Source organism: Pyricularia grisea, chromosome I (assembly GCF_004355905.1).
Source record: "Pyricularia grisea strain NI907 chromosome I, whole genome shotgun sequence".
NCBI lineage: Eukaryota > Fungi > Ascomycota > Sordariomycetes > Magnaporthales > Pyriculariaceae > Pyricularia > Pyricularia grisea.
The window spans coordinates 1,009,513-1,143,866 of NC_044973.1; the positions used below are offsets into that span (position 1 = coordinate 1,009,513).

A 134,354-nucleotide genomic window follows, 5' to 3' on the forward strand; every position below is an offset into this window, starting at 1 on the left:
TAATTATTAAATATTTATATAAAATATTAAATTTAACGTATATTTATATAAATAAAAAAATAACGAACCATAATTTGGAAAAAAAAACTATACGTAAAGGTTAATATAATTATACCAATTATTATTTAAAAATAAAAAATTTATATATATTATTATTTATATATAAATTTTTAAATAGGGCGTTAAAAATAATAATATTATTATTTAATTTTATTTTAATTTGTTCACAACGTATATAAATATAAGGTTTTACCCACTAAAAAACCTTAATTTCAGGCTTTATACTAATATTTTTACTATATTTATCCCATTTTTATTTAATTAAATATTCGTAAATAAAAAATATACAATGTTTTTACTATATCGCTATTACGTATATAATGTATATATAATGCGTATATTATGCAATGCTGTCGTTTGCGACGAAAATCGACAATATATCCTCAAAATAAAACGGGCGCGATCTTTTCGGCCGATTTGATTGGCCGAAAAGCCATGTGGCTGAAAGGTACATGGAGCGCCCGGTCCACCATTGCGAAGCAAGGGTGGTCTAGTCTAAGCACTAAAACTAACAAGGGACGGAAGGAACGCAAGAGACGCGCGGGTAGACTTTATATCCGATTTTGCATGGTGGATTGTTAACATTGAAATTTTTACAAAACAATAGATTCGTTCTAATATAGCGGTATGGAAATCTCTTTATACTTGCTATTTAATTACAGGCACGAATAAAACCTCCCCATATTAGTCTCAGGGCTCATCCCTAAACGCGAGCTCCACTAATTGAACCGTGGCTCAATTGGTGGTTTTGCTTGTACCTGTGGGTCCAACCAAAAATTACTTTAGTTTAGGTTTAAGGATAATTTGTTCATTTTCGTCGCAAATGGAGGTAATTCGGCATTTCGGCGACCGACATTCCGTTATAATTAATTAAATAAAAATCGTAAAAATATACGGTTTGTACGTTGGATATAACAATTAGCAAAATAATTAACAACGATTTAATTTATATTTTTAATCGTTATATTGGTCGAATTGGGATATGGGTGGCTTTAATTTGCAAATGGAGGTTGGGTTTTTAAAAAAAATTGAAATTTTTTGATTTTTTTTAATTATATTTTTATTTTTAAATATAATTTAAAAATTTTTGCACGTGGAGGGTAATATATATGTATATATTATATATATAAATTTTTATTAATATATTACGTAATATAAGGTATTAAATATTCGAATAGGTAAAATATTAAATATTTTTAATAAATTTTGCAATCGAAACGGGTTTATAATTTTACCAATTTTAACGATATTAACACCAAAATCTTAACGATTAAATAACCGGTATAAACAAACGTCCACGTTTAAAAAAAGTTTTATTATTATTAAAATTGCGTATTTTATATTTAAATTTAATAAAATTTATATATTTTTAAATTTGATTTTATATTTACTTTAATTTAAATAAAAAAATTAACGTTTTTTTATTATTATATATAATTAATATAAAAATTTATTATGTCGAATTTGTATTTTATAAAACCTTTTATTAATAAAAATATTAATTATTAAATATTTATATAAAATATTAAATTTAACGTATATTTATTTAAATAAAAAAACAACGAACTATAATTTGGAAAAAAAAATTACACGTGGATATTATTATAATTATACTAATTATTATATAAAAGTAAAAAATTTATATATATTATTATTTATATATAAATTTTTAAATAAGGCGTTAAAAATAATAGTATTATTATTTAGTTTTATATTTATTTACTTGTAACGATAATAAATATAAGGTTTTAATCATTAAATAGCCCCAATTTTAAATTTTATACCAATATTTTTCTTATATTTATACGATTTTTATTTAATTAAATATTTATAAATAAAAGAATATACAGTATTTTTACTGTATCGCTATTGCACGTACAGTACATACACAGTGCGTATACTGTGCGATAACCTCCATTTGCGGCGATAATCGACAACATGTCCTCAGACTAAAACGGGCGCGATCTTTTTGGCCAATTTGATTGGCCGAAAAGCCGTGTGGCTGAAAGGTACATGGAGCGTCCGGTCCACCACTGCGAAGCAGGGGTGGTCTAGTCTGAGCACTGAAACTACCCCATATTAGTTTTGTTAATCAACTCGCAATCGCGCCGGACTTTTGGTTAGGTAATCCCGCAGGAAAGCTACGGAATTGGGTGAAGCAATGCCCGATGTCACTCCCAGTGCTTAGCGCCGGGTCAATAAAGCTGTCGGCTCGCTCCACCATCCCGCCCCTCCTGCGCCTTCCCAGAGCCTAAACACCTTGCCCTAGCCAAACCTTGGGCGTCAGATACAAAATTCTGTCCAGGGTTATCTAATGTAAATTGACGCGAAAATTGGAGCACGAAACATCGTTGCCGCTGCTTATATACTGGAGACGATGTTGACAAATTGGTCCGGGCTGACTTAATACGAACCCTCCAGACAGCTTAAGTAGCTGATGTACGGTTCGCACAGATGAAAAACATGGGACTTTTATATGTAGCTCGTTGAATGATCTCGTGTAGATGGACTCCCAGGCTCCATCGCTACTCTTCTGCCTCGCCGACTTTCCATCCCAGGAGCGCAATCTAGTAGGCCATTCGCCGCCTTCATTTTATTAGCCAGACAGATTTTCGAGAATTGGAGCAATGGCAGATTTGGAAGAAGCCATTAAAGTCAGTCTAGAAGCTGTGGAAGCCACTTCGCCAAACCATTAAACCGGGCTATGTATTTGAACAACCTCGGGAATAATTTAGGCAACAAATTTTCGAGAACTGGGGTAATGGCAGACCTCGAAAAAGCCATTATCGCTAGCCAAAAAGCTGTGAAAGCCACTCCGCAAGACCACACAAACCGGGTTACGCGAACTGGAGCCATGGCGGACCTCGAAGAAGCGAAACAAATTTCGTCACCTTTTTGGGTCACTTTAATGCTCCTATGAGCACACGCCTCCCAGGTGGCCGTTGGTTTCTTTCGATTCCAAACATAACTACTCTGATGTCGTTCCACCCTGATTTTTAGTTTTTTTTTTTTGTTTTTTTGTTTTTTTTTGGCTTTGAACCATTCTCAACAATAGAGCGCCGAACTAAACCCTTACCCCTAGGAACAGGCTTGAGTGCTGGGTTTTCTGACAATAAGCTATATTGCGATTTGGTGAGAAAGGTCACATTTGAATTTGGTTGGACAAAATTCAAATCTAAATTTCGTGGAGGAACTCTGCAAGCAAAGAAGAGATTTCCAACTGTTGGCCGTCGAAAGCGCGCTATGAGGGGCTCGCCGATGATGACCCGCGCATCCCAAAGCCGAATGACGTCGACTTCAGACGCGGGATCAAGTCGATTTCAAACCGTCGGCCAAGCTACACCGGATAATCTATGGGACTTGAAGCTGAGTACGGATCACCGGGCAGTGAGTCCACTCAAGCGCAACTCTGGCGGTTTTCGGACACGCAGTCTGTTCAACATGGTCTGTACAAAATCCATCTGTCAGAACATTTAACACAACAGTATCATCACCATCAACTGCAGTCACACCAGGGCTATCCTCATTGTAAAGGTGGAATCGAGACAAAGGGGGGCAGTCCTCTTTTGGTCTTCAACGTCTAGGGGGCCGTTCATTTATACATGTGCTGAGTTGTTGGACGCAGCCTCTGCAGACCCTTTGGTACCCTTTCCGACGCATCCTTGTCTGGGTCATGATTGGGTCGTGCTGTGCAGGGCAAATGGGCGAAGTGTGCGTCCCAGAAAGAGGTCACTCGAGTAGTGATGACGCATTACGCAAGTGCTTGAACGATGGTAAGGTACAGATCGAGGTGCTGTGGGAAGGCGATTGGAAACCTGACGAGGCCCGCACCTGGGAGCCTGTCACCAACCTATTTGCCGTTAATCCCAGCGACATTGACCCGTCTCGCATCTCACGCAATCCTTCGCCTATGCAATTGTCTCTTGCCGACGCGGTCCACCTTCTCGGACCGCATAAGAGAACCATTGTGATTTCCGGCGCCGGTATTTCTGCTGCTGCTGGCCGTATGGCACTCCTTTTCCTGACGCGATTCCGCTCGGTTGAGACCAATTTTCGTACAATAGTTCCGACTTTCTCCGACCGTCCTTTGTCCCGATCTCGCAGACTACTAGCCTCCGCCGGACCGCCTTCCAGATAACCGCCGTTTTTTGAATCGGCACGTAGCAAGTCGTACAGTGGAATATAAAATTGTAGCTTCTGGAAGGACGGTTTATTTGGAAATATACGGCAAAAACCGACATGGGGCCCTCCGAAACTCCGGCACGCGATGGCAGCGACGGGATAAGCGATTTAGATAGCCCCGCGGAACGTGCCCTGGCCAGCAAAAGCTAATAGCGGAGGCCCCTAATATTAGCTAATGCTAATACGTTACAGTTATGGCGGTGCAGTTAGAGCGGGGTATGTTGTGGCGCTTTGTGCTGGTTGCCCGCTAACCAGCCTACTTGATCTTTTACTCACCGCTATTTAGCTGTTAAAATCCACCATTTCGTTTGCTGTTTGATACAATTTTTCTTCATGCCCGAACCAAACGCTCTCCGCCCCGATTTTAACACCTTTATCATGGTTTTTTTTTTCTAGAAAAAATCAAATTAACATATTACCTACCTACTTTACTCCTATGCCTTATCTAATCACAAAACTGGCTTACATATTCGGATTTTATCCCTCAATTAACATACAATGGAAAACGCAACAACAGACAATATTTTACCCGACATGATGCCAGACGTGACATCAATGGTTTATAATGACATTGACGACGATGCCGCCAGACTCTTCTCGAGGACTTCGGCTACCCGGGCCGAGTGCGACAGCTTCGCTCTAGAAACTTTTGGGGGGCCGGTGTATCCCGTTGCTGTCCAAGGGGCAACAAGCTACACAGTGGTCGCTGGGCAGGCTGGTGACAAGATCGTCCAGTTCCGGGAGAAGGACGCGCTGCTAGATATGCAAATACTCGAGCTTGCGAAACGCATCCACGGTGGTGTTGTGGTCTGCGCGAGTATGCTGGGGTGGATCGGCGACAATGCTGGCCCGCAGCTCGCCGTATACGCCATGGACAAGATCCCGGGCGACAACTACGTCCTGGCACGCTCCACTCTAGCCGAAGATCGGTTGCTGCACTTGGAAACTATACGCGGTCTAGCCGGCTTTTTTGCGCAGGCCTGGCGGGAACCTATACCCTCGGATCAGGTCGATGTTGATGCGATGATTGCGGAAATTCTGTCTAGCCTCGAGAACCTTGGTTCTTCTGGCATTCTTACCCCCTCTCTCCAAACCCTGCTCGCCAAGGTTATCAACCACATCCCGACACTCTTCTCTAAAGAGTTTCGACTGGCCCTTACCCATAGCGACCTTAATGAGCTGAATATCCTTGTCGATTCCACCATTGGACGAATTACCGGGGTTATCGACTGGACCAACGCAGGAACGCAACCTTTTGGCTTCGCGCTGTATGTCTTGGACGATTTCATTGGCTACATGGGCCCAAATGGCCGAGTCTACTACGACAACTCAGAATTGCTGAGGGATGAGTTCTGGGCGGCGTTCGCTGCCAACGCTGGGAAGCTGTCAGAAACAGACCTGGAGAGGATTCGTATTGCGAGAATGGCTGGATATTTTCTCAGATACGGGATAGCGCACAACAGCAAACAAAAGGGAGTGGCAGGGATCGAGAGCCTCAGTGTGCGACACAGAGTTTGCTATTTGGAAGCCGGCTTAGAGGGGTAGTTTAGGTAGCTAGGAAATGACCAGCGTCTCGGTCAGTCGATGACTTCTGCCCGCCGCAACGCAAGAATAACGTCGCCCTCATCGACAGGTCCCTCAACCTGTGGCAGTCCCTTCCCGCTAATAAAAACTTTGTGCGGCCCCGCCTTCGTCGCTGCATGACTCTCCGCCCCTGAAAGTTCGCTAATGCCAGCCTGGTGATCCACAGCCCATCCTGTAGTTCGATAAGCCTTGTAGCTTTTGGTGATACGACTGTCCATCATCACGGTGCCGTGGTTGTCCGAAAGGACAAACTCTAGCATATCCCCGGATTCGTTGCTGTCAAGGGTGTGTTGTAGAAGTTGAATGCCGATGAGTCTTCCCAGACCCTCTCGGACGAGGTATTCCTTCACCGAATCCACAAAAGCGCTGTCACCCGGGGCCATCGGCGGAGGTGCTCCCTGGCGGTACTCGTACGGCATAAATTGACCATCAGAGTCCAGGATGAAGACATGACCGTGAACATGCTCTTGATCGACCCTCTCAACCTTCACCGGGCGGGTCCAGCAAGCGTTGATCTTGGTCATGGGTTTCCCGAGCATAACTTGGCCAGGCTCCACTTCAAGGTGCCCATGGATCAGATGCATTCCGAACTTGTACTTGACGTCGTGTTTGTCGATCAAGTCTCTGAGGTGGTCAAGGACCGTTGCCGAAACGTGGGGTTGGTTCTCGTCATCAGGGAGTGCATTGTAACTGTGGAGATAGGTATCAGTCAAGCCGATGCTGGTTATTTGAATTGTTCACCTCCACCCCATCGCATCGGACTTACAGCATCCGCGATCTCTCCAAATCGGCAAGGGTGGGCGCCTTGTGGAGACCTGCCACTGGGGTCGATACGGAGACAGTAGCCATCGCGAGTGGGCTTGCTATCTTTGTGTTGGTGTACGAGTAAGCTTGGCAGTAATTTAACCCAGGATAAGCCGACTTGTTATTGCAACTGAATTTTTTTATCAATATTGTGTGGTGTAAAGGGGGATGGGGAAAGAAGCTCAAGGTCGTTAAATAGGGGTTTATATTTATTTTCATCTCAGCATCGTCGCACATAAGTGTCCCTATCGACGCCAGTAAAAGCCCACGGCCGCTGAGAACAAACTTAGCGACCCAATGTCGGTTGTTTGGTTACTCGCAGGTTTTAGGCAAATGGACTTAATGGAGATAATTGGCCACCTCTGCTGCTTACCCTTGGCATTTTGACCCACAATGCGCCCTTGTTTGCCCTACGGGGTATTAGGGAGTGCTCGCTTGCTTCAATTCTACATGTATGTCATTGCCTTAAAGGTCGTATCCATGTCCCTGCCCATCATGGGTCGGGTAATCCGCACCATAACCCTGCCACGTCAGATGCCCTGGCAACCTTCCTATTGCACACATGTTTGAGGGAGAGACTTGTTCTTACCGGATGTATTAGCCGAACTAATTATTGAGCTATGTAGGTACAAACGCGTCACGCCCTGCTACCCTAAGATGGTGTGCTGGGATACACTATTGGCTCCCATGATGAGCAAATTGATAAAGGGAGAAAGCATGGAATTATGCAGGCTGCGCTGGCAAAGAGTGCAGTAGCGTTATTTCTTTTGGGCTTAACACAACCTGGACCTGGACAGGCTGGCCAATCGGAACCTAAAGGCAATAGAAGAAATTCAAGGACAGGAATTAAGGATCCTTGTTGCCTTGCTTGGATGGTTGGCATAAGGAGATAGGCAAGGTAGGGCCACCTTTAATTCATCGACTAACAGCTTGGGGGTCGAGAACGCCGATCTCCTGCAGAACCATTCCTATTGGCAAGGATGGATGTTGACATCATGCTTAAGGAGAGCGAAATATCGTTTAATTATTTACTAGCCGCCGACATTGACTCAAGGCCGCTCGCAGCCTTACTGATACCGTCATCCAGTCGGAACAGCCCTCCTATTTTTACATTTCTCTGCATGCAGGAGGCCCCCAGTTTTCACATGATGGGCGAAGCCAAAAAAGAGAGCGATACGGATACGGCCGTTCTCCGGCGCTTTTGGTGATGCTTGGTTTGTATTGCCGTCGGTGCAGTAATTCCAGTCTGTTATAATCTGCACTTCTATCACAAATACTCGGTCTGCAGATGCGGGGGTCGTGCAGTGAAAAAAAATATGCTATAGTGGCACGACCAACAATTGCGGCGACAGGCGTAGGGGTACTCTGCCTCGATGGTGGCGGGGTCCGCGGCACCTTGGTACTAGAAGTACTGAAGCGAATAGAAGAGCGCGTGAACCTCCCTGTACCGCTGCAGCGGTTTGTCAAAATAGCGTTCGGTATTAGTTCTGGTATGTGGCTGCATGGCCCCCGGGCTCTGGTGCCTACTAATTTTCACAAGGTGGCCTTATCGTTGCAGACATGTTCGTAAACGGGTCCTCCATCGCCCAATCCACAAACCGATTCGAACTATTGGCCGGTCGGATATTTCGACGTCGAGAGCTCCTGAGCACGTCGCGCCTGCCTTCGTTTCTTAAACTTATGCTCTTATGGCTGACCACCGCCTGGAGCCCCGTATCCCTCCTGGGCCAGCTTGCTGCACTTTTGGTATCCTACTTCGATGACGGGCTGTATTTTTCGCAGCAGATTGAAAACGTGTTGAAGCACATATTCGGGGCCGATAAGGGAGTTTTGGACGTTTCCAGCGCCACGGCGAATGGTAATTTTGTCGGACTCCCCGTCGCCACCGTAGACGAGAAGCCGATATGCCGCATTTTTACTAACCGAAATGGAGCTTATTAAAATAACCGCCATACGAAAAAGCCGACAAAATGTCTTGCCGTACTTGGCAGCAATACACACGACGAAATTATACCTACGAAAGCCAGTAAAAAACTAACATTGTGGGAAATGTAAGCGTTTTTTAAATTAATTATAACAGAAAAAAAACGTTAAAAGAAAAAAACAAACTAATACTAAAAAGCGCACGAGCCGCTTCTGTAGCGCCAGGGTATATATCCAAGCGATAGTCCATTATTCGATGCGAAAGACAAAAAAAAGAGGTTTAATTCGAACATATACAGGATTTTCTCACCTAAGCACTTTGCAGGTTTCGGCACCTTCCAAGATGCTGGGCCATTAGAAAATGACCCATTTTTGTCAGCCCTTACCGCAATGGCGGCGTATTTTCCCGACGTCGAACAGCCGGATTTTATATTTTCGATAGGTACCGGCGAATCGAAACCGAAAACGGCCAACCCGTGTCCGGACGAGGTTCGCAATGTTTGGAAAAACGGCGCTTTTCCCAGGCTTTGTCGTCTCTTTTCTGAAAAAATAAAAAATAAAAAACTGAGGCAGCTTTTCCAAACGAGCCCCAAATATCACCGACTCGACGTACAGTTCGACGGCGATCTGCCAAGGTTGGATGATTTCCGGAGCATTCCAGAACTTTAGGTCCGAGGTAAGCGCGATTAATCCATTTCTGGAAAGATCGAGCGTATAACCCGCTGCCTGGTGGCGTCCTTGTTTTATTTCGAGCTGGACGCCGTACCGCAACGGTCTGCGGGGAAACAGGTCGTTACTGGCCGCATTTTGTGCACCCTTTCACCGGGCGAACCGGGGTTTACCGAGCTGTTTGACCGTTTGCGTAAAAGCTCAACTTGCTTTTAGATTAATGGTCGGCCGGTCGAAAGGAAAATGGACGAATGGGGACCTTCCAAAGGCTGCCGTTTTCAGAAATAAGTCCAGTTTACCACACAAGGCAGCTTTTCCGTTTCGTTAAAGCAAGACCGCGAAGACGGCTGTGAAATAAGCGGATCGCCGTTTTTAGCAGAGAATTTGGTAAATTTGCAAGGCCTCCGGGGAGCGTTCGGGAGATTAGATTATAAACGGCCATGGACGGGGTCCCAGGGAGGCGGCGACGGGAAAAGGAGAAGATTATTATAAATCATGCTGTCAATGGTTTCCCATAGGGTTTTGTACTTGCGCTTTTTTATTTGCATTTTTGTATTATGCTCACAGGCGTTTGCTGTGTTAATAAACCTTGCAAGCGTTTTGCATTCAGGTATTTAGGCAGCAGCAGCCACAATTTAATTCTTTTAACTTATGCCGGCGGCAATACAAATCTAGCTCGAGTTCGAATTACCAAAGGCTTTTTTGCAAACTGCCTACGCAAAGGTGCTCGCCGGCTTTCATCTCACCACATAGTTTCCAGCCAGTAACGATAACTCGAATAACAAAAAACAGCTTTCAGATAATCTTCGTTTGGCCTTTATCGAAAGCTAAAACGCTCTTAGGAAGGACTGTCGCTTTTGCTATTTTGACTTTCAAAATGTCCAACGATCCTAATCCTTTTACAGCGGCTATTCCAACCGCTGCCACTTTTAGCTTTTGCTTTTTTTGCATATTCGCCTTTTTCAACTATGCGGTATTTTACCTTTATTTATGCAAAAAAAGAAAACCGCGCAGCAATACCTGTTTAAGCAGTTTACAGCTTTTCTGTGCATGGTCGATTTATTTAGCAACGTCTATTGGGGTCCTTTCTCTATTGTATTTTTCTTCCCGACATTTTTATATGCTCGTATCCTATTCCTGGCTAACAATAATTCCACAAGTAAGGGAAATTAATTCTGACACGATGCGATTTTAATACTAATATCTTATAGGCATTACAACTAATAGAAACATTCCCGACACAAATATACCCCAAAACACCAGTTTACTTGTTCGACATTTATTCCATTAACATTGCATGCGTAGTTGGCTGCCAAGGCCTAATAACAGTGAGCCTAATCGCCAGTTAGGCTGTCCTTTATATAGGGTGTTTAATTTACCGCCTAACCGAGGCGGGTGCGTTTTTGTTTATGCGTTTAGTACAAAACTCCACCACCAACCAAACCAAGACAATTTTGATGGTCCATCTTATTTTCCGAGTCCTAGCACTATTGGTTGTCGCTATAGCATTGCCTTTGCTTATAAAAGCTATTAGTATGCCTTTTTGGTTATATTTTGTAAGTTTTGGAGCTTTGCCAAGAAGGGCTGCGCCTCGCTGACCCCGACCGGCAATTGCAGGCCGTATTCGTCGTTTTTTTCGTTACCGATCTCCTGGTATATATTTCATTTGCGGCGAAAGTAGTTATTGGCCCTGGTCCCAGTTCAACTTTTTCCACCGAACTGAATTTTTAATAAAGTCCGAAAGGTTAGTCCATCATCTGCTGCCATGGATTGCCTTGCCTTTTTGGCGGTAAAAAGAGATAAAAAATCTAGAATATACCGTAGACTTTACATTTAGGTATGCCAGTTTTAATGGGATTCCGTTTAAAAGTGGAATCGCTTCACAAGTGCTGCTGCTGCTTTTCTTTAATTTCTTTTGTCGGTTTTATCATAAAAATTCAGTAAACTCTTGTAATTTTGCCCGTTAGCAAATTGGCTTAATTTGGGTGGAGAACCAATTCGGTCGATGCGGGGCGGTATCGGCCACGGCGTGTCCGTCCACTGTTTCCTCGGCGCCCAAGTATAAATATTCCCATCTCCGTACCAGTTAATCCCAAAAGTTCGAACAGCAATCCCATCAATCTTCTTTTTCAGCTTTAATTTGCAATTTTTCTTGTTTTTTTGCACCAATTAACATGTTTTTGGTTCCTTCCATCACACAGGGGCAGACCAATGCCGTCGAACCTGTCAAGTATCATAACCATGGGCCTAGGCGTAACACTCCAGTCCCGCTACCTTTTACCGTTGGTTTACAACCTTCTCATCCTGTAAGCTCGAACGCTACCCAAAGGCCCCGTGGATACGCACATGATATCAACAAACAACCGGTGGCTGCCAAACGCGTGGCCAGTGATTCGAATTCGGGACTTAATCTATCGCTACATCAGATGGACCAATCGCACTTGACGCCAAACTATGGTGTTGATAGCAAGCTGCGAGCCGAGTTTGGAAACCGGCGAAAGCATTGTTTGGAAAATCATACAGCCCAACCGCCGCTGGTAGAGCTGCCCCAGAATCCAGACAAAACTGCCCCAGCAGCCGAAGCTGCATTCAAAATAGGGCAATTTACGGAGCATATTACTTATGCCGAACCTTTTAGCCTAACTGGCGATTTAAAAGGAAATTCGTTTCCTGGTGTAACGGCAGCAAAGGCTAATAAAATTGAGACTGGCGAAAGCCAACTCGTCGAATGAACGGATCGACCCACCAAACGGCAAAGATTTTGTACAGGATCCGAAAAACCGATGGGTGTTTCGTATTATTCTGCGCAGTATTAGCCGAATTGGGATAAAGATCCGATATTGCCGATACCCAGCAAAATGTTGCAATATTTGCTGCCCGCCGTAACCGAAAACCATACGTTAGCAGGTGTGTTAAAAGAGGAGTAAACTGCTTCGGGAAGCAACTTTTCTCTAAGTCACCAAAGCAAAGGCAGCGGACCGAGATCGGCCAAAAAATTTGCAAGGATGAAAATGGCAAAAAATTCCCGTTTTGGGGATAAAAAAAATGAAGCAGCCCTTAGGGGTAAAGCAGATCGTTACGGCCAGGTCGATAATAAGAATGCAGATCTAGTGGAAAAAAATAAAAAGAGAGGGAGGTCGTATGAGGCTTCTAGAGTTAAAAATGTCCCGACGAAGCAAAAGGCGCGCGGCTCAAAGACGGATGAATGGATGGTGGATTCTGTTTTAGCAGAGAGGATTTACGAAGAAACCGGCCTTAAACAGTATCTCGCCCGCTGGAGACCAATATGGGTTGATAAGGGGGATATTGACCCAGGGCTTGTTAGGGATTTAAAAGATAAAAGCGTTGGGCCAAACGCAACCCCGATTTAGTGGACATTTGGGGCAAAAATTGGGAAAAGAGATAATGGTTACGTTTTATTACATTAACCTTGGCAGTCCTAAATTCGGTCCGAAGCTGAATTTGGACCTGAATCTGGACCCAAAACTGGTTTAAAATAATTGTTGCTCTTTGCGTTGTTCCGTTTTTTCAAATCTCGTTCAGGGCAGATTTCATAACAACGCACAACCGACGAAAATTATGGTGTCGGTTCAAAAATACATCTTGCCTCCACCAAATGTTGAAAATGACGGTAAAAAATTAGATTTGCAGCACCAGCTGTAGCTTTTGACACTGAAAGGTCGACTTCTGAACGCGCCGACACGGGGGAACGGCCTACTCCACCGTATCCTAGACCTGGGCACAGGTACCGGCATTTGGGCCACCGAGTTTGCGACCAAAAACCCGGCGACCGTCGTGTATGGAATGGACATTTTCGCGCCCTCGCCACCCGAAATCCCACCAAATTGCAAATTTATTGCTGGAGATGTTACTGCGGACTGGAAAAGGCTAGCAGGCTTGCATTTAGGCCAGGGCTGCGGCAGCTTAAAACATTTCGACTTTATCCATAACCGCATGCTCCTGCTTGTATGCCCAAACCAAAATTTGATAATCCAAAATTGCTTTGATAATCTCCGGCCCGGTGGCATTGTTGAGTTTCAGGAAATGTGCCAGCCAATCCGTTTAGACCTACCTCCGGAATGCCTAGACCATTCGCTGCTCCCGGTAAAATGGTCGCATTATGCCACGTTAGGAACGATAATTTTCGGGGTTAATTGCATATATGCGGAAGAAAACTTCGAAAAAGCATTAAAGCAAGTCGGTTTTATCGATATCGAAATTAAAAAATACAAATGGCCGTTCGGAAGCTGGATGGCGAACGAATGCCAAAGTTCGGATCGCGAAAGGATGAGGATAATGGGCGATGCGTGTGTTCGAAACTTTTCTTTAAGTTTCGACGGAATATCCAAACTCCCATTTACCAAAGGCTTACAATGGGAGCAAAAGTCTGTAAATTTATACGTTGGTAAAGTTAGAAAAACGTTTGGAGAGGGCCGGCTTTACGTGCCGGTTATAGTTGCCTAGGCTAGACGACCACATTAAAAAGCGTGCCAATTAGTTTAGCGAACAAAAATAATTATGCGGGATAAAGGCGAGATATATGGTAAAACATTTTCGTTGTTTGAAAGGCAATAATGCACAGAATTTATAAGACTACCTGTTTTGGATTTAAGAGAAAAAATGAACAAAACAGCAATGCCCAAACGAGAAACAAGTGAAAAAGAAAACGGTTGGAGCTTTTTATATTATGTATAACCATTAATGCCCGTTAATACGCCGTCTCTCTATTGCTTGCTAAAAAACATTGCTACATCCAAATGGGGCGCCAGAAAACTGACAAAATTGTTCTGTTTGGGAAAGGTGATCGTATGGTAATAGTCGACAGCACCTGGATTTCGGGACTGAAAAACTCGGACGGGATTGCCGAATCTTCCGAAGCTGGACAGGTACGAAAGCCGAGGTGGGCAAAAACAGAAAAAGAATTCATGGCGCGAATAGGCCTCAAAGCTGAATGAAGTGAATTGTAAGACATTCCCCGCTGGGTTTTGGTTGGCAACAGTCGTTCAACAGCAATCATATAAGCTATTACTCAAAGTGTTTGTTCGCGGGCAGACATGCGTGTGGGTAGATCACGTGTGGTGACACGTGATCTTAAAACACGTAACAGAGATTTTAACGGATCTCTGCAGGATTGTAAATAGTTACAGAAAGATAGAAAACATGCATAAAAATACCGTTTTATTTATTATATTATTTTTACCAATCGCAACGATTATTTTATTCCTATTAATATTAATTAATATTGTTAATATAGGCAATATAAATAAATTAAATAAAGGTATTTAAATTGTTAATTCCTTTAACCAACGTTATATTTGGAATTAATAACGAAAAATATTATAATAATTATAAATACCGTATACCAACGCGTTTAAAATTTATAAATTATTATTACGTAAATTTTTAAAAATACCGATTAAATTATTATAATTTAAACCTTTTGGAATTTTTACCATCCGGGTTATACCGTTAACCAAATCCCTATTCCAAACCGTTATTTTAAAACGAAAAACGGCGTTATATCGGATATTAATACGATAAATCCAAATATACCGCCTATATTATTTATAATACCGAAAATATTCGAAAATTTTAACGAAAACGAACTTTTAAATCGTATATTTAAAAAATTGGGAATCCGTTTTAATAATTAAAAAAAATCGATATAAAAACGTTAAAAACCGGGTTGGGAAATTTATCCGAATATTTAGGCCAAATAATAATTACGCAAAAAAACGTATAAATTATTAAAATAATTTGCGATTTCGAAAAACTTATAATACCCAAAAAAGGTAACCGGTTATTGGAATATTATATTAAAAAATTTAAAAATTAAAAAAAAAAAATTTTAATAAATATAATAAAAAATTTATACGAATTTTAAAAAATTATTTATAAAATTATAAAATTATAATACCAGGTCGAAAATACGGAAAAATAGGCCGAAAATTAATAAATATTATAAAAATTGCAAAAAAAAAACCGCAAACGGTAATTATATAAAACCGTAAATTTAGCGAACTTTTAATTAAAAAAATAAAAAATCGTATTTTATTATTTACCAATTTACAACCCGTATATTCTATATTTAGGGTAAATTTTTAGGGGCCCGACTTAAAATTACGGTTATTACCTAATATATAATATAATTATACCCGCCATTTATTTACCGTTTCCGGAAAATAATTTTTTGGTAATATAAAGCCGTTTAACGAAAAATATAAAAAAAAGCCCTAAAATAAACGGGCAAATGTTTAAAAAAAATAATTAATTGCGTACGAAATTTTTTAAACGTATAATCGTTTTATTACGGTATAAAATATTATTATATATAAACGTTTATTATTTATTTAAANAAAATTTATTAATAAAGGGATATTTAAAACGTTTTTAAATTCGCCGCAGCTTTTTTTCCGTTAAAAACGTTCCCGTAATTTTAAAATCGGTAAAAAATATAATCCTTTACGCGGTATTATTTAAATAAAATTAAAAATGCCTTGTTGGAATAGCCTCACTCGCGCGCGCAGCGGAAAGGAGGTAAAGCCGGGCCGGAGCTGCGGCCCCGGCGATTGGGTGACTAAGCAAGGAGCACGGACCGCATGAAAGACTTTTCATCCGGCCGTGAATAATCAAATGCAGTCGCACGACTTAGGTAGAAGACAGACCGAATATACCCAAATTGCAGAGGTATAACGTTCTCACCCATTGATTAAGTCTACCACGCAATGCATTGTTAGTAGACCTGCGAGTCTACGAACAGAAACAAAAACCGTACATTTTTGGATGGAAAGCTACGGACGAAAAAAACGAATCACCTTAAATATTACGGAAATAGGGGACAAAAACATAATTTTAAAAATCCCCTAGCTTAGGAAAAGCAACCCCAAAATAAATTAGACAACCGGCCAAATCCAATAGAAAGAGCACCTAATTACTAAACGACCTCCAGCTTGGAAAGGTTTATACAAAAAACGTAAAGCACGGAAAAACCAAACGAAACAAATGGCGTACCTACAGGAAAAACGACCAACCCCGGAGCCAATATCGGAAAAAAAGCGACTATTTACAGACCAAAACCGATCCAATCGTACAATACCAAACGTAAACGGACAAACCGGAAACGGTAAAATCCCAAAAAAATACCAAATTTATACCCGATTATTTAGCCCAAAATTCGAAACAAGATTACCCGAATATAGCCCATTCGACCACAAAATACCATTAAAAGAAGGAACCCAACCGAAATTCCATAAAATATACGGTTTAAATCCAATACAAATGGAGGCATTAAACGAATATTTCGCAAAAAATCTTAAAAAAGGGTACATTAGACCATCGACATTACCAGTAGAATACCCAATCCTTTTCGTACCAAAAAAAAACGGAAAATTACGATTATACGTAAATTACAGATAATTAAATAATATTACCATAAAAAATTGCTACCCGTTCCCGCTAATAGGAAAATTTCGAAACATATTTTACCAAACGAAATAGTTTACAATATTAAACTTTAAAAAAATATACAATTTAATCCGTATAAAAAAAGGCGAAAAATGGAAAACCGCGTTTCGTACCAGGCGAAAATATTACGAATACCTAATAATGCCTTTCGGCTTTACCAACGCCCCGGTAACCTTCCAAACCATAATTAACCACGTTTTCCGGGAATGCCTAAACATTTTCGTCGTTATTTACCTAAACGATATCCTCGTTTTTTCCAAAACGTTAAAAAAATATAAGGAATACGTCTATACAGTCTTATAAAAGCTACAAAACGCCAAACTTTTAATTAAACCCGACAAATGCATCTTTTACAGCAAACAAATCAATTTCCTAGGATATACCATCGCTCCTGGAAAAATTAAAATAAAAAAATCGAAAATCCAAACAATAAAGGAATAGCCTCAACCACAAAATGTAAAAAACGTTCGAACCTTCTTCGGATTCGTAAACTTTTACAAAAAATTCATTAAAAAATACGGCGCGATCGCCACCCCATTAACCAACATAACCAAAAAGGACCTGGAATTCCAATGGACAAAACGAACACAACAGGCCTTCGAACAGCTACAAAACGCAATAACGCGAAAACCGATTCTCAAAATACCAAACCCAACGAAACCTTTCGAAATCGAAACCGACGTATCCGACTACGCAATCGGAGGACAATTTAACCAACGAAATAAAAAAAAAAGATTACACCCTTACGCCTTTTTTTCCCAAAAATTATATGGACCAAAACTTAACTACCAAATCCACGACAAAGAACTTATAGCTATTATTCGAACATTCGAAAAATGGAAACCACAATTATCCGGAATTAAATACGAAATATTAATTCATACGGACCACAAAAACCTAACCCATTTTACCACCAGTAAAATATTAAACAAACGACAAATCAAATGGTTAAAATTCCTTTCAAAATTCCATTTTAGGATTATTTACCGAAAAAAAACAAAAAACGGTAGGGCCGACGCCCTTAACCGAAAACCAGACCACGAAAACATAATACCAAAAAAAATACGGGTTATCCTTACGATAAACGAAAACGGAAACCTTCTACCAACGTACCGAAGCCTGATAATAACAAATACGGTAACTACGCCAAAAGAAATACGGAAAATCCACGGAAATAAAGCCCACGGATACCAAAAAATTTCCAAAACATGGAAACGGCTAAAACAATACCATAATTTCCAAGGAATACGACAAAAAATACGAAAAGCCATTAAAAATTGCAAACTTTGTACCAAAAGCAAATCTGCAAAATATAAACCTTACGGATTATTGCAACCTTTACCAACCCCCAACAAAGCCTGGTAAACTATTACAATAGATTTTATCGTCAAATTACCACTTTCGGAAAAACTACTTATAAAAACGAAATATAATAGCATATTAATTATAATGGACAAACTCACTAAATACGCCTATTTCCTACCATATAAAAAAAGTAGCAACGCCGAGAAAATCGCCTACACATTCCTACGCGTAATTGTTAACAATCACGGACTTCCAAAAAACATCGTTACGGATAAAGACAAACTTTTTACATTAAGATTTTGGAAATCTTTAATGGAATAACTCGGAACAGACCACAAATTATTAACAACGTTCCATCCCCAAACAAACGGACAAACAAAACGAACCAATCAAATATTGGAGCAATACTTAAAATGCTATATAAACCACAAACAAAACGATTAGGTACGATTATTACCCACAATACAATTCGCCTATAATAGCTTAAAAAACGAAAATACCAAAATAACCCCATTCTATACCAATTATGGATTTAACCCTACAGCGTATAAAAAACCAAAAACCACGATTACGGCACCACGAACCGATAAACAAACGAACGAATTACGACAATTACACGAAAAACTCCAATAGGAACTAGAATTCGTACGAAAAAAAATAATAAAATACGCCAATCAACATCGGATAAAGGGACCATCCTTCGAAAAAGGAAATAACGTCTACCTTATTCGACGCAACATTAAAACACAACGACCTAACAGCAAACTCGATTTTAAAAAGCTTGGACCTTTTAAAATCAATAAAAAAATTAGCGATACCAACTACAAACTGTCATTACCAAACACCATAAAAATTTACCCCACATTTCACGTATCATTACTGGAACCGGCACCATACGGCACCAATATACAAAAAACGATCGAAATCGACGCGGAACAAACCTACGACGTTAAACAAATACTCGACCACAAACGAAACCACGGCAAAACAGAATACCTTATTAAATGGGAAAACTATAAGCATAAAAAAAACACTTGGGAACCCCTTAACCACCTCCAAAATTACCAGGAACCGCTCCGCCAATATTATCAAAAGTTGGATTTGCGAATAAATCAGCCAAAAAAAAGAGGACAACCTAAAAAAACACCACCTACCATTCCCAAAAATTAAAAACCGACCAGGATTCGAAACTATACCACCAAACGAACCTACAAAAAAATTATTAATATACAATATAAAATAGGAAATACCAAAAAACAACTAATTAACGGAATATTACGCAAAAACATTCATCTCATCCAACAACGAAAGATTTAAAGGACCTATCGGGAAAATCGAATCCCAAACAAAATTGGAATTCGGAAAAAACAATTCCAAAGACATTTTAGGAAAAACCTCGGCCGATCGCCGACGCTCCTTCTATTCTACCTCCTTACGCTCTACCCGATCCAATTCTTCCAAATTATTAATTCCGCGAAACATAACTCGCATCATTTTCTCAAACCACAATTTCTTTTATTTCCGCAAACGAAACAATTTCAATTACTTTTCCTAAATCCTTTACTGCTCCGCCAAAATATCCTTTTCCAAAACTTCGACTTCCGTATCCAGTTTCGAATATTACCGACCGATATTACGCAATTGGACGTTAAATACCCCCAATACGTCGTAACCAAACCAATTAACACAAAGGTATTTAATACAACGAAAAAAGTCTTGCGGCGAAACAACGCAACGCACCATACCGCGCGACTTACAATAAAAACAAAAAGGCATATTCACGGAATAAAGAAAAAAAAACGTAAAAAAAACGTAACGACGTTCCGTCGACGAACGATCAGATTTTAATTTAGCGACGCGACTAGACATGGCGCAAAAAAAAAGAAAATTAGCAAAAAAAAAACAAAACCAAAAACAAAGATTAGGGAAATACAAACTATTTAAAGGCCAAAAGGACTTAGCCAAAAAAAAGGAAACCTAATATTACGACCAAATAATTGGACCGGTACCAAAAAGGCCAAATAGGGTCACACCCCTCCTAACGACATTCGCCCAAAAAAAATACCGACCGGCAAAATAACGATTACTTAAAGGCAAAGCCACGAAATCTCACGTAACCTTACGTAACGGCCAAAAGAATGGATTTCTATAATTTGTAAAATCTCAATTAAAAATCACAAATCAAACAAATCAAAAGAAATCACACTTGGAACATAATCTATATAAATCACGTTTATTACCATGTAAATAAATTCGATTCTAGGATTGTTTAACAGCAATTAAACTCTAATTAACCTCAATACTTACTTGAGAACGATTATAACTTTACCCCCAGTTATTGAGAACCCCAGTTACCCAGTCAGACGCTTAATTGCTTCAACCCACTGTACTTTACCATAAGAACAGGTTACCCCGATACCTTGATCGTAACAGTATATTAGCGTTAAATAACGAAATATTAGTATACCGTAAAAAAAACAATTAAAATAACCTTTATAAAATTATTTTTATTACCGAAAATATAATACGGGTAACGTTACCCAACGGCGATTCCAATTTTAAAAATACGTACGTTAAATTTTATTATAAATACCAAAAATAGCCGAACGATATATAAAATAATTAAACCGAATTTACATATTTAATAAAAATTTAACCACGGCGGAAAAAACGCCTAAAAACGGTATTAAAACCCCCGAAAAAACCTTTTAAACCAACGTTAAATCTTTTTGTAAAAATACCTATTATATTATAATAAATTACTTTTAAAAATAATTTTACAATTTATATAATAATTAATCCAAAAAATTAACGGCGTAATATTAAATAAAAACGGCCCAAAATATATTACGACGAAACGTTTATATTAATTAAAAAAACCCAATTTAAAAAATTAATCATTAAATATAGGGCCGAAAAAAAATAATCACGCCAAAAACTTTATTCGAACAATTAAATATAACGGAAATAAATATTTTATTAAACGTAAAAATATTTAAACCAATATACGGAAATAATATATATAATCGGATTTTTAATATTAAAATAATACGGAAAATTAAAAAAATAATAAATCGCCCGTATAAAAAATTACATCTTATTATTTAAAAATATAATAATAACGAAAAAAAAGCCTATTAACCCAAACGTTAACTATTATACGGTATAACCAATAATTAATCCTAATAATTGTATTTATTATAATAACGTAATTTAATTACGTCCTTATAATTAAAAATATTAACCAAACGTATACCCAATCCAAAAACCAATTCGTTAAAAACGTATTAATAAAAATCCCGAAAAAATTACTGTATAAATACCCGCCGGGAATTTACTTTAAAATTAATAAACCGTTATACGGATTAACAAAATTAAAATTATACTAGTTTAATACCTATTAACGTTATTATAAAAAACAATTAAATTATATAACGTTTAAATACGATATTTATTTTTTAATTACGAAAAACGGTCCGTTTGGGTTAATAGGTTTACAAACAAATAATACGCTAAATTTGGAAAATTCCGAATTTGTTACGTACGAAAAAATAAAATTTTAAAAAATAGGGTTATTAACAAAACCGCAAAAAATATTACAAACGGAAAACGTTAAAAATTTTAACGGTTGTAAAATAATATTACGAAACGGCGATATATTAATATAATAAAAAAAATAAACAAATCGCCTGGAATTAATAAACGTATAAACGTTAAATCGCAAATAATAATACGTGGCCCAACGGGCCAAAAACGTTTATATTTCCATTATTTACCAGCCCGAAATTGCATTCGATTTTTTAATAATCGCGTAAACGGTTAACCCGTTAAATATAAAAATCGAAACGTTTAATAAACGATTATAATAATAAATTAAAAACCAGTAAAAAAAGTTAAAATATATTTTATTATTTATAAAAATAGCGAAATTATACGTATTTGTAAACGGATCGTTCGCCAATTTAAAAAATTTAAATTTACAAATAAATTACGTAATTTTATATAATAACGAAATTAGCTATAAAAACGAAAATAATTTCGAAATATAGGGTAATATTATATATTAATTTTCCATTAAATATAAACGTATAACGCGTAATATTTTGGTTAACGAAATTTATAATATAATAAACGGGTTAAATATAGGTTTTATATTAACGCGTACGTTCCGAACAATTTATAAACGTAACGGTTTACCGTTTTTAAATTTCGTAATTTGTACAAATTCCAAATTATTATACGATTATTTAATATAATTTAAAACCATTGTAAAAAAAAATTAATAATCGATATTATAACGATTAAACAATTGTACGAAAAACGTAAAATTCAAAAAATCCGATAAATTAATGGATTAAATAACCTTACAAACGTTATAACGAAAAAACACCCGAATAATACGTTAAAAAATTTAATATTAACGAATAAATTACGGATACGTATAAAAGGTTAAATATAACGTAATTAATAAAAAAATACGAAAAAAGGTTATAATATAAAATATAATATAAATAAAATATAACGTATAAATTAACATTTACCCTTTAAAAGGGATATAAAAAATAACGATTTTTAACCCCCGAAAGGGACCCGCAAAAAACAGCCAATAAATTAAAATAAAATTTTTACAAACCGTAAAACGGCCCGTTTAGCCTTTTTTTTCGGCCGATATAGCCATTACGGCCACGTTATTACCCTTTTTTTCCTTTTTCCAAATTTCCAATATTTTTTTAACGACGGGGCGTTATTTAATAATCGTTTAAAATATACGTTAATATTAAATAAAAAAAAAACGGTAAATATTATAATTTATAATTTTATCGCTTTTAATAATAACCGTTAAAAAACGGACGGTAAAAAGACGGGCGAAAACGGGAATCTTTTCGTAAAAATATCCGGAAACGTATTTATAATATCGTCCAAAAAACGGGTTCGTTTCGCGGCAAACCGTAAAATTGCCGAACCTTTATTTACCCGCGAAAACAAAACGTAAATAATCCAAATAAAATTTCGGCCGGATTACGCCGGCGGCGGGGCGGGGGCGGGGGGCGGTAATAATAAAAACGCGTATTATATATAAATTATTAATTCCAAACGATTAAACGAAAAATAAACGGAAAAAAAAATACGTATATTTATTTTTAATTTTAATAATCCGATTAACGGACGTAACGGTAATAAACTTTTTACCTTTACGGGCACCGGTAAAAATAATAACGGTAGGGGTACCGGTAAAAATAATAGCGGTAAAAATAACGGTAACGGTAACGGTAGGGGCGGAGGTAGCGGCGGCGGTAACGGTAGGCGTAAAGGCCCTAGGGCGGCCCAAAGGCAAAAGGTATTAGGTAAGGCCGGCGGGCGTAAAATTATTGGCGGCGCGAACCGCCAAACCAAAAAATAATAATTTAATTATTTTTTAATTTATATTAACAACGATATATTTACCAAATAATCGTTAAAAATAAATAATTTATTTACGATAAATTTAATAAAACGTAAATCGGAAAATTAAAACGAAAAAATTACGAATTAAAAAAAAACGGTTTATTTATAAACGGATTAAAAAAAATCGGTAATTATTATAATATAAAATTCCCATTAAATTTTCGTATTATAATTAATTATTTACAGTAAATTAAATATTTACGTAAATAAAAGGTTATTTTATTATTGTTAAAAAATAATAAAATCCCCCCTATTTATTAAAAAACGGTTAAAATAAAATATTCGTTTATAACGTTAAAAAATCTTACAATTTTTTAAACGCGTTATTTTTCTTTTATTTATTTATTAATAATTATTTACGGGTTTAAAGGGTACGTATATTTGCAATTAATATAAAAAATAACCTATATTTATTCGCGGGTAAATATACGTGTGGGTAAATTACGTGTGGTGATACGTGATTTTAAAACACGTAGCAGAGATTTTAACGGATCTTTGCAGGATTGTAGATAGTTACAGAAAGATAAAAAGCATGCATAAAAATACCGTTTTATTTGTTATATTATTTTTACCGATCGCAGCGATCACTCTATTCCTATCAACACAAAGTGGGACAATCTGCCAGGATTTAGTCTTTTAGGCCTGTTTTACGGATGCATAAGGCTCGGCCTCCACAAGGACTAGAATTGGTCCAAAACTGAATTGCAACGAAGCAACATGGCTCGTATAAATGCTATTGCACCCAACATAGATTTGAGCGTCGTAACAAAAGGACTGCAACTCACCGTCGCCATGCTTAAATGGAAGATTCTCGCGCATTCCGCTTTCGCCTCTGTAGTTGTTTCTTCTGTTTGCACTTTAATACTGAGCGCATATGCGCTTTTAAACGAGGATACTGTAAAGTCCGGCATAGTCACCTTGCAAGTAAGTAAAGTCACTTAATTCCTTGGCGTTTTCAAGCTGCTAAATTCAAAAGTTTAATGTCACGCAAATCTTAAAACTCGATGCGCTGGAACGGCGTTTTCCGCAGCAAGAAGGTCTTTTAGACGGCATAAGACCCGGAGCTCGTGTTTCCAGCATTTTGAACAATCTCCAAAGTGCAGCAGGAGCAGTTGCTACATCGGTCCCAGAGATGATCAAGGATATACCCAAAGTCATCAGCCAAACGCCCCAGCTTATTTCGGAAATAGTTTCCAAAAACTGCTCCTTGGGGACCGGAGAATTCTGTATCCAAATCGGTAACAAAAACTCATGTGATGCCCTGCCTCTTGACCTTTCTACTTTCATCGAGCCGGAAATTGTGAAAGTGTTGAAACAGCATTTTCAAGACATTGAAAATGTCGACGCTGCTTTTACGCAAATCACAACGCCATATTTCCGCCATACCCTGTTAGGCGAGCTCTGACTTACCTGTAACCGGATAATGCCTGCTACCTCCTGTCGACTCCTGGCCTGTTTCGGTAAACTCCTTCCCTTCAATGATTCTGGCTCAGAGAATATCACGATTGCCGTAGGTAGTAGCTTTACCTGGGAATAAATGGAATGTAATGTTGGTGACTGTCTAATCAATTTCATGCCGCGTATGGGTACATTATCACCCGCATACATGCTCCGCTAGTCGCAACAACGAGTATAATCACAGACCCAAAATTACACCAAGTTGCAGATCTGCTTCCAATACGAGCTAACCTATCTTGCCATCGCTTTGCTTCGTCTGTGCTCTAATGGTTAACGGTCGTTCTGCTGGTAGCATCGAGGATGGTTATGGTTTTGCCCGTGCGCATCTCGATCATCAGCTGCAGTCATCCTCCACCGGTAAGCTCATGGCAATGGTTAACTCCGTGGTTATAGAGTTTATTGTCAAGGGATCCATGCCAGGCAAACGGGCTAACGTAGACTCGAATCTCGGTATAGAAAAGTGCCTAGCCCTCCTTCTGTACCTACGTCTCTATTCATTTCCCGCTCCTGCTCACTTATCCTGCCAGCGCATGGACACCTGGAATGCCTGACGCAGAGCTTGGACGGCCTTGACCCTGGTATGGGCCATATCTTCTGACCTTCAATGAAGCACAACAAGCTGACTACTCTTGTGGAGAAATCTGGCTCGCTTTTCCGGATGCAGCACATAAGCAGGGACTTGAAATGTCACGTCGTGTAGTGATTGGCGATAATAAGCCCGTTCCGCCACAGCCGGTGGCTCGCCACTCCGAAGAGCCAGCCGTCTTGTGCTAACCGAGTTTGACGGGGCACTCGCCGTTCTTCAAGCGGCGTTACTTGGTTACGGAGAGCCCGCTGTTGCCAATTGTGGAGGACTTGGGGGCGCGGCACGCCTCAACGGGACCCGGCATGGTCGTTTCTGGCCGCCCTGGTGGTAGCGTCAAAATCGGTCCTCTTCGAAAACTAGGGACATAGGACCAGATTGTTCGACGTCGCTCGGGTGTAGTGTAGGGTTAAGTGATCCGCGTTTTTTCCCGCCGATACAGCCGGTGCTATGCTGCAAAGGACGACACGAGAGCATATCTGGGCTGTCTTCAGCTTCTCATCCCGATGTGTGCCTCGCCTCAGGCTTTTAGCAGCTGCGCCACACTCTGCACGTGAAATATAGGCCCCGGCCATGCAAGAAGCTCAGTACTCCAGTAGCATTTCTAGACGGCCATTTCTTTTGTTTGGGGCTCTTCTGTAGGCGTGGCGCAAGCTGTCGAGGACTGGGGATTCATAATGTCTCTGGCCGTCTGGGAGCGCCTCTCACTGCCCCGGCCCGCCCTCTAGTCAGGAGGCCTCTCTTGTGTCATGTCTCGTGACAAACCATTTTACTCAATCTTGAGCCGTGACATGTTTCCGAAGCTTTGCAAGCATCAGCGTTTGGTACTACGACAGCTGCGCCAGAACCAAGTGGTCGGGTACGCTATCCATCCTAGAACTAGTATGTGGCGCATGCTTGGCAAATATTCCAAACAAACATTGGGTCTCGGTTTTCGTTGTTTCAAACGTGAGCGTGGCTGCTTGGGTGGTGTGGACAAGTGAACGAGGACGATCATTCGCCGGACATATTCGTGCCCGACCACCAATCTTGCTTCTTCGTTTTGAATGTGCAGATAACACGCTCAACTATACAGCTCTGCGCCATGATTCGCATGGCAGCAAAGAAATTGATGTATCCAATCACAAGCCAACGATTAACAATTCGGCATTGAAAGTGACGTGTGTCACTATGACCAGCTTGACTGAGACTGGGCAGAACCCTCAATACCAGAGACAAGGCGGCGGTGCTGGGAGTCGCTTGGAACGTTTGTTAACCAATCAAATTTTTATTTGGCTTTATTATGCGTGCTACGCCTTCGGTGTACTGTTGTAGTGCTAGCTTGAAGATGCGAACTTGGTGAAACGCTTATAGTTTAGTTTGGCGAAGCTCGTGTCGGCACCTGTAGAATTGATTGATATCTGTTCATAATTCATACATGGTGATATGGGTCTGCACCGGTGAGGTTCATTTGACACTCGTGATGCGAAGCCAGTGAGTCTGTTTATAAACAAGATTCCCGGGACTTTTAATGGGGGAGGAATGAAAGTCAACACAACAAGAAGAGTACATATTGCATTGAATCTCCCCGAAAGCTCGCAATATCTATCAATTGTCACTGAGTCCGCAATGGATAAACCTCCTCTTCAAGGCATGTCCCCTTGGGAATCTGTAGCCTTCTATTTCCCCCAAATCTTTGGAGACTTTAGCAACACTGGTCTCGACGTCTTAGTCTGTGGTGACGGTACCTCATCATCTCCTTTTACCGCCTGCACTGGCGATGTCTCCCAAAACTCTTTCACCGCGGAATGGGTACACGTCAGCTTCCCCCACAGCGGCAGCTATTTCCCAACCCCTCTTTATGTCTTTTACGTCATGTCCTTTGTCGCCATTATATGGCGGACAGAATCTTGGGCCCCGTCCATAGCCCTCACCTCGGTCATGGCTTACAGCGCCACTACGGCCATTCATGCCCTCGTTCTCGCCGCCATCTCGTTGACGGATTACGTTTCGAGACTGTCTCACCTGCGCTCTGGCTATGAGGTTGTACTCATCGGGGGTATCTCCCAGTCGGGAACTCTTGAGCGTGGCGGCGAGGGCGGACCTGTGTGGTTGCCTCTGATTCCAATGGTGTTCGACCCCGACACGGACCTCATCAACCTGGTCTTGGGCTTCACCTATCTCTGTGTGATACCCATGTATCGCCGCTCCGCAGTATACAACAGCCTGACAAACACACCGCGCAAGAGGCTCCTGGCATGGCTGTGGATTGCTTTGATCACCTCCGGCTTTGTGGCAGGCTTTGGCACGAGCATATACATGCAGATGTGGTATAGCCCCCAAGTGCGCTTTTGTCCGACCACACAGGATCAAGATGGTTCTGTAGGGGCTTACGACAAGCTTCCTACGGCGCTCAAGGGCCCCAACGAGGACATGGAGGCATGGAATCCTGACGACTGGTACCGATGGAACCGGACTTTGTCGAGGGTGTTTGGGAATGAAAGCACCACGACATCTGCTGTGCGTTGTCTCTATCCCAGTGCAGACTTTTGGTGGCCAACCAGAGATCCGACGGAGATGCAGGTGAAGGTATTTCAACCGCGCCATCTTGGGGGTGGAGGGACCCCGCCGGCCTTTGACGAGGCAGTTACCCTGGGCAGCCTTGTTCTATTTTTCACTTCATCTCTAGCCAACCTGGTCCTTTATGTCACTCGAAATTCCCCCAGAGCAGCTCTTCCGGGTTTTAGATGGCAGCTTGCTGGTTTGCTGTTTCCCAAGAATTGGAAACTGCGAGTTTTGGAAGTGTTTGCATCCGTGGTCGTTCCGGTGGCCGGCCTGGTCTTGGCCTTCATGATGAACATCATAGTCTGGAAGGACCCGCGAAACGAATTTGAGAGCTTTGCCCACCTCGGACAATGGGGCTTTGTCTGTAACATGTTGCTGTTTGCGGGAGGCGTGTTTGTCGCAGGCCCGGATTTGGACAGCAACCAAAGGGACAACCCGCTTGTTGCACCCGAGGAATATCCTCTCCCCACCTTCTCCTGAGGGGGGCATATTTCACGAAGCCCCTCGAAGGAATATGTTGGTGCTCTTCTGCCCACCACGATTGGAACCAAGACCCGCTGGTGTCTCCACGCTCGGTTGTTCTCAATATTTATTCCAACTGAACCCACTCTGACGCAATAGGCCATGTTGCGTCGCCCAGCTGTCATTTCTCTGCTCGCAAGCCCCATCCCAACATATAGTATAGCCACTATGTCGCCGATCGGAGCCGTGGATTGAAATTGCATTTCCCCAATCCCTCCAGGTGGGATCCGCGGCTTGTTCCCGAGTTGTATTTCATATTTGACTTGCCGACCTATAGCACCTGTGCAAAAATATTGCAACCCAACAGGGTCAACCCCCCACCTTGGTGGTTGCAATAAAATTGCACACCTACTTGTATATTCCCCGAGCGATTCAGGAAAATACTTGGCTTGTTGTAATTCCCCGCTTCTGCTGCAAGGGGCAGTGGAGCTCGAACCAACAAACCGTCCGCATCAACATCCATAAATCGGATAGAATATCTTCTTGTGTCACTGGGAGTACGTGGGCTTTGTCCTCAGGCCTTTTTCTCTCAAGCTCTCATAGACGGCTCCGAGTTACTTTGCCAGCGACAACAAAATGGTCCCATCCACGCTCGCCGTCAAGGGCGCCATCCTGGCGTACTCTTGTCTGGGAAGCGGTCCGCTACTGGTGACCGTCCCAGGCGCCAACGGAGACGCGGTCCTCTTTAACCAGACCGTGCCCCACCTGGCCAACAACTTCACCGTCTGCTCTTATGACCGCCGCGGTTTCAACCGCAGCGTCTTCACCGGGCCCAACGACCTGAACATGCCCGTCCGGCTGCACACCGACGCCGACGACATCGCCGCCCTGATCGACCACCTGTCGCCCGGCAAGCCCGCCCTCGTCTTCGGCACCAGCAGCGGGGCCATCGTGTCCCTGGACCTCCTATCCCGCCACCCGGAAGCCGTGTCCTTCCTCGTCGCCCACGAGCCGCCCTTGTCCAAAAGCCTCGGCAACGCTGGCGCCCAGGTGCAGGCCGCGTTTGAAAACTGCGAGGACACTTTCTACAGCGAGGGCATCGACGCGGCCGCGGAGGCGTTCCTGGGCCCCGTCGTGACCTCGGACGCCGAGTCCGTGGCAACGCATTACGTCCTGGAGTCGCCGGATCGCGCCGCCAGCGCGGCTCTCTTCTTCGCCCACGAGATCAACCACTACACGTCCTATTCGGTCGACACGGCCGCGCTCCAGGCAGCCAAGGACAAGCTCGTTTTCGACAATGGCGATGCCAGCACTGCGCCTGCCACCAACATGACGGAGATGCTCGCGCAGAGCATCGGCGTCGCCGTGGAGCACACGCCCGGTGGCCACCTAGGCTACGTCTCCAAACCGGTCGAGTTCGCGGCGGCGCTTGCTGAAATTTTCGCCGCGCACGGAAAGCTGTAGATGGGCTGTGCGGTGATGGGTTTCCGTTCTTTTGAATGTTGTCTTTGTAACCTGGTCATGCGAATAATGAATCAAGAATCATTCAACCAGGGATTGCCCTTGTGCATTTGATGGTTTTCCCATCGAGCTTTTCCTATCCTCTTAGCACTGTCTTCCTGTCCTTTTTCTTTAATTTTACTAGTGCCGCAGGAACGAGCGCAGCTTCTCCACGCTTGTTTGATTCACTGTTGTGTCCTGGGTCCAACCCGCAGATACACAAGCTCGAGGTCCGTCCTGTTCAACTTTCTGATGGTTCGGCTAGGCGTCTCCTCTCATGCGGAATCATTTCGGTTCGTCCTTCGAACAGACGAGAGTCCACACGAGTCATTCTCGGTGCGGGCCATCAGTCAATAAGCATTAGCTAATGACAAGGGGCCAAATGTAACAATTTCCTCCTCCTTTTGGGCGCGCGCCGAGAGAAGTCCCGATTCTGGGGTAACACCGGGAACACCTCGGCTGTTCCTCCAGAGAACATGGAGCGGGTGAATATTAAACTGGGGCTGGTCAAGTGCCGAAGCACTTGCGATCGCCGGCTCATGGCTACTCTGCGACCAGGCGCTCGGCATGTGGGAAGGTGAACCATTGGGCCCAGTCGTGTTTTGTAGAACCTCTGCCCGCTCAACTTCGGCACATGTCCCTCACTTTATTCGAGGAGCGCGGTAATGCTGTAAACAGGGTCGGCACAAGGCTGCAGTAACCCAAAGCTTTCCTAGCTTATATTTAGTTTGGCCTTTTGTGCGAGCATGGATAAAAGTGCAGATTGTTCATCGATTGGCTATGGCCCCAGCGACCTGTCTTTGCTTGATTTCAGAGGATCGGCTTTTGTCTTGGGAAATACCAATCTCTTCTCTTTCTCGCTGGCGAAGGTGAGTCTCGATTGCCGGGATCCACGGCGTTCAGGGACGCAGATGTTCAACTAGCCCATCATTCTTCATATGTTGACGGTGATGGCGTTCATGTCGCTGCCCGTACCTTCAAGGCCTAGGGTTGATGACTGTTATACTGACAGAACCTGACACAAGGCTCGTTCTTTGCGTGGATGTTCTGCTATAAAACTGCCTCGTACGTGGTTTTGAGTATCAGGGATTTAGGTAGTCCCCAGCATCATCCGTCTTGAGACAGGCCTTTGGCCAATGTAATCGGAAAGTCAATATATCTTGGTCGAGATTACTTTCCGGGCTTAATTCAAGGTTACCCGCATAGCGGCCGAGATGTTTTGAAGCTGGTTAGAACTGCTTCTGCTGAGATGATTTGGAGAAAGCGTGTAATGCTTACCGGTACCGATATCAATATCACCTTGGTTGGTATCATAAGCCCCGCTGAAGTCAATTGACATGCTACTTGCAGGGCTAGGTGGTGAATGAGTGGACACGGGTGCCGTCCATAGCAGCTATGCCTCCGATTTGGCTTCTATAGCCGTCACTCGTTGGGTTTTGCAATTGGTAGAGGGCATCTGACCCGTGCTCTTTGCTGGTGTAAACAGTTTGACATAGAAATCGACCGATTTCAAGTCTTGAGGCACTAGTGGCTTCCTACTACCGCTGCCTGCTGGTGAATGTTGTCCTGGATGGCAAGTATCTCATCCTCGAGTCAATGACTTTTTGTTGATCGTCCGAATTGGCAAATTTCGTACGACGAAAAAACTATTCGCAAAGCAGGGGCTCGGAGTCTCAAATAAAGATGAAAGGGGGACCGGATCTGGCACGTCCTCGCCAACCAATCGCGAGTCGCATTAAGGATAATCAGAAGCGTGGGATGAAGTGAGGACGAGCACGCCCTGCTGATACCAATTAACTCAGCGAGAAGGGCTAGAGGCCAGGTATATATAATGATAGAGTTGCCGCCTAGTTATGCTGCACAGAAATTGGTTTAATGTAAACTTGATGCGTTATAACGCTGTCTTGTGCCATGTAAAGTTCTTTGCGGAAAGTGGAGAGCTGGCGGACTAATTAAAGGAGCAACTGTGATTTATGCTCCCCTGAAATGCTTCATCTGTATGCTAAATTGAGGACCGCTGGGCTCAGGCTGATGAAACAGATATAATCCACGTGGTAGACTGAGTTATAATTAGGCAGCACCCCGAAACTTAGCATACATAATTTGGAGAATCTGGTTTGAGAAACACAATACGGCAGCCAGGAGCCACTTTTTTTATAGATCTAATTTCAAAGGCCTGCCCAAAATAATACTTGCCCCTCTTGAGCACGTGTAACTGATGGAGTGCAATTTTGTATTGCATTCTTTTGAGAAAGTTAGCAACCTCAGGGGCATGGAAAACATATAGGGCTCTACAGTGTAATCGAAGGAAATTAGAGGACTTGAATGGACAGTCGCCACCACAAACGCGATTGAGAAGCAAGGCGGCGAATAGTAAAGAGTCTTGTGAGAACAGTTAGACTAGTAATACGTCACTGAAAAATTACTGCTGGGAGATATAGCACAAATATGATTGTGCCGAGGCCGCAGAGAAAGTGGCGGTGGCTTGTAAGGTATCCAGAATGCGGATCAAGATCTTTCAGTCTGTGCGTCACTGCATGCAGGGTTGCGTGATGGTGCCTGAAACTTTATTTGATGCTGCATTGTGGTTTACTTCCGACTGTGATCTTGTTATTTTTAGACGAAGCGATGGTAACATTGGAGGGCTAATAAGGAATTGGCCGCTAAATCATAGACTTAAATCTCACTACGAGGTGGTAAACGATAATATCCCGCGGTCACGCTGCATCATGACCCGGACACCAGCAAAAGACTCTAATAATGACAATGTGTTTCAACGAATATTGGACTCTTGATCGACGGGAACCCATGCTATACATAGCTGATTCGATTGTCTCTTCCTAAAATTTCATTTCTATATTGATCCCATACATATGTTTCGTCTCGAAAGACCTATTTTCTATTTGGGTTTGCTTCTTACGACATTCTTTTTTCACCATCTGGCAGGGCAGTGCCTAGTTTTCGTCCACTCAATATGAACAACAACAATACTCGCAAAACACTATAGAAATGTGATTCAATCTCGTCGCCGCCTTGACCATCGCCGCACCGGCTCCCATTGACGTTGATGGCGCGGGTTATCATTGATAAGCGTTGCCGAAGCTATCTACTTTCTCACTTGATAAAAGGTGGGAAGTGCATATGCTAATGAGAGTAACTTTCTGCCTCTGCTTAAGATCGCACGCGAGTGTTCGACCTCGGGGTGGTGCAGTGAACGGGACAAGGCAAAGGGCTTCCTACCCTGAAACAACACCTTCTTTATGGAGTGAGCGGGCAGCCAGCAGTGTCGGTAGCGGCAGTAGTATGGGCCTGGTACTCTAGTGCTATGGAAATCGCCACAACTAATGGAATTTGTTATTTTGATTTTTCAAATATCTCTTTTGTCTCTCTGCTGAGTGCTGACTTACTTGTTATGTATGCAAGTTATGTGATGATTGGCGCTGCCTACCCTGTACAGGCTAGAGATGGGCAGTATTTATTGGCTGAGTCTGCAGTTAGGTGATGCCGCTTATGTGCTCTGGCAAACTGAGTCTTGCTTAATTTGGCTGCCAAAACAAGCGCGGCGGTACCATCTGATCAACTTTGTGGGTCTGCGATCCGGCTTGCATGACATGCATGCTACCCTGACCCAGTGGCAAGAACTTTCTTGAGGCTCTCGAAGGATCACGAGATAAAGCATGTTTGCGAGCAGTTGAGGTTCATTAAAATGAACCCTCGGGTATTTTTCAACCACACCATTGGGATCTGCACTGGCTGAGAAGGAACACCTGGAGTTATTTGCTAAGGCACAATGAAAGGGTGAATTTAATGTGACCAGATGTACCAAATCTGGATGGTAGAGAGGGTACATATCCAGAGGCAAAAACATGCGACAACTCTTCATGAAACCTACAGAGTATAGCTAGACTAGTACGAGAAAACCTGGGTCAGCTTCTTCTATAGATATTGCCAGAATGTCTGAGTAGATTTGCATGGCGATAAACTTCGTCTTGAAGTCTCTTGGCCTGGCCATGTCCCACAAATTTGACGTCAAGCCAGTTAGCCTGAGCCTGAATCGCCGTTTTCTTTGCTGGCAGTTCTTATCGCAACAAGCCTCTGTGGGGGTCCACCGGCTAGCCTTTGACATGCCCAGTCTCCAGTCTCTTGGGAGTGCTAAGATCGCCGCATCTTGGCGATCCACATCCGACTCAAGACAACAATTCTTTACCTCTGGCGAGGTTCGATGCGTACGAAAGCATCAATAATCCTCACAAAGGCAAAGTCGCTACGACTGATCACCTAGGTGCTTGATTGGTGTTGACATCTTATCTTAAATTTTCGTGGGAGTAACCCGAATTTCTCACTCACCAACAATCCGGCGCACACTCCCTGAGCGTCCATTAAATAATCTCCAGCCAAGCTGCCTTTCATTTTCATGAGCAATGACTCCTTGCTTATTTTTATTCTATAGCCTTTTTTGTCCCAGTCAAAGCGCAATATAGTTCTTCATGCCGTCGCTCATTCTTCATCGCTCTCGCCGCCGCCTCGCCCACTCCGGTCCCGATTTCCACCACGTCCCGCCCCGGCCTCCGAAGAAGGGTTCAACAAGCCTAGCCACATTAACTTACCCAGCAGAGAGCCATTGAAAAGAATCCAGCGGGAAAAAAAGCCGACGTGGATCCGGCAGCGCCAAGAGACCAATGCAAGCCCGAAGCTCAAGGACCCCGGTATCGGTGACGCGTCAGGGTCCGGCCGGGGGCTAGTGGGGGCATGTGACGTTCGGCCCGGTTGCTAGAGCGACTTTTTTTTTCTTTTCTTTTCTTTCTTGTTTCGTTTTCTTTAGCCATGGTATTTTCTGGCTTGGCTGAGAGATAAGGGTGGGCTTCGTCTAAAATAGGCATCTTGGCCTAAATTACGTGATCTGCTTCTAGCGTGGTGTGACTCTTTTCAAGCGGTGGATTTTTTTTTTTCTTTCAGTCAGTTAGTGTGAAAAAAATTTAGCAACGAAAAAATACCTACCTCAGAACTGTTCTCACGTAATTTCCGTTCCTCTATACACGCAAAAGAGGAACGTGGTAATAATTAATACGAAAACAACAAAATGGAATCCGACATGGAAAATGGCGCCGACACAAAGTCGACAAAGTCTCAATCCTGGCTGGCCAGGTTGCAGCAAGACGTCACCCTCACCCATGCTGACATTCCAATCCTGGCATGCTGCTCCGTGTCGGGAATCTGCGACAGCGTTGCGTTTTCCGGCGCCAACGTCTTTGTGTCCATGGTTTGTCTTGCCATCCACTGGAATTAATTATCTGGGAAAAAAAAAAAAAAAAAAAAAAAAAAAAAAAAAAAAAAGAAATCGCTAACAAATGAACAACCCAGCAAACGGGCAACACGCTCTTCCTAGCCCTCGGCACCGCCGGCATCCCAGCCGATGAGCCCAAGCTGTGGATCAAATGCCTGGCGTCCATGGCCTCCTTCTGGCTCGGGTGCTTCGTCTTCTCGCGCATCTCCCGCCTCCTCGGCCCGCTGCGCAAGTCCAGCCTGGCCCTGCTCTTCCTCATGCAGGGTTCGCTGATCTGCGTCGCCGCCGCGCTAGCCCAGACCAACACGGCTCCGACCTTTGGGCAGACGTTTGTCGGCACGGACCGCGCCACCTCGATCCACGGCCTCGAGGACGACATGTTTGTCTGCCTGCCCATTGCGCTGCTCGCGTTCCAGTTCGGCGGCCAGATCGTCGTGAGCCGTGCGCTGGGGTTCAACGAGGTGCCGACCACGGTGCTGACGTCGGTTTATTGTGACTTGTTCTCGGACCCCAAGATCTTGGCCCCGCTTGGGGAGAATGTCAAGCGGAATAGGAGGGCGGCGGCGGTTGTGCTGTTTATCTGTGGTGGTATCGTGGGCGGTCATCTGCAGCGTTCGGCAGGAGGTATGAGCGCGGCTCTGTGGCTGGGGTGCGGTATCAAGTTGGTGATTGGGCTGGCTTGGTTGTTGTGGAAGGGGAAGGAGGTCAGCAACGAGAAGAAGTGAGCTTGGTGTGTTGGTACAAGAGGTGCCGGGGTAATGAATACTGCGTAATATGCTTGGGATTAAAAGGATCAGGATATAGAGTTAGACAAGACATAGAACATAGAAAGGTCCACGGTTCTAGTAATACTTGGATAGCATCAAACTATCTATCTATAGTATGCTACAGCAGCACAACCCCTCTAGTAGAACCGCTGGTCCGGATCAACCGTGGGCATTCCCCGCACATCCCTCGCCGCCAACCTCGGCGCCGCAGGGTCGTACGGCGGGTCGACCATGATAAAGTCCCTGATGACGGCCGTACCCGCCCTGAGCGCGGCGAGCTGAACATCAGTGCAGCTGCTCGTGTCCAGGATGTAGCAGTAGTACGGGTACTGGGGCGGCTTCTCGTTGGTCACGTCCCGCACGCTGGCCGGGCCCTTGGTGCCAAAGTCGGGCGTGGTGGCCGTGTCCACCAGGCCGCCGGCAACGTCCTTGTCGAACAGGGCGCGGTTGAAGATGCGGTAGGCCGTCTGCTGCTGGTACGAAGGTGCGGCGTGTCCGGCCTGGAAGACGCGCGCAAAGGTCAGGTTCGAGTACTGCCGCACCAAGCCGCCGTCGTAGGTGCAGTTGGTCCGCAGAGGCTGATAGCCCGCCTCGGCGAACTTGTCCTGGTTCTTCCACGGGATGGCGAGAGAGGCAGCCTCGCCACCCATCCAGTTGCAGGCGAAATCGCGGTCGCCGTACATGAGCGTCACCTTCTTGCCCTTGTCGAGGAGGTTGCCCATGGCTTCGAGCCAGCCCGGGCGGTTGTAGTCGCCGATGGAGCGGAAAGCTGTTGACGATGCTGACGAGGAGCCGGTCCAGTTGAGAGGTACGCCGAGAGCCAGCTGGACCTCGCGCTGGTTGAGGTAGCCGGGGACGAAGGGGTCCGGGAACATGGTCGGGTCGACCTGGGTGACATCGTAGTAGTCGCGGCCGGACGTGGCGATATAGGGGTCACGGATGTTGTTGGTGCACCACGTCTCCGATGCTTGGCAGATGCGGTTCACTGTCGCATTCACTCCCGTCTGCATCGGGTCGTACTCCTTGGCGAGGGCTTGGCAGAGCTCAATCTGCTCGCGACAGCCGCCCGTGGCATTGAATGCGGCTGTCATCGACTCGTAAACCTCCCTGGTGACGGTCTCGATTCCATAGGTGTTGCGGAACGCCTGCTCAGGGTATGAAGGCCACTGGACCTTGCGCTCGATGCAGGCATTGACCAATAGCAGAGTGTCGAGGTTGATGATCTTCTTGGGCCCAGGGATGTTGTCAAACTCCCCGTTGCGGATCTTTTCGTTCTGCGCATCGAAGAAACCAGCCATGGCAGGCCCGTAGCGTCCGCCATAGGATTGGGTTGCAATGCTGAAACGGTCATCCTTGGGGTGATAGCCGGGGAACTCGGACAGGAAGATCTGGAAGAAATGCCACAGGGCAATTGCTCCGTTGACTGATCCAACTGCCGTGCTGTTCTGGTTGTTGCTGGGTAGTGTGCCCACTCGGAACGTGGTATTGGTTGCCGGAACTGGGCTTCCTGGCGCAAGAGTCCTGGTTCCACCGAAAAGATCCACGGTAACGTTCCTGAGAACGTCATACGAGAACCCGACCTGTTACATGGTTAGATAAAAGATTCTGTCATTGATCCACACGTTTTTAGGAAGTTATGGTATTTTAAGTACCTGAGACGGCTGATCTATATAGATCATGTTCACTGGTCCAGATGTTAGTTAACGTCGAGATCGTAGGCTGATTCATAGCATTGTGGTATTTCTCACCTTTGTTGTTCCACGAAAGCGGGTTCAGTCTCGTCGTCTTGGAGTCGGGGTTGATGAAACAGGGCCCATTCTCATTGAAAAGCCCAGGCATACTGGAAGATCCAGGTCCACCATTCATCCAGACAGAAAGAGGCGCATTTTCAGGATCTTCACGGGCCTCAAAGAACCAGAAAAATGTGTTGATCGGGTACGGCTGTGGCAGGCCACCAGACACATCTAGGGTTCCGGGAGGAAGGTGAATGTATCCCGAGTACGACTTGACTCCTGGGGTTGTCTCGCAAAGTCCAGGCTGTTCAATGGTAAAATCCTATTAGTCAAGTTTCAGGGAAGAAATATTGCGATTCTAGTAGCTTGCCTCCTTGTAGCTGATCTTGACACCAGGGCTGATTTTGGATTCCACCACCGTTACCCCTTCAGGAGTCGGCGGGAACTGACCAAGTGCAGAACCGAACAAGGCACCTGCCCCAGCAAGGAGCGACAATCCCAAGAGCGCCATTTTGTTTGGTGTCTCGACGGATCAGTACAGGCCACTACAGACCGAATCCTGTCAACAGTGGATGAGGGCAGTTGAGGACGGAGAGCAAAGAACAGGCAATGACATTTTCAAAGAAGGGCTCACTGGGGAATGGTGTGTTTATCTAGCATCCAAGTTGTGTCGAGCCAGAGCCATTACTGATGCGGAAGGCGGCCGCGGTGGGACGCGGAGTCGCACCCCGGCCGACCCCTCATTCCCTCATACCAAGAACTTTCGGGTCTGCGGTGCGGTGAGCGCACTGCAACCTTCCTGATTCGTCGCCGTTAACCATAATTTTGATTGAAAACTTCCAAATATCACGACGTCATTAACATGCGCTATAAATACAAACGTTATCAGTACCCAAGGTATGTGGCTTCGATTCTGTTCTTGCGTCTTGTGGAACTGTGCCAGCAGAATGCCAAGATGGCATGGGCTGCCTCGGTCCTTATTCTGGAAATACAGTCCCACGGCAGGACAATCGCAAAGTTGGACTCGTTCACCTACCCGCCCCGTCAATTTAAACTCATTAATTTGAGATCTACTAGGCATGCAGTTTATCTCGACCGCTCACATCTCTACCTGGACTTGCAGCACGCCATCACCTTGCATTTGAATTCTTGTAGTCAAAGAGTGCCAAGAGGTACCTACTCCAACCCCCACACCTAGGTACCTACCTACCTTAAATGGAGGACCGCCGACTTGGCCTGCAAAACAAGCACGTCTTCCGTGCTTTTTCTAGTTTAGTTGAAGAAACACAATTACAATCAGAGATCCATCCCTTTAATCAGCCCTAAAGACTGGCGTAAATGAGGCGACGCGAGAAAATTTGCCTTTACACGACTAATATTCGTGGACAAAACTAAGGATCAAATCTCACCCCATTAATAAAGGTATGCGTTGGTTCAAATACCTGTTTTCCAGGTCCCCCCTCCCCATCCAATAACTCCTTTTAAAAATAAGGTACACATTATGCTATTTCTGCTTTATTTCATTGTACACATCGTAGACGAAATGATGGCAGTTGCTATAAACTTTATTGTATCTCCAATGTAAGCAGCTGTGACACCAATCCTCGCCTAAATTAATTTCAAGCAAGTAAATATTAATAAGTTCCTCTCAAATTATTGAAATACCGGAGGTGGGGATAAACAAAATGCCATGTATGGGATAAAATACATACCAATATCATAAATATCTTCATAGCTAAGTTTCCTAGTCGGACCGGCCCATTTATATGTGTTGGGCTGTGCTAATGGTTTATCGATATCTTCTTTCTTATCATAATAATGATTGGCCTTCCAAGGTCTGTTTCGAGAATGTTGGACTGTTTTAGAGCCCAGCTTTCCCTCCCATCTTTCACCTTGCCTTGGCGCTTGCATATGAAATGTATCCGCAACAAAATCGCAATTATTCTCGTCCTCGCATTTGACGTGTCCGACTATCAGCCGCATATGATATTCAAACGGGTTATAAGGCTTTGGAGGAAATTTTTCGTAAATGGCATAAGATTGTTCCCCAGTCAAGTCCAGTTTAACATGAGCTTTTTGGGCGAGACTGTTGACAATCTTAAAGTTCTCAGTGTGTGCGGCAACTGAAAGCTGAGTCAGGAAGACTGAGATTACAAGAAACAGGGGCAACATGATGGATTTGATAAAGGCCAGGAAGGCAGGAGTAGGTTGATAAATATCAAAAAGGGGATTTGGGCACGAAGGGGAGATCCTTGGACTTCAACTTGATGATCGTTAACAATTTTTTTAGGTTTGCATCAAGGAGAAAGCGCACCCTTTATACATCGATCCGGTTGGCATTTTCCATCTAGCCTTTTACAGTTAGTATTGCAAGCTTCCATGTATGTATTTATCCGCATGAGGGCTAATCTTAAATTCTTGGCCCGGTGCGTAGTTTATCATTCCTGCATTTCTTCATGTAATGACCAACGCCTGTAACCTATGTCGGGGCACTATCTCTATGGGCACTGTGTGGCTTCGGTTGATTACTTCTGTAAAGCGTTGCTCAAAACCAATTTCAGGTCGACATGACCCGTGAATGCGAAGGGATCGCCCCATATCACAAGCTTGGCCCATGAACAAAGGCTACATCAACGTTATATGTCAATTGCAAGAACAGATTCTTGACAGAGCATCAGAATTTCTACACCTTCCCCCGTCTTAAGATCATATTGGCACTAAAAACAATATTTTGTGTTTATCAGAGGTGCCAAAACTCCTTTCCAACACCAATGATTTGTGAGAAAGGAATCTGCATCCAGCATGATAGATCTAGGCCCGAGTCAGGGAATACATGGACATACCCAAGCCTTTATGCACGGAGAGGAGGCCGACGACGCCGGGACTAGAATCCATCGCCCATGATGTCAGAGACCCCATCTGCATAAAGGGGCCTTTTGCACCACTTTACTGTGCGATTGGTATTTGGAAGCCACACAACGTTCGAAATTTAGTTAGTGGTACGATTGCTATATATCTTCCAAGCTTTTGGACTGCCACAAACGTGTACCGTGTACTGAACCGATATTTTAGTTTGAGTTGCGAGGTTGATCAATGCCATAATTAGAGTCAAGTGCTTATGGCTTTGACTAGACGTGATGAATGTAGTCATCGTCTGAGATTGCCCAGCTATCGTCAGGTCCTGTCTGGATACGACCGGGGGTCATTTGGATCAACGAGGTAAATTTTAGTGGTTATTACTTTTACAATTTGCATTTTTTGTGCTGCCTTTAACGGTTTGGCTTTAGGAACTCGTCATGATATAACTGTCGCGAGCTTTGGTGTTCATGGTGACAGCGCCAGCATCCCTTTGTACCGTCATATGATCTGGCCGTTGTGAAACAATTGCTGTCTTTTGGATCATGCGCGCGCGTGGTCTCAGGTAGGGCCGCTGACGAGATATTTATAATTGTGCCCGGGCTAGAAAGCAGCCAACTTGCCGTAATGTTGTATTGCGACAACCAATATCACGTACGTGCCTACGTGGTATCTGCGAGAACTGGTAATACTGTTACCATCCGGTCATCTCATACTAGTTTGTGTTTTCCTGAATCCCAGCGTTCAAACAAAAGGTTTACGGTCCATGCCGTTCCCCAGAGACATCACCGTTGAGGTCGTCATGAATCCTCCTGGCCAGATGAACGTGAGTTCAACTCTGGAAGGGCTGCAGACGGAGGAACAGCAACGTCTGTTTGACACAATTTCCCAGGTGCCTCGACGTTAAATTTAACGTACTTCCTTACTGTTTTGTCTGGGTTGGCAGACTTCAGTCGATCTAGATGAGGATTTCGCGGCACCTGGCAAGCGACATCAATGGTGAGGAAAGACCTGCGGGAGAAACAAGGCGGCGGGCGTGATTGGAGCCCCCATATCCTTTACTGACGACAATTGGGCTTCTGGGAGCTTCATGCGCTAGTTTTTCACAGCAAGACTGAGGAAGTAGGAACGGATGCAGGCTATACACTTACTACCAAATGCCTTTGACAAGTCGGATCTTGTCAAGCCACGCGGGATGGAGAGAGTAATAGAGCATTGGTGCGAAAGCCTGAAAAATCTGGTGGACTGTGGTCCCTTCCAAGCGATGGCAAATAGGAATTTCGAAGGTTCAACCACCAGTTGAGGGCAGGTACCGCAAGCTTGAATGCAGCCCGTGGGAAATATCGGGCACATGGATTGATCATATGGCTATTGTATCTGATTGCAAGGTCTGTTTAACCTCCTATGTGATGCCAGATGAAGTTTTGCCGCTCCCGATAGCTCACATTCGAAGGCCGGGAAATATCCTGCACGCACACTGAAGAGTAGCCCGTCAAGTTAGTCATACTTTGAAATGGATCCTGTCGCACATGGAACTTGTATCAAAACTTTTGGAGGTTTCTGGAGGGCGCCGTAATGCATTGTGACCAAGACAGTAATGGCTGCCAGCTCTGTAAGTACCAGTCTCGGCGGCTCCCTTTTGGGGTCCATTATAGTAAAGGAGAATCCGAATAAGTGCTGACACACAACTGCTAGGCCCGTTTGGTGATACTAGAATGAGGCTTATAAAAAGGGAAGGGGCTTCTGACCACGGACCCTTTAATAGAGGTAGTCGCCCCAAGCCTGCGTACATTAAAGGATGTAGCAACCAGTTGGACCTGAAAGCGCAAGGTGTGGTGGTCAGGACAGATGGATTAGCTTGGTGCCGCTGGTATATTTCTTTACATGCCGGAGAGCTTAACTGTCTAGTAATCCAAGCCCGTCCCCTTCCACCCAGTCTGCGAGGCCACACCAGCGTTTGCTGTGGATGGCTTTTTTTTGAACACCAATCTTTTCAGCAAGGAGCAAAGTGACAATCCCTCAACAAGCCGCCACCCCGGTCCTCGACGCACTTTCCGACTGACGAGCTGACATTCTCACCACATACACCTCCCGAAGCGGACACAGCTCCGCGGTTTCTGGCCGACGTCCCGGTATTGAGAGGACGGTCCCGCCTTGTGTCGAAAATGCCTCCTTTTGCTGCTGTACTCCCAGCAATGTCGTCTCTACCTTCTCTTCCGGGTCCCACGGCTAGCTGTTGCCGTGATTTTCCGCGATGTGCTTTTTGCCAATCGCTTCATAACGGGCTTGGACAGTCGGGGACACGTGATCAATGAGCCTGTACTGCGAAAGACTGCGAGCTGCTACTGGCAATAGGTTGGTTCGGGATCCGAGGCAACGGCGAGAGGCCGCCCTTCCCTTCCCATTGGATGGCGAAGGTATAAAATCTGAGCGTGGAAGTCTGCTGGGAGCAGTTGTGTCGTTGGTCAGGTGACGATTGGTGGGGGAAAAGGCAATCTGTTGGTCTCGTGGATGAAAAAAAGTGGCTGGTAATTTGCATCGCTGGGAGGATAAAGCAAGTAATGCGAGAATTAAGAATTGTTTATTTACAGTTCTGTTCACCTGAGGGGACATTGAGTTTCGGAGAGAGAAAGTAAAGTTTGCCCCTGCTTGTACCTGCAATCAAGTCCAGCCTTGCGCGAGCTGGCCTGCAGAAACTCGTCAGGTGAGGGTTGCTGAGCGGTGGAGTCCGTATAGGAGAACGCGCCCCACTTGTCTTTGTGTCGTCAACTTATCCACAACCCTGCCCTGTTGGTGGAGCCAGGTTTACGGCGTCGGCATAGAAAGGTAGAATTAATGGCACAGCAGTGGTTGACGTAGATGATGGGGGTTGTGCCGATGTCGTACTTCTGCAGCATTATACGGCTTCCACAGGCACTATCTCTGCCATAAGGGCTGTCTCTCTCTTCCGCTGACCGAGCCGGGGACGACATTCTTTGCCCAACGCTATCTCTCCCGCTTTCAGTTTGGGATCACTCATCATATTTATTAGTCTCCTCTGTCAGACCCGCCTGGCGATTTTAGTGGTGATCACATCACATAAGCATCGTATTCTAGACAGACGAGGTTATTCCACCTTCAACCAAGGTTGACTGTGCCTCGCGAGGCTGAAGGTTTTCGACAGAAGGTGCATGATGGGAAAGTGACAGGCAAACCAAAATATTGCGTCATTGTAAAAATGATCGAATGAAATTTTGGACTGGTACTCGCGAGGCTCCAGCCATATGTGGGCTGGGTCCTGGCCAGTTCGAGCTCGACTGACGTCGAAAGAAGCCAGAAATTGTCCAAGCAACCTCATTGGTTGGGCAAACCACACTCCACACCGAGGAAGACTAATTCATCGGTCAACCCTTGTAATTGGAAAGAAAGGAAGCTTGCCACAGATATACAAATATTGATATTTAACTAACTTCTCTGCTGCAGGAAAGTTGCAGGTTATACACCGAGTTCCCATGCTCATACGCAGTTAATCCCCGTGTGCAAGGTAAACAAACTACTGCCCAGCCTCCTCTTTCGTGGGTATAAAGGAGTCGCTGGCTGCCCTTTTTCGCATTCTCAATTTTCCCTCACTTCATCTCTCGAACATAACTCTTTAGCAAAGCTCTGTCCAAGTTGCCAGACTCCAGAAACTGTTATACTGCACAACTTTTGCCTCTTTTGAGTAACCTACCTACCTTGACTTTGATTCAAGACATACACCTTTCCAGTTCTCCAGTTTCTTCGCAAGCAATGGAGCATCTACTTTATTTGCTGGAGGGTAATTCGGAGCCCGCCGATTCCCAACAGAGCACAAGTATCGGCAATGGTACACTCTACGGACCAAACGCGTCTCGATGCGCGAGTATAGAGAACCATACGGTTTACAAGCGCGTCCAGGAACTTTGCCTGCCACCATTCTTCACCCGCAAGATCGACTACGAGGAGACCGGTACCATCAGACCCGAAAGACCCGAGTTTCGAAAAATCGAGCGCCTGCCATCCAATGAATATTGGGTGAACACGATACTGAAGATTTCCAAAGCGATCCTACGCCACCCATCGGCCAAGTATACCCGCGGCAACCCACCGGTCGAGAGCTCGCCATCATTCGTCCTACCATTCTACAGCGGTTACGATACGCACGAGACTGGCCAGCTACTGGACCAAGCGATGGATCGACTCATCGGAGATCGCCCAGACGACTTTTTCAGCAGCGCGATGAGCCAGGCCATGTGCAACGCCAGAGTCACCATGCGTGGAGTTTCGGCCATCCTGTACCAGCACGAGATGATCAACGACATCTGCAAGACGGAGCTCCCCAAGTACACGGCCGAACCACCGCCGCCATCATGGGATGCGGAATGGTGCCCCACTTCAAGGCTCGACGAGATCGCCCTCCGGATCGAGGAATCGCCGCTTTTAAATTCCCGATGCAAGCTCTTACCCAAGGTGATGGAAATTGCACTCTCGCACATGCTGCTCCAAGATTACGAGGTCGATGGGGAGGTAGAAATTCCCGCCGAGTCCGATTTTATCACTGAGAACATGGGCTACCTCATTCCCGTCGAGTCCGGCGTCATCCCTGAGGACATGGGCCACCTCCACCAGCTCCTGGACGACGCCATCGCCTTCGCCAGGACCTTTCCCTACGCCACCATCGAAGCCCGACATCTATCCACCGGATTCGCCACATTCGTCATGGAGATCAACAGGTTCTGCACCGAGACGTGGTACCATGCCACCGTCATATTCGAGGATGTCCTGCACATGTTTTTTGCGATGAGGACGGCCATCTACGGCGGCCGGCGCCGACCAATCGTCAGAGATTTAATCATCGCAGCAACTGCCAGCGGAGCCGGCGAGGACGAGGAGACCGATCCGGGCGTCACCAACCCGGAGAGGGCGATGAGGGCGAGAATTGCGCTCCAGCGAAGGTTGTCGGTCGATTTTAACGTTATGGCGGACTTTATCATCGAGGATGACGTGCTCCATCATTTGGTGTTGGACGTCATCGAGGGAGTTGCCAACATGATGTCCCTCCCCATCAACGCGAGCGACATCAACCCTGGACCGAGGAAGCTGCTCGAGACTGGACCCGAGGATACCGACAATGACTTGCGCAAGGCCGACTTGGATAATGTTTCCATCAAGCCCGCGGAACTTTTATCTCTTTGGGAGCTCTGGTGATTTGATTGTAAGGCTGGCGAGGTTTGGATGAGGATTTGATTTGATTGGTTGGACAGTGGTTTGTACTCAACGTCTGGTGTTTGGTTCGGTTTGGTTTGGGGTTTTCTTCTCTGTGGTATATCTGGGCTGTCGGAGTTGACTGGTTCTGGTGCTCGTCTATGGGTTTTCTGTACCGTTTTATTGTTTTGGGATTCTTTTCAACTAGGATCGGGGAATAAAGACGTTGATGAATATTGATATACATGCACTTGTGCACACCTTGCATTCTTCTGTACCCATACCATGGATGATCTTCTCCAGCGGCCAGAATGTGAGTGTCGTGGGTACATTGCTGAGCTGTCCGGTGTAGCCTTCCGAATCGATACAGGAATCCTTCGGTATGTAGGTAAACAAATGGGTTATTCCTATCGGCATTTCTTGTCGCCTGGCCAGACAAACCACGTAGCAGCAATAACCTCGGTTTGACATGTACTCTCTATTGGAAGAAGGAACGGGTGACAACACACGGGAAGGCCCTATCTTCCGGTGACAAAGTAGACAAAATTCCCCGGATGGCAAGCGGTATGACATCGTGCACCTTCTCCAGTGCGACTTTGAAGCACTCGTACCTGCCTCAACAAAGACCGTCTCCATCTTCGCGGACGCGAAGCAGTCTGCGAATCAATCCTCAGGGGAAGCGCGGCGACAGGCAATGAGGTTAGCGTCACTTGCACGAGAACATCGGCTTCAAGCCCCGCAAAGGCATCATCAGTCACGCTGCGCCCGCTCCCTACGGTCAGGGAGGCGCCGGGGGATTTGCATCACCACCAAATCTTTGTCATTCGGCACAGAACGGGCGACGACGGCAGCGACTGCATGTCCAGTGCCAAATCCCAGTAAGGGATAGCGCCCGAGCAGCCGTAGTGCAGGCATAGGTGGTATTCGAAGGCGGCAATGAAGCGGGAGCTTCATGTCAAGAAAAAATGGCTCCCAGTGCGGTGGTGATTTCTGGGTGTGGGATCATTTGTACTGGTTAAAAGGCGCGACATTTTTGATGAGAATATACTATTTTTGGAAAATGTGGTTAAGTTCACATGCAAAACTCATCATAGGCTGTTCCTCTTCCATGCAAAAGCGATGGCGTCCTGGGTCATGCAGGCAACGTATAGCGACGGACCTTCTTCCCCTCCCCCACGAAACAGCTTGCGCCATTCGCGGCAATGACAAGGCTTAATTATTACGCTTGACGAAGGACTGAGGGTGTGTCGATGCTACCTTGACATGTCAGCATTTTCAAACACAGTCAGACTTTGACACATGTGCACAGTCCAGTCATGATCGATGATCGGCTTACGTGCGTCGCCGCCGGCAGCATCGGCTTTGTACTCGAGAATAGCCAAAAAAATAACTAATAGTAATAATAATAGTGCAGCCTAGAATGAAGATGGCGGGGAATGCCGAACATGACCGCGAAGCAGGCCCCGAACTCCCGACAGATTTGTCGTATGCTGTGGTGCGCCAACCGTCGTCGCTGTTCAGATCGTCTGCATCGGCTTTTGCGTTTGTAGTCCACGCTGCCTTGTGAGGGGATTTGATGATGATGAGATCATTGTCGGCGTTGGCTTGTGCCATATTGAACAAAGAAGAAAGAGATGGACAAAAAAGAAAAGAGCAAAGACTAGTTTTTGGCAGGAACGCGCGGTAAAATGATAGATCCCAGCGGGGCATCGACCGCCGCTACCCAGCCAAGTTTTTTGCCGTCTTGGCATTCTACGCTGGTTGGCCATCACCGAAGGTAAATAGCAAGCTTCACGATGTGTCTGCAGAGACTAATTGCTTGGATGGTGCATATATCCAAACGTTCAGTCAGTAATTTGTACTATATTCCCCTCTAGGGGCCTTGATCTTGTACTGTATCCAAGTAAGCTACTTTACATGATGAAAGAAATAGAAATCAAGATTATGTAGTGTGTGTGCAACTTTTGTTTTCGCCAAAGAAAAAAAGGGTTCAAAATCGTGCTTGGAGTCAAACCAAGCAAACACCAGAAGAAGAAAAGGGCGAGTAGAAAAAGACCTCATCGGCACCGGACGTTTGGGATACAACAAAAAAGAAACCAAAACTCCCGCTGCACGCTTCCCAAGAAAAAAGCAGACACACGTTATCATCATCCATCATCATAAACTAATGTCCAACTGACCACCCTTCTGCACCCGCACATTACTACCGATGCGGGGGTTTCGAATGCTCAGCTCGACGGCATCAGCGCTAAAGTGCCGCGACAGTCTGCCGCCTCGCGTCGCCGTCCTCTCGAATCCCGGGTTGCCGGCTACGGCAGGGACAGCTCCGCCCGGGCCGCCGTGGCAGGCTGTCGACCCAGACATGACACCGGCGGACCGAGCGCGATCCAAGGAACCGCCGTCGACGCCGACAAGATGGACGCTGTTTGAATCGATGATGCGGAAGAAGGTGAGCACCCTGCGGAGGACCGGGCGGCGCGACGAAGCCACCTCGAGCTCCTCGCGCAGGATCTTGTGGCTGGTGGAGAAGTAGATGACCGCGTTCCAGACGCCCTGCAGCGGCAGGACGGCGGCGCTAGCCAGGTTCAGACCGTACGAGGCCTGCTCCGGGTAGACGAGGTTGTAGACGCGGTTGATGCTGCTGGGTGTCCAGGTGACGAGCACCGAGATGGCAAATACAAACGACGTCCGCAGGTATGCAAGTTTGACGGGGTCCATGTGGCGGAGCTTGGCTGTGAAGCGGTGGCCCGAAGACTGGACACGAGTGAGCACCGAGGGACGTGACGTGCTGCGTCTTTGCGGACGATGTGAGGCGGTGATGACTGAGGTCGTGGAGTAGGTTTGAGGTTGCGAAGGAGGGTTACTTCTGTGGGTTGCCGCGCTAGAAGCCGTTGCTTGTCTCTTGGTGGTGGGAGATGCGGGTGGCGGTATTGGGAAAATGGCGTTTGGGATGTTTGCATAGTGGCAGTTTGGGTTGCCGCAAGGGCTCAAGGGTCGTGGCAAAGATTCAGAGTTTGCAACGTTGTCCTGATTATCACTGGCGTTGACATTTGTTTGGGAGGGCCCGCTGCCATTGCAGGCCTCGAGGTCAAAGGGAAAGGTCGCTGTGCTGACCCACGGATGATAGCAGGGTGGTGGAGTCAAGGTTGTGTTTGAGTTTGAGTTCCAGTTGTTGGGCGGTGTCGGGGGTGGCGTGATCGAGTGTGTTGTGTGCGCGTCACAGCAGTGATCCACGCTGGTGACCTGGACTTCGGTGGTCACCGTGCCGTAGTAGCTTCCATGTCCGGTCAGGTTCTAGGTGAAGTTTATTTTAGCATGATGTCGGTGCACCGAACCGGCTTCATCCATCGAAGCTAAGACCAGGCTAGTGCTGTCAAAGCTGCCAGCCGATGGGACGGCCCGTCCGATAAAAATGTATGAGACAAGAACCAGCTTACCTTCTCAGCAGAGTCACGTACGTCGGATGTAGATGTCTCCTTGCCAGGGTTGCTGAGCGTCAGGTTGCGCAGCTGGTTGCGTTGATGAAAGACCTGGTAGCCCACGGCCACGTATATGACTGCTGAGAGAAAGATGCAAACCCATATTGGGAGGTAGTAAGTCCAGATGCGGAGTTGGTTGAAATTGTTGTCAATCCAGCACCACAGCTGTATTCAAGACATCAGTTAGCAAATTTTAGTCGTCATTGACAGCGAAGATAGAGCTACTCACGATCGCATCGCCATAGATGTAAGCGCCGCCGGGCCTGTAAAACAAGCATATGAAAGCAGGCACAGCTGGCACACCAAAGCAAATCGCACAGTATATCCATAGATGCTTGCGAAAGCTAGTTGGGTTTGTGGACCAAAAGAAGACCAGGTAGACGTTGATGGCCATCGCAAAAGACCACCAGGGGTCAGACTGCATGAACCTAATATCGTATCAACATGAATATGTTAGGATCACTGCTGCCCAGATTTGATGCAATTCGCTTCATCAGCAAGCCGAGTCAAGCTAGCAAGCACTTACATCTCAAACAGAAAAGCCTGGGTCTGGCACAGCGGTGAAGTCTCGCCTTGCTCAATGCCCTCCAAGGCGATCAGACTGGCAACGCAAGCGCCGACATTGGCAATCGACGCAAACAAGATGAATGTATTCGGTACCGTTCTGATTCGTTTCGAGGCGTAGAAAGTCACAAAAATCATCGACACACCGATCAACGACAGCGCCCCACCCACCCTCTCCAACGTCGACAGTATGTATCGTTGGTCTTTGTCAAACGCCATCATTGTCGAGTCCGCCGCAGTTTCGCGCTGCCCCGAGATGGGGTTGAAAACTTCCATGGTGAAAAAGGGGCGGAGGGAAACAAAAATACGACTTCGGGTGTGTGGGCTGGTGATATATACCGATAAACGATATAAGGCCCACGAATAGTTGGCAGGGCTCGTTCCTGTGCCCGATTTAGACGGCGGCGCGGGGTGGGAACGGTTGGGGCTGAAAGAAAGCTAGGATTAATCTAGGATGGAGAGCAACAACCACACAAAAGGTGTGGGTGCGGCGTGGGTAGTGGTGTGCTGCTCTGATGGTTGCGTAGTAATCGGGCGTCTGAGTTGCAGAATGCTTCCGGTGAAGACTGCGCTTGTGTGGAGGAGCTAATACTGGGGTGCGATCGTCGACGGGTGGTAAGCTTCAAACCTGGGGGAGGTGGAGTGGGGGCTGGCTCGAGTCCGCTTCGCTCATGAATGCTTGATCTTTTGTCGGGATAAGTTGACAGGGATGTGTCCCGAAATCACTACTCGGCGCCGTATTGGGCAAGCGCAGGCAATGCAAGGTGACTGGTCGGCCGTGGTTGACCAGGCCAAGCAATGACGGAGTTGATTAATCTCGTGTGCTTTGTCGTTCGGCCGTTTGATTCAACCCTGTTGGTTATCGGGAAGGGGAAGAGAAGACACTTCGTCAACGGCGCCACGTGCAGGGGGGAGGCTAGTGTCCGGAAGTAAAAGAGAGGCGTCGGTTAGCGGATCCCAAATGGTGGGATGGTTGGTTGAGAGGGTGTGCAGCCCCTTGCAACTCAACGCAGGTCCGCGAAAACGCCTGGGAAAACAATACATACCCGTCTTGAAAACAAACTGGAGCTCTAAATTCAGCTTGCCGAGACGGGACTTCCTCGCCTAATACTGGCAGCTTGCATCAGTCGTCAAAAGTAGTAGCCTATCGATGATTTGTTGGACGGCGATGTCGATGCAGCTGTCGAGAAATCGTGACCTGGTTTGTCAGGTCAAGCTCAGTGTGCTCGAGCAACGCACCGCAGGTGACTTGTTCGATATTCCTGCCGTTGCTATACTTGTTGTGTGAGTACCAAACAGAACAAAAATGAAAGGAAACGATAATGGCGGGCGACGTGGGCGGTCACGCCAAGTGGTGAGGGCGGAAGGACAGGAAAAGCGGGCGAGAAAATGTGTGGAGAGAAGAACGGTGGTGCTCCAACGGGTACGCCCTGCTGGTTCTCTATTCACTTCGCTGGGCGCCGATGTGCGTGTGAAGCGGGCAGCCGTGGACCCCGTGTCCTCGAGTGTGTGGTGACACAGGTTACAGGCGTCAGATTGAAGCTGGCCTTTCTCATTTAACCCGCATCGGGATCGAGCAATACAATTGCGGTGAAGGACGAAGAGCCAAGGAAGACTCGGGAACATTTGTCCTTGATGGTCTCTTGAGGGACGTGGCGAACTTTGCACCCTTCTGCTCGCCTTGATCAACGGATCACATTAATACCCCCCAAAGAGTATCGACCTCTCGGGATACCTTGACCAGGCAAAGTTTCGAGAGACGGCCTTCGCGTCTATCAGTAGCAAATTAGTTGATAATGTCTTTGTGTAGCCCGCTGGGAAGGCGGATCATCGCCTTGAGTAGAGTGGTTGTATCTCCGGCACAGAATACGTGCAGGGGACTTGACTTGAACACGAAGGCGTGTCGCTGAGACCAGTGTCTCGTTCTGATGGGAGGCCCCAGCTTTACACTCCTAGAGGCACCTTTGCAACGGCCCTGGGATGGAGTGGCGGATGTTCTTTCCAATATCGGTGTTGTGCAGGTCGTGCACTTGTTGGCGTTATCAAGGTCTTTCAAGTCCAGGAAGGGAAAGCAGGTCATTTGGAATGATGATCATTGCCTTGTGGCACGTCGCAGTGCTGCCGGCGCGTGGCAGGTCGCTGTGCAAGGGAAATTAGAGATAACATTGGCCAGCAGGGAAGACCTTGTTCACCAGATGTCAAAAAAAGAATGACATCGGGATTGACAGGACAACTTCAGAATGGGTAAATGTGGAAGTGATCTGCCGCTTTCTGCGGTTGGGAACTTGCAGGCAATCAAAAATTTCGATATTGGTGTCATTAGTAGGTGCCTGACCCTGGATATTAACTGACTGAGCAAAACATTGAGCGCAACTAGCAAACTTTCTCCGGTCCATTCTAATCGCTGGCATCAAAGTAAGTCAGGTGGTCTATCCTCCCCCGCATCAAGGGGGCGCCTCGATGGGGCGTGGCTTGCTGATGATTGTTTCTACCACGGGCCCTAGAAAAGCATCTAACGCGGTCGAGACCCGGATCGACTCATGGATACCGCATTGGTGCTCAACACTTGTTGTGCCTGGCTTTTACTGGAGGAGACGAAGACGGTGTGGAATTAAGCTGCAGCCTCGAATCCAGGGTGATTAACAAGGTTTTGATGATTATGTAAAACTTGTCCGGAGAAAGAAAAAAAGACAAAGCGAAGGAGGAACAAAAAGGTTGGTGGCGACACTCAATTGCCGAGTAACAGTGACGAATGAATGGCGATGTGCTCTCCTGCAAACAAAAGGGGTCGGCTTCCGATCACCCAAAGACAAACATAGAAAAGCTCGAGGTACTCCGGTCACTACCGGCTGCAGCATCCGACATATGTCTTCATGGTAAGGGAAACAAAGGCAAACAAACATTCGGTTGTCAAAGACAAGAAGAGACTGGACGGCAAGGACGGCAATTATCAGCGCTCGGTTGGGGAAAATAAGCTTGGTGGGGCTTGGGTGGAGTTGCTTGTTTGCTGTGGTGTTCCACCTCCAAATTGCTTACTTGACGTGGCACTTGCCATCCACCACCAGTACACTGAAAAACTGCTCTGGTACTGGGAGTAGTTCTAACTGTAACCTCTCCTTCCTGGGCGGGTGCTCAACTATCTTGAAAGCCATTTCCCTCTTCAATCCCAGCTGCAGGCTGTTCTCTCCGCGCTGCTCTAGTCTCGCATCGCGCTTGACAACTTCCGAGCAAAAGATGCTGCTTCTCCTAATTGCACGAATGGCAACCTTTCTGCCGCTGTTTCGCTCAACCAGGGAGTCCGTCCCGTGTTTTGCATCCGAGCGCGTCTTGGTTGAGCTGACATGGTGCTGAAGAAATTTGTTTTCGTCTTTTCGTGGGTGCTTGCATTCCGTGTTGCTGCCAAGCATTCAACATTGTATATTTATTGGTGGCGCTGTCGCCTGCCGCAGTGTGACCGTCAGAGAAAAAAATTGAAATAAAAGTCCACGATGGAGAAAACAGTGAGCGAGAGTAGAATGAGGTTCATCACGTGAAACTGCTATTGGAATCAAGACCAAATTTGATGCCCCACTATCAGTAGACCCACAATTGAGATTCAGTGGAGGGTGTGGGGCGTGATCAAGGACATCTGAAATTCTCAATAATGAGATATCGATGCCACAACAACAGCATTTCAAATCTTCAACGTCACTTTTTCGCCAACCATTACCAGTTCATTTATCATTTACCCATTGATATAAAACATTCAGGATCAAAGCTCCCAAATACATTCATCAGCTTCATTCTTTCACATGCTTCTCATTACTTTTCCAGCTGAGCGAAACTTTTCAAGTGTTCTCAGCTTCATTTGTCTCAACATACTTACATTCTCACATTCCTCATCTAGCTTTTGAAGAGGACAGCAAGCTATTCTCAACTTCACGATATCCCAAAAAGGTCTAACAGCAAAAAGTCTTGCTCTTTCTCTCTGGGCTACGGGAATATTTGGCTATTCCAAGTAATTCATCTAGGCAACGTCTAGTCGACACTAAATCATCATCTGATCTTCACTCTTGCCTCGAATCAGAAGCAGTTCTTCTGAAACCACCCTCATTCCCCATTTTGATACTATTAAACCATTGAGTTCTCTCACTTCTTTCTCACTTTTTGCTCAAAGCAAGCCTGTTTGGCAACTACTTCAACTATACTTGATCAACTCTCTTCCAAACTACACGGCCGTGATTCTTATTACTTTCAAATCAACCTCACTGGAACTACTGTGTCCAAGAAGTTCCTCCTTACTCACTCAGTTCTTTCTCACAAGAATGGCTCCGGACATCGAGAACGCAGGACCCGACGCCGCCAATGCTAGGGTTGCTGACACTGATGCAGACACCAACGAAGCAGTCACCATGCCTGAGGGTGAACCCAAAGTGCCAGTTCAAGATGAAGCACCAAAAGATTATCCTCTGTTGAGGTCCATTCGCTTCCAGCTCGATCATGTGTTTCTTCCACCAAATCCAGAAACAATTGCTGGCGACCCTAACATTTTCACCCGAGATGACCTCCTTCGTCAAGTCAGCATCTGTCTCAAAGCCTTTCCCAAGGCCGACAGTCTGCCAGAAGTCAAGACAAGCATCGCAATGATCGACAACATGAGACAGATGTATCACAAAGAGGAGGTCCTGGACGCAGATGTGGCAACGAACAAGATAAAGAGCCTCCGACATGGTGGTAAGTAGCGCTTGGCATATGCATTCAAATTCGTCACGCACTAACCCAAGATAGATGTCCTAGCCTTTCACATCCGTGCTCAGAATGCCGGTCTGCTACTACGCCGGGATGGTAATGAGGTCATCTTCGAGTCGTTCGAGCTCACGCCGTGTCGGGCGGATATTGTAGCCTGCAAGGGCCACCTGGTCCGGACATTCCCCAATATTGCGATCGCATTGGATGCGTCAATTGTGACAGATGAAAGCTTTTGCAAGCCCTTCGCGAGCCTTCTCTCAGGACTAGACATAGAGCCACATCCAAACACTCTTATAAGAGACTCCGCCGACCCGATGATGGTCACACGAATGATAACAGGTATCATTGGAGGCTCGGGTGGAACCAAGAAAGAGACACGTAAAATCACCAAGAGGACACGGGAGGAAGCCACCAGGCAAAGTTCAGAAGTTTAGGAACGTTCTGCGCTGTGGCTTTTTCTCCGCGTCTCCCTCCAGCTCACACTGGACGGGTCCCACCCTCAGAGAACCCCGTCACTCTACAAGTCTGTGATGGTTTGCTTCATGACACAAGTACTAGCAAGAGCGCTTGACTACGCTCCCGAGATCCGACCATATTTGATCTACTGCGCAAGGTGCAAAATCGACCAGAGAATTCGCAAGCTCAAACCTGGAGCAGAGACCTTCTGGCTGGGCACAGTTTTCGACGTGTTGAAGGGTGCCCAAGAGTTGCAAGATCAACAATGGGACGAGATTCAACAAGCCGAGAAGCGAAGACTTGCCGAGAGGTTCACCATAGCACCGATCGATATCTCCGATGCCAAAGTACTAGCGTCTGTCTCTTCGCATTCCCTTGAGACACTTGACAAGTACATCGACTTTTCCAGGCGAGAGTCATCAGCTCAGGCCTCCAAAGCCAAGTTTTTGAGTGGAAACCTCTCACGGCATCAAGGCACGCTCCACCGCCTCCCTAGCAGTCCATCACAGTTGCCAGCACTGGAAATTCGACCGATAAATGCAGGTGGAATCTACGATCTTGCGGAGGTTGAGGCTTGGATTGCTGCGCATCTTTTTCAATGGACTCACATAAATCTTGGCAAGCAACCCTCTTGCCTCAAAATTTGCAGCTTTTTTGACAAGTACCGTGAGAAGACCAAGCACCTCTACCTTGGAAACCCAGAGCTTGAGTCGTTGATGCATCTGGTGTTGCTTGAGCTATGGGTTTCTTGCGACATGATAACCACCAGCGTGTTCACATTCTTGTCCGAGCATGCAATCCCATTCCCTGCTGACGTCACTTCGACGCTTCTCCTCCCGACACGGGAACTACTCATGCGCGCCAATGCTGTCGAGCAGTACATAGCGAACCGCAAACACCAAGCCAAGGAAGACAAAACGCCACTTTTTGGCTCTTGTGGCAGCTCCAACTCGTTCGCAGTGCGATTTTATGACGAGTCTATCAACCCGAGCAATACTTTTGTCAATAAGGGCAGAGCGTTCAGGAGAATCAAGAAGAACCTTGATCAAAGATTTTTAGAGACGAAGAATGAGCAATTGGAAAGGCTGGACTCTCTAGCGAAACAGTATCGTGATCTGAGGGCACTAGCTGCCGAACCACATCAGCGAAGAGCCGTGACGAAGAACTGGGGACATGAAGAAAACGACTGCGATGAGGACTGTTCAGCTTGCGCAAACAAAAAGCTGGCCGATTCGCTGCGCATCAGCGTCGTTGAGCATGCATTGCCTGATAACGAAGACAAGGTCAAATCCATACTCTTTTGGGCACAAGCGCCATCAGCCTTCGTTCGATGGGCCAACCTCTATATTTCCATAATGGTTGACACCCGCAGCGCATGTCAGCCCACACCTCCGTTACCTGGAACTCTTCGTGAGGAGGAGTATACAGATGAAGATAACACACGTCCAGATGACAAAGAGTATTCCGGAGAAGAGGGAGAGAGCCAGAGAGATGACGAAGCGACATGGCTGTTGGCCTCCACATTCAGCCCTTACTTGCAGCATACGGTTGTGACCAGCAAAGAATCGCGAATTCAACTGCGGTCGATGAAGAAATGTCTCCTAGACCTCCGAGACCGACAGAAGGAGTTTGTCTACATTAAGGATCTGGTGGACCACGAGTATAAGCCTGTGAACGGCGCTCTCAACCAGATTTGTGAAATGAACAGTCGCGACTATGAGTATTTTGACAAAGGAAGCGCAATGTGGACTTCTGCTTACACCAAAGCCACCCCCAGGCCACCACCCAAGTTTTCCTACGCCAAGCTCTGCAAAATTGAAGAAATACAACCTTGGATTAATCATTGGTCCCATACATCGAACGAGGTCATCGCCAGCCAAGGTCACTGTCCTATGAAGATGGGCCGTCGTGCTTTTAAGTCATTCGGTCACCTCCGAGCTGGAGTTCGCATCCAGTTGACCAATTTACTCGCTTCACTTTGCGAGTCAACTCTTCCTATCAGCAACGATTATACTGCTTTTCTTTTCTTGCAGACAGTGTACGAAGCTGGACCAATGTTATATAGCTCAGACACAGACGAAGAGGAACAAAGCGACATTTTCATGCCGCCAGGCGAGATAAAGCAAGAAGACGGTATTGCTTCTGATGGAAATATCCTGCGGCCTGGTACGAACAGTCTAGACACTGTTCGGTCAACTGAACAATACCGAGAGGCTCACAGCATACTTCTCAACGAGAGCTTTGCTCATGAGCTCAGCGCAACTTTGCAGGACTGCGCGGAACGCCTCAAGTGTTCCGGCGAGCAAAGCACTGCCATATTCACCTTGGCAAGCCTTACCTGCCGGCTCCTTTCGCTTTCAGATTCTGAGACAGTAAAATCTCAGTGTCTTGACACACTGGCACAGTTGAGAGAGATTGCGAAGCAAACGTGGCATGGACTGGCTGCACAAGAGGCTCATGTCACAGCTGAAGGATTGGAGGGCGGGCACTCTGCACAATCTGCTCTGCGTAACCGGACTTTTGCCATGTTACTCGCTTGCAATTCCACATTCGATCTAGAGAATGAGGTCTTGAAAGATCTTCTACAAGCCCCCGAGTTGTTAGAGACGTTCATTCATTGCTCTGCGTGTATACGCCAGTACCTGACTAAAAAGCCAAACATGCCTTGGCTGAAGCGGCTGCAGATAAAACGTTGGGAGCGCCTGTCACATCGGTCTCTCGGCCTAGTTTTGCAGGCCGCCGAGAAGCACTCTGGCATTCTCTCCAAAGTTGCTGCCTATATAAGCCCTGGTTTCCAGGAGCATGGTACCTGGAAACCCGAGAATGGCCGTGGCAGAGCTCACATACTCCAGATAACAGGGTCCCCCAGCGCAAGCATCGAAAAGCTATTGACTATCTCCTTCAACTTGCTGACTGGACATCTGTTGCTTGACGGACAGCCTTTCACCTACCTTCCTCAAGAGATTGTCTCTCATTGCAACTACAAAAGGCTCCTGGGCTCCTGGGACGCTCAGGTCAGGCCATCCGAACGCCTAGATTTTACTCATAGCACTTCATCAGCGTACTTTGGATACATCCTGCACTTTGCACTCAGAAATTCTGCACGCGATGCATCAACACACTTGAGGATACTTGCAGTGAGACAGGATGATGGCCGTTGCTTCGAGTACATCCCGCCAGACCAGGTGGAGAATGCTTCAGCTTTACCCTCCAATCTTATTGTGGACCATTTCCATTGGTACGACTGGCAAGATCTAGTCCTTGAGTTTCGACCTAATGCTCACCGATGGATGTCTTCGATGGGCCTCTGGAAAGCCAAAAAGCAAGGCAGATATGGTGATTGGGAGATATCACAGAAGAACCAGGTGCTGTTAGACCCCAGAAAATCCCCAATTGATATCCTCGCTCGGCAAGTAACCCGGGTTGCATGCGAGTCCAAGATTTGTGTCAGTCTAGACACTGAAACCAAAGGCATTTTCATCTATATGCCCTCCCTCAACCTCTCTTTCGAGTTCGATGCGACAACGTCCAGATTATACTCCAAGGAGTTTAAAGGCATGTACATTGACCCCGACCAATCTTTGGGAACTTTATTCGGATTTGAGAACAAGTTGGTACTTTGTTCAGTTTCATCAACTGCTCGAGGCTTCATCATCCCCGTGGGCGAGGTAAATATGGAATATAAGTCCTCGGAGCCGACTGCCCATAATAACACCAAGATTCGAAAATTCTCCGACGACCGCTTCTCACAAAAGCGACTTTTCTATACCATTGACATAATGAAGGGCGAGATTGTGGATGATGGCTCACATATGGGCAAAATCCTTCTATCGTTGCTGCACGCAACCACCAGTTATTTTCTCCCTGACCCCTTGACTGGATACACTGGCACAGAGCAGGCCCTACGCATCCTTCGATCTGCTGCTATGGCGTCATCACAGGCTCTGACCGCCCCTGAGGTTGGCATGCTCGAGGACATTGCTAGGCTGAGCCCTATTCGCAGCTACATTGTAAAGACAATAAAGAATCCCAAGGCACAGATCGTGATCTATAATCCGGGCTTGCAGCCGCTGGCTCAGCACGACTGGTTTGCACCCGAGGTCAAACGGCTCCTCAAGCTGGACGCGATGAGGAAAGCACTAGGATCTGATGCCGAGTTGCCAGATGGAGATGCCTTCGATGACACGGAGAGGAACAAAAACCTGGTGGCGCGAGCAAATGGCCGCCTGGCAAATTTTCGACTCGACGGCTTTGGTGGCTTGGTTCATTCGCAAGTTGACATGAGGTATAAGTCCCGAGGCGAGTATTTGACGCAAGACGGCTGTGGTCTTGAGAAAGAAGTGCACGCCACCGCCCAGTATATCCTGACGAAGCGTAAAGGTCGCCTGCCTGAGTACCCCACCCTGAAAAAGCATGTTCTGGGAAAACTATATGTCGTTCTGGGTCAAGAGGTTGACGGCCTTAGTGGCCATCCGTGGCCTGCCAACCTCAAGTTCGACCCTGAGTGGATGCACCCCCCGGGCAAATCTGTGGGCAGGAGCTTCTGCCACATTCACGATGTTCTGTCTTCGGAGAACCGAAATTTCTCGGACTATCACATCATTATATTCATTTCGGCCCTGATATTTGCGCAAAACCCAGTTGCTGAGCTTATTCACATCATTCGTTCCTTCGTTACCTCAACGGAGCTCAGGAACCTCAAGCCTCCTCCGCACAAATTGTTCCATCCAATGCTCTACAATGCCAATAAATTCAAGCCAAAAGCGCGAGAATTACTTGAAACTGAAGAACATGACTCTCCCTTGTCCCCTCGGCTGTTTCAAAGCAAGCGCGCTAACCTCAAAACTGCGTTTGTTGATATTCTGTTCAAAGAACCTGTCTTGAACCCTTCCACTGGGCGACCGGAACGATGGGCAGGATACATCAAAGTGGCCGAATCACTCCAAGCAACCCTAGAGCTTCGAGCCGAGTGGTGCCGAAACAATGAGTTCAGAGCTTACCTCAAGAAAATTACTGACATCATGCATGATCTCCAAGTCGAACCTGACTTGACAGGCCAGGTATATGAATTTTCAAACCTCAAGGCTAAGACTAGAGCCTCTCTTCCGGTAAAAGAGTTTGAGAGACTTCGGCTATTCAAAGGTACTCCGCCAGGATTGGATGACCTAGTACCTAGCACGTTTCAACTCGAAACGGCGGCCAATTCGCCTGCGGGTTCCCAGGGCCTCATCGCTGACACCAGTGCCCAATGGAACGACCTGCTGAGCGAGCTGGACAAGAAGCTTCAGAGACGCAGCCGCGGCGTTGAACATCTCTACGTTGCAGGTTTTCGGAAGAGTCACGATGCACTAAAGAAAGTGGAAAGCGACATCGCATCGCCATCCAAGACCTATCGTCTGCCTGAAGATTGGAAAGCGGAGCTGACAGCATATCGCTCCGCGTGCCGGGATAAAGTTGAGTCGATTGGGCGAGCTATCTTCGATGTCTTGAGACAATCAAACAGACTGGCAGAGACGGATAATGCCCCGTTTTCCATGGCGCTGCCCAGACTAGACCATAAATTTCTACTAGCTCAGCTGAGCAACAGGAATTGGAGATGCATCACTAATGATGGGTGGAAAGAATGCATCATCAGCTACGCAAAGGCTACCGCACATCTGCAGCGAGCAGAGAGGATGTTGATCCTCGCTGAGGGTGGAAATCTCTTGGAACTCCAACGAGAGATAGATAATCCCGGACATAGCAATTGGGACGCAACAGACCATCCCGAATGGCTTTTGCTCGAGGTCGAAAACAATCTGCTCATTCGACCAGTTCAAGCTACCATTGCAAATGAAATGGCCGTAGAGCAGAGCACTATAGGCAACACAGTTTTGCAGCTAAACATGGGGGAGGGGAAGTCTTTCGTCATCATACCGATTGTCGCCGCGAAGCTTGCAGACGGTAAAAAACTGGTCCGGGTCATTGTGCCAAAGGAGCAGTCAGTACAGACGCGCCAAATCTTAACATCCAAGCTTGGAGGTCTGCTTGATAGACGAGTCGAGTATCTTCCCATCAGTCGCGCCATGAAAATGACGTCTGAAAAGGCCAACTTCATCGCCAATCTTCTCACCTCCTGCGCCCGGCAAGGATCTGTTCTCCTGGTCCAGCCAGAAGAAGTTCTTTCACTGCGCCTCATAACAATCGAGATGTCGCAGCAGAACTTCAAAGAAGGCACGGACGGGAAAAGCGCCCAAAATATCTTGTCTGGTATTCACGACTACATGCACGAAAGTGCTCGCGATATTATAGACGAAAGTGACCAGGTCCTCCGCCCTAGCTATGAACTCGTCTACACTATGGGTGCTGCAGTACCTGTCGAACTCTCACCAGATAGATGGATATATCATCAAGAAGTTCTTGCAGCCCTTGCCGAAGAAGCACAGGCACTATCTGAGGGAGCATCCCAGAAAATATGCGTCTTATACAAAGGCCAGTCTAACTTCCCCAGCGTCCGCCTGCTTGATGACAAACAAGGAGGGTGGTTTATAGGAAATGTCGCAAGAAGAGCCGTCCAGAATGGCATCACAAACTTTACTCTTCCTACCGAACCATATCTTCAAAGCAAGGGCATATTTGAACTTATTGAAAAGGAGAATCTAAACTCGGATGATGTTGAGGATATCATCTCGATGGACCCCGACTTCTTCCATCCAGGCATGAAGAAACTGCTGGCGCTCCTCCGTGGACTAACAGCAGGCGGGATCCTATATCAGGTTCTGCTAAAGCGCTACCGCATCGACTACGGTCTTGACTATTCCCGGAAGCCTGAGACCAGGCTGGCTGTCCCGTACAAGGCCAAAGACCAGCCTAAGCCTAGATCCCAGTTTGGACACCCCGACATAATCATCCTACTTACATGCCTAAGCTACTACCAGTGTGGCCTCACAGACCAGCAAATGGCTGAGACCTTTAATAGACTCACGGAGTTTGACGACCAAGATGTTGAATTTGCGCGGTGGACCAAGTCAAGCAAAATCGCACCAGAATACAAAAAGCTTAGCGCCATCAACACTCGCGACATGATGCTATGCAAGAATAAGATCTACCCGGCCCTGCGCTTTTGCAAGCCAATGATTGATTTTTTCCTTGCGAGGATCGTCTTCCCACAAGAGATGAGAGAGTTTCCAAAGAAAATTTCTGCCTCGGCCTGGGACCTGGCCGAATCGAAAATCAACATCACCACTGGCTTCAGCGGCACCTGCGACAGCAGATTCCAGCTACCATTAGAAATCCAGCATAAGGACCTGACCGAGCAGGAGCATACCAACGCTCTTGTCATTGATTACCTACTCCGATCTGAGAACCGGGTGGTCCTGTTAAAACCCGACGACACGTCTTCCAAGGATGTCAGTAGCCTCGCGCTGCTGCGTGCTATCGTCGAAAGCCAGGAGCCTATTCAGGTGCTCCTGGATGTTGGTGTTTCTATTTCGGACCTTACAAACTTCGAGGTGGCCAAGGCATGGCTAGATATGATGTCAAGCTCAACCAACGAATCCCTCGAACGCAAAGAAGCCTGCATTTTCTATAGCGACAACCATGACGCTATGGTTTTGGACCTCAGCGGCAAGGTTGATTTCTTGTCTAGAAGTCCATACTCAAATCAGACGGATCGATGTTTGGCGTATTTCGACGAACTACACACTCGAGGTATTGACCTTCGCCTCCCGGATCGCTACCGGGCTGCTACAACACTCGGCCCCGGACTAACCAAGGACAGACTCGTGCAAGGTACGTCAACTCTGGTCGCTAATAGGAGTAGTTCATTATAAAGCCCATATACTGACCAGATCACTCACAGCATGTATGCGGATGCGAAAACTAGGGAAAGGCCAGTCCATTAGCTTTTTTGTAACACCAGAGGTACAAAGCTTGATCAAAGCTACCAAGAGTTCCCGAAAAGCCACGGACATCTCAATCGCGGATATTATATGCTGGACCATAACCGAAACATGGAAGGAAATGTACCGCAATGTCGGTAACTGGCAGCAGCAGGGAGTGGCTCATCAAAGACACAAGGTGATCTGGGACAGGATGAGCAGGGCTGATGAAAGCCTTAGCCAAGAGGCAGACCGGTATACACAGAGTGAGCTCCGCAGCTTGGAAAGCCGTTACATGCCCCGAGATGGGTTGAAGGTACGCGATATCCTCAAAAAAGAGCTGGAAGATCCGCTCTTGGCCGGTCGCAAGGAGCAACTCGAAGAAATCAAGCACAGGATTACGCAAATAAACGTGCGCGATGCTGCTGCAAGCTTGGATGACATTGACGAGGAGCAGGAGCGCGAGCTGGACAGGCAAAATGAGATCGAGCGTGAGGTCGACGAGCCCGAGGAGTTGGAGGCGGCAAAAGGCCGCATTCACAAGAATTTGCGATCTTTGATCGATAATGGCACGTACAATGCTTCATCTCCTGCCTTTTTGCCTGCTTTTGAGACGCTGAAAACTACCACGGCTGGGGAAAAGTTCGATTTCACACAGTTCGGAAAGGGGCTGGTGGTTACTGAAGACTTTGCCACCACGGTTAAACTACCAGCCGAGTCGAGCTCGGACATGTACCACCGATCGGTACGGTACGTCCTCAGCACGACCACCGAGGACCCAGTCATTATTGTCATCAGCAATTTTGAGGCAAATGAACTTTGGCACGAGATTAGCAACAGCAAGCACGTCCACTTACATCTCTACGCCGCCCGCCTCAGTGAGGAGTCCCGCGCGATGGACACGCTAACAAGTTACTCAACGCCTCCGCTCCCCGATGGATGGCGGGCGCCTTCACAGCTTCAGCAACTCAATCTTTTTGCCGGTCAGCTCTTTTTCGCAAACATCAAGGAGTATAGGAGCATGTGTCAGTATCTCGGCCTCGCTTGCACATCGGAGCATTTGGGTATCAAAGGCGTCAGCTCTGATGGCTTTGGCGGCAAGCTGTTGTACCCTGAGTGCAGTTTTGACACCAGCCCGCTGCCTCTGCTCAGGGTGCTACTATCGAATATTCGCATGGACTCTCAAAGCATCAGGCATGCGCATATGGGGAGGATGCTATTTGGGGAGATTTTGGAGGAGAACGACTTCAAGGAGGAGGATTCACTGTTTGTTTAAAACACTGATTTTTCACAAGCGAGAGAGAATCTAATGGGGCTGGAAAGGGACACACAAGGTGATGAGTAACGAACGGAAGGTCAAGGGGGAGATCACCTAAGGGGAGCAGGATAATCCGATCTCTTTGAGATTTAAGTTTCTTATTTTACTCCAATATGAGCTATTGAAGTTGCTATTACCTGGAGCTACAAGTTCAACGGACTAGATCAGCAATAACTTGAGAGACGCCGAGCCATAAATACTAGTTTGTTTTGTCAATTGGGGGGATCAATTCTCCACGCTGCTTGAATATGTGACCCGTTGTCGCGTCAATGATAACACTTTCCTCCAGTACGAGACAACGCTCCTACCCGTGGCTCTGACAAATTCACGGCTGTGGTCAAATACACTAGCTGCGCTGGTTCCCTCCTCAACTGTGTCATAACATTCAACAGCACCCAAATTTTTGTTTCGTGTCTAGTCGCAGAACTACATACCGATGGTGACACCTTTCCCTAAAAGACTCAGAAGCTAGTACGAAGGCCTGCGTCTTGCACCCTGAAGATGATTACATTTGGTGCTGAAAACTGGGAAGTGAATTTATTGGTTAAGTTTGCTCATGAGGTGTCCTGCTCGTAAGTGGTATGAGCTGGGTAAAACAGATCAGGCGGGACATGCTTTTAGTTGCTGGCGGCGGCTCAAGTCTACATTCAAGCAATGTGAGTATGCCTCTCTAGTTATCTAGCTATGGAAGCGGCCATTGCTTGGGACTGCGGACCGGGCGTCATTGGTGCCTTTCCAATAGCTAGTCTCCGTTGTATCTCCATACAACTAGCACTGCCTGCTCAACAGTCCTGCACTTAGGCTGTACCCTTGCGTTCAATTGTAAGAGTTCCCTCACTGGCCTTTTCCTGGTCCTTTGTGACCACAGCTGGGCATTCTGAACTTTGCTTCTATCAGCCTAATAATGACATCATATGTAGTCATACAGCTTACTTGCTTCCTGAAATGTGTTAAAGTTCGTCCCGTGGGTTTCCGCAACTAAAAGCTCCATCAAGTCTACTTATACGCTCACACCCATCCGTCCTAGTACCGGTTACCAGTCGCCCTTGTCAGTCTGCTGGCGCATCCTCGCGTGCAAACTCTTGGTTTGATGTCGGAGTAGCAGCCCTTTCCCATGGGGAAGGCTATCAAGTCGGCTTCTGGCAGATTCTACATCCTTGACGGGGCTTGATCAGAGCAATTTGCTGCGTAAAACCGCAACTGTTTCGCGGGACCTAGGAAAAAAGACAGCCTCCATCTTTCCTTTGTGCCTTCATTTGCTGCCCAACCTCCGATGACGGGTCTGGTCTCAAAACAGTCATGGGGACAACCAACATGCACTCAGGATCACTCCTTAGAGGACTACCTACTAGACCGGGCGGGCCTGAAGTGGTCAGGGCCCTGAAGTGGTCATCTCTCTTTTGCTCTTATAACCTTTATAACAATCCAACCAAATACCCGATACAGGCCAAATTTGGTACGTATATAAAACCAAAAAGCCGCTTTTCAATGGTATAATATATATATTTGTAACGTTAATAATAATCGAAATATTAAAGATAATATATATTTGTTATTTTTATTTTTTAAAATTCGAATTAAAATATAATAAATGTAAGGTAAAATCCATTAAATAAATTAAAACTTAAATAATATTTAGAATTTTAATTTGGATATATAATATATTCGGTTAATTTTGTACGATTTTTTAAAACAAAAACCATAAAAACGCATATTAAATTAAAATTTAATTTATAATATTTTTGGTTAATAAATAAAAAATTAAAAAATTTCAACTGGTATTAAAAAAATAAAAACAAAATCACGAATTTTTTTAAATTTATATTTAAAGTTTTTTATATTTAAATATTTTTTTTAAAAAGTCCCCATAGTAAAGTTTTACTAGTAAAATTTTTAAATAAATATTTAAATATAAAAGATTTTATAATTAAAACCAAAAAAATTCGTAATTTTATTTTTATTTTTTTATTATTAGTACGATTTTTTTATTTTTTTATTTATTAACCAAAAATATTATAAATTAAATTTTAATTTAATATGCGTTTTTATGGTTTTTATTTTAAAAAATCGTACAAAATTAACCGAATATATTATATATCCAAATTAAAATTCTAAATATTATTTAAGTTTTAATTTATTTAATGGATTTTACCTTATATTTATTATATTTTAATTCGAATTTTAAAAAATAAAAATAACAAATATATATTATCTTTAATATTTCGATTATTATTAACGTTACAAATATATATATTATACCATTGAAAAGCGGCTTTTTGGTTTTATATACGTACCAAATTTGGCCTGTATCGGGTATTTGGTTGGATTGTTATAAAGGTTATAAGAGCAAAAGAGAGATGACCACTTCAGGGCCCTGACCACTTCAGGCCCGCCCGGTCTAGTACAAACTAGAATTACTAGAACAGATACAGCCTGAGCCACCTCTTTATGTCGAAGTGTCAGTCAATACAATTCTTAGTGGGATGCTCGTTGAAGATACGAATCGTTGTTTCAGTAGAATGTTGGATATTGACAATCTCTCTAATTTCTATATTAGACTAGTGCGAACCCGAAGCTAATATTCACAGAAGTACCTTTTACTTGCACAAACGCGGGTGCAGCTGGTGGCTTAGTGGAGCCGTGAGATTATATTCGACACTCGCCACCAGGTCTACACACCGTCTTTATCTTTGCACTTGGCGATCTGGAAGTCGAAGCCGTTGTTGACCTTCTTACACCGACAATGACTGACAGAGATAAAAAGACAATAAAATTTTATTTACAAATGGAGGTAGTCCTCTAGAAAAATACCACAAGCTCCATCCCAATGCAGAATCGAGCGTCCAGTGATAAGATCGGCACTCCGTTCCCCTAGACACGAGGGAGATATCACTCGGACGAGGTATCAGTATAAGTATCAGCAGAGGTGCCGGGCGAGGACGAAGAACTGCCTGTAGAGCCACCACCGCTACCACTATCGTCTCCGCCAAACCCACCTCCACCTTTGCCCTTCCCACCTTTTCCTCTCCCACCAAAACCGCCGCCTCCTTCGCCATCACCATTCCCTTTCCAGCCTTTTCCTTTGCCACCAAAGCCGCCGCTCTTTCCGTCCCCACCTTTGCCTTTACCACCCTTCCCCTTGCCGCCTTTTCCTTCTCCACCAAAATCACCACCCCCGTCGCCAGCAGCATCTCCTGCTCCTCCACCTGCTCCGTCGTCAGCGCCCGACCCACCATCCTCTTCCTGTCTCCGCGCGAGCTGCGCCACCCCGCGCCTGCGTGCCAGCAGCTTTCGCCTGTCGAGCCCGCGCGGGCGGGCATCCCCGACGTTGCGAGCCGCGATGCCGTACGAGGTGATGCTTGGGTTACCGGCCAGGGCCGGCAGGGCCGTTAGGAGGAAGAAAGCTGCGACTATGGGGATCTTCATGTTGAGTGCTTTGGGGTGTTTGCTGAATTTTTCTTTTCCTTTCTTTTTAAGTTTCTAGGTCGTCTGATTTGCGATATTAATGGTGGCCTGAACTTTCGTTGATATGGGATTTTCTGTTTTTCTTTTTGGAATAGGTGTGTTCTTTCAAAATTGAAACTCGCAATCGTACAAAGGCTTGGAATGCTTGGAAACTTGGTATGCTTGTACGAACGATGACTGATGGCCAACATTACAAGATTGGTACACAGAAACAATGTCGAGTCTTATATGTACAACTATCTGCACGCTGCGAAACTACATCAAAAGCTGTTGCCTTGATCTTGGAATACAAAATACAAAGCCGCACCTAATGCTATTACTACACAGCAATCCAGACATTCAATATTTACTGGATCTGTTCTAAATCGGTAGAGATTTCGTCGTCGACATTTCGCAACGCCTCTTCATTCACGGCAGGTTTAGGGCACAAGTCTTTACAATACAGGAACGACCCACAGTAAGCACAGCAAATCCTCCAGCCCATCGGGACCGAACCATCTCCTTGCGGCTTTGTGGTACGGTGCGAGATGGACGCCACATGGAGGCTGTCCCAGTTTTGTCATGCCGTGACGGCTGTGGCTTCGACCGCTTTGAGAATATTAAACCGACACGAGAGCGCTGCAATCATCGCTGGTCCCTGCATGAGCTAGTTGATTCCCCGTGTGATTGATTTGCTCCCAGCAATTCGATGGAGCCGGTACGATGGTCGCCTAATAAGTCACTGAGAGCATTGGTTGTTGTTGTATGTAGGCGGCGATTGAAAGGACCTAATCGTGGTTGACGATGATTGCAAGTATTTAAACTACGTCTCCTGCAAATCTAATGCCTGGTATGTAACTTCCAACATCAAAAAAGAGTTGAGGAAGGCTATGTTCTGGTGAGACCATGGGTCAAAATCAGATGGTGGGATTGATGATCCTGCCAAGCGGCGGGCAGTGGGGGGGATCTCGTCACTCCATGAGGTAGCCAGGAATTACCCCTGTTCCCAGTAGCCCGACTTGTCCGGTCCCGAAAATGTCGTTTCCGATCCCCAGACAACAAACAGCACTGGGGGAAGAAAATAGGCGTAGTGTACTTGAGCGATCGCACGATGCAGCGTACTAAAAATAAGGAAGAATTGATGTGATAAGTTTCTTTGCTCAATTTTCATCCCACGATGAAAATTTGGTTTCTCGAGTAAGTAGTAAATTGAGATGCGCTATAATTCTGGATGCTATCGAGAAAGATTAGGCCCAGCCCAAGTATGGAGATCAAGTCGCTACATAGTGGAGCGCGAAGATGCAGGGGATCGCTGTGACAATGACAAAAGAAATAGAAAAAAACAAAAACAATCTGGGGTATCCAAAATTCCGCTTCGTCATCTCATCCCAACACAAAAATAAGTCTCCCAGGCTTTACATCATTACAGCCACAGTCCCAAAAAGCGCCATAACAAGCACAAGCAATCCGGGTACCGCCAACCCAGCAGCGCCTCCACCCATGCCCTTGGTGAAACCCCTGTCCTCGCCGCCGAGGTACAGCGCGCCAAGGTCAGTCAAGCCGCCGCTCGAGTCGAACAGGGCAACCTTGTTCCCGGTCCACTCGTTGGCGTTGTTCGACCTAAAGGCGCCGAACCACGCGTAGGCCTCGACCCAATCCTGACTGTCCAGGTATTCGAGGCTCTCGTTCATCATGGCAAAGGTGGCGTCGTCGTCGGCCTTGGGCATGGCCATCTCGGTGACCCAGTACTTGAGGTCCTTGCCGTCGACGCCCTTCCCGGCCATGTCCTTGCCGTTGCTGTAAAGATCGCGCACGTCGTCCAGCCAACCCTTCAGGCCGTACTGGTCGCCGTACCAGTGCACGGCGACAAAGTCGGTCGGGCACCCGTTGTCCTTGTCAATGTCCCAGCACGACTCGTTGAACTCGCGCAGCCACTCCAGCCCGCGCGGCGAGCCCGTCACGCACGGGTGGCTGATCTTCCACGTCCTCTTGCGGTCGCTCGACTCGGTCCGCAGCGGAGCGATGTGCTCAATGTAGGCCTCGGCGGCGTCGCGGGCCGAGATGGCCGAGCCGCCCGTGTCTGTCTCGCCGTCGGGCTCGTTGAAGCTGAGCAGGTGCGTCGACGATTCCGGGGCGCGGTCGAGCGTCGACACGAGCCCCTTGTCGTTGGTGTCGTCGAGGTTGTGGATTAGCGGCACGAACTTGACCGAGTCGCCGACCGCCCGCGCCATGTTGCGCGACCATGTGTAGTACCAGCTGATGAGCGAATCGTTCGACAGCATGATGCGGGCGTCTTCGGAATTTGTGTTTTCATCTTGGATGTACGCGAGGCCGCGTTTGTGTGGCAGGTCGGCCGCCGTCGCAAGGGCGGCGGCGGCGGTTAGCCCGAAGATGATGCGGGGTGCCCAACGATGGTGCATTTTGAGGGGGGTTTTTAGGGGTAGTTGGAGGCTTTGGCTCGAAATGTCACCTATGGGATGTGGAAGCCATTGTGTATGCAAGAGCTGAGGCGACGTTCCTCATGCTCAAGTGCGTCGCTCCGACGAATTTATTTTGCATCTTATTGCCTCACTTTTTTTTTCGCGTCGAGTCTTGGAAGTGTCATCGGTCGCGCTGACGTCACTGATGCTTAGAGCTGGGGTGGATTTTGGCAGCCCAGGCGCTTGATATCTTGGTTCTAGAGAGCTGGGCATCCATCTGGTGGGGGCGAACCTGCAATTGGCGGGCAGCCATCAAATCAGATCGGTGACGAATTGACGGTGAGGAATCAGGGTCCAAAAAACAGGGGTCTTAAACCGGATAGATGGTGATGGTGAAAGTGGAATTAATGAACGTGAACAACGATTTCGAGACGCATTGACATTTAGCAAGATGCGATCGTGAAATAAACAAATATAGACAAAATTGATCCGACTGTATCGAAGCCCGTACCGGCATAATGTACAGGCTAAAATGTGGATGAACAGATCACGCGTTTTTACGAAACAAGCCGATTTTAATGGGGAGCTGCATGGGTTAGGGTACCTGGTAGAGACAGAGAGTAAATAGATGATGGTAAATTCCTCTTGCAAGGCAGGGTATCCAAGATATCTCCGTGTGTATCATATATGTAGTAGACTTTCTTGTTCTAGAAAAGCTAAGACTAGACTAGTTCTAGCTCTAAGTTTGGACTTGGCTTGCTGAGTAAATGCTGTATAATTAAATTTGCTTACGCAAATAACCTTTACAGTATTCCTCCTGTTACATGAATTTAATATTCCTTTTTAGATTGTGCTCTTGGCGTTTCCTGGTAAATCTTCCCCATCAAGGTCTAGACTGTCTCTCATCTGAAGTTACCCAGTTTCCATACAGTAGTCTGATGATTTCTTATTGACCCAGCCAATTCGGTGGCAAACGGCCACAAGACATGATAGATGAGATGAAAGGCTAGCCACGATGGCCGAAAGGCCGATTTAGAAACAGGGTGTGGGCTAGAGTTGAATCTAGCTGCTTAGTGCCGATTACTTCTTCGATGGATGCCGAAGGTCAGCATTAACCGAGGAGTGGAAGCTCGTCTTTTCCTCCCCCGGGTTGACTCGTTGACAAACATGTCGTGCTCAACCACCTTCTTCATTAATCACACCAAAGACAATCTACCGGCGGCATGGAGGATCCGTTCCGCGTCATCGTAATCGGTGCCGGGCCCGTCGGGCTGATGGCGTGCCACGCCCTGTCCAGTGCCGGCATAGACCACGTGCTGCTTGAGAAGCGACCAAAGCTCGACAAGGAGGCCGGCACGTCCATCGCAATGTGGCCGCACAACGTCCGCGTGCTGGATCAGCTGGGCCTGCTCGACGAGGCCCTCGATCTGTACATGCCCGTGCTCAACAAGATCAATCTGCGCCGCGACGGCACTGTCACCAGCCGCAATGACATGTTCGCTGCCGTCCAGCGCAACCATGGTCACGATTGGATGTGCTTCCATCGCGCCCGCCTCATGGACCTACTGTACCGACGTCTGCCGGAGAACTCCGAAAATGTCTTGTTTGACAAGAAGGTGGTCGCCATCGACGAGACAACCCCTGATTGCGTTACTGTTATCTGCGAAGATGGGAGCAGCTACACCGGGTCGATGGTTCTCGGGGCTGACGGTGTGCACAGCACCGTCCGACGTTTGATGAACAAGAATGTGGGAGGCGACTCGGAGGTGGAAAAGGAGGACAGTTGTTTCAAGGCAAGCTACCGTGGTTTGTACGGCTACTCGGCCCGATTCCCCCAGCTCGAACCATCAACGATATACGAGACACACGGGAAGCGCTTCTCGATCCAGCTCGTCGTCGCCGAGAAACAGCAGCACTTCATCATTTATCAAAAGTCGGACTATCCGACGAGCAAAATGGGCCAAAGATTCACTCAAGTTCACAGAGATGCGATGGCGGCCGAGTTTGCTGACGTCAAGTTCGCCGAGGGAGTGACGTTTGGCGACGTCTGGGCTTCGTCGCACTGGAGCAACATGTCTCTTATCGAAGAGGGGACGGTTTCGCGGTGGCATCACGGGCGTGTCGTGTTGGTGGGCGACGCCGTGCACAAGATGACACCCAACAGTGGGTTTGGAATGAACAGCGGCGTGCAAGGAGTCGTGAGTTTGGTCAACGGTTTGTATGGGCTGCTGAATGAACACAAGGAAATGGTTCCAGGTTCTGAAGAGCTCCAACGTGTTTTCACGGATTATCATTCAGCGAGGCTTCGCGCAACGCGGGAAGCTGTGCAGATATGTGGGATATATACACGAGTTGTCGCTTGGGATAACATCATCTTGCGCATGGCAGATCAACACATACTCCCACTCATCGGCGGCGACGTCACAACACTCAACTTGTTAATGTCACCAATAGTGCAGAGGGGAGTTGTGCTGAGCTTCTTGGAAGAGAAAAACTTCCGCCAGGGAACCAAAGGTTACAAAACACCGCGGCAAGAAATTAACTTGGATGAAAAGGCCACTCTTGTCGCTGAGATTTGAGATTTGATGTATGGAGCGATGGTGATTTGTAAGAATGACCAAGCATAGCATGTGCCTCATAGACATTTCATAGAAGACAGCTTTACAGAGCTCAAGAAAAAAGATTTTAACGACTCCATGATGTTACAACATCGTTCCTGTCCAAGACGACGTTTCAAATAACGAGTACTGGCTTAAAATCCCCCACGGGATGGGAACGAAGAGTTTTGGGATGCGCTTGCAAATTGCGTGTCTTGTACAGCCTGTGGCTCAAGTGTGATCTCTCTTAGGCTTGATATAATTTCAAAAATTGAACTGTGATCTCGGAGATTAACCCCTGTTTAACTGAGTTCGACGGAAGTCGTCGCTGCTAATTGTGATTTCTGCCGGAGGTATTTCTCCGGGGTAAATGTTGTTAGGAGTGGTGTAATCCCACCTGGTCTCTCTGGTACCAGCCCGATTCCCTGGTTGTAAAGAATGCTAAGGTTCTCTCTCCCAATGTATGCCAGGCCGTTAACAACCGAAATACGCATAAACAAAGCAGGAAGCTATGTAAAGCTCTGCTTTTGCGCTAACAAGTTCTTTGGTTGATAGGAATCGTATGAACATTAAGCACAGACTATAATTAAAATAGCCAATGCAACCTTACTACTGTATTGAAAAAAACATTGATAATAAAAGGGTGCGTTGTTCCGCTGACAATCCAGTGATTCGACTCAACTCTGCTCAACATTCACCTTTTAGTTGATGTTTTATCCCTACTTCTATTATATTCTTCCCAAAAAATCTTTTTGAAAAATTAGGGCTTCTATTATTTGTACCATATTTACGTTCAACAGCGCCGTGGCCGCCTCCTTGGTTGACTTTAGCACTCGCGAGTAACGTTTCGATACACGCGTTAAACGGTCGAACTTAGGTTCTGCCTTTACGTATCAAGGTGTGGTGATGCCATGATGGGACGACCCAAAATCAAAATGTATGCAAGAATGTGCCGCGATAATGGTAATAGTTAATCCACATATGGATGCCGTCACAATTGGCCGGCTGTGTGCACAAGTCTGCCAATTCGCCCCACTGGAGCTACCACCCGGATTCTTTGATCGTCCTCCAAGTTCGACCCATTGAGTCCTATTATAGAAAACAAACGCTTTGAAACTTACCCTCACCAAACGTCTACCCAAAAAGTACCCAGTGCAGACGATTGCTGTGTGGGTCAAAAGGTGGAAAGTTTTGAAGGCCGAATATTGCATCCTGGAGACTCGTTAACGCGGCCCTTATATTACAGTATAGGAAGTGCGCACAAGTAAATCCAATCCAAATAAAATTTTATGTAGTGTTCTAATTTTCCCCAGCTGTGCAGGAATGCGCTGCCCGTAGCTCGACCTACTTTTTTCTGGTTGGATGGTTTGGTGAATATGAAGCGAAATCGTTTCTTTTTCTTTTTTTTTTTTTTTTTGCGTCGAGTTTAGCGTATTTTATATATTTAATTGGAATGTTCGTTTGTCAGCACCTTCAAAGAGGGATAGTAGTAGTAGTAGCAGTAAAAGAAAGTCTCGGTGCCTTGAACTGTCCTTATTTGCCGGACAATGCAGTCGCAGAAGGGAGGAGGCAGGTTGTGAAGCCTAAAAAGTGAACACATGTGCATAGGAGCACCGGGAGATTCGGTGCGTTGTCCGGCCGTCCCCGCATGTCAGACCTGAGCCTATTACCCCGCGCCGTCCTCCATGCCTAGACCCGATAGCCAAGTCAATAGGGAAGCCACTCGAACCAAGCCGAATTTGGATGTCCTTTGGCATGTATAATTTGATCCGATCCATCGTGTAATCGCCTCAATCTAGGATATTTCAGCCAGAAAAGCCACCGGGCGGTGTCCATCCCATTCTACTTTAAATCAACATCACCTTCAACGCCATGGCATCCTCCCTCGACGTCAACAACGCCCGCTTCAACGCCGAGGCGGCCGACTGGGATAACAACGTCAAGCACGTCGAGTCGACACAGAAAGCCCTCGATGCAATCAGGCGCCACGTCCCAGCCTTTGCAGATGGCGCAGCCAAAGGTAAACTAAACGAGTCGAGCAACTTCGCTTGTTCCCATCACGTGAGCCCTCAAGACAAAATGAGCCATGAAAAAAAAAAGCTTTATCCTCTGTTTCTAACATTGCCACATCTGCAAATAGACCTGGACGTCCTCGAGATTGGCTGCGGGACAGGCCTCCTCTCATTCCTACTAGCCCCGCACGTCCGCACTCTGATCGGCGTCGACACGGCCTCGGGCATGCTATCCGGCTTCAACGCCAAGCTAGCCGCGCTACCTGACCGCGACGCCGCCAACCTCACCAGCGTCAACGTGCTGCTGCAAGACCCGGACGATGCCGCACTGCAAAAAGCCGGCTCGGAGCTCGACTCCCGCATCGCCGGCTCGTCGGCATCACCACCTCCTCAGCCGCGCCGCTTCGACCTGATCGTGTCGCACCTGACGCTGCACCACATCCCCTCCATGCCCGAGATCTTCAGCACGCTGACCGCCTGCCTCAAGCCGGGCGGCCGGGTCGCCGTGACCGACTACGAGGACTACGGCGACGAGGCGATCGCGTTCCACCCGGTCGCCAAGCGCCAAGGGGTCGAAAGGCACGGTATCCGCAAGGCCGAGGTCGAGGAGGCGATGCGCCGGGCCGGCCTGGTGGACGTTTCCGTCAAGGAGGCGTTTGTGCTTCGCAAGGAGGTCGAGGCCGAGGGCGGAAACCCTGCAAGGGCGATGGATTTTCCGTTTCTGATCATGCTTGGTAAGAAAAAGGAGTAGCAGGTCGCCAATGACCGGGGGAGGAACTGGGATGGCCAAGAATTAAAAAAGAAATCGGGCTGTGCCGTCTCGGGTGTTTACTGCACTGTGTTTTGGCAGGCCGGGGGGAGAAACGGGCTTGACGGGGACAAAAGAGATCATAATGATCGTGGATTATAGATCTTGCATACTGTGGGTCGCACCCAGGGATGCGAGTGTCTCGGAAGTCTTATTTTCCAGCAGGGGTAATACTGTTAATGCATGACAGTTCCAAGAGGCGAGGAAACAGGGGCAAGTCAACCAGAAAAAAATATCGGGAAATGATCAGCTTTGCTTGGCAGAAGCCACATTCTGTATTTTTCAGTCCCTGGTATCGTGAAATGTAAAAATACAACAGAAAAATCAACAGAGCCCTGCCTGTCAAAGGCAGGGGATGCGACAAGAAGAAGGGAAAAAAATAAAAAAAGAATGACAAAACAGGAAACACTGCCCATAGATGGGTGATCAATGAATGTAATACACCGTGAAAGGCCCAAATTTCCAAAACCCAAAATCCTACAACAACCTCACTTATACAAATGCCCCAAGAAAATTCAGTGTGCTATGTTAGCTCCGATGGCCGCTTAGGCTAGGAGGCCAGATGAAGAAGACAGTACGCGAGCGCTCAATGGAGCGAAGTCGCTTAGGAGCGGTTGTCCAGGGACATGCGCTTGCGCAGCCTGTATGCGATGGCGCGCTTGCGGGCGGCAGCGGACTGGGTGAAGGCAGCGCTGCCACCGAAGGGGCCGGCAGCAGCACCGTTGCGGACGCGGACAATGCAGACGTTCTTGACGCCGGCGACAGTAGCCTCGCAAGTTGTACCGGCGGGCATCTTGACCTCAAGCGGGAACTCGGTAGCGGTGGCAAGGCTCAGACCCTGGATACCAAGGCCTGGAACGTCCTTGACGACCTCGGCTTTTTGGAAAGCATCGGCCTTGGTGCCACCCGAGGTGCCATCAACATCGGCGGTCATGGGGCCGGCGCCATCCTGGTTAATCTGGCGGAATGTCATCTTGATGATGCCGTCGGTGCCGACTGTCGGCAGACCGGAGCTGGCACCCTCGCCCACGCTGGCCTTTACGCTGGTCTCAGGGCCAGCCAGGACCTTGGTGCCACCGCCGCCTGCGAGACCACCACCACCGAGGCCCTTGAGGAGGTTGCCAATCTGGCGGACGACAAAGTTGCTCGACACGGGCGCAACATCTTCGGCCTCCTCATCCTCGATGGCGACAAATTTGCCACGGCTGGCGGCAGAAAACCTGGCAGCGCCCTTGGCAGCAGCACTCTTCCCAGATCCGACGTTGGCCGGGATGTTGTCCTCCTCACCGACACCGGTGGAGTTGCCGGCAGATGCTGCACCCATGCCCATGAAGTTCTTGATCATAACAGAGGCGTCGACGGGACCACCACCCTGGGTGCGGCCGAGAGGTGATCCACCCGATCGGATATCCCTGTCGCGAATAATGGCAGTGTCGGCCTGTGAGCCGCAGCCATTGCTGGTGCAGTCACGAGGAGTGCCATCGGCGACTATAGAGTATATGTCAGTATAAGCTCTCAAGTATATCAAGGATGGCTGCGTAAAACAAGAGACAGGACTTACTTGTAAGACCGGGCATCTCAACGTTGTTTTCACCAAGGATCCTCATCACCACACCGTGGGCGGAAACGGTTGCGCTGAGCGCAAGGATGATAGCGGACTGAGTCTTCATTGTGAAGGAAATGTGAAGGAAGTCTATGAAGGAAAGTAAAACTTTTGTAAAAAGGGCTTCACCTGTGAAGTGGAAGGGAAATGCCTCCGGGGCTAAAACTGAAAAAAGACTGAGAAAAGAGAGGGTATTAACCGGGCTGAAAGATGAGGTTGTGGATGGATTGAACAAAAGAAGCCTTGATGGAGGGTGGGAGCAGTTAACCTTATATAGAAGCCTTGAAACGTTTCCCGGCGAGGCAAACACCAGACGACACAGCGTATAATGACCACCAAGACAGGACCATACCTTACGCAAGTCGACCCGAACAGCCATCCAAGCAAACGCCGGGATATCCAGATGACCGACTGTTTGACAGACGCCGGCAAAGTTGCGACAGCTTACACCCCACAATAGGTTTAGTGCGGTGCTCCAGACAGAACCCTGTCAGCGAATCGCATCCACTGGTGACCAAATGAGGTGGAAACCATAGTGTTGTTTCTCTCGGAACATAAGCCCGCTCACATATTTGGTGGGACCTCTTTTGCTAAGCAACCAGGAACATGGAGGCTGGAATTCCTCGGAATACATGGTTAAACTTAGTGTTATTCTTGCACACGTTATAATGGATAACCTCCCTTGGAATACCCAAGAATAAAATGTGCTTAGCGGCTCTCTATCATTGCCTTTTTCGGCAGTCGATCCGGCTAGGTCCCGTACACTTGTTTACATCAATCAATGATCGAGGCTTGGCAAAACATCATCAAGAATGATGCCTCAACGTTATAGGATTTGAATGAGACATGAGAAGAGAAAACAATTTCAGCCGCAGACCCAGATTTTTCCAGCTGTGCGATAGGCTTCAAGGAAATTTAACAATAAGGACCGTCCCGCATTTGACCTGGTAGTTGTCAAAGTTGCATCGATGCAAGGTGGCACTGCGACGTCTGGAGGGGTATTGAGGATCAGTCTCGCCGATCAATAATATCATCAATTGTTTCTCGCCGAAGATCCTCAAGAGGAAACTACGTAAGGAATTTGATGGGTGAGGTTGCTTTTTCCTTGGGACATCCCAGCGCTTACCAAGAGCCTCTATTTTTACGGTTACTCATTGCATCTGCCAATCTCGAGACATTAGGGGAAAGCTGAAACTTCGAACCACTGGAAAGGGGTCATAGTCATCTGTTCTTTGGACGTTTTGCTCCTGAATTATAGGCCGCAAGAATTAGGTATAGTGGAGTTGGACGTGTCTCAACTAGAATCGGGGCAGCGATACGGGGCAAATGAAACAAACACTGGCCATGTTTAGATGCGAATAAGGAAGGTTGCTGAGAAACAAAAGTCTGTGCGGTGTGAAGAGAGAGGGAGAGAGGAACGACAAAAGAAAAAGAAGAAAGAAGAAAAATAAGCAAAAAAGAAACAATGACAAGACGCAAAACAGGCGGACGAGAAGAGACAAAATCGCTCACACTGCTTCAATTGTGCGGGCGGATTTTTCTCGAACTACAATCAAGCCGTTGACGCATTCCTTGGTTAATGCATTGTCTGGCGACCTTGAATGCAAGGAGCAGCGTAGGTAAAATCCGCAGTACAAATCCAGACATCGACTCAAGTAGCCGGGAAAAGATTGGACGAATCGCACTTCTCACACCAACAAAGTAGGCGCTGCCAAAAAAAATGAAACCGATGCAGAGACGACAATGATGAAAGAAATAGATTGCGGACACTTGCGGCTTATACCACCTAAACGACGTTCTCCTAGCAGACCCGCTCAACCGCTGCTGTGAGGATTGCCAACCTAGCCGTGATTTTGTCGCGCGACGCGGTCAAGTCGCGGTCGGAGATTATTCGTGTGGTCGAGACGCGATAACTTTGAATCGGAACAGCTGTCGCGAAGACAAGACAGTGAAGATGACTTGAACGACTTGTATTGCAAAGAGCTCTAAAAAGTCATTTACTTGCATTCATTCGTGTCGCGAAAACGAGCCGTGATTGTTGAGCAACCGGTTGTAGAAAAACTATCCGGTTTTAGCAGGCGACGGGGCGCTTGGGGAATTGTCGAGCAAACTGTATCACGTGTCTCAGCTCAGCTACGAGGAAGTGGCAAAGCGGGGTAGGCGGGGTTCCGTTGGTGATCTTGTTCGATTCTGGATCCGATCCATCCTCAACAGTAGCCTCAACCAAAATACGAGGCGATAAAAAAAAAAAAAACACCTCGTACTCAACTTAGGTTTGCTCGAAAATGATATCAGAATCCAATCAACTCTTAATATTGACTACTCAAAAAGAAACATCACATGCACGAACACATCAAAGTAGCATCAGGCAAAACAACAGAACAGATATGCTTCACCGCTTCAACGACTGTCAGCTAATAATGTTCAGCGCGAGACGCAAGTGCAAGGGAGCCGTTGCGGCCTCGAACAGATTAGTCGCGCCAAGTTTCGGACCACCGACAGTGGTCAGCACACCGCCGCACGACCGTTCCTGTCTCTTTTTTCCTAGCGCTGTAGAAGTCGTCTTATGTCATCGTCCCCTAAATGTCAAGCGCGCGCGCACGTTCCTTTGAAGAACGGGCTTAAGGGTCTTTCTCTTGCACTACCAAGACTATTCAACAGGAGTCGGTGCAAAATTTACTTTTCGGCCGATCCGAGCCTATGATAGTTGTAACTTGTTGTTGCCCCTCCGCAGGTTCTTGCTCACCGCTCGGAGCCGCGAAGACCGATCCAGCGCCTTTATCTGTGTGTAGGTAATCAACAATTTCGTGTGGCGGCTGCAGTGTGAGTGCAAAAGCAAGGGCCGCCTGGAAACCGGACGCCCGACGGGGGAGTAACTGAATTGGCACGGAACCTCTGCGCTCTCCATTATGGGAAAGGAAGGGAAGGAATTGGTATATAAATTGTCTGCTCTTCTCCAGCTAGAAAAAAATTGTATCGAAATGCATCCGTTCCCATCCATCATCCATTATTCTTTGCCGCTGTAGCCTCTTCTGCACGCCCGTTGAACCGCCCGATATTCCAAGTTCAAGCCACAAGACGATCGATTAATCCGTCTTAACTACCCTATTTCGCCGGATTTCTTCTTTGCACATCTGAATCAAAATCAAAATGCCTGCAGTCACCCAGCCCCGCGGCGAGAGCAAGTATGACGCGATCCCAGGCCCCCTGGGTCCTCAGTCAGCCTCTCTCGAGGGCAAGGTTGCCCTCGTGACCGGTGCTGGTGCGTGCTTCTCACTTTCCTCTCACTTTTTTCGAATACATCTCATCATGTGACTAACGTATTTCCATCGCTCTGATAGGCCGTGGTATCGGCAGGGAGATGGCAATGGAGCTTGGCCGTCGTGGCTGCAAGGTCATTGTCAACTACGCCAACAGCACCGAGTCCGCCGAAGAGGTCGTCGCCGCCATCAAGAAGAACGGCTCTGACGCTGCCTCCGTCAAGGCCAACGTTGGTGTCGTCGAGGACATCGTCAGGATGTTCGAGGAGGCCGTCAAGATCTTTGGCAAGCTCGACATCGTTTGCTCCAACAGCGGTGTCGTCTCCTTCGGTCACGTCAAGGATGTTACCCCCGAGGAGTTCGACCGCGTTTTCGCTATCAACACCCGGGGCCAGTTCTTCGTCGCCCGAGAGGCCTACAAGCACCTCGAGATTGGTGGTCGTCTGATCCTTATGGGCTCCATCACTGGTCAGGTAAGTTTTCTGTTTTCCTTTTTCTTTTTCTCCCCTTGCTCTTTCTCCCGACGCCTCCGTCCCTGGCGAACAGATATATTGAGCGTATACTTACCGGTACCTCTCGCTATAGGCCAAGGGTGTGCCAAAGCACGCCGTCTACTCAGGATCAAAGGGTGCCATCGAGACCTTTGCTCGCTGCATGGCCATTGGTAAGTTCCAAATTCTGCTTCATGGGAATCGAGCGACCTTGTTCGGTTGGCTCTGGCAGAAGAGCCTAGCCCCTGAGATCGCACCCTAACCCTGGGGAGAACCTCTCACGTGACTCCCTTCTTGACAGTCCATGAACATGTCACTGACCGTTTTTTCTCTCTCCAGACATGGCCGACAAGCAGATTACTGTTAACGTTGTTGCCCCCGGCGGTATCAAGACGGATATGTACCACGCTGTCTGCAGGGAGTACATTCCCAACGGCGAGAACCTCACGAACGAGGAGGTTGACGAGGTACATCTCTCCGCACCCCTGACACCATCGGTCCTCATAATGCTCTATCCCGATCTAAGCTAACTCTGTTCTCTAGTATGCTGCAAACGCTTGGAGCCCGCTCAAACGCGTGGTATGTTCCCCCCTTGCCTCTTAATTGTTTGCCTGGTTCTTGTGATGATACTAACCCATCAACCCACGTTGAACAGGGCCTCCCCATCGATATCGCGCGTGTCGTTTGCTTTCTTTCGAGCAATGATGCATCTTGGATTGTTAGTTCGATTCCCAAACGAAAGCTCAAGATGCGAATGAATAGCTAACAGTCCAAAAGACAGGCAAGGTTATTGGAATCGACGGCGGTGCTTGCATGTAAATGGGTCGGGATTCGCAACTGGAGGTATATAAATAGATGTTTCTACGTACTTGAAACAATGGAGACAGTTGCTACTCAAAGATTACTGATGCGTTGTTGTGTAGGGGGCGAAAAGCAGTCAAGAAGCTCCAGTGATGTTGATATTGTGACAGTCACGTGACCTCTAGCCCCTGAGTTTTACTATGGTACAGGGAGGGATCCACTTCGGCACGTGAGCCGGAACTAGGTCTCCACAGTGCTGGATCACCAACGACGACATGGGTTTGCGCATCAGTTTCCAGTCACTTGAGGAACAGCAAGCCATGCTTTTGACATTTTCGTGCAACAAAGAGACGAGATATAGCGATTAGGGCGCCTTCTCGCACGCATTTTTTTAATCGCGGTAGCCCTAGGGCTGGTAAAGCTGAGTTTCCAGTCCCATGCCTTTGATGACCTTGGCCAATTATCAGTCTTTGCCGATCGGAAGAGAAGGGCCAAGCGCAAAGAGGAGCAGCGGCTGGAGCGCGAGGCAGAATTGAGTGGCGAGCGACAGAAACGAGCCGACGTCAGCCCTGAGGCATGCGATAGAGTTTGCATACCCAACAATGTCGCAAATATGACTCAGGAACGTACTAACAAAAGGATTGCCAGTAGCCCACAGAGTCGAAAACATGACAGATGAGCGACACGAGAAGGCGGGTTACTGGAGGCAGGACGCGACAAGAAGAGGAGGAGCCCGAGGAGGAGGGAAGACAGGCCGTGACAATAGTGGAGGAGAGAAGAGACAGGAGACGAGGAGAGCAGAGCGATGAGCGGACATGGGATGTTGCTACTCATGGACGAGGAGAATGACAAGGATACTGCCTGCAAGGCCGAACGGGAAGAACTGTCGAACGGTCGTACGGGCTGCCTAGGGCATATTACCGAAAACGGTGCCTAATGCCTACTACGGTTCACGCGCTCTGGCTTCACTTACCTGGACGATACGACGAAATTTGCGCCACACGAAGTCGGGTCGCCGGGCCAGTCGAGGTCGCATGGCAAACGACCCTATAGGGACCTACCGTTCGCCCCATCTGGGCGCACCGATGAGAAGCCTCTCAAGATGCAGGAACGGCATGGAGAGAGTGTTAGTCACATCACGGGAGTACGGCACGCGTCAAGGAGCAAGGAAAAAGAAAGAAACCGTCGAGTCGACGTCGTTGGAACAGAGGCGATCCCTATGAAAAGGGTTCATACCACAAAGGTGCCGAAGAGACAGAGGCTAAAATGGTAACAGCAATATCTGGGTCAAGTACGACACTCTTGGTGACGATTTGCAGGACGCGCAGGTGGTGTATACACCCACTACCGCCAAGCTGCTGCAATGCAAACTCGTTTTTGTCGGAGGAAGGGGAGAATTTTGTCGCGTTTCGGAACATGTTCACCCGGAAACCAGAATTCCATCCAGCGGCGGATATACCAATGCGCTTCCGTTGGCTCGTTCTGAACGAAGGCCACACCCTTCGAAACGTCATCTCTATACTTTTGAAAACAGCGTCTTTAGTTGACAGGAACTTTACAGTGATTTGCTGCTACACCGAACATAAACGCCACTGCCGATATTCTCGGACCGAACGCTCTCCTCTTCCAGACATCGGAACTGAACCCAATCTTCAGCTTGGCGGAATCAGCGCCGGATTGCTTCGTGGACCAGGTTCTCGAAGCAGACGACTGCACAGGCGTCCCCAAGCTTCAAGAAGTGGGTAGTTGGGGTCACCGCCGTCGCCGAATGGTAGCTTGCAACTCAAAACTAGGCTGCGCTGTATGGCATTATTAAGGACATATCTGAAGACACAGCTCCGAACTGCCTCCGCGCCGTCACCAAAGGAAAAAAAAGACCAAAGAAACGTTCGGCACGGCGCAAGCCACTATATCGTCAGGGTAATCGATACTGACGGCGACCCTTGTAAGCAGAGGGAAGCAAGCAGAGGGGAGCGACCTGACTGGAACTTATCGCTGCGAAGCACGCGTGCTTCCTCCTTGACCAAAATCATTTGGCATTAGGATTCATGACTGCATAGCAAAGGTGTATGTGAAGACGGAGGAGAAGATATCACCGAGATCTTTTTTCCCAAAATAATGATATGCAACCACGAAGAGTCTCTGGGTGTACAATTGCTTACAGTCTACAAACAAAATTGTCCTCCTGCCGCCGCCAAAAAGACACGGTCATTGTAGGATGTTAGTCCAGTGGCACGGGTCTTTCAATCACAGTTTGTAAATAAAGAGTGTGTAGGTGTTCGGAAGCATTAGAGATATTGTAACCTGAGACAGTAGAGGTTTTGCCCTTCCTCACGGCTACGGTTGAAATGGCAGATCAACCTGTAGCATCCCCAAGTTTCAAGGTGAGGGAAAACGAGGTACTCATAGGTAACTCTGGGTTGACTCCAACCTTTCCATACACCTTCCGCTCCGTCAGACACATTGACTGTAAAAGCCATTCGAGACGTCTCGACAGGTGGTACCCTCCTGTCAGCAGAATTAATTTGTTATGTTAGTATGAGAACCTGAGTCCATAGGCGATCATCTCTATGTGGGAACTCACCTGACAGGTAGTGCAGCCCGTCCAGCTGCCTCCACCACATTGCTCATACTGCCTCTGCGCACAAGCGCCAGCGCCACCCCCGCTCCCACCAGCTCCCGGTGTCGCGGGCACAACTGAACCCTTACTCCCAGACCCAGGCTTGCACGTGCTCGCACACCCGCTACTGCAGCCACTGCCAGCCTTCTTGGTCGTCCCGACCGACACGACCTTGGGCCCCGGAACGACGTAATTGCTGACGGCGGCGTGGATGTTGAACAGGATACCCGGGTCGGCCGCCTTGTACGCACCAGGGAACGACGCTTGCTCGGCCGCCGAGGGTTGCCAGGTGCCGGACCCGGACACGGTGATCTGATAGCACGTCATGTACATCTGCGCGCCGCCGCTGCTGCCGGCCGTGTGCAGGGCGATGACCTCGGCTCGCAGCAGGTAGTCGCCTGGGGCGAGCGAGGCGGGGATCGGCACGTCCATCTTGCCGCAGCACTTGTTGAGGTCCTTGACGCCCCACTGGTCGTTGTCGCCCACGCTGCCGGCCGATGTCCATCCGTCCTCGAATACCTTGAACCACGGAGAGGAGCCGTCCGCCGTCGCGGCGTTGCCGACCTTGCTGAGGTAGACCATGACGGGTCCGTAGTGCGCGCCGCCGATGGCTTCGTTGTTGCAGGAGCGGTCACCGGGTTGCTAGTTGGGAGTGTAGACGGGATCGTCAGCGTTGTATTATTTCTTTCACCAAGTTTTACTCTTTACCAGACAACAGGTGGCGAGACTCACAGCATGCATCTCGATTGTAACTGTGCCGCCCGCCGGGACAGGGCACTTGCCTCCTACTCCACGGCTCCCCCCGACGTTACACCTCATATCTATGCTGCTGACGCTGGTTACTGGCGAGTTGGATCGCGGAACTCTGGCGCAGTCGGAACCGTGCTGGGATAGTTAGCCGGGAAATACTATAGGGAACTGGAGTTTCGATTCTCCGAAGGGACACTCATCATGTCTGCGCCATTGACCCATAGCTGTTGAAAAATGGAGTGCGCAACCACTTGCTGGGCCGCTGAACCTAGCAGGGCAAAGAGAACCGTCGACTTCATTTTCGGATTGTAAATCAACTGTTTTGCTTTTTGTTGGTCGTTGTGCAATGTAGCAGGGGCGGAAGACAAAGAAGGGAAGTATGCCTACGAAAGACACGAGCTCGGGGCTGTATTTCTCCCAGGGTTTGAGTTCATGTATATTGTAGAAGTTTACTTCTTCATCAGAAGTGCTGTTCCATCCTCATATCATCCTGACCAAAGATTCATTCAGAATGCGGAATGCAGATTGATCCCACCCGTCCTTCGGCACCCCAGGCTAATACCATTTTATTTGAACTAAGCTCTGTGACGCGCGATTTCCGGGACACCGCATGATCCCCACCATTTCCATATCAAAGTATAAGCATGTTTTAAACAAGGACGGTTGTTCGGTCAGGTGATTGGGCTTTCACATTGCCGCTGCTATTTATTTGCCAATTTAAGCGGCTGCTCGATAGGAGCAGACGGGTGGTTTCCTTCCGTCAGTTTCCGCCTTGAGGCCAAAGATCAATCAGCAACCTGGCATCGACGGCATTGTTACCTGCGACGTCCATAATAGTCCGCTGACCCAGTGTGAAAGTCGGAACGGGAAATATATGTATCTCGATTTATCCTTGTCAGTTTCACTCATTGGGTGTAAGAGTTTTATGCAATGAGCGCCAAGCACAGTCTCGGATTGAGCCCAGAGACTGACAGTCTTTTATTCACATGAAAGGTCCTGATGGTGAAGCAAGCCAGATACATATACCTAGTCTGTTATAGCAAGCTGCTAATAGCACCAAATGCACCGCCCACTCCACAGTATCATACCGATCCTGCTGGCGATGGTCCGTATGGGCATGCGCAACTCCAGAACAGCAAGGAATGGCTTCTCCAGCCAAAGTCGAGTGTGCCTTGATATGCCGCGTCTTCCGAGTAGAACGACTCATGGGATGCTGAAGACATGGACACGCATGTACTCTGTCATTGCAGTTTCGGTGGGTGTTTTAGCAGCCACATGGTCCTGTAAATAACCTGAAAATCATGACGGATATTGGCGAAATCGTACCAACAGCCGGGCCCTATAGTAGCAAAAGTCGCGCACATCTCGGTGCCGACTGCTTGATCCCATCGGAGGAAGAAGGCTGTGACTGTTGTCTTGTTAGTTGAGGACTTTGCTGTCTAAAACTTGTCCACTCTGTTAGAATAGCTACTAAAAGATAATTGCAAACCAGAAGTCTCAAATAAGGGCCCTCGGGCACTTCGGTTATACTTTCTGGGGATTTCGGAGGAGATGATCTATGATATTCCGACCTCGGGTCGGCTATTGGATAGCAAGCCACGAGAAATGCGTTGCCCATATCTTGCCAGAAAATTATACCAGCTATTCAGAGTGTCACGAGCATAGATTAGAGCAAAAGTGGTAAACCAAGATTAGATTCGATTCAGTGCATGACCTTTTACCCTTGCTTGACCTTTTACTGTTTTCGAGCAAGTTCTATCATTATAGCTCATGTTTCCGTGGCAGCCGCACACTTTCATAGTCGTATAACACGTCGACTTGAACACAGATTTTTCAGACCCGATACTTGTTGTCAACTGCCGCCAGTCCATAGCTTGGGCTCAAATGACCGCTTGATAACGGGTTGCGCCCATGCCAACTGAAGCTGCTGTTGCCACTGCTCGTGACTTCAGGCATAAACACGCCAAACAGTAGCAGATCGCCAAAACAAAGCTTATCAAAAGTAAATATTGCCACGGGTCACAGGGATCTCTTCCTGAGTACCTCGACGCTTATTCATGATCGGGTGCGATAAGATTTCACGATGATATGGATAGTAGCTTGTGTTAAGGGGTTGCTTACGTAGCCCATTGGTAAGGGTTGCACATTATACCGAGAAGCATCGACGAACAAGATGAGTATGAATAAAAGCAGCCAACGGCCCGGCCCTCTGCGTCTGACGCCAGCGTCAAATCCTAGTGGTTCTTTGGCATCAGGTATCTGATCGAACATGGCTCGCCATTCTTGCCACCATGACAGCCATGCTCATTCTTGATTTGGACAGGGCGAAAGCAGACATGGCTTCCAGGGCCAAAGTGGTGCCAAATAAAAGTAGGTATTAGGAAGATGGCATTGGAGAAGCAAGGTAAACGGGGGTTGGGGAGCTTGAAATATGAGGATTGGGAGATGGGTAGAGGGCTATGAGTTATTGTAATGTCAAATGTTCCATATCGATATTAAATATTGGTTTATTAAATTGGAATGGTTGAAATCGTGTAGCATATCGTATTTGTGTCGAGCTCGTCCTCCCTATTCGTGACCTATCCACTTGAGGAATTCCTGGCCCCTTCCATCTGCCTACCTACCTACCTACCTAATCTCCTCATCTTAAGTATAGGCATAAAAATCGATGCTGTTTTCTTTTGTAGAAAATACCGGGTTAATTGACGCGTACCTAATTATTCTCCACACAGCCATTTGGTCCCAAAGCTTCTAACTCACATTGTGATTATATTGTTAGGGCCACGATGATAGGCTATAGCTGCTACCTACCTTACCTCTCTCTGGCACTCTGCTGACTCTGATGAGATGAGTGGAGTCTAGATCAGCCACCCAAACAAGAAAGCCGCCTTCATATGCATCCCCTTCAGTAGATAATGTGAGACTACGAGTGGAACGCACTAGACGTGCCAACCATGTTAAGAACCCCAAAAGCAATATAATCCTTGAAATGAGTGCTGCTCCCCACGTCGCCTGTGAGACATAGCTTACACGCATGACAGGCCGGTCAAGAGTTCTTGGATCGGAATTTTGCAGAGAGCAATTAATTAATCCTCCCAAAGATGATGAGACAGGTTGACTTCAGACAACGGAGGATGAAGGCCCGCCTCTCTCGCTGTACAGATCCCAACATGTCCTCGATGCTGCCAAACTATTTCCCGAGTTGAATTTCCACACGCTTGCAATGGCATTATTAAGCGGCAGGTTCGCATAGTTATTAACGGGCCTGGCCTGGTCAACCTAAAAGCCATGACGCTACTGTTGCATTAATTGGCGCGAACTAGTCTACTATTTAGATATGCACTTGCCGAACTGCGCTAGGTTCCTGTTGATTACGTACTGTGGCTTTTTTTGTTCCCAACATTGATCGCTTGTATTTTTTTTCATCTCATCTACCCCCGCTTCCCGTTGCCGTCCGAGCAGTATCGATTTCTTTGCTGACTGCGTCGGCGGTGAAGAAAACATCATCCACTCAGAACCTCGGATGAGAGATGAAACCACAACGACCCAAGTAGCCAGTAGCCCAGCGGATGAACACCCCTCGCATGCTGGCTTTTTTTTTTGTTCCAATCAGAATTCTTCATGCATCGGTTCTGCAACGCACACCACGTCAGAACCCATTAGGAGGGTTACAGTCACGACAACCGGCTAAACTCATCCAACCAGTCCCCAGCTGAGGCTGCGGAAGCTTGGGGTGAGCAAGGTCTAAGGCAAGCGCGCGCCAGAGAGAGAGAGAGAGGGAGGGGAAGCGACAAAGACTAATCGACAGGCATGGATGAATCTGCACGCCTTCAGCTTCTCCGCCGGCGCTCGACGCGCACCGGCTGGGAATCCGCACGCCGCAGTACTCAATCACTGACCGTCCCCGGCGACATCAACGAGGGCGGCGCGTACGACATTGCCGACTACGCCATCACCCCGATCGAGGCCGGTCTCAGCAGCGACGCCTACCTCAGCAGGAAGCGGCACTCGGACGACGTGACGCAGCGATCCTCGCTCATCAAGCTGGGCATCATGGTCGTATTTTCCGGCGCCGTGATCTGGGTGCTCGTGGTCACCGTGACTGGTTTCCAGTCCAGCAGCCAGGCGAGGCTCGCGAAGCGCTTCGTCAATTGCGATGCGGCGGTGCTGGCGGCGTTTCTCCCGCAAAATGCGGCCATCGAGAACGTCACGGCGGTGCAGGAGGGAGGGACGTTTGGCGAGGGCAAGGCCAACCGCTGGGTCAGCGCGGACCCGACCGACCTGCCGGCCCTGTGCGCTGTGATTGTCAAGGTCACCAGCTCGCCGAGCACCAGCTACCGCTTTGGCATGTTTCTGCCCTCGTCTCCGCCATCATCATCATCATCATCGCCGTTTTCTTCTGCAGAGGACTCAGGCCCCTGGAACGGCCGCCTCCTGACCACGGGCAACGGCGGCTTCGGCGGCGGTATCGGCTGGCTCTTCATGGCGGAGGGGGCGAGGCGCCGGTTCGCCGTCATCGCTACCGACACGGGCCACAACTCTAGCAGCACCGACGTGGCCTGGGCGCTGAACGAGCCCGAGAAGCGCACCGACTGGGGCTGGCGGGCGCTGCACGGCTCCGTCGAGATTGGGCGGAATCTGACTAGGGGTTTCTACGGCGAGGAGGTCAAGTACTCGTACTACTCCGGCTGCTCGACTGGTGGCAGGCAGGGGTTGAGGGAGCTGCAGATGGACCCTGAGGCGTTTGATGGGGTGTTGGTTGGCGCTCCGGCCTGGTACACGACGCACCTGAACACCTACGCTGCCAAGACGGGACAGTTCATTAATCAGCCGGGGACCCCTGGCTATATCCCAGTGGAGATGTTTCCCGTCATTGGGGAAGACGTGGTGAGGCAGTGCGACGCGGACGACGGGGTGGAAGACGGTATAGTCAGCCTGCCAGATCAGTGCGTACCTGATCTCCAGGGCATCAGATGCGACAACCCGACGGCGAATCAATCCGCGTGTGTGAATGAGGCACAACTAGAAATGGTCAATAACATATATGAGGACTGGCGCTGTGAGGAAGACAGCCAAGACTGCCCGTCTGCGCATCCAGGGGTGGATCCAACCCTGCTCTACACCGCCCTTTCGCCCGGGTCCGAGGGCCAATGGGCCGAGCTCTACAACCGCACGGAGCCTACAGCGTACGGGCTCGGCTACGTCCGGTATTTCGTGTACGGCAATGAGTCCTGGGACTGGACAAAATTCGACGACGAGCAGCTCGTGCGCGACGCGATGAGGCTCGACACGAGCGGCGCAGAGGCGGTGGAGTACGACATCAGCCGGTTCCAAGACAGGGGAGGCAAGCTCATCATGTACCACGGCGACTCGGACGGAATCGTTCCCGTGCGCGGCTCGAATCTCTACTACGACCGGACGCTGGAGGTGATGGGGGAGGAGCGCCTGGACGGCTTCTTCCGGTACTTTCGCATCCCCGGCATGCACCACTGCCTGGGCACGAGCATGGATGCGCCGTGGAACATTGGCGCCTGGGCCCAGTCTACCGCGTTTGGGACCAACGGGTCCGCGTCGGTTCCGGGGTTCGAGGACGCGGAGCACGATGTGCTGTTGGCGCTGGTGGAATGGGTTGAGAAGGGGAGGAGGGTGGACAGGCTGGTGGCGACGACTTGGAACACGTGGAACAATGTCAGCACCGGGGTCATGAGGCAGAGGCCTCTGTGTCCCTGGCCGGCGAGGGCGGTTTGGGATGGTGTTGGAGATGTGGATATCGCGGAAAGTTGGGGTTGTCGGGTTGAGGATTGAGTGAGTGTGTGTTGGCGGAAAATGCCAGGGTTGTGTGATGAGTTAGATTTTAGAGAAATCCGCCTAGTAACCATAGGTAGGTGTTGAAGAGAAAAGACTTGATTTGGAAATGACTCCGGCCTAATCCCTGATTTTTTTTTTTTTTTTTTTTTACCGATACATACAGTAACTAGGTATGTTTGTTAATTTTCCAGTGTCCTATATTTCATGTCTTTATTGCCCTTCGGCTATCTTGTTGTTTGTTGGATGCAAATAGGAAAAAGAACCGATGACAAGCATCCATCGCAATCGACCAACCTTTTCCTTGGCAGCATGGACCGAGCGCCGGTTGTGCACCAAGACATATTTTGACAAATCTGCAGTGGTCGCGCGCAAAAACCACGGAATCTGCCCTATGCCAAGGCTCGTCACGTCTGGGCGGGTGGTAGATCCCTGGCAGATCGATCTTGACAGTAACCCCCATCACGCCGTCTTGTGCATAATGTTCAATGCGTGACGGGGTTCGCTAATTACGGTGTGTGACGAGAAGGACAGACAGGGCTTGTTTTCTTCTTTCTTTTTTATCGAGTGGGCTGGACTGAGGCTTGGGTATTTATGCCGGGAGCAGTTTTGATTAGCGCGACCGCGGAGCTTATGCCGAAATCGATTATTGAATGGTTCGGTTGGGATTTTCTGGAGCCGAACGCCATGCGATTATATTATCGTCAGGATAACTTTGTGAACTCATGGCGCAATAACAAGCGGGGAACGAGGCATACTGGTGTGAAATCAATGCGACTCCCTGTGATTTCATTTACTTGGAGCACAATTCTACATAGTTGTTTGTTGAGTATTGTAAAAGATTTTGCCCAAATGCAACATGCCAAGAATTTGCAAACATTTGGAATGTTGAATGTTGAATGTTGATAGGTAGATTACTTACCCTGGGCAAGTTGAGGCAACTATGTGAAAGATAAGGGACAAAATGGAACAAAATATTTGTTTGTCGATCGGTCGGTGCAATACAGTACAGTACAGTAAGATGCGCAAACGAAATGACATCATTTACAACACAGCTGAACTATTACTACCCACCATTGGCACACAAGCTTTTGTGTACAGAGCTGAAGATAGAATGCAACCTGCCAACCGAAGACCCTCTGGGAAAAAATAACCCACAGGCGCTTGAAGCGCAAAGAGACTTTGGGGGCTGAAGTGCGTGACCAAGAAAAGAGGGGGCCATGGTGCGCAACGTGACCTTTGATCGATCAAATCAATCAATTAACCAATCACTAGCTACCTAAGGTAGGTACACATTCAAATCAACGGTTGACCGAAATGAACGGACTTGAGCGTATTTCCGTAAACACCACGCAGACCAAAGGGATGAGCCATACCCATTCCTACCGAAAACTCCTACGGAAAGGCCGGGCCCATACAGACCGGCGGCCTCGACCAGCGACGCCCTGAACAAAGCAAGGTGCATGCAGCGTCAGGAACAGAGAATAGCTCCACTGCCTGCCAGGTGCAGAATTGCGGCACGGCTGTGTTGGTTGTGCAGTGCCAAAAGCCCAGCAGCAATGGTCAACCCTCCATAAAAAAAAAAAACCACCCAGCTGAGGGAGGGATTCCGGCACCCAAGTTCCGTGATTGGTTGTGACCTGTCTATAATCCCTGTAAGAATGGACCTAAACGGGACTACCCTTGAGGCGGGGCGAGGCGCATTTTTTGGCTGTGGTTTGCTCCGTACATGGGAGGCCACCCCCTGTTGACGGCAGCGCAAATCCAAAATTGGGGACTGGGCGGAGTAGGGCTTGGACGGCTGAACAAGGGTTTTGGAATGGGTGGGTGTGATGTGATGCACAGCTTCCGCTGTCAGTTTTCTAGGGTGCATCCAGCCCGAACAGTGAAGGCCTGACATGGCGACTGACTGACTGACTGACTGACATTACATTACAGTGAAATGAAAGAAACCGTAACGACAAACAAAAAAACATCGTCATTTTACCAACTCGAAAACCCCGGACAGGGGAATTTTGAAATTTTCATATAGCTTCAACCACGCCTTCCAGTCATGATGCATTCAATCAATATCTATATTAGTTCATCGTCACCAAACTTGTTCTTTGACTCACACAATCCAACTGTCTCGAGGACATCTTCATCAATCCGATGCGATAACGAATTCAATCACAGGACACGCTCCCGACCCTCTTGATATTAAAACTTCCAAGAATTCGTGGGGGCTGGCTGGTTCCAGCTAAAAAAACACGTTGGCCCATATTCTGAGCAGCCCAGGCCGCCCCCAACTGAGCCGCAACGCAACCACAACAGCAACCACGTACCTTGCCTTAAACCCTACCTACCTATCAACTAAACCTAACCGGAACTGACCTCCGCTACCTTGGCCTGGGCAACTGTTTATAATGACCATTCGACCCCTTCAGGCACCAGCATCCCCTCAAGAAGCTTCTGACGTGTCCAATCCTGCCGAACAGGCGATGCACGATAACACCAGTGACCTTTCTACTCTGGCTTACTTCCTCGGGGGCAGTCAACAGTACCCACCAGGCACATCATCCTCAGATCAACATTACGCCGCAACATGGTGTCCTCGCCTGATGCCTATCCAGGCCCCCATCATGCCCTGGGCTAACTCGGGCCAGCAGCAGTGCGAGTCACCCCTTGACATTGTGCACGAGGGCGAGGTTTCTTACGAGTTTCCTACTCCAACGCCGACGTCGGCTCATGAGTACACATACCATAGCAACCCTCATCCAAACATCCAGACGTCTCGTCGGGGCAGCAACCCGAGAAATAGCAACCTACCTAGCGCCTCCACAGTACCATCCCCTCTCACCAACACCAGCCCACAGAGCTTCGGAAAACCCACCAAACGAAGCTCCTCGACTGAGCGCAAAGACTCCACCAGCAGAAACCCCAAGCGCCCCAGGCGATCCAACACAACAGGCACCATCGGCAACACAAAGAACAGCAGCACCGCTTGCGACCCCACCACCGACCTGAGCTCCTCATCGCAGAGGAAAAGGCGCCGCTTTGCCTGTCCCTACAAAGTCTACGAGCCACACCTCAGCTGTTTTCTGGAGGGCCGGCGCAACCAAGCCGGCGGCTGCGAGAGCATCTACCGGCTCAAGCAGCACTTCAAGCGCGTGCACAAGCGCACCTTTCGCTGCGAGCGCTGTTGGAAGCACGAGGAGACGCTGCGCGGCCTCGATGAGCACAGGGCCGCCAACGCCTGCCAGCCAAAAGACCTCGCGGCTACGGAGAGGTTCATGGACGAGGAGCACGAGGCGCTCGTGGATGCGCCCCTGGGCACCAGATCTGAAGAGGAGTACTGGTGGGACATGTTTACCATGTTGATACCAGGGATGGCCGAGGCTGATCCGGCATGGATGAGGGCCCGCTATTCTCCATGTAAGCTATATTTTCATTGCTTCTGTACTATGTATCCAGTTTTTCGCGATACAAAAAGAAAGAAAGAAAAAAAAGCAGAAGGATACTAAGAGTTGACTGTGCCTGAAACAAAAGATCATCAAGACGCCCGCACGACCCAGAACATCACCGCCCAGCTGCTTCCAAACCTAGGCGGGATCGACAGCGCCCTAGCAACGCCCGCGATGCTTGGCGAGTCGACCTTTTCCTCGGGCATGCCCGGTGACACGGCGAGCATGAAAGGCGTATTTGACAGCAACACCGAGTCCACCGCCTCCTTTCTCGGTCTGGGAACGCTCGCCACCGAAACCCCGCTCTTCCCGTCCTTCCCAGCTCCATCTGCCGCCACCACGGCGTTGACGTCCCCGGCTCGGTCGCTGGAACACTCACCACACCTGCAGTGGGCGCAACAAGCCATCGGCGAGCACTCGTCCCCTGCTCTGCCGCCGCACGTACAGGGCGACTTTCACTTCCACGATAGCGACGATGCAATCCACCAGCAGCAGCAGCACTCGGAGGATGAGATGGAGGCTGGGCGGCAGGCCGCATACCAGCGCATCCAGGGCTTGTTGGTGGCTGCGTTGGCGGGTGAGATGCCAAGTCGGGCTCGTGCGCTGGTCGCACAGGCCGCGAGGGAGCTGGATGAGATTCGGCTTGGCAGTGGTGCTTGATCATTGTAGTTGTATTGTCTCTCTGATCTTGGGTACTTTGTTTTATGATTGACGTGGATCTATAGACTCGGTGAGTATGTAACCGAACAAGAAAAAAAAGAGAAAAAAAAAAAAAAAAAGGCCAAGCTCAACCCTCGCATGCTCGCATCCCTTTTCCTCACGCAGCCCAAGCATCCGGGTGAAACTCCATCAGACTGTACAACCCAACAATAGTACCAGCCAAGAAGAAGCTGCTGCCCAAAAACGCGGCCAGGTTCGCCCTGTCGCCGTCCCCCAGCAGTAAAAACACTCCAATCATGCCGAAACCAGCCGAGCCGACCGTGTTGAGAAAAGTGCCGAGCCAGTCGGGGGACGACAGCTTCGGCTTGAACCAGCGATCCTGGAGGAAGACGAGCAGGCCGATGTTTGCGACGACCAGGATGCTCCCGCCGATGACCTTGGGCACGTACACGAGGGCTGCGAACAGCGTCATGTTTGCAGCCTGGTCTTTGAAGACGCCCGGAAAAGACGACGCGGTCGAGACGCCCAGGATGAACCCGGCAAAGGTCGACCACCATCCGACCTGGAACGGCAGGGTTCGAAAGACTGCGAGGAACTCGGCTGACGATGGGAACCAGACCCAGCTGCTGGACCCGACGAGAGCCGGACGATAGGTGCCCACCCCTCCCTTTGTGACCTCGATGGTGCCACGATTGGCGTTGAAGGCGGCAAAAATACCGAGGGTACCGGCGATGGAAAACAGAATAGAACCGGTGGTGAGAGTGGCTGGCCCTATTGAGCTGGAGACTGGAGGAAGCAGACCAAAGATGCCGTTGGTGACGAATGACATGCTACCCACGATGAACAGCACGGCCACGATCCAGTTCATGTCTTTGTAGGGGTAGACGGTAAACATGCGCACGATCCTGCCGCGGGCGGAGGACTCGAGCTCGACGACGAATTCCGGTCGGGGCTTGTCCAAGGTGTCGACGCTGCTGTTGGTCTCGGTCCGGTAGACGCCGGGGAAGATTGATGCTTCCTGTCGTTCCTGCTCGCACTGCTCCTTGTACGCCATGTAATCCACGACCTGAATGACACGCTGTGGCTCCTTATAGCCAAAGTCGTCGCCCCCGTATCCATTTTGCGGTTGTCGCTGTCGAGGTGCAATGTTTCGCCCGTTTGGTAATGGCGGAACCGCCTCGACATCGTTGCTGTATCCACCTCCTTGGTACATCGAGGTCCGGATCATGGACGCTCGGGCGGCGGCGGCGGCGTTCATGATGGGCTGTGTTGCTAGAGAAAGAATATAAATATGTACAATAAAACAGAAGTTGTGGGCTCTTGGCCTCGAAGAATCGAATTGTAGTGTTTGTTAGATTTGGGATGTCCTGTATCAGCAGCTAGCTGCTTGTTTGCCTTGGGTTCCTGATGTTCACGAGGGAACCCGGGGGGACCCAAGGTAAGAAACCAGAAACCAAAAGAGACCTTAGAAAAGACTGAAAATAAAGAGGAATAAAGAAAGCAACGGAATGAAAAATCCAAAATATCTTTAGTGGACAAGATACATGGCAGCTTAGAAGTGAATACGCACAAAAGAGCAATACCAAAAAGAAGAAGCGAAGTAGAGTAAAAATGCGCCAGCACGTTGCGAACAAGTGAGAGTGAGGCTACGACAAACTTTAGAGATAATTTCAGAAAATCGAATCCATGAGACGAATCAATGCGCGGCTGCTCCTGCCAAGCCGGTCAACACCATTCACTTAGCAGCACAAAGACGAACCTAAACCCCTGGCTTAAAGTCGAAAATTGAACCAGGAACGTGGGGACATGGCATCTCTATGCGAACCGCAGAGTTCCCCAACTCCGAAGCCAAGGAAATCCAAAACATGGACAACAAGCCTCACGTTCAAGGCGGCTAAACCCCCAAAGGGTCGAGGAGGCTGCGAACATGGAAAGAAAAGAATAAACATGGAAACTGAGTGATGGGTGGCATACGGGGGCCGACCGAAGTGCCGGGCCTGGAGGTCAGGCAGAGATGGGGAAAAAAAGGGGGGAAGGTCAGGCCTGGAACGAAACTCGAGGTGTTTTGGTGGGCTTCCTGCCCTGCCAACGACACCGTATTAAAAGACATTGGTTACTACGTCGAAAGGATTCCAAGCGGACTCCTCTTTTACGTTCTCCACTTGGATGGCTTCTATTGTTGCTGAATGTTTCAACCGTCCGGGAAGTATGGGTATTTTTACGAGCTTCAAGAAGGGATAGAAGCTCTGCAGGTAGCTCACATGAGCTGGTGGCTACCCAGATCATCAATTAGAAACAAAAAGAGATAACAAGTTCGTGAACTGCGGGCTTGAGCGTGAGGAAACGTTATTGGCAGCAGGAAAAGACCTAAAACAGACGTTGATGAGGTTCGCTGACTGACATATTGATAACCCTGTGAAGAATCTCTGGTAACAATCTGTATCCAAACTTAGACATATCGAACCATTCCCCTTGCAAAAACCCGGAACGAAACAGAGCTTGATCCATATATTTTCAGGACAGTGACATCTAGTCCTGAAATTAGAAGATTGTCGTTTTTTTTCTAATGAAAAGAGAAAGAAGAGAGCATTGCTATTGAGTTGACAACGACATCAACCTGAGTAATCTCCCGTAACGGTTGCACATTACCACATTTCACCTTACCAATAATGGAATACTGTGGAGAGCATGAACTATATTGGGGGGTTCCAAGGAAATTTCTTTCACCGGGGAAGTTTCAACCGATAGTTCTTGACTTCCCTAGCAGATGCCAAGAGCCGGGTTCCGCTTTTGCCTGACAAGCGTGCCGCACCGGGCCTTGAAATGATCGGTGATGTCTTGTATAGACCCTAGGTTCTGTGTCAAGTCGATGGTAAAGTGTAAATTCAATATTAGGCATGAGAGGTTCAGCTGACACCTGGCATATGTTGTTTGGACCAACTTGGCGCATATGTTAATTACTATTCACACCGATATCTTAGCTTGCTCAATAAGGATTGGCTAGGAATAAATCTAGACCAGATCAATATGCAAGGAAACAAATCTCCTAATGTCTTGTTTGCATACCAGTACCAAGTCTAGTACACCAATCCCAGTCAACCCCCAGATTAATCCCCTCCCGGCCCCATACTCCGATCAGCCTGTGCGGGCGGGACTTGCGAAGGTTTGGCTTTTTTCGGAATAATCCGCAAATCACCCCGGTGGATCCTCACGTCTGCCGGACCCTTTGCGCAGTGATAATATGTCATGTTATAGCGTCCAGAATTCTTGGCCAAGAATGTTTATGAACCACAGACGTAGACCACACAAATCAAGATGGTGCCAGAATTGTTCCTTTGGGAAGAATGGATTCGGCAGGGAACGAATCACATAGCATAACATTGAATCCACAGTGGAGTGGTATACTACCCCAAGACAGGCCCTTGATACAGCTTGCATTCCTTGGAAAATCAACCCCCATGGCTTCCTGCATCTGATTCTAGTCATTTGTCTGCAGTTCACTCGGTTTTCTTTACGCAAAAAACGAACCATTCAAGTTGCCCAGATTGCAGAACGTCTTCGTTGTTGGTTGCTGTCAAACATATCAAGGGTCGCATTCGTCGCATCGGCGCCGCGAACATCGAGTCAATTTGCTCCGCTTCCTTTGACTACGACCCATTAGAGAAAGGGTCTGATCCATCAATCTAAAGGACTCTGACCTGGTCCCTGGAAAGTCACTCGCTGAGAGATGCTACATAGTATGGTTGAGCACGGCAGAAACATTCCGCTGGCCAAACAGATCTGCGAGAGACGATGCACGTTTATCTTGGTCGGCGTCCTGTTGGTTCACCAGGGAAACATTCTCTGTCTCAACGTGACACTCTAGACCGCCATTCTAACGCCAAGGGTGGCAACATCAAAGAAAATTCCCACAAGTGATGCCACTGAGGAATAAAAAGATTCTCATGGGTCAAAGATCCTCAACGATGTTCGCCAGGATGGTGGTTGAGATAAGGATTGGACGATCAAAGACAAGTATATATACTCGTACACGTGGGACGAAACAAAGTCTCGGGTCAGGAACATCTCCCAACACAAACCTTAGCTCTTGCTAATCTTCTTTTCCCAGCTTCTGGGTTGCTGGCTGGCCTTGCTACGTATAATTTTGAGCGTTGATGCGCCTTCCATAAATAACAAACATACCAACATCCCTCTCTCTGGTTTCACTCCTCGTTTAGACTCTCACAATGGCCCTCAACGAAATCGACCGCGATGAGGCGGTGCCCGGCACGGTCCGGCTCGTCGACGTCAGCGGCGGATCTTCCGATGCTCACGACAATTCTCAGGCCGACATTGTCCCGGTGCCTCGACCAAGTGCCGACCCAAACGACCCGTTGAACTGGAGCCATGCCCGCAAGCTCCGGACAGTCAATATGGCTTACCTCTACATCCTCGGAACCGGCATCGCAACCTCTCTACAGTACTCGGTGCTGGCCGACATCACGGCTGACACGGGCATATCAACGGCGGACCTAGTCCAGGGTACCGGTCTCATGTTTCTCTTCTTCGGTTGGGCGTGCTTGATATGGCAGCCGATTGCTCTGACCTACGGCCGCCGCGGTGTTTACCTAGTTACTATGCTTCTCACCGTCGCCATGATGGAGTGGACTGCTAGGTCGAGTTCGGCCAGTGAATGGATGGCCCACCGTATCCTCATCGGCGTCATCGTCTCCCCCATCGAATCCTTGTGCGAGGTCACCGTCTTCGATCTCTTCTTCGCCCACAACCGTGGAACCTACATGGGACTCTACGTCTTCACCCTGTTCGGATCCAACTTCCTGGCCCCTCTTGTAGCCGGTTGGTTCAACGACGCATACGGCTGGCGGTGGACAATGCACCTGGGCAGCATCGTGTGCGGCGTTTGCTTTATCATAATGTTCCTCTTCATGGAGGAGACCATATACTTCCGCACCGACGAGGTAGCCAGCGAGCAGAGCTCCATCTCTGACATGAAGAAGGAGGGCACCACCACCACCACCGAGGTACCCGAGAGCCAGATCGAGTACCCCAACATCAACGCCGGCTGGCACAAGTACACATTTTTCAAGGCCCTGCCCGGCCGCCCCACCAACGGTGACATGCTGCGCATGGCCTACCGCCCCATCATCATGATCTTCAGGCTCCCCACCGTGGCCTGGTCCGGTTTCCTCTACGGTATCAACCTGTCCTGGTACAACGTGCTCAACGGCACCGCCAGCCCCGTCCTCACCGCAAACCCCTACAACTTCTCCGCCGCGCTCGTCGGCTGCGTCTACGCCGGACCCATCATCGGTGCCGCCTGCGCCTCGCTCTGGTCCGGCAACGCGGCCGACTGGCTTGCTCTGCGTCTTGCGCGCCGCAACAACGGCATCCGCGAGCCCGAGCACCGCCTGTGGGTTCTCCTGCTCGCCGGCGTCATGTCCTCGGCCGGCCTCATCACCTGGGGCGTGGGAGCCTACTACAACGTGCACTGGATCGGGCTCGTCTTTGGCCTCGGCATGCTCACCTTTGGCGTGGTGACGGGCGGCTCCATCGCCGTGAGCTACAACGTCGACTGCTTCAAGGAGATCGCCGGAGAGACGACCGTGTCGGTCATGCTGATCAGGAACACCATCGGGTTCGGCATCAGCTATGGAATCACCCCTTGGTGGACCACCCAGGGTCTGCAGAACTGCTTCATCACCGCCGCCATGATTTCCCTTGCTTGCACGTTTACTTTTTTCATCATGATCAAGTACGGCAAGCGGATACGTCGCTGGTCCATTCCTGCTTACAAGCAATTCATGGCCACTACCGTAGTTGCACAGGAGTAAATGGAGTTGCTGTGGTTGGTTGTTAAAGTATGCTTTTTTTGAAAGACACAAGGGAATGTGTCATTTATCTTCTAATAATAGAGTAAAACCCCCCAATATAGTAGGGATAGATTGGCAGACGAATAAATCATAAAATCTTTCGCCTACGATTCATGCGCTCACTATTGTTGCGCGTTGAGAAAAAAAGTTTTATCAACTGCCGTCGCTTTCGCCGATTGAACTTCCGATGACCTGGGTCATTCTGTATTATAATCACCTCCGTGATGCAAGTCACCACGAATGAGATAGGCTAGCTCTCGCGACATCGTTGTCTGTGTCTTGGTGGCGTGTATAAGCCGGCAACAAATCCACCAACTGCTGCCTAGTGTCGTCGAAAGGACCGCACGCTGGCATCGGAATGTGAAGGTTTGCAACAGGTTCTCGCTCATTTGCTATGTGGACACAAAGCAATAATTATTGTCGTGTTGCGCAAATTGAATATTACGGGTTCTCATCTGACAAGGGTGGCAGTGAAATCATGAGTAGTGAGAACTATCTTTGGCTTTGAGCATCCAAGCAATATCGCAGGGCGGTTGTCGCGGTTATTCTTGTGCATTGAAATCACTGTGTTCTGCGCTTGTTGTATTTATTTTTCATTTTTCATGATTAGTCAATGCCTAAGTACGTAGCATTGGACATGGCGCAAATCCATGAGATGATTGTAATTTAGAACAAGGTTGTAGTGGTGACCAACAAATACTACTTGGGTCAGAACTTTGGTTTTTGAAACATCGGCCTGCCGCGGATGAGCTCGTCAGTCATTTAACTGTATATACAAAGTAATTACCACGACAAGCTTGAATCGGGCCGGTGAGCGCAGGCAAAGGCGAGTGACACTGCTTACCTGAGTACCCCGTACATAGAGTTTGCGCTCCAGGGGTCCCATGCAAAATTTCTACACTAATTTGTGTCGTGCTGCATACCTTCGTGGATAATATCGGTGAATATAGTAAAAATGCGTGCACAAGATGCAAAAGACGAACTCCGATGAGAAATTATCAAACCGAAATGAGTCTCGTTTTGACCAATCGAGGAGGACCAGGCGCAAATATTCCACATTTTCGAGTCTAGGGTTGGGGTGAGGGTAGAAACCGACTGCGACAGGGGCGAGATTGCATCCTGTAATTAATTGATTGAAAGCAGACCTGGCTATAGCTGTCTATAGCTGCAAAACTCAAATTGCCAAAGACCTACGTTGTACATACGTCGTACAAGGCGATTGATGAAAATCCTCTTGAAGTTATTTGCCGAGAAAACTACAACCAAGCTCACGCCAAGCTTCCAACTCCCGTCCACTAGTTCTCGTCAACAGCGGGTAGGCGGCACAACAATACAACAAGCAATCTGGTCCCGAGGCTACCCCGCCTTGCCCGCTTACTGTCAACCTTTACCTCCCCCCCTCTACTTTCATAAGACCCCACAATTCAATGGAAAACCCAACCAACCCCAACCAACCACTCCGCATACCCCACTGTGCGATTGGAGCTAGCAAAAGGTGGGTGGGGTGCCTTGGTTGAAATTTAATAACTGTCGACTTGCTTTTGCTTGACTTCGGTCCTTTCTTGTGAACCAAGCAGAACGTTGCCTACCTTACTCTACCTATTTCTGCTAACTCAGTCGGTCAATTGTTATCCGACCATTCCCCGCATACAATGGATAAGCTTCGGCACATGGAGTGGTCCGTGTTCGGGCGAACAAAAAAGATTTTCTCCATCACGGCCCCATGGGCCATGCTTACGTTGATTGTTGCATGTCTTGCTGACTGACCGCCGCATGCGCACCCATCTGCCTTGCTTGCTGTTCTTGCAGCGTTGATTTTGTTTTCTTCGTCTGTATTGTGCACCTATACTTCCTTTCCATCTTCGCTCTTTTCTGTAACGTGTGCGATTTGCACACCACTCAGTCGGCGAACATGGCTACCTCTACCGAGAAGGAAAGCGGCGTGTCCGGCGCGGACAAATTGGACGATGTCAAGCTCGAGATTCAGCCCGGCCAAAACAATGTGAGCGCCTACCCTGTATAATCGTTGGGAACAAAAAAAAAAAAAAACACAACTGAAATTTTGGGCTCGAATTCACTGACCAATTCAATCAAGGATGAAGCGCCACTCACCACCTTCACCGAGGAGGAGGAACGGGCACTCGTATGGAAGCAAGATATGGCCATTCTACCATTGTCGGCAGCCATCTACTTCCTTTGCTACCTCGATCGCTCCAACATAGGAAATGCAAGAATCCTCAACTCTAGCACCAAAAACGATATGCAGTCAGAAACCAACACCACCAGCTACCAGTTCACCATCGCGCTTCTGGTGTTTCTCGTCGCCTACGCCGTCTTCGAGGTGCCATCCAACATCTTGCTCAAAAAGCTGCGACCGTCGCGCTGGATTGCATTTTTGATGTTCAGCTGGGGCGCCATCACCATCGGCTTGGGCGGCACCTCTACCTTTGGCCAAATCACCGGCGTTCGATTCCTGCTCGGCATGTTCGAGGCCGGTCTGTTCCCTGGCTTGGTCTACTACCTGACCTTTTGGTACAAGGCCGAGGAGCGCTCCGTCCGCGTCGCGTTCATCCTAGCCAGCGCGACCCTGGCAGGTGCTTTTGGTGGTGCTCTTGCGTACGCAATAGGTCACATGAACGGCGTGCACGGCCTGTCGGCTTGGCGATGGCTCTTCATCCTCGAGGGTATGCCCAGCTGTCTATCCGCTTTCGCCGTTTGGTTCCTGCTTCCCGACTTTCCCGAGGAGTGGTCACGGCTGTCAACCAGGGAGCGCGATATCTCGCACGCCCGATTGGCGATTGACGGCAGCAAGCAACACCATAGCAGCATGAGCTGGGCCGAGGCAAAGGCCACCTTAACCGACTGGCGATTGTACGGGCACTACGCCATTTACTTTGGAATTTCGACCCCGTTCAGCAGTTTGTCATTGTTCACGCCCACCATCACTGCCGGCCTGGGTTACTTTGACCTGCAAGCGCAACTCATGACAGTGCCTCCATACGCTGTAGCCTATGGTGAGTCAATAACACAAAACACAAGCAACTAATGTCGCAAAAGCTAATATCAAGTCTCAACTCTAGTCGTGCAAATCATTACCTCGTACTCTGCCGATCACTTCAACGCCCGTGGCGTCCACTCAGCCGTCTGCGCCACCCTAGGCGGCGTCGGCTTCCTCGTCTCGGGCATCCTCCCGCCATCCGCGTTTGCCGCGCGTTACGGCTGCCTGATCCTCGCCTCCGCGGGCGCATTCAGCTGCATCCCGCCCCTGCTGGGCTGGCTGTCGTCCAACATCTTCAGCACGGGAGCCGTCGGCCTGGCAATCGCCATCAACGTCAGCATCGGCGGCGGCCTGGGCCAGATCCCCGGCGTCTGGATCTACAAGTCCGACGAGGCCAAGCTGGGCTACCCGACCGGGCACTTCACCAACGCCGCACTGTTGTTCTTCGTCGCCGCGGGTGCGCTGGGCCTGAGGTTTTATTATGGGTGGAGGAACGCCAAGCTGCTGAGGGAGAACCCTGGCGGGAATGTGCGGATCTTTAGGTTGTAGGCTTTTTGAAACCATGGCTGTGGCATCATCCATGAAGAAACTATTTTTTTTCAGCGAGACAAGATTGTTTTTCGGTAACAGGTGTCGCATTATGTTGTTCCTGACATTTGGGTATGAGCATTGCATAGGTAGTAGTATCTGTTATGTAACATTTTGCAGGCCTTCCTCAGCATAAATCACTTTTTTACCCATGCTCCTACACCTTGCATGATCCAAACGCTGTCTGCTACTCTTCAAAATGATCGATCCACCGAGTTCGTTCGATACGACAAGTCTCCACTACCAATGGCCCTTCACACCATCTACATAGTACCTCGTCTAAACCCGCCAAGCAACACGCCGTTCTTGGCATCTTTCATTCCCAACGGGAGGGGACGCACACTTTGCACGCCCTTAGACCTATTCGGGGCCAGCCTGGCATGGGCACGGTTATCCAAGTATCCAAGTGAGCAGCTCAGACCCAGATAACGCAGCAGCTCATCGAGCTTGGCACTGTTGAGGCGCTGGTGACATTACGAGCCTGTTTGCAGTCAGATGGTAACTCATGTCAAGGGACGTGTTGGAGCGCGAGGCGGACAAAAAGGGTGAAGCCGCCTGATAGTGTGCTGTACTGCCCAGGCACATATGGAACGTGAACCATTACTGCTGCATGAGTCTAGCCGGAAGGCAAAATGGCTCGATGCTGATTCTCGCGATATGGCTACGAGCTAGGAGCCACTGGCGGTATGGGACCTCAACTTGTGTGGGCTTGCTTTCTTTCCTGTCTCTCTTTGTACTTGCTCTCGAAAGATCCATTCGACCACTTTCCAGTGTCGTCAGTTCACAATCCTCTATATGGGCCATAAGATATTTCACGGACTATCATAAGGATCTATTTATGAATGTCAAAATCAGTGGTTGACTAGACTACGCTACACATGGAATGAATCATGATGTGATCTTCTAGTGCCCCGGTTCTTGGTCAACCGTCATCGTGAGGTTGCGGTGAAGCTAAGACTCTGACTTGTCCGACAAGTGCGTTAGACTGGAGCTAATTACGGTAGTGACAAGGCAGGAAAGAAACAAGAAACAGAAAGACAGGCCCCTTCTGTAGCAACCCAATCCACCAACTGCACTTTCAAGTCCTGGCTACGAAACAAGCCATTACCACCAAAAACAACATTAGTCGCAGTCAAATTAACGCCTCGAAAGAAACATGGAATTAACGCTCCATTCGCAGTAACTTGGGCTCGCGACTAAAAGTGGATGCCAAGAAATGGAAACAATTTGGGTGTCAATCCTATGGTGGCGGCGAAAACTCAGTCTGCCAACCTGGGGACCAACAACTTCAAGCCGAGGAAGCCAAACCAAACCGGATGCCATCTCTCTATGACTTGCATCTTGTACCCAATGGCGACATAAGCCAATTGAATATTTCTGTGTAACTGGACTGCGGTATTACCATAAGCGACTAAACTCGGATTGCACCATGCCTCAATGGTGGAAATATGTTGCCCCAGTAAAGCGACAAGACTAAACGCGTACTATCCCCATGACCCATAGTTGTTACCCTCCCTTAATAATGCAGGAAAAAACACTGATTCTTGACTCTTAAGTGCTGCGAATTGCCAGGGCGATTGGTTTTTTTCTTAAAAAACATGCATTGTGCGGGTGCGCTGCAAACGTACTAATCCTATAAGTAGCGGCAGCAGTATTAGTATCCGCACCAGCGATATAAGGTATACAGAAAAGAAAACAGGGTCTCACCTTGACATATCAAATTCTAATACCAGTTATTCCCGGCGATATGCTGTAGGTGGGCAGTGCAGCGAGGAAGCCAAGGCTGCACGTTAGGCCGACAACCTTCGCCGAGTCCTTGCAAGAGCAGGTAACCTTGAATTCTTCTGCCACTTCAATAGATAAGTAAGCTCTCACAATGTCTCAGCTGACCAAGAGGACAGGTGCTTCTCCATCACCAGGCAGCGAGAGCTGGCACTGCATAAACATTAGTATAAATGGCGTTAATCTGTTACAGGAATCGGGTTAGCTGCCACAGAGAGATGGTGCTACTGATTGTCTTCGTTAAATGGAGACCTGCTCGTGCCAGGTAGAGGATCTTTGTAAAACTGTTAATAACAGCCCCGAAAACTGTAATCGGCAAAGGGCTGGGGACTCTCACCTTCTATTCTCATCCGACTCATGAAACTCTTATTTCGCGGGAACGGAGTCCTCCTCTTGAGCGTTGCCATCGGCCAACAAGGAGCGCATCTGTGCCATTCGGGCTCGAGGTCGTGCCAGTAACTGCTACCAATGTGACCTCTCACGGGCTTGCCGGCCGTTATGAAGGTTGCTGCCTTGGGAGAGCTGACCTGGATTGCACGACATGCGTGAAACAAAAAACTTCCCAGACTCAGAAGTCGGCAATGCACCCCAATCCAGCGCAAAATTGCATCCAGTAAGACCACAAGTCAGACAAATGACTGGAAACGGGTATGATGAGAGTTCGAGGACCACAGGGGAGCCGAGTGCATGGCGAGAAAGACCGTAAGGTCGAAAACAACCGACAAAACCAAGAGAAATGCGATGATGCGTGGGTATCAAAAAGATGAAACGCTGGATCTTGAACTAAAAGGTGGAAAGAAGATGAAGCAAAGTAAAAAGAGTGAAATGAAGGGAAGGTGGCTGAGACTGAAGTGAAGCTGAACAATAACTTGTCCTTGTGGATGGCCCATGCCAAGCGTAAACACTGAGAGACTGGCGTTCCGGTGCTCTTCATGTCGCCCTGCTTAAATGACATCGAGCAAATGCCTGGGCTGCTTGGTTGCTTGCCGATCTCTGGTACTGGTTGACTGTGCTGTGGAAAGATGAAGACTGTGAAGTTGGATGTGAGGGCACGGTGAGAAGATTAAAATGTCTTTTGACGCAGCCCGCCGGCAGCCGCGTCATGGAGTATTCCCCAACGCGTACACCGTTAGATAGAAGTAACCCCGTTGTCTGTTGTCTGCCGGCGGACATATCTCGTATAGATCCTCTCACATTCAAACTTCTGAAGTCTTCATCAGTCTTGGCATGGTCAAATTGGACCAGTCGATCTTGTGGCTGCCGTCACATGGTAGAGAGACATTTTGCTGACAGTGATGTGTCTCCTCGTTCTTGTGTCCTTCTGCTTGAAGTTCATCGCTGACCATTTGCATGCTTACACCAGCCAGCTTCACGTCGAGTTCCTGGTTAACTGTGAGAGACATATGATCTGTTAGTCTCCGCTTTGTCGTCCGAGAAACCGTCCAGATTTTGTTGGATGGGCGGGGAAGCAGACATATCTTACAGGAAGAATGGCTTGCGACGGATGCTGGAGAACACAGCACACTGACTGCTGAGCGAAAACTGTCTGCCGAGGCGTGCTTCGAAGCATGAAGAGAGGGGTTATTGATGACTTGAGTTGCGATTGAACTTGCCCTGTCCATTCGAAGACGTAAATGGACGAGGTGGTTCCGAAGGGAGCTCCCATCCGTATGAACCTAGCCGTATTTCATCTACACCGCGAGATCCATGTCGTGTGTAAAGTCCGGTCGTCTTCGGCGTGACCGCTACTACTGATGGATAGTTGACATGATCTTTGCTGGGGTTTGAGATTTGGTGGAATCTGGCCCTCGAGAGCGAGCGATCAATCCGAAGTCATGAGGAGAAGGGAGAGGAGAGGAAGAAAAGATATGGCGAGAATGGCAGAGCGGATCGACGATTTTATAAAAGGGTGAGAGTGAAAATTTCTTTCTTCCATGGCGTCAATAACCGCATTCAAAATGGAATCCCACAGTCTGAAACTGTTTGCTTTCGTAATCCGGGAATTGTTTGCTCTCGTAAAGTCCATTGGCTCGTTTGCTGTACCTGGCTGGCATTCATGGCTCTTCTGCTCAGCCGAGCCTCATATGGTACTTGCTCTGGGATGGTCCCCTACTATTATTCACCTGTATTTACTCGGTGTTGACGAAAGTATTTAGTACTTGTAGCCTCCGAGAACAGTTGGTCACAACAACAAAGGCAAAGAAGGATATGCGCAATTCTTTGATAGAAGCTTCACGGGGAGAACACTGGCAATCCGGGATGCTCCAACGCAAGCAACTCCAATTGGATTGACTAGGTGTTGACCTAAGACTAGACGCTTAAAGACGTAGGCAAAGGAAAAGTACATTGTGCATTGTATGCAATTATTGGCCAGAATAGACTTGAAGAGTTTGCACTTGTACTCATGTACCAATTCTACCTGTCGAGTGAAGCTATGAGCGGGGGCAGAATCTCGTGTTCCGTGTAATTCCAGATCGAACTCGAGCTTCCACAGCACCAGGCAGCTCCGGTCCAGAATGTATTCTGCTGACCTTGCAGCGCGTTCAGCCTCTTGTAGAAGCCGCCCCTAATGGCATCAACCGATACCGTCAATCCCGAGGGCGAGTGGTTGTTGTATTGGACGATTTTTGGTTGAAGGCCTGGATATCCAAGAGCTTGCTGAGCTCCAGAGATGGAACTCGTTATCTCATCCTCAATCTCCTTGTCAGATAGACGGGATGGGCTCCCTCCATACGCGGCATGCAGATTTTGAACCCCGGTGGGCTCAAAATTGTAGATACCAGGTAAGGCAGGGATACCAAATTTGGCTTTCGCGTCCGAGTTGTAGATGCCAGTGTCGTTCGGGAAGCCTGTGTTATCGACGACAGCATTCCAATAGTAGCTGTTGTTGAACTGGCTGAAGAGTGAAGTCTCCTCAGTGCTGAGGTCGAGGAAAGACTGGAGAATTTGGAGTGTAGGTGGTGCAGCAATAACAAGTTTGCGTGCTCTAACCGTCTTGGCTCCAGAAGCCGTCTTTACTTGCACTTCCACGCCGCCATCGGCACGCCGGTTGACCTTGGTCTCTTTCGCCCCGACTATCGCATTATCTCCCAGTTTCTTTTGAGCAGCATCAACTGAGGATTGTTGTCAGAAAACCAGCACACAAGACATCATTGCGTATGAGCACTTACAAAGTGATTGCATGTTATTGTTTGCTTCAGTCACACGCAGGTCCTCCAACCGAGCCCGCGCCTGAAGCATATTGAAGTAATGCGTCATGTACAGCGCCGGTTGCGCGAGTGCGTTTCCCATGCCGCCATACACCAGCCATCCCTGATATGCAATGGCGCTCAAGTTGTGCTTCTCCAAGAAATCACCAAACGGCATGAGAATCTCGTCTGGTATTTCGTCCGGCAGATGATACCCACTGTTGAGATAGGGATACTTCTCCAAAAGTTGCTGATATGCCTTGAGCGCCGCTGTCACGTCGTCTTTGCTCGAGAGCGGCCAACTGGCAGCCTTCGTTTTCTGCTTAAAGTCTGCACCGACGGCCTGCTCGTTTGGAACGAATTGGCCATTGAACTTTTTCAGGGGCACGCCTAGACTATCAAAAAAGTCGGTGGTGGCGGTGATGTTCACCAAGCTGACAATGCCGTAGTCGAAAGTGACTCCAGTCTGTGCATCTTTGTATGTGTTGGCGTTGCGGCCCAGACGATCCTCCTTTTCGATCAGCAAGACCGACTTTCCTATCTGCTGCAGTCGCGTGGCTGCATGAGTGCCGGCAGAACCACCACCTATGACAACCACATCGTATTCATGGGTCTGCGATCGGCATGGAGCAAACGCAGCTGCCGAGAGTAGCAGGCAGTACTGAGCTAGACGAGCCAGAGGTCGCATGGTTCGGGTTTGGGGCTTATACTTTTAAACCCGATGGTTGACCAGACTGCAATGGCCCAAATAGCTTGCAAGTAAGAATTCGGCAAGTTATAAGGTTGAACATGTCGCATGAGGACAACGGCCGCTTGTGATGGCGGGACGAGGGGTTAATGCCTAAATATGGATCGAAATTTCGGCAATTTTCCGCACTAAATGCGGTGGCAGTAACTTGGCAGGATCCAAACTCAAATTAATCAAGGTACGATTCAGCAACAAAAATATGACCATACAAATGGATTACCCTTGTGGGCGTCCTGTCTTATTTATGATCCTGGATTGATATTGCCAAGGTTAAATGAGGTAAGCCACTGGAGAATGTCGCCTAAACCTCTGCCACAGTAGTCCCAACTTACCTTACCTTGACGGGAATTAGAGTAAAGTTTGGGCACAAAGTTGGCTTCGCAAAAAACCAAATTTTAGAGTTTTGCGAAAAAAAATTGTCTATTGTTTCTTTCTCTCTGTTCTTTTTTTTTCTTTCTTTTTTGTTTTTCTTTTTCTTTTCTCGTTCGTGCGTTTTTATGGAAGAGATATGGACTTGTTGAAGGTTGTTGTTTGCTATCTTTGTAGCAGTCGCAGATTTATATCCAAATATCCAACTTCAATATTATCGAATTGACTTCCACATTGAATTTTACCCCACCAGGGAAATACGCCGTCGGTGGTCTTGCTGAAAACCCTTTCCGTAATGTTTTCCCCTGTCCGATTTTCCAAACAAAGCAACTTTTATTCACCAATATTCACAACACGACATTGAGAAACATTCCTCAAGTGCAGAAACTTACAATGTTTGCAGTGTTCTCAACGCCTTCCTCGATTGCAACACACAGTATTAGGGACTTGAGCACGCCTAGAAGGGTGTCCTGAATGTTTTGGCGTTGGTGCTTGTATGGTTATTTCACTAAAACGAATAGATTTCAATCGTTACCAAGTGGATGCAAGAAGGAAGGAAGTAGATAGATAAGTAGCTCCTAGGTAGATAGTTAGGATAAATATTGAGGACTATGCATGAATACACCAGATGTGAACACCCACTGTGTAGACCCAGTTGATTGCTAGGTTAGAGACGTTATGTGCTCACTGATGGGTTCCGAGTTTTTTTTTTTTTTTTTTGAGGTAGTCAGGAGAAGCCCGGTTGGAACTGAGGAAAGAAAAAGCATGCACAATCCGGTCCATGATAATGGCCATCCATTGTCGCAAGTGACACAAGTGCCTGAAATAGAAAGATGGTTGCACATGGTCGCAAGAGTCTCGGTGCTCAAGTGAATGCCTATCACGACAGTGCGACTTCACTTTGTCCGGCCGTTGAAACTTTTGGCCAAAGCCAGATCACACAAAAGTACCATATTGATAACTTGACAGTCGCGACTTAGCTTCACTGTGTAAATCCCAGACTTGATGTGATAGTCACACATGGCCGGAAATACCAAAGAGTAATTATTGTCCTCGTAATACTCATATATCCGCTACTCCTCCGTGCATTGATATTGCCTCTCAAACCTCTATGTTGCCTCTGCCTCCCCCGTCCAGTTTTGCAAGTCCTTAAGTGGTCCATACCGAATTAATCCGGTTTGTTAGACAGCCAGTACAAGACAAATGAAGTGATTCCGGGGTTTCGAGCACTTTTAGTATCTTTAGCTACCTGAGCCATGGAATACCGAAGCAGACCACGCATCACATCAACACACAGCCAAGAGACATCAGACAACCATCTCCACCGCTCCCACACGCATCCTTCAGCCCTCACTTCATCTCACCCCAACCCCCGCAAGGCCGAAGTTGAAGCAACAGTAGCAGAGCTACCCATCTCCCCTAGCTCCCTTGGCCAGAGATAAAAGCACAAGCCGATCCACCAAGTCCCGACAAACGCAACCACATTCATCGCCCTGGCACGGCCGCGTCCCATGGCAGCGACCACCATCTCGTTGCCGCCGAGCGACGCCAGCAGCATGTACAAGATCTGCACGTCCGACGTCGCGCAGCCGATCCAAACGTGGCAGATGGCATAGGTGCCGAGGCTCTTGGTGGGGAGTTGTCCGTTGGCCACTCGCGCCGAGACGAAGACCCACGATGCGACGAGGAAGGCCCAGAGAAGCGCGCGGATTGTTTTGGCGCTCAGCAGGAGCCAGTCTTTGTAGACGGGTGGGCCCAGGAGGTAGGTTAGCGGGTTGGAAGGATCGGTTGGCATGGTGTTTGGGTCTGCTGGGCTGGGCTTTGGGGTTGTCTCTGGTGGCTGTTTGGAGGACAGAGGTGGGCGTTTGTGAGAATGATGATGTTCGCTATGTGTTGCTTTTGGGGTTTTTCATTTTGAGTCGCAGGCGGGGGATGTGAGGCTAGGTGACGAGGAGATCAGTCGCTAATCGCCTCCATTGAACATTTTTGTCTGCCAAGGTAGTTCCTGCTGTTGTAAAGTGCGTAGTGGAGTCCTTCGGGTACGAGCCTTCCCAGTGAAGATTCGACAGACTTGGAAATCGGAAACCTCAACCAACTGTGATGGGGAGTTCAGCCTGAAATTTCAAGATGCATATCTGGATAGGAAAAAAAAAACTTTATCTTACACATGGCGGCAAAGTAAGATCGCATGTCACAAGAATCCTATCAAAGTAAAGTCATCATATGTATTATTAAGAAATCACAAAGGAAATTCTATGTCAGGTATATGTCTAGGCTATTACAAATGAAAAACAAACGAGAAAGAAAAGGCCACAAATCTCATTAAAGCCACCCAAACCTTATACAGCTTGGGCCTTGGGTGACGGTATCGCATTCACCCACGGAACGGCTCCCACCAGCTTCTCTTCACCCTCTACAAAGTCGAAGATGGGCATCCTGGCCACCGCGCTCTTGTTCATGTTTACAAAGAGCTTCTGCACCATCTGGCTCGAGAAGACGTAGAGGTCGAGGAACTTGAGGAAGCCGCTGCTCCATGAAGCCATGGAGGTGGCCCCACCCGACAGCTTGCACGCCGAGGTGACGACCTCTCGGCGCTCGGTCTGGTACTCGGCAAAGGCGGCGTCGAGGTCGTCGCGCGAAGGGGCCGCACCGCCCGAGAAGAGCTTGTTGAGCTTGTTGGCCAGGACGACGACGTCGATGATGCCGTTGTTGCAGCCGGCGCCGGTAGACGGGGTGAACTTGTGCGCGGCGTCGCCCACCAGCACGGCGCGTCCCGCGGAGCTCCAGCACTGGATCACGCCCTCCTCGAGGTTGACGAGTCCGGACTGGTGCTTGGCCTTGTAGGCGTCGGCCAGGGTGATGGAGCCGCCCTCGACCAGGGGCAGGTGGCCCCACTTTTCGACAAAGGCCTCCTCGTCCTCGGGCTTGTAGCGCTGTGGCTTGTGGGTGGGCTCGGGGAGCTTCTCGTACACACCGGCGACGGCCGAGTCGTCGCCGGCAAACACCTGGATGGTGGCATCGGGGCCGTGGGTCTCGCTGGCGTCGCCGGGCTGGATTCCGGGGAGGACCGAGAAGCGTAGCCAGAAGCAGCGGTAGCTGGTGAGGAAGGGGCCTTCACCGTTGGTCTTGGTCTGCTCGGCCTCCTTGGGGACCAGTGCGCTCATGTGCTTTCGGACGGTGCTGTAGGTGCCGTCGGCGCCGATCACCACGGAGCCTTCGTACGAGGTTCCATCGGCGCACTCGACAATGACGCCGTTATCTGTTGATCGGATGTCGGAAACCTTCTTGTTGGCGTGAACCTTGGCTTGTGCGTCGGCCGGGAGGGCTTCCCAAAGGGTTTTCATCAGGTCGTGACGGCTGATGACTCGTGGGTAACCACCAAAGCTGACACAAAACATGTTAGGAGATGCGATGGCAAAAAAAAAAAAAAAAAAAAAAAAAGAATGAATCGCCCTCTTGACGCATTGCAGACTGCTTACTTTTGTTGGAAGTAGGTGAAAAACATGGTGTCGCCAATGTCGCGTGCCTGGTGGTCGATCCGGCTGAACTTGGCAAGTGCTGAGCTGCACTTTTCCAGGGCGGGTAGGATGCCGAACTGGCTCAGGGCTCGCAGGCCAGTAAGGGATAGGACGAGGTTGGAACCGGCGTCCATGACGATGGTGGGTCTGCTCTCGAGGAGGACAAAGTCGATGCCAGCTCTGGTGAGGGCGTGGACGGCGGTCATGCCCACAGGGCCGCCGCCGACTATGATGATCTTGGGGGCTGGTGCGGCCATTGGGAATCGAAGACTGTGTTGGTGATTATGTTTTCGTACTTGCGATTATGATGTACAATTGTACTGGATGTTGTGTAGTTGCAATGGTTGAAAGTCGTGGTTGAGTTGGGAATAGAGTCAAGTCGGAACTCAAAAAGTCTGGTGAAAGTCGATCATGACTTTATATCAATCTCCTCCCCAACAAGCCCTACAGGAATTTAGGAGACAAAGTACAACCCTGCCAAGGCTGTCCCACCTGCCGAGGCCTCGCTCAGAATCATGCAATTTGACAAACTTGACTTGACGGACAAACAGTGGTGCTTGCCACCGCGTGGGGAATTGAGCCGCTGCAGGGTTCGTGCGACGAATACAATGGCGTTTTTAGCGAACTAGGTGCCACATGTGTTCATCGCATACGCATCGGAGGAGAATGCGAGAGTCGGGATGATTGATTTTGATGGGGCGGAATTTCGTCGACCAGTTGGGGCTAATTGACTTCTGTTCTGGATTATGCCCGGTGCCTGACCTGAACGTCGTCATGCTGTTTGAAATCCCATGTCTGGCCTCCTTAGTCTCTGCCTCATTTTACGTCGCAGTTAGGCGTAATACCTACTTCGTAATACCCATAAGACAATGACAACCTCGGCTTCTCCACAACGTTTATCCATCCTTCCGGGAATTTGCAGACAATCCATCTTCTCGAAGTGCCAAGGAAACAAGATGCGAATGCGAGCATGCTATGCTATCCCTGATGATCGATTTTGACTCGACGATTTGCTTCCGAGTGCGAATTTGACGCTACACAGCCAAGCTAGCGCGGTGCTCCTCGGGGTTCCGCCCCACTCAAGATTGCCCCACTCCGCCCTACCGATTGGATCAAGCGTCGCAAATGCGAATGCGAGCCTGTCTTTCCATAGGTAGGCAAATACGCTCTGGTTCTACGCATAATCATGACGGACCCGCCCCGTCCCGCTGCTCGGAACACACGTAGAACGACAGGTGTTTGAACTGAGCTGGATTTGTTGCAGGGTAAATGATTAGAAAATACTTTGGTGTAGATTAGCTCTAGATAGTATATACCTATACCTAACTTGGGTACCTCGGTAGATTGCTACGAGAAACAAGTCCACATTCCACCCTCGCTGCAGCGAATGACCATAATCAAAAAAATCCCTATCCCCTTCTTGGCAAACTCGACCAAACCGTTGGACTGCATGAATGATTTTTTTTTTTTTTTCCCCCCCAACGCGCTAACCAAGTGGTGCTTACACATACAGCTCGCATCTGGCAAATCGCATATTCGCATATTCGCATTCGCCAAGTTGCCATGTTGAAGAAATTCACCTTGAGCTAATTTTCCCTCACCGTCACCGTCAACTAGCACTGGGAACTTATGCAACTTTTATTCGAACCGCGCAAGCCACTCGTCCGCCTTCTTCCACTCCCTTTGAAGGACATCCCCACGAACCTGACTCCGCAGGCGGAAGCTCAACCTGGCTGGGTTCGGCGCCAACATGAACGCGTCATCGTAGCCCGTCTCCATGCTCGTGTCGAGTTTCCCGTCGGGCGACGAAATCTCAAATGCCCAAAGTAGTTTTGCAATCACCAACATGACCGAATATTCGGCCATCTTTTGCCCTGGACAGTTCCGTAAGCCCGTTCCGAACCCGTACACCGGTAGCGGCTTGGCCTTGGCTTCGGGGTCACCCCTACACTGCGGTAAGTACCGGGAGGGCATAAAGTCTTGAGGACGTTCGAAGACATCGGTATCGTGAGATAGTGCCCAAATGTTGAACAACACCATAGTATCTTTGGGGATGAAAAAGCCCTCGTACTCGTGGTCCTGACGAACCCTGCGTGTCATGAGCGGTGTTAACGGTCGCCATCGGACGGCCTGGTAGAATAATGTGTTAGAAAACGAGGTGCCTAATTGTATCGACGGCGAGCGAGACTTGATCCAAAGGATTGTCATCCTACCTCATAGAAACACGCCTTCACAAATGGAAGCTGGTTCAACTTGTCAGCTGTAGGCAAAACGCCCTCCCCAAAAATGGCATCCACTTCCGCCCGGGCCTGCTGTTGGATGTCAGGGTTGTTGATTAAAGCGCCGATCATAGTAAGACACGTTATAGCCGTTGTATCGGCCCCGCCGTTCATCATGGTCGATCCAAAGGACAGTTTTTCCGTCTCGGAATACCCTTTACCCTGCAATTTGAGCAGAACCCCATCGCCCTCGCGGCTCGTCTTACGTTCGGCCGAGTCCAGCGCGATTTGATGAAACTCTTTCCAAAAAAGAAACCAGCGGATCCCGAACTGCTTCCCCCTTACGATCCACCCCTGCCAAGGGTTAATAAATTCGGGAATGTAATCGACAAACGGGAACACCTCATACGGTGGTGCGGCCGTCAACGCCAACAATTGAATAAACTCCTTAACCAACGACTCGAACTTGGCCAAGGGTGAGTTGGGCGCACTATCCTTTCCGCGGATTCCGTACACGGCCGCAAGCACGACGGCGCCGAAAGTGCGGAAAAAGAAGATGTGGTGCGCCCCGGGCGCGGCCCCCGCGGCCCCCGCGGCCTTTTGGTCCCGCTCAAAACTCAACAGCTCCCACATCAGCTGCGTGCTTTCAGCATCCTGGATCGGAAGCAATTTTTCGACCTGGCCTGACCGCAGCATATATTCGTGGGAGGCCCTCCTCTCCCGTTTCAGTTCGTCATTATACTGCCACGAGGCAAAGTTGCCCACGTAGGGCTCACCAGGCTTCGTCCAGGCGCGTATCTTTTCCATGATGGCGACGTGCCCGCGGCCGGCGTAAATGGTGCTGCGGCCTTCGAGGAGGTCGCGGATCTGTTTGTGCTTGTTGAGAACGATAAACCTGGCCCAGGGACCCAGGCGCAGGCCGAGCAGCCCGTTGGAGGAAATGCCGTACTCGTGACTCCATTGTTGGAATTTGAGGCACGCCTTTTTGGCCGGGATCTGCAACAGATTGCCGAGGATGGGGCTGCCCGGCGGTCCAGGCGGAAAGGGTTTGCGGCGTGTACGTAGGTGGCTGGCGATTAGGCACAGCAAGGCGATGCCTGCTGCGACGCCGATTACTGGCAGGTTAAACATTGTATTTCGCGTGGCTTGGCCCAGGGGTGATCTGTCCTGTGGCAGTATAGTTGTCAGTGAAGGCTATTCTTCTCTACTCCGGTGCCATGGTGATGGTTCTTATACATCCATCAAACTCCGGACGAGTTTTCATCGAAAATTGCAGGGTTGACCAGCGAGTGCATTGAGAGTCTGGAATTCATCGCTGGTAATGTAGATTGCTGAAACAAAAGGTCGGGTTTTGGTTGTAGCTCTCATATTGACTGTGCCAAGTATCAGGTAAAATATTATTTCCATCCGGGGGTAGAGTTGTCGGGAGGAAAGCTAAAAGCTTTTATTTCAAGATAAGGTTGAAATTATTGCGGAAAAGGTGGTTGAGTTTGTAAGTCAAGCTTGCCAAAAACAATTCACTCGATTTGCTTCGCATATTTGCATCTTAACCTCTGTCAAATTCACCGTTGATAATTCAAGCACAGCGAAAGAAAGAGATCCCTGGGCTGACGGTAGTAAGTTTAGGTTGGAAATTTGCCAGAGTTGAAAATGGTGAATCCAATCCAGATGGGGCATACTGAGCGTGAAGTTATAAGTTCCCGCCACCACAAACCGTATCATCAGTCAAGATGCTTTTCTGCGCCAGGCTTTTACCAAACTTAGTTAGGGCAGAACTTTGACACTTGAAAGGCATTTGGGTATTACTATGGTCCCATAATATTAGACGAAGGAGATCTTGGGATTATCCTCGGTCAAATGACAACAACGTGCAAGGGCTCAGCATAACCCCTCACCTCACGAGCCTGATTGCAAATAACATGCGAAATAATTTTCAAGCCTTCCCAAAGCAAGTCGGACTCGGAGTACTAATTTGATACCAACGGGGACGGAGCTCTCCAGCAATTCAATAGAGATCAGGCCAGGAGAGGTATCATAGTAAATGTCAACTAGGTATAAGGACCAACATCCAAGGCATCACATAGACGATTTCACTTTAAAAATATCACCATCGTCTACAGCTGGGACTCTTTATAGGATACGTTATTAGTTTCTTCCCAGTCAGATTGTCGTACTGAGTGCTAACTGGTTTGCTATAGGGCATTTCGTCCAAACCCCAAGTCATCGGATATTATGAACAAGTGAATGGGATTTCCCCACCTCAATATCAGAGGGCGCGGGGTAGAACTTGGACTAAGGACGACCAGTTCTGGCAAATGCTTTCACACAAGCAATGGACAATCCCTGATGACTAAACCTCCAAACGCTGCCTGCTCTCTATCTTGACTCCCGCTTCGCCATCACCCTCGACACGACTAAACCTACTAATGACCTTGCCAGGATGCATCCAGTTGAACAGAGCGCATACTGTAAACATCGGCAACGCGTCGAGTAGGTACAGGAAGTACTCGTGAGTCATCAGCAGCCCGGTCGAGCCCTGGAAGTACTCGACGACGCGGAACACGGACCTAACCAGGATCAGGAAGCTTGCGATGTATAGGACATGCAGCATTGGCACCCATGGTGCAGAGACATTGAGTGATTGCTGCGTGGGATTGCGGTGGATGCGGACGTGGAAGACGGCCGTCACGAGGATGAAGAGGCTGAAGAATAGGATCTGGATTCCGAGGCCGCCCAGGATGACGTTCTCGCCCTTGGTGACGTCGTTCTGGGCCTTGGCCGTAGTCAATAAGCCGCCTCCTATTTTAGCACCCGGTCAGATCAGGCTTCTTGTAGCTATTATCAAGTCTCGCAATGGATTGGCTGTCTTTTTTGAAGTTGAGTAGGTAGGTAGGTAAGGTACGCACCGGCCCCCTGAGCAAAGAAGGAGAGCACATCTCCGAGGACGAAAAGCTTTGTTATCCAGCGAGCAGGCACCAGAGAGTACTGGCCGGCATCGAGGAGGTGGATGAGTCGCCCGAGAATCATGTAGATGGACGCGGCGAAGAGTGTAGGTCCCAACAGAAGGAGCACTGATTGTATGATGTAGGGGTTTTTGGTGAAGTCGGGCGACTCAGTTGATGAGATGGCCCTACCGACATATCCCACAGTTTCAACTATAGCGTGAAGCCAAGTAATTAGATTTCTCTTCGGTCCAGATGTCGGGACTTGGATTTCGCTTACAAAGACATCCCACGATGAAGGGAAGAAAATACCATGTTCTGGATTGAAAAAGCTGCTTGATGTGCCACACGGTAGATAGGGCAAATAGAATGATGAAGATTATGGCCGCGGGCAACGAAGGCGTGTATGCATAGAAAACGAACTTAAGTGGTGTCTCCATTTTTGGTAGTGCGCTGCGTGATGTTATGTATTTGTTGAAACGAAGTGGGCACAAGCGCAAGAAGCTGCATGTAATCTCTTTTAACTTCCCCAAGATAGTTCGACAGCATTGGTTTGGACGTGAAGGTTCTCTATATATATATAACTAGGTATACATGCAAACCAAGCCATTTGTACCACGTCTATACCCGTATAGCAAATAGTTCTTGGGGAATACCCGTATAGAAAGACGCTAGTGAAATGATACGTCAATTAGTGCAAGGATCCTATACGGGTATAGACCACTAGCTTGCTCAGCCCCCGCCATGCTGCGTAGGGCTACAGCCAGCTTGACAAGCAACACAGGCTATTTTTTTTTTTTTTTCCATTATGATCTACCCGCCAATTTTGCCTGGCCAAGCTGACGTAACCTTCACACTTCCACGGCGGCGGTACGCAATTAAGTTACGAATCGTTCGTTTGTCAACCCCAGCAAATCTCCCCATATCCAGCTCACCATTCCAACTGGTGAATTCGATACGCGTATAACATTCTTTCCGTCGCATTTCTACCTGCCAACACCAAACAAGCCTTTATCTCTACACCTAGCGCTTTGATCCTCGCATATCGGATGACAGGCGGCTCGGAACCCCATCCCGACCAAGCCAATGAAGAAGCGCCGCACTCATCGCAAGTCACGGCGCGGGTGTCAAGAATGCAAACAGAGACACCAAAAGGTACAGGAGCACACCAGATAATCTTCAACATCTTCCTCGAGCCCCTCATATCTCAACCCAGTGGTAATTAACTCGAATCGCTACCTTGTCGTCCTAGTGTGATGAACTAAGGCCGCAATGTGCCAATTGCACCATCACCAATCGCGTCTGCCACTTTGAAGACGACCGAGCGAGTCCACGACAGATCCCCTTGCCTGGCACGCCCGTGAGCCCGGATGTTGTGTCTCACTCCATCCGAGCACCACTGGACAGTGTGCGACGGCATCCTATCCTAATCGCCATAGAGGGATCCCCGCAGTCGCAGTTTGATGTGCAGGATAATTCTGCCTCCGAGGTGAACTTGGACCACATGGAACTCATGGCGCACTACACCTTTGCGCTGTCCAACCCCGAGGTCGACCAAGACTTTGACAGAGCAGCAACCAAGATGGTGTTGCAGACGGCGCTGGATTTTCCTTGGCTTCTCCACGAGATACTTGCAATCGCTTCCCGGCAGCTCGTCTTGGTGCGGCCGCAGCGTGCCGCTTTCTATCGAGCGCAGGCCTCACGGCTGCAGACCCGAGCCCTTTCACTCTTCAATAACCGCAACGGCGGGAGTGGCCTTGAGCCCACCATCGACGCGACCAACTCACTCGCAGCCACCCTCTTTTCGTCCACGCTGGGCCGCCATGTGCTCGCGGATACATTGGAGACTCTTCCGCGGGGAACGGGCGACGACAGGGACGGCATCAGTTCCGAGGCTGCTTTGGACCGCTACTGCCAATACCTTCAGGTTCACAACGGCTTGCGCGTCGTCGCCTCGAGCGCGTGGCCTCACCTGCTCGAGTCTGAACTTTGGCCACTGATCTCGCTGGTCGGGCAGCTGAACACGCCCCGTCTACGAGGCCAGGGAGAAGAGCTGCGTGCTCTTTCGGATTGGGTCAAGGACCAGCATAATGCCAGGGTTCTGACTGGCACAGTCTCCCCAGTCGATGATAGCAACGACGGGGAAGACGAGGCCCTCAACGCCTGCCTCGAAGCGATCAGCTTGTTGCAGACGGGCCTCGACCATTCGGGGCTATTTTCCTTCCCACCTTCGCAGCATCCTCTGCAGCAGCAAAGCAGGCGGCTACACCAACATCAAATGACATTTTCCTGGTCCGTCCGGTGTCCAGCCAAGTTCAACCAGCTGGTCCAACAGCGCCGACCGGCCGGATTGGTCATCTTAGCTCACTATGCCGTGCTGCTGCATCTAAGCAGCGACCTTTGGTTGATTGGTCCCTCAGCAGCACGTCTCTTTCAAGTCGTCGCCGATGTGCTGGGGCCTGCGTATGATGCACAACTTGCGTGGCCACGAGGAATTTTGTCAGGTGGTGGAGGCGGTGGGGGAGATATTGCCGGAATGGGTAATTCTACCTTGGTTTCAACACCATCATGACCATAGTTGTCTTCTGGGCTGCGAATAGATACACCATACGGGGACAGGAGTACTAAGGTTCTGGACTAGTCTGACTACATCATATCACTTTAGACCAGCAATTCCCAATGGAAGTCTGAAATGATGCCTGGAAGATTCCCTTGTGAGATATGGGCAGGATTATCATGGCTTTTTTGAACTCATCTCCTATTCACAAACTATACGTTCATATTTACAACAAACATGCCCAGCCCGGCCATCATGCCCAATACTGGCATTGCTGTAGCAGTGGCCCCCACCGCTTTGCTCGAGGTCGACGAGACAGAGCTGTCCTTTTTAGCTCCTGTCGCCCCTGGCTCTGATGCCTTCCCAGTCCTAGTTTCAGTGTAATCTTGTTAAAATATCACATCCACGCGCAAGCAGGTTCATGGGAGGCGCCATGTAATATCGAGAACAGCGCAAAATAGACACCAGACGAGAAATGCACTCCGAAACACTTACCCAAGAGCCGCCACGCCTTCTTCCGAAATGGATCCAGAACCCGACGAAACTCCAGGCTTCGTTTTCGATGAAGCCCCCGAGCTGGATGAGCCAGAACCGGCCCCTGAGTCGGAGTCGGAGGTACCAGACCCAGAACCCGATGCACCGATGCCGCCCTTGGCAACAGCCTCGGGCGAACAAAGCCGGTCCCAAGTCTCGCTGTCAAAGTATTCCCTGGCATTGGGGCACAGCTCCTTGAAGAACATGGTGCAGTACATGTACCAGGACATGACGACGATGTGGTTGAAGGACGGGTCGCAGTAGCCGCTCATACAGGTGGCCACGTTGGCGCCACCGTTACCGGCGCACATGCACTAGGATTGTGGGTGGATATTGTTTTGCGTTCAGTATCAGGAGGGTTGCTAGTTATTTTTTGCAATAGTAATGGTGTGGGCATGGAAGCCATAGCAGGATGATGGAGACTGGGCCATCTTTACTCACAGTCGCGTAGCTCCGGGTCTGGTAGTCCCCAGGGCACGATTGAAAAGTCTTGTCGAGGCAAGCCTCGCAGTTGCGGTTCCCGTAGGCGCCAAAGACCATGTTTGCGGCGCTAACGGTGGTGGCCAAGTGGCCAACAGCCAAAAGAAGTGCAGGAAATGAGCGTAGCATAACTGTTGCGTAACTGAAGCGAATCTGGAGACTTGAGGAGAAGCGTAAAAGACAATGTGCAAGGCAGACTCAACCAACTCGCCCCCTTATAACTCCAGAACAACCCTTGAACAACCCACAATGATACTTGTCCAGTTAGTTGCTTGCTTCATTTAAGGTTTTAAAGTTGTTCCAGATCGCGAAGAGAATCCAAGGGGCCCCAGCGCCGTACGCCGGCTACATTCTCTTAAATTATGAAGCTCCTAATTTGCTGTCTCTATAAACGGGCTGAACACCACGGACCACCCGATTCCGACCAAGGAAGCGAATGCCAAGACGGCCCCTGAGTAAAGCGGGCTGGCCATGAGGTGATTTTGCATGAGGAACCTTTCAGCCGCAGCCAAACTACTTGGCCGCTAGTAGTTCCACAGTCGCACCAAAGCCAGTGCGCGTGATTAGGGATATGAGAGTTAAAGATGAGCTACATTTTTCTTGTCGAGGAATGTCGTGAGGTTCAATCCTCTTGCTGCCGCTTGTCTCGGTTGCGCATCAGGCAAAGGTGGCTTGTAATTTGTAAAGGTACTTGGAAACGGGGAAGCACAAGTCATAGAAAGTAAGGGAGAGTGCAAAACAAAAATAGTCAAAGAGCACAAAGAAGGCCAAGTTCGGCAATGGGCTTTGGCTTTTCATAATTTACTTCAGTTCGAGCGTTGCTTTCAGCTTTGGACGTTGATGGTCAAGATGGCGAAGCGGCAAAGAACAGCTTCGTTTTGGTTCCATTCCCTTACTTTAAATATAACTACCGTGTCTTCTGAACGCCCTAGTAGACCTTCTAATTATACAGAAACCAAACACAGACAGATCCAAGTAGTTACAAAGTAGAGTCAACCCGAACCATCTCAATGATGGAAAGCTCACCTTGAACCAGCCGATGAACTCTGTGCACCTTCAACTGAGGCGTTACTGATTTACCCAGTTCCTCAAATTGCCCAACATTTCGCTCGCGGCCGTTGAGATTCATGTACATCAGCAGATCATTGTCACTGGTGAAGTATTGTTAGCATCCAAGTACCATATACAGGGTTAAATGAAAGGACATGACTTACTGCGCCCTTCGGGCCCTCTGAGGACTCGTCGTCCCCGGTTCCGGAACAATAAACTCGTTGATAATGATTCGATCTTGTGGTCGAAGAGCAACCACCAGACCCTGCAGAATCTTGCTCGCATATTTGTCACTCCAATCATGGAGGATCCAACGGAGGAAATACGCAACGCCCTCACCGTTGAGGTCCCGTCGCGGGGTTTGTGGCGTCATGAAGTCATTGGGTCGAAATTTGATTCGGTTTTTGAGCTCTGCCGGACACATCGCCTCGCCCATTGCGATAGTCTCCGGGAGGTCCTGGACCTCGAATCTCAAGTTTGGGTATCTCTTCGCCACGGCCACCGAGACGTGGCCCGTTCCGCCGCCAATATCCACCACTAGGTGACCAGCTCCCCTCTCCAGCTCGTGCCAAGGATAGCCGGCGTCCACGACGTGCTGGTAATCGTATTTACCCTCGGCGCCGATACCCTTCATGGCACGGGCGAACACTTCGTGCAACCGTCTGCCGTCGGCGTCCGGGATTCTGTACGACTCGAATTGTCCAATTTTTTGCCCGATTGAAACTCCATAAGGAGCCTCTTCTACTTCTGGGCTGTATCCATACATCTCCAGGGCTTTAACCATGGCTGCACCGGCCGGATAGGCCACGGTGCAGTTGATCTCCATCCAAGATTCCAGATCAGGATCTGTAACGAGCATGGAGGACGCGATATTGTGCGACACCAGGCCGCCGGTCATGACATTGAACAAATCGTAAGTCGCAGCGTGTTCGAGCACGCGCCCGACCAGCTCCGGCGTCATCTCCTTTTTGCCCACCGCTTTGGCGATAGCGGCGTACGTAGTCGTGCCTTTGAGCGGTACATGTCTGGCGAGCTTGTATTTCATGATGACATGCAGAGAGGCGCTTGCAATGTGCTCAATGCTGAGGCTGATCAAGTGCTCCCTCGGTCCTCGGACCAGACGGATGAGCTGCTCGGCCGAGGCGAGGAGCTCGTCCCTGGCTTCGAAATAGGGCGCAGTCTGGAGGTTGCGGGGGACATTCGGCGCCAGCAAGAGCGATGGCTGCTGGAAACCTTCAGTCTCGCAAAACGCCTTGATGTTGGCGGCTGCCATGTTGATTGATGATGTGAGCTGCATGAGCTCACCTTCATCTTTTCTAGTGACAGTGGGCATGGTTGATATTTTTCTTTTGGGGTACAAGGGGGCAAGAGTACAAAACTTGTACTTGTCTGTGAAGAATAGATACCAGGAGCGATCAGGGTTGGTAGAGTTGTGTAGTGTTCAAATGCCTATTTACCAAAACATTCAGAAACGACACCAGGTCCTGCTGTACTTATACTAAATCAGCGTGTGGCATTTCGCAGCTTCGGTTTCATTAGCATATTTTAGTATAAGCAAACGCCATCTCATGGCATGAAATCAAGCTCCGCACTTGGAGCAGTAGTGATTGAGAAACTTACGACAACACTCATCCCATATTCGAAAAGGAGAAAGAAGAGTCCATGTGACAAGTCAGGGGAACAGATCAGGCTGTCTACATTCCACTTAAGGCAAGGTGAGCTTACAAATTTAGTCCCAAATCATTTAGATGAATTGATTGCATGTGAATTCGGACGGTTTCAACATTGGCAGGCCTCGGTGCCTTTCAACACCAGTCCCCCAAGTCTCCCAAGTCCCTTTACCTTCTTTGCAGGCTTACGACTCCCGAGGTAGTGGCATTCCGGGCACAACCGGGGAATACCCCGCCTGAACCTGATGAGATTGTTGATAGAAGGTTAGAGGTTGGTTGGGATGGCAGTTGGTTTTAATAGGTGGCGTTTCATACTTTGGGGTTTATCCCCCAAACCGTACCCACATGGTCATGAATTATTCGATCGGTGGGCGGTAAAATAACCGCACGGAACCTAATACATTACCGCATAATCCCCAACGCCCCCGCAGGAGATCATGGGACGAAAGAGATCGCTGAAAGCACATGAAGCTGTGTAGTAATCAAAACCCCTGCCAGCCGAAAACTGTAGCGAGGTTTCGGTTATCAGATAGTGATTGGACCTCCAATGGCAACCATCTGCAGCACCGACGGTGCAACTTGAAAGTCCGCTCCCAACATATTAGAAGCCCCTGATTGGCTGACGTCGTCCTCCTGGAGCGGGCCGTTGATGCCACAGCACAACAGCACAGTATGTGAAAGGTGCCCGCAAATGCTTGCTGAACACGATGAAACACCTCTCGCTTGTCCCTCTCGGTCGTCGATACTGTCCTTCCGGAGCTCTCAACATCCTCCATCGTTTCACCAACGGAGAAAGGCTTGAACACTTTTCGAGGTGAACAACAGTGGCCCAGTGGGACGAGTTCGACCTCAAGAGACGGTTGTTAGGCGTATCGGTATGTAGTACATCCAGAGGCTATCGCTCTCAAATGCTCGCCCAACTTAGGATACCAATAAAGGGCAGTGCCTGGAAAGGTATCTTGTCAATATCCAAACACAGATGGAACATCAGCTACTACGTTAGATCTTCATGGAACCTAAATACTCAAATCAATTAATCGTAAAATCCCCGTACCCTAAATGCGCTTCAGTCTGTGCCTAAACTCCAACATGGTTATAATTCGCGAAGCACGACCACGAGTGTATTACTTGGAGCTGCATCAAGGGCTATATTTAGCTTGTCCCGGACTGTGCGATCAAAACACAAAAGGATTGACGAGGGGATCGCGAAGACGATGATGACAGAAATTTGACTCGCAGCAGGACGAGCATGGGATGGTTTTAGGAATATAGACGTGAATGATTCACTAGGCGCGTGCATATTTCCCTACGAAGTTTGCCCCTTCAAATACTGGCATTTCCGGTGATTCAATACGTGCAAGCCCAATAAGGCTGATACTAAATTCATAACGGTATTGACAGGGAATATGCTAATTCTCACAAATGTGGAATTACTAGACCTCAAGACTAGGGTGCGGTGTTGGCCTAGGCTTTCTATTGAAATTTCCCTCAAACTCGTACGACTTGTTCATAATAATTCGACAGGAGTAAGTGGTGCACTAAAACATCATCAAACACGAAAGCTTCCGTCAATGACTAATACCAGTGACTAGGGTAAATATGGCCTGCAACAGTAAGCCTATAGGGGCTATACTGGGGCTAATACTTTGATGTTCGATTTATTAGTAGCATAAAAATGGTTTCACAAGTATCAATGGCAGGTTAGCATGTCGAGTGACGAAGGCCATTTGAACGATAACTTGTCTTAGAAATAGGGCTTAATATTAGATGTCCAACGAGAATAAATCAGCTGTTCATTTGCAAGCGTATGACATATGCAAATTGCCACGAGTCGCGTACGAAGCCGTCTGGCTTTGCGCGCCCATATAAAAAAGAACAATCGCAGACAAGGGTCACCATGAATAGAGATGTTCTCATATACTAGGATACTCCAGTAAATGCTCTAATTGGCTACATTTAGATAGCTCCCCGGCATATATCAGCGGGGCGGAAGTGCCCCTGAGGGCTAAATATATACCGATGCATATATGAGCTCGACCAGGGACACTAGGTCGGAGTGGGGGCTTTTACGTCATTCAATAATACCGGAAAGGTCCTCGTAAAGGGGTTCATGTTGATGTAGCATGCGGGTGCTTTGAGTATCAACATTTTGTTTTCATTGTTGCTTATGTTGTAAACGGTTGCGCCTATGATATATTCTGGTCTGGTTATTTTTGAGAAGATTTTATTCAAAATGGGAAAGAGAACAGTAGGATAAGCAGGAAAGATCATGAGAATGAAAGGTTTCCAGATAAAATACCGGATATTAATAACTATCGTATTCCGTAAAGTTTGATAGGTTTTGAAGGTGAGTAGATAAACGTTCCGATCAATTATATAACAAAAGGAATTATAATTCAGAATCATGACAAGGATAAAAAGGGATGCTTATAACAATATAAGAGCGTCTAAATATTGCAGCTAATTTATTATTATATTAATTGAGATAATATAATTTATAGAAAACTCATTATTCAGATTGCCAATATACACCGGTACATATTAAATACTTACAAATTTAACTCGTTTATTTGAGAGTTTACCTGCGATATATTCACAAACTATTTTAGTCACATTTTGTTTGTATTTGCTCTGTGAAATCTAGAGAATCCAGGTTTTCAATTTGTGTTCGCAAAGTTTTCAACACTCACACTTTTCTACCAGTAAGTAATATTCGAGATTTATCTTCAAATGTTGTCAAGTTGTTCTAGCCAACATTAAACTAAAGAACACTACTACTTATGTAGTTAAATCAACGTGTTAATTTACAACACAACAACTTGAATAGGTGTATCTTTTGATCAAATTAACTGCCCGGAAACAGCATTTGAATAAGTGATAAAAACTTTACGCAAATTATGGTAACATGAATTATAAGAACGTATATTTGACCGGAAAATTCATATACTTTAAGCCGACGTGGAAAGTGGGTGGCCCTTGTATGTTAAGGCCGAAATTATGAATTGGGGTCAAACGGACGAAAGGCCGTGTCACATAAAAAGATTAATGGTTTATTAGCAGTTACACGAAACTAGGTACATTACCACGTGATGTTAAAATCCAGAGCAGAATCTTTTACAAATCTTTACAATTTCGAAAATGACTTCACCTGACTAATTGGTTGAGAAAGTGATCTATTTAAATTAAACTTTAATCTTGTGACCGCTGAAACGGCCAGTCATACGGCATTATGTATTTCCAGCTCTATACGTGGTAAATTAGAGGTGGAATCATTTGCAGGACTTATTAATTTCAACGCTGCTACAAGGGTCCACGCTGGGTTAGTTAGGTTCAACCCCGGCCAATGTGTAGCCGCATGATGCCCGTTTCTGGTTGGTTATTTTTACAATCCCAAATGGCAATTCCGTAGCTGTAATAGGAGTTGGACCTAAATATAAAAAAGTTTACCCGTACCGCCTTTTCTACACCCGACTTCCTTTGCATTCATGATAAAACTTGGACGCCTCTACGATCAATAGATATTCAGCTACATACACTCGCTTCTTTTATCAATTTTCCGATATCACGGGTACATTCGTTTAAATAACTTAGTCGTCAGCATGAAGTCCACTAGTATCATTGCAATATTTGGATTTGTCGCCTCTGCCCTTGCCCGCGGGCATACCAGGCGCAGCGTCCGCAACGGCATTAACGGTGGCAACGGCGCCAGCGGCGGCAACGGTGGCAACGACGTGCAGGCGTAAGTTAACACTATTGTCGGCTCTATGGATTTACGATCGCCAGCTGACCTCGCTTTAGACACGAGGTTAATCCCACCAAAGACGTGCCCCGTCCTCACATAGGCAATGTGCCTTATGGTAAATACAACTGTCACGGCATGATTGTCTACAGCACGCACATGTTAACAAAATACAGGAGAAATCATCACATCATGCACGGAGCCCGATGCCGTCGCCGTTACCTATGATGACGGCCCCGGGACACTGATGAACAAGCTTCTCGACATGCTGGCGGAGGCCAAAGCCAAAGTCACCTTTTTCCACACTGGCGTTAACATCGAGAGTCAACCGGCGGCCATCCAACGTGCCTACCGCGAGGGCCACCAACTCGCCCAGCATACGTGGTCGCACGGTCACCTTCCGCTACTCAACCGTACCAAGTTCCTTGACGAGATCTATCGGCCCGAAGAGGCATTGGTTAAAGTTCTCGGCGTTTTCCCAACGTATATACGACCGCCTTATGGCGAATGCGACGAAAGGTGCCAGACCCTGCTTGGTGAGCTCGGCTACCACGTCATTCGTTGGAACATCGATACTCAAGGTGTGTTTTCCCGTCGTGAACATCGCTGAGTAAATCAAAGCTGACAGACTTATTAGACTGGAAGGGCGATATGGACGCTTCGAAGAAAATTGTCAGTGAACAGTTGACCAAAGCAATCCAAGGCCCTAACGTGTTGGCGCACGAGCACGATAAAACGATCGATATCTTGACCAGCCATATTATAAACGTCGCCAAGAGTCAGGGCCTGAAGATGGTTACGATAGGCGAGTGTCTGGGCGACGATCCCAAGAATTGGTACCGCACCGGCCCGCGCCTGGAGGCAGTTAGGACGCAGCAGGAGGACGATGTTCAAAGGCAAATATAAATATCGATCAAGAGCGATTCGGCTCTCTTGACTCACCACATCGACATATACCTCAGACTTAACACTAAAGCCCTCGGGCTATATATAGGAGGCCTGTGGGTTGAGAATATAGTGTTACGAAGTCCGGAGAAACTCCAGGCCGTTCCCGAAAAGAGGCGGACGACGAATGAAGGTAATTGAAAAGAAAAGTCCGGTCACGCACAATCATGAGATATGGGAGTTAAAATGGTTGGCCTGTGATGCAGGCGCCATCGGCACGGCGCAAAATCATTTCGAAGATCATTAGTCAATTATCGGGGCCTAGGATCAAGATGTTGCCGGTCATTCTGGACTGGACCACAAATTATGTATAATGTAATACAGAAGATCAGCAAGGCCGTGCTGTAGCATAATTGGATAGCAAAGAATGTGGCATGGTAGAAACGCAGAACGATTTATTTTAAAAGCAAACCTACGACTGATGGCTATGCAAGGTCCTGCAACTGTCGAGATTCCAGCCGCCAAAAGATTACAAACACGATGAGCATGTTAGAAGAGCCGGCAAACGGTGCAAGGCGGATTCAAGTGACAAATCCAATCGCAATTACTCCCCCATCCTCATCTCCTGCGAGTCTTGGCAGAAGGCCTGGCCCAAACTCTGGCCCACACGCGGTCGGGCAATGGCGTGCGTGAGTCAATTTGAGCACGATCCATTTATGAGTGAAGGCAGGCCTATGCGCTGCCGATGCGCTGGGCAAAACTTAGACATTGGGAGAAAAGAACAAAATAAAAAAATAAATAAATAAAAAATCCACCATGCGAAAAATTGAGTGGTTTTTGTCCTACATACTTTGAAATTTCATAAGGAAAACTCACTGATTCTACGAGAATGAGCGCACAATCTACCCCCGCCACTGTCCAATTCCCGCCGTCGTTGACTATGGGTTCTGAAAAGTAATCGGTACGCAGGATCATCCATATTATTGCATATCTAAACTTCATTGAGTACTCAATTGGGCTTGGTGAGGCTTCAAAATAAGTCCGTGATTATTGGATTATCTGCAAAAAAAAAAAAAAAAAAAAAAAAAAAAAAAAAAGAAAAGTCGCGAGAGAGCATATGTGCATACTAAGTGGCAGAGCAGAGTACCCATGACCACGATCCCGAACGGAAGCACCCAACAAACCTCAAATTGCTTCAATGGTGACAAGAACTGATGTCGTTGACCCCAAACCTGCCAAAAAGCAACGACCCGAAAAAAACACCAACAATGACCGAGAAGAAGTATCCAACATTCATGGTCATAGCTGCCAACATGCTGGAAATTGACCGTAGTGGACCATGGTCAGCTTGTGCCGGTTTTGCAAGTCAGGGATGATCCCGGAGCAACAAAGCAAAGTTTTCACTGCGTCGCGGTCTGGATTTTCGGAAGCATTCCTAGATGCAAGGATGGGACTTACACCAAGTAACCTGCCGCGCTAATGACAACTTCACAAGCAGCGCGTGCCATGACGATCATCGGTCGAGATCTGCGCTGCTGCTGTTTTGCTACAGAAGCTGCAGCCGATAGAAGGCTGCCCGTAACAGTCTCATGATGGCCCAGACATGAACTTTTCTCGTCGTCCCTAGCAGGGGCGGCCGGCCTGGCTTCGTGGTCCCGCAAGGTTTCCGCAGGGGTGGCGGTCTTCTGCCTTTCAACCTTCTCAAAGACGACGTTTCGGACAGCGATCAGGAGATACTGAGCTATAGTGAGGAGGAAAATGAAGATACAAGTCCCGGCGTATGCTTCAGGGCTAGATGGCGTCCAAGCCCGCGAGAAGAGCGGTGTTGACTGTGAGCTGAAGAAGACCATGGACATGCTGCTCATGCCCGTCGACTGGGTCTGGGTGGATGATTCGTCTTTCATTTGCATCGTGACAGTTGAGGCCATTGATGAAACAGTTTGAATGATCGATGCAGGTGTAGTAGGTAAGTTTTACATATGCATGTGTTGTTGTATGCTGACGTCAGGCCGTGGACCGCTCCTGATTCTGGCTTCCGTGATAGGATGTTGACAACTGACCCTACAACACCTGAAGAAACAGAAGCCAGTTAAAGGGAAGGGTTGTCCGCGATATTTAATCTCGAACTAGAACCTCGTCGTGAGTCGTAATGGAAAATACGAGGTGACCTATGTCGGTGGAGAATTTAAGAAAATGTGCTTGCGAGCTATTTTCCTTTTGTTATTGTCGCCCATTTTGTTTCCTTTTTCTCCAATACCTGCGCACCGGTCAAGTCTACAAGTCTATAATTTGTGCCTGGACCGGTGCACAGAATGGCCTCGGCAATAATGGGCAGGTCTCTGACGTGCGTTGGTTCGAGCAAGTATTCGCCCAATGAGGATGAAGTCCAATCACATTGGGAGCCCCATTTTGGTCCCGAGCCAGCCAGGTGGGGTAGACCTGCAATCCAGGCGAATCTAGGTAACATACCTGGTAATCATCACAATCGAATTTAAAACAAATAAGAGTTGTAGGCCATGTAGTGTAAGCACTATGACGCCCAGATTGATTTCAGCTTCGGTTGACCACGATTTTTGTCTTTCTCCTGACATGACAACGTTCAGCATAAAGCCAACACAGCTCTCACTTCCCGTTACCAAGCAAAAGTCTGCACGCCGCGCTTTTTTTTCTGAACCACGTCCAGTTGTATCCTTCCAAAAGCTTAAGTCGCTTCGTGCCGAATTGAAGCTAACCCAAGCTTTCGACAGCAAGGCAGACAGGAAACAATGAACAGGGAATGCATATCAAATGCAAGAAGCTTGAAATGGGATACTTAGGTCATATTGCATGATGAGCGAAAGAGCTTAGTGGTTTAATTTAAAAGGTGAAGCGACTAAGTGAGCAAGGCATACCTCTATAAATTTTATAATGCGGAGCATATGCGCAAAGCATCTTCCACAGCTTTACCTGACTTGATCGCATGAAGTACATTGTCGATCCGGCGATTCCGTCAACTGAGCTTCTTACTTTGACCAGGCGAAGATAAAATAGTAACAATACACAGTAGATCCAATTAATAGACCCACGGCCATAGCCACCGACTCGTAAGAAAAGAGTTGCAATTTCTTAAAATACTTATTAATTTCTAAAATTAGCTTGTGAAAATTGTTAGCGTAAGATCTCAACTGCAAAGTCTCTACCATAAAATAACTGCATCGGTTGAAATCTGAAACCCTTTCCGAATTGATATCAGCTTGACTCTCAAGTTCGGACTTGCCTCTTTAATTGACGGGCGGGTACAAAAGAAATCATTTTTATCATATATCCCATCCTCACTTGTTGGCATTATGCAGTTGTCTAAAGTTCTTGCCCTCTCGTTTCTCTCGAGTGGAGCTACTGCTGGAGTGGTCGAATATCCCGGCGGATACCAACCTCAACTCAGTTATAATCAACCTAGACGTGCATGCCTCGCAGAGTATTTCCATCCCGAGCGCTACCCAACACAAACCTCCGAAGATTCTCGAAAGAAAGTTAGTCTAAGCAAAACGGCCCAGATGGTTTCGCTATCATACGAAGGTTCAACAGTACAAGTTGAAATTTTTCCGAGCTGCGACTGGAGGCTGGACGAAGGAGCTATCGCGCCAGGACTTACTCTACAAGTGCACAAAAGATTGTATAATCACCAAGGCGAGGTGATAAGCGATACGCTTGGACGGAGGGTGGGATAAAGAGACTTACGGCAAAGTAGATATAAAAACCAGCGGTACCTCCACAATACGCATCGGTTATTTCAGACTTCCTCTTATTTTAAATTCTCTGGGGACGAAGCATATAATTGCAAAGGCTATCTGTTGCCAACACCGACTACTATACTCTAGGCATATAGCAGCTTTGGGTATATGTGACTATGTATTATGACTTCCCAATCTACTGTTATTCGTAAGGAAATTGTCAGACGACTAAACCGCCGTTGCGTGCAGGATATGTTCACATTTGTGCTAGTATCAGCACCTCTTTCTTCGGTTTCAACCATGTGCCACCGTACAAATGTTGGAGTAAGAAGATACGCTGCTTGCTTGCTACTCATTTCGAAAAAAAAGAAAGAAAAGAAAAAGAAAAAAAGACTCAATGACATCTACCTCAATTCTTCTAACTCCAGTCGCATGCAGCAAACCCAGGTTTTATCTAGGCTGACGGTGATGGCTGAGATTCTGGAAGCAATTAATGTAGGATTACTGCTGCTTCCTCTCCGTTGGCATCAGACTGCATCATTGCCCACCGCATACCATGGCTGA

At 48.1% G+C, this 134,354-nt stretch overlaps 37 protein-coding genes across 37 annotated transcripts; 17 read left to right on the plus strand and 20 right to left on the minus strand.

The window, feature by feature from the left end:
* Positions 1-4,779: 4,779 nt before the first annotated feature.
* Positions 4,780-5,787, plus strand: PgNI_05385 (uncharacterized protein; the record flags this gene model as incomplete). The annotated part of the gene is made up of 1 exon (XM_031125417.1): positions 4,780-5,787. One exon carries the CDS (start codon positions 4,780-4,782, stop codon positions 5,785-5,787), a length of 1,008 nt encoding a protein of 335 aa, XP_030982070.1.
* A 32-nt stretch (positions 5,788-5,819) lies between these two features.
* On the minus strand, positions 5,820-6,675 carry PgNI_05386 (uncharacterized protein; the record flags this gene model as incomplete). The annotated part of the gene is made up of 2 exons (XM_031125418.1): positions 5,820-6,516; positions 6,593-6,675. 2 exons carry the CDS (start codon positions 6,673-6,675, stop codon positions 5,820-5,822), a joined length of 780 nt encoding a protein of 259 aa, XP_030982069.1.
* A 20,410-nt stretch (positions 6,676-27,085) lies between these two features.
* Positions 27,086-28,501, plus strand: PgNI_05387 (uncharacterized protein; the record flags this gene model as incomplete). The annotated part of the gene is made up of 1 exon (XM_031125419.1): positions 27,086-28,501. The coding sequence occupies one exon, from the start codon at positions 27,086-27,088 to the stop codon at positions 28,499-28,501; it is 1,416 nt and encodes a 471-aa protein (XP_030982068.1).
* Positions 28,502-29,119: 618 nt separating this feature from the next.
* PgNI_05388 (uncharacterized protein) lies at positions 29,120-29,947 on the plus strand (the record flags this gene model as incomplete). Its single annotated transcript, XM_031125420.1, has 1 exon — positions 29,120-29,947. One exon carries the CDS (start codon positions 29,120-29,122, stop codon positions 29,945-29,947), a length of 828 nt encoding a protein of 275 aa, XP_030981769.1.
* Positions 29,948-35,063: 5,116 nt separating this feature from the next.
* On the plus strand, positions 35,064-35,992 carry PgNI_05389 (uncharacterized protein; the record flags this gene model as incomplete). Its single annotated transcript, XM_031125421.1, has 2 exons — positions 35,064-35,243; positions 35,345-35,992. The coding sequence occupies 2 exons, from the start codon at positions 35,064-35,066 to the stop codon at positions 35,990-35,992; spliced, it is 828 nt and encodes a 275-aa protein (XP_030982076.1).
* PgNI_05390 (uncharacterized protein) lies at positions 35,111-35,646 on the minus strand (the record flags this gene model as incomplete). Its single annotated transcript, XM_031125422.1, has 2 exons — positions 35,111-35,260; positions 35,350-35,646. 2 exons carry the CDS (start codon positions 35,644-35,646, stop codon positions 35,111-35,113), a joined length of 447 nt encoding a protein of 148 aa, XP_030982853.1.
* A 179-nt stretch (positions 35,993-36,171) lies between the features above and the next one.
* On the minus strand, positions 36,172-38,278 carry PgNI_05391 (uncharacterized protein; the record flags this gene model as incomplete). Its single annotated transcript, XM_031125423.1, has 4 exons — positions 36,172-37,614; positions 37,687-37,718; positions 37,783-38,089; positions 38,159-38,278. The coding sequence occupies 4 exons, from the start codon at positions 38,276-38,278 to the stop codon at positions 36,172-36,174; spliced, it is 1,902 nt and encodes a 633-aa protein (XP_030982854.1).
* Positions 38,279-39,271: 993 nt separating this feature from the next.
* On the minus strand, positions 39,272-39,939 carry PgNI_05392 (uncharacterized protein; the record flags this gene model as incomplete). The annotated part of the gene is made up of 2 exons (XM_031125424.1): positions 39,272-39,375; positions 39,480-39,939. 2 exons carry the CDS (start codon positions 39,937-39,939, stop codon positions 39,272-39,274), a joined length of 564 nt encoding a protein of 187 aa, XP_030982855.1.
* Positions 39,940-44,391: 4,452 nt separating this feature from the next.
* On the plus strand, positions 44,392-45,828 carry PgNI_05393 (uncharacterized protein; the record flags this gene model as incomplete). The annotated part of the gene is made up of 1 exon (XM_031125425.1): positions 44,392-45,828. One exon carries the CDS (start codon positions 44,392-44,394, stop codon positions 45,826-45,828), a length of 1,437 nt encoding a protein of 478 aa, XP_030983147.1.
* Positions 45,829-46,888: 1,060 nt separating this feature from the next.
* On the minus strand, positions 46,889-47,439 carry PgNI_05394 (uncharacterized protein; the record flags this gene model as incomplete). Its single annotated transcript, XM_031125426.1, has 3 exons — positions 46,889-47,078; positions 47,162-47,215; positions 47,271-47,439. The coding sequence occupies 3 exons, from the start codon at positions 47,437-47,439 to the stop codon at positions 47,038-47,040; spliced, it is 264 nt and encodes an 87-aa protein (XP_030982856.1). The 3' UTR covers positions 46,889-47,037.
* Positions 47,440-47,629: 190 nt separating this feature from the next.
* On the minus strand, positions 47,630-50,455 carry PgNI_05395 (uncharacterized protein). The gene is made up of 4 exons (XM_031125427.1): positions 49,831-50,455; positions 49,534-49,732; positions 49,263-49,469; positions 47,630-49,119 (listed from the first exon to the last, which is right to left on the minus strand). The coding sequence occupies exons 1-4, from the start codon at positions 50,142-50,144 to the stop codon at positions 47,983-47,985; spliced, it is 1,857 nt and encodes a 618-aa protein (XP_030983148.1). The 5' UTR covers positions 50,145-50,455; the 3' UTR covers positions 47,630-47,982.
* Positions 50,456-51,036: 581 nt separating this feature from the next.
* On the plus strand, positions 51,037-51,553 carry PgNI_05396 (uncharacterized protein; the record flags this gene model as incomplete). Its single annotated transcript, XM_031125428.1, is given in 3 exon segments — positions 51,037-51,152; positions 51,168-51,337; positions 51,390-51,553. 3 exon segments carry the CDS (start codon positions 51,037-51,039, stop codon positions 51,551-51,553), a joined length of 450 nt encoding a protein of 149 aa, XP_030982857.1.
* Positions 51,554-67,118: 15,565 nt separating this feature from the next.
* Positions 67,119-67,655, minus strand: PgNI_05398 (uncharacterized protein; the record flags this gene model as incomplete). The annotated part of the gene is made up of 1 exon (XM_031125429.1): positions 67,119-67,655. The coding sequence occupies one exon, from the start codon at positions 67,653-67,655 to the stop codon at positions 67,119-67,121; it is 537 nt and encodes a 178-aa protein (XP_030982858.1).
* Positions 67,656-69,088: 1,433 nt separating this feature from the next.
* On the minus strand, positions 69,089-70,093 carry PgNI_05399 (uncharacterized protein; the record flags this gene model as incomplete). Its single annotated transcript, XM_031125430.1, has 1 exon — positions 69,089-70,093. The coding sequence occupies one exon, from the start codon at positions 70,091-70,093 to the stop codon at positions 69,089-69,091; it is 1,005 nt and encodes a 334-aa protein (XP_030982492.1).
* Positions 70,094-71,316: 1,223 nt separating this feature from the next.
* On the plus strand, positions 71,317-72,672 carry PgNI_05400 (uncharacterized protein; the record flags this gene model as incomplete). Its single annotated transcript, XM_031125431.1, has 1 exon — positions 71,317-72,672. The coding sequence occupies one exon, from the start codon at positions 71,317-71,319 to the stop codon at positions 72,670-72,672; it is 1,356 nt and encodes a 451-aa protein (XP_030982693.1).
* Positions 72,673-74,450: 1,778 nt separating this feature from the next.
* On the plus strand, positions 74,451-76,215 carry PgNI_05401 (uncharacterized protein). The gene is made up of 2 exons (XM_031125432.1): positions 74,451-74,710; positions 74,831-76,215. Exons 1-2 carry the CDS (start codon positions 74,563-74,565, stop codon positions 75,451-75,453), a joined length of 771 nt encoding a protein of 256 aa, XP_030982697.1. The 5' UTR covers positions 74,451-74,562; the 3' UTR covers positions 75,454-76,215.
* Positions 76,115-77,497, minus strand: PgNI_05402 (uncharacterized protein; the record flags this gene model as incomplete). The annotated part of the gene is made up of 2 exons (XM_031125433.1): positions 77,072-77,497; positions 76,115-76,998 (listed from the first exon to the last, which is right to left on the minus strand). The coding sequence occupies exons 1-2, from the start codon at positions 77,490-77,492 to the stop codon at positions 76,115-76,117; spliced, it is 1,305 nt and encodes a 434-aa protein (XP_030982716.1). The 5' UTR covers positions 77,493-77,497.
* Positions 77,498-79,790: 2,293 nt separating this feature from the next.
* On the plus strand, positions 79,791-81,937 carry PgNI_05403 (uncharacterized protein). The gene is made up of 7 exons (XM_031125434.1): positions 79,791-80,375; positions 80,455-80,846; positions 80,959-81,037; positions 81,204-81,331; positions 81,408-81,443; positions 81,520-81,582; positions 81,642-81,937. Exons 1-7 carry the CDS (start codon positions 80,264-80,266, stop codon positions 81,681-81,683), a joined length of 852 nt encoding a protein of 283 aa, XP_030982720.1. The 5' UTR covers positions 79,791-80,263; the 3' UTR covers positions 81,684-81,937.
* A 3-nt stretch (positions 81,938-81,940) lies between these two features.
* On the plus strand, positions 81,941-82,514 carry PgNI_05404 (uncharacterized protein; the record flags this gene model as incomplete). The annotated part of the gene is made up of 3 exons (XM_031125435.1): positions 81,941-81,944; positions 82,133-82,251; positions 82,341-82,514. The coding sequence occupies 3 exons, from the start codon at positions 81,941-81,943 to the stop codon at positions 82,512-82,514; spliced, it is 297 nt and encodes a 98-aa protein (XP_030982722.1).
* Positions 82,515-84,119: 1,605 nt separating this feature from the next.
* PgNI_05405 (uncharacterized protein) lies at positions 84,120-85,334 on the minus strand (the record flags this gene model as incomplete). The annotated part of the gene is made up of 4 exons (XM_031125436.1): positions 84,120-84,173; positions 84,250-84,927; positions 85,018-85,170; positions 85,230-85,334. The coding sequence occupies 4 exons, from the start codon at positions 85,332-85,334 to the stop codon at positions 84,120-84,122; spliced, it is 990 nt and encodes a 329-aa protein (XP_030982724.1).
* Positions 85,335-88,845: 3,511 nt separating this feature from the next.
* On the plus strand, positions 88,846-90,840 carry PgNI_05406 (uncharacterized protein; the record flags this gene model as incomplete). Its single annotated transcript, XM_031125437.1, has 1 exon — positions 88,846-90,840. One exon carries the CDS (start codon positions 88,846-88,848, stop codon positions 90,838-90,840), a length of 1,995 nt encoding a protein of 664 aa, XP_030983122.1.
* Positions 90,841-92,157: 1,317 nt separating this feature from the next.
* Positions 92,158-92,417, plus strand: PgNI_05407 (uncharacterized protein; the record flags this gene model as incomplete). The annotated part of the gene is made up of 2 exons (XM_031125438.1): positions 92,158-92,173; positions 92,197-92,417. 2 exons carry the CDS (start codon positions 92,158-92,160, stop codon positions 92,415-92,417), a joined length of 237 nt encoding a protein of 78 aa, XP_030982726.1.
* Positions 92,418-92,761: 344 nt separating this feature from the next.
* PgNI_05408 (uncharacterized protein) lies at positions 92,762-95,105 on the plus strand. The gene is made up of 2 exons (XM_031125439.1): positions 92,762-94,254; positions 94,369-95,105. Exons 1-2 carry the CDS (start codon positions 93,246-93,248, stop codon positions 94,941-94,943), a joined length of 1,584 nt encoding a protein of 527 aa, XP_030982727.1. The 5' UTR covers positions 92,762-93,245; the 3' UTR covers positions 94,944-95,105.
* PgNI_05409 (uncharacterized protein) lies at positions 95,101-96,201 on the minus strand (the record flags this gene model as incomplete). Its single annotated transcript, XM_031125440.1, has 1 exon — positions 95,101-96,201. One exon carries the CDS (start codon positions 96,199-96,201, stop codon positions 95,101-95,103), a length of 1,101 nt encoding a protein of 366 aa, XP_030982728.1.
* Positions 96,202-99,169: 2,968 nt separating this feature from the next.
* Positions 99,170-100,774, plus strand: PgNI_05410 (uncharacterized protein; the record flags this gene model as incomplete). The annotated part of the gene is made up of 1 exon (XM_031125441.1): positions 99,170-100,774. One exon carries the CDS (start codon positions 99,170-99,172, stop codon positions 100,772-100,774), a length of 1,605 nt encoding a protein of 534 aa, XP_030981897.1.
* A 1,627-nt stretch (positions 100,775-102,401) lies between these two features.
* Positions 102,402-104,828, plus strand: PgNI_05411 (uncharacterized protein; the record flags this gene model as incomplete). The annotated part of the gene is made up of 4 exons (XM_031125442.1): positions 102,402-102,815; positions 102,909-103,827; positions 103,894-104,339; positions 104,520-104,828. The coding sequence occupies exons 1-4, from the start codon at positions 102,726-102,728 to the stop codon at positions 104,826-104,828; spliced, it is 1,764 nt and encodes a 587-aa protein (XP_030981895.1). The 5' UTR covers positions 102,402-102,725.
* A 2,549-nt stretch (positions 104,829-107,377) lies between these two features.
* On the minus strand, positions 107,378-107,751 carry PgNI_05412 (uncharacterized protein; the record flags this gene model as incomplete). Its single annotated transcript, XM_031125443.1, has 2 exons — positions 107,378-107,563; positions 107,665-107,751. The coding sequence occupies 2 exons, from the start codon at positions 107,749-107,751 to the stop codon at positions 107,378-107,380; spliced, it is 273 nt and encodes a 90-aa protein (XP_030982532.1).
* An 845-nt stretch (positions 107,752-108,596) lies between these two features.
* Positions 108,597-110,082, minus strand: PgNI_05413 (uncharacterized protein; the record flags this gene model as incomplete). The annotated part of the gene is made up of 2 exons (XM_031125444.1): positions 109,352-110,082; positions 108,597-109,294 (listed from the first exon to the last, which is right to left on the minus strand). Exons 1-2 carry the CDS (start codon positions 110,055-110,057, stop codon positions 108,597-108,599), a joined length of 1,404 nt encoding a protein of 467 aa, XP_030981881.1. The 5' UTR covers positions 110,058-110,082.
* A 1,764-nt stretch (positions 110,083-111,846) lies between these two features.
* PgNI_05414 (uncharacterized protein) lies at positions 111,847-112,281 on the minus strand (the record flags this gene model as incomplete). The annotated part of the gene is made up of 1 exon (XM_031125445.1): positions 111,847-112,281. One exon carries the CDS (start codon positions 112,279-112,281, stop codon positions 111,847-111,849), a length of 435 nt encoding a protein of 144 aa, XP_030981865.1.
* A 462-nt stretch (positions 112,282-112,743) lies between these two features.
* Positions 112,744-114,926, minus strand: PgNI_05415 (uncharacterized protein). Its single transcript, XM_031125446.1, has 2 exons — positions 113,966-114,926; positions 112,744-113,870 (listed from the first exon to the last, which is right to left on the minus strand). Exons 1-2 carry the CDS (start codon positions 114,259-114,261, stop codon positions 112,826-112,828), a joined length of 1,341 nt encoding a protein of 446 aa, XP_030981864.1. The 5' UTR covers positions 114,262-114,926; the 3' UTR covers positions 112,744-112,825.
* A 680-nt stretch (positions 114,927-115,606) lies between these two features.
* Positions 115,607-117,354, minus strand: PgNI_05416 (uncharacterized protein; the record flags this gene model as incomplete). The annotated part of the gene is made up of 2 exons (XM_031125447.1): positions 115,607-116,134; positions 116,218-117,354. 2 exons carry the CDS (start codon positions 117,352-117,354, stop codon positions 115,643-115,645), a joined length of 1,629 nt encoding a protein of 542 aa, XP_030981863.1. The 3' UTR covers positions 115,607-115,642.
* Positions 117,355-118,573: 1,219 nt separating this feature from the next.
* On the minus strand, positions 118,574-119,605 carry PgNI_05417 (uncharacterized protein; the record flags this gene model as incomplete). The annotated part of the gene is made up of 3 exons (XM_031125448.1): positions 118,574-119,022; positions 119,130-119,378; positions 119,446-119,605. The coding sequence occupies 3 exons, from the start codon at positions 119,603-119,605 to the stop codon at positions 118,574-118,576; spliced, it is 858 nt and encodes a 285-aa protein (XP_030981862.1).
* A 479-nt stretch (positions 119,606-120,084) lies between these two features.
* On the plus strand, positions 120,085-121,932 carry PgNI_05418 (uncharacterized protein). The gene is made up of 2 exons (XM_031125449.1): positions 120,085-120,320; positions 120,418-121,932. Exons 1-2 carry the CDS (start codon positions 120,252-120,254, stop codon positions 121,735-121,737), a joined length of 1,389 nt encoding a protein of 462 aa, XP_030982539.1. The 5' UTR covers positions 120,085-120,251; the 3' UTR covers positions 121,738-121,932.
* Positions 121,933-121,934: 2 nt separating this feature from the next.
* Positions 121,935-122,865, minus strand: PgNI_05419 (uncharacterized protein; the record flags this gene model as incomplete). The annotated part of the gene is made up of 3 exons (XM_031125450.1): positions 121,935-122,091; positions 122,218-122,570; positions 122,698-122,865. 3 exons carry the CDS (start codon positions 122,863-122,865, stop codon positions 121,935-121,937), a joined length of 678 nt encoding a protein of 225 aa, XP_030982537.1.
* A 746-nt stretch (positions 122,866-123,611) lies between these two features.
* Positions 123,612-125,335, minus strand: PgNI_05420 (uncharacterized protein). Its single transcript, XM_031125451.1, has 2 exons — positions 123,951-125,335; positions 123,612-123,887 (listed from the first exon to the last, which is right to left on the minus strand). Exons 1-2 carry the CDS (start codon positions 125,117-125,119, stop codon positions 123,716-123,718), a joined length of 1,341 nt encoding a protein of 446 aa, XP_030982815.1. The 5' UTR covers positions 125,120-125,335; the 3' UTR covers positions 123,612-123,715.
* Positions 125,336-129,055: 3,720 nt separating this feature from the next.
* Positions 129,056-130,101, plus strand: PgNI_05421 (uncharacterized protein; the record flags this gene model as incomplete). Its single annotated transcript, XM_031125452.1, has 4 exons — positions 129,056-129,195; positions 129,255-129,313; positions 129,372-129,776; positions 129,833-130,101. The coding sequence occupies 4 exons, from the start codon at positions 129,056-129,058 to the stop codon at positions 130,099-130,101; spliced, it is 873 nt and encodes a 290-aa protein (XP_030983123.1).
* A 1,020-nt stretch (positions 130,102-131,121) lies between these two features.
* Positions 131,122-132,254, minus strand: PgNI_05422 (uncharacterized protein). Its single transcript, XM_031125453.1, has 2 exons — positions 131,539-132,254; positions 131,122-131,396 (listed from the first exon to the last, which is right to left on the minus strand). Exons 1-2 carry the CDS (start codon positions 132,006-132,008, stop codon positions 131,276-131,278), a joined length of 591 nt encoding a protein of 196 aa, XP_030982086.1. The 5' UTR covers positions 132,009-132,254; the 3' UTR covers positions 131,122-131,275.
* Between the last annotated feature and the right edge of the window lie 2,100 nt (positions 132,255-134,354).

What these genes read in the sequence shown, in the direction of transcription:
- PgNI_05422 (XM_031125453.1), bottom strand. Translation starts at nt 132,008, where the DNA reads ATGGCCTCAACTGTCACGATGCAAATGAAAGACGAATCATCCACCCAG. An exon ending in AGCGCGGCAGGTTACTTGGT is followed by an intron (nt 131,397 to 131,538) that starts GTAAGTCCCATC and finishes GTCAATTTCCAG; the next exon opens with CATGTTGGCAGCTATGACCA.
- PgNI_05403 (XM_031125434.1), top strand. Translation starts at nt 80,264, where the DNA reads ATGCCTGCAGTCACCCAGCCCCGCGGCGAGAGCAAGTATGACGCGATC. An exon ending in TGCTCGCTGCATGGCCATTG is followed by an intron (nt 81,038 to 81,203) that starts GTAAGTTCCAAA and finishes TTCTCTCTCCAG; the next exon opens with ACATGGCCGACAAGCAGATT. An exon ending in GCAATGATGCATCTTGGATT is followed by an intron (nt 81,583 to 81,641) that starts GTTAGTTCGATT and finishes ACAGTCCAAAAG; the next exon opens with ACAGGCAAGGTTATTGGAAT.
- PgNI_05408 (XM_031125439.1), top strand. Translation starts at nt 93,246, where the DNA reads ATGACCATTCGACCCCTTCAGGCACCAGCATCCCCTCAAGAAGCTTCT. An exon ending in GAGGGCCCGCTATTCTCCAT is followed by an intron (nt 94,255 to 94,368) that starts GTAAGCTATATT and finishes CTGAAACAAAAG; the next exon opens with ATCATCAAGACGCCCGCACG.
- PgNI_05401 (XM_031125432.1), top strand. Translation starts at nt 74,563, where the DNA reads ATGGCATCCTCCCTCGACGTCAACAACGCCCGCTTCAACGCCGAGGCG. An exon ending in TGCAGATGGCGCAGCCAAAG is followed by an intron (nt 74,711 to 74,830) that starts GTAAACTAAACG and finishes ATCTGCAAATAG; the next exon opens with ACCTGGACGTCCTCGAGATT.
- PgNI_05395 (XM_031125427.1), bottom strand. Translation starts at nt 50,144, where the DNA reads ATGGAAGTTTTCAACCCCATCTCGGGGCAGCGCGAAACTGCGGCGGAC. An exon ending in ACATCTATGGCGATGCGATC is followed by an intron (nt 49,470 to 49,533) that starts GTGAGTAGCTCT and finishes TCTTGAATACAG; the next exon opens with CTGTGGTGCTGGATTGACAA. An exon ending in TACGTGACTCTGCTGAGAAG is followed by an intron (nt 49,120 to 49,262) that starts GTAAGCTGGTTC and finishes AACTTCACCTAG; the next exon opens with AACCTGACCGGACATGGAAG.
- PgNI_05420 (XM_031125451.1), bottom strand. Translation starts at nt 125,119, where the DNA reads ATGCCCACTGTCACTAGAAAAGATGAAGGTGAGCTCATGCAGCTCACA. An exon ending in CAGAGGGCCCGAAGGGCGCA is followed by an intron (nt 123,888 to 123,950) that starts GTAAGTCATGTC and finishes ATACTTCACCAG; the next exon opens with TGACAATGATCTGCTGATGT.
- PgNI_05415 (XM_031125446.1), bottom strand. Translation starts at nt 114,261, where the DNA reads ATGGCCGCACCAGCCCCCAAGATCATCATAGTCGGCGGCGGCCCTGTG. An exon ending in TTCACCTACTTCCAACAAAA is followed by an intron (nt 113,871 to 113,965) that starts GTAAGCAGTCTG and finishes GTTTTGTGTCAG; the next exon opens with CTTTGGTGGTTACCCACGAG.
- PgNI_05418 (XM_031125449.1), top strand. Translation starts at nt 120,252, where the DNA reads ATGAAGAAGCGCCGCACTCATCGCAAGTCACGGCGCGGGTGTCAAGAA. An exon ending in GCAAACAGAGACACCAAAAG is followed by an intron (nt 120,321 to 120,417) that starts GTACAGGAGCAC and finishes TTGTCGTCCTAG; the next exon opens with TGTGATGAACTAAGGCCGCA.